A 105,139-nucleotide genomic window follows, 5' to 3' on the forward strand; every position below is an offset into this window, starting at 1 on the left:
ACCTATCCCCTCTTCCTCCTCCCTCCTCGTTGACGATGACGTAGATGCCTCACTTGCCTCCTCTTCCTCTTTTGGTGTCAACGTAGATGCAAAGCGATGTCGGAGAAGGAAGAGGAAGCAAAGTGATGCAACATTAACACAGATGTCTCAACTACCCCCTCTTCCTCCTTTGGTGTCGATACAGAGGCATCACCGCTTTGTCTCCTCTTTTTCCTCGTTATCAATATTAAGATCAATATCGACAAAGCCGACCATCATGTCGTTGTCATCGACCACCACTACCATAACTAGTCATGGTATCACTATCCGCCACTATCATTCAAATTATTTTTTTTGTCCATCGTTTTTATGTCATTCATGCATGTGCTATCACATATTGTATCTTTCGTTAGTAAAGCCAACGAGGTTAAGATAAATGAGATTAAATATTTCACTTTTATAACTATAAAAATTTTAATATAATTTTTTTAAATATAATGATTAATATATAATTAATTTAGTAGAGGAAGAAGAGTGTGGACATATGTTCACCGATCAATTTAATTTAGTCCCTCTTTTCCCTAATATAATTAACGACCTACTAAAAAAAGGCTTCTTTGCTTGGCACACATCAGCATATTTCGCCTGAATACTTCCATGCATGCATCTGCCTCTCCATCTAAGTCTATCACGTACATACATAGATGCATTAATGCACACATCATTTACTCATCAAGTAGTGATGTCATGATCCTAAGTGACCATATATACTATTTTCTTAATGTATATCATCTCCACCATTAACAATTGAAGAATAAAAATATGTTATATATTTTAAATATTTATATTTTATCAACTCAACTATGTAGTAGAGACCTTTAATATCTGGAGCGACATAGATTTTTCTAAGATTTGATATGTCAAAAACTCTTTTCGAATAACACATCTTTAATTATATTACATTTGCATATATATCAACAAACAACCCAAATAATCATCCACATACACATCAAATTCTTTTCTCCCCTCACATGACATAGTGGTTCAAGATCCATGTTTTTGACATATCCTTTTTTTTTTTCTTGTGTTTTTGACCTTGGTATAATCTTTACACATCACAAATTTATGTGCATAGATGCAGCCCTCTGCATGAGGGATCAATTCTTTCCTCTTATTATATAAGCATATTGATAATGATTTTTGAAAAGTTATCAAAAATCATTATCAAACACCTCTGATCTTGCCTTTTTAGGTAATATAGCAGATTTTTTTAAACAAAAAAAATTAAAGAGTTGATGCATGCAAGCACTCAAAAAATCAAAATAATATTCCAGTTATACAAAACCTACAACATGCAAATGTCAAAGCTAGATTGCATATTTATTTTGACGAGAACGATGAGATAGATTCCTTGTCAGACATCCCAACTTACTGGCATTTATATTTCCTGTGGCTGCAGCTTCCCTCGGCATAATGGCATTCTGCAGCTGCAATCACTAAGAGGATAATGCTAAGAGAACAAAGTCATCATATTATGAGGAGGCTTTGATGGACACGAGGAAGGCAGAACTAAGAAGCAGAGATGTGCATGTGGCTGTGATTCTTCTGCGTGTCAAAGATACAGCCTTGTGTGTATCACAGCCAAAGCAGTAGAGAACAAACCTCTCCATGTCTCTTCTTAAGAACCTTCGCCTGTGACCTGTAGACTCTTGTCACCACATACCGGCAGCATCTGCAGAGCCAATGGCCATCTCCTCATCACTCCATCATCACAAGATGGCAAACAAGGAGCAGATTTGTAAGCCTCTCTTGGCCTTCCTCCATCTTCTTCTCTTCTCTTCTCTTTTGAATCCGTGGCGGTCTGTTTTTGAGTACTTTGTGATGGATTCTGCATCTCGTTTTCAGTTTGTGTATAGTCTTCTGCTTCAAATGGATGCATTACAACCTCAGAGTCCACAAGGAATTGGATCGGGAAAGGCAGCCATCGGCTTGTCCGGTGAAAGAGTTCTTGGGGGAAAGCCGGACAAGATCAATGGCCAGATCTTCCCACAAGAGGTATCTGTCATGCCTTTGTGTACATCCTGTCAAGAACTCAGCAATGTTTCTTTGCTGTTAGCTTAACTGAGCTCACCAATTGCTCTGAAGGATTTGTCTGGGAAAACAAGGGAACTCCACCAAGCCAAAGCAGACATTAGCAGACTAAATGAGACCAAGAATTCTGCACAAAGGGAGAGGGAAAGGGCAGAATCTGAATTATCTCAAGCGAGACTTGTGGCGAAAGAATTGGCTTCCAGGATCGAGGAGTCCAATGCAAGGGCACGAGCTCAGAGACCCAAGCTCCAACCGATGAGGAAGATGGATAAAAGCCAAGAGGATATCGAACATGACTTGGTGTTGCAGGAGCTGGACAAAGCGAAGAAGGAGCTGAGCAGACTAAAGCTCGATGTGGCCTCTGCCATGGAGGCGAAGACGAAAGCAGAGAAGGAATCCGAAGCCTGTAGCTCGAAAGCAATGGCTTATTCACGCTCCGTGGAGGAGCTGAAGAAGAAGGTAGATGAGGCCGACGAAGAGCATGTGCTGGTGGAGCTCGCTCGCATGGAAGCAGAAAGAGAATTCCGAGATACAGAAGCCCGGAGGATGGCCGAGGCTGATCAGTTTGCTAAGAGCATCGAGATTGCCAAGAAGAGAATTAAGGAACTCCAAAGAGAACTCAATCACTCAAAGGATCTCGAAATGAAGCTTAGGATAACCAATTCAGACGTGAATGTGTTGCAGGGTGAGATGGAATTAGTTCGAGCGATGGAGAGAAGCTATCAGACAGATCTTTCAATCAAAGCTAACAAGAAAAGAGAAGAAGATTCTGATGCAAAAACTGCACTGGAATCAGCAGAAGCTGAATTAAAAGCAGCCAAACAGGAGTTGGCTACAATCAAGGAAGAAAGCTTTCAGTTCATGATCTCAATGGATCACATCAGAGAAGAACTGATGCGCACTGCCGCAGAGACCAGTGGGCTGAAGAAGTTAGAAAAGAGAGCTGAAACCAACATCCAACACCTCAATTCTAAGCTGTTAAAAGCCAAATCCAAGCTCGAAGCTGCAACAGTTGCCGAGGAAAGGGCTAAAGCAATTGTTTCCAACCTATCAGCTGCCCTCCAACAAATGAAAACAGAAATAGAGACTACAAAGAAGGAGAAACAGCTGATTGATGAAGAGACTAAAAGTATCAGGGATGAAATCGACATGACAGACTCGGGAATTAGATCAGCCGAGGAAAGATTATATACTTCCATGGAAGAGCTTGAAGCAGCCAAAGCATCAGAAGCTATGGCACTCAGGAAGTTGAGTAATGTAGCCCATAGGACCATGAGGAATAGAGCCTTATCAATACCACATAGCTCCACTGTGACCATCTCAAGAAGTGAGTTTGAGTATTTGGGTCAGCAAGCAGCTGCAGCTCAAGTGGTTGCAACAAAAAAGGTGGAGGCTGCTCAGGCATGGGTTGAAGCATTAGCAGCTGAAGAGAAGGAGATAATGATGAAGGCCGAGTTCATTGAAAAGGAGATCAAAAGGTCCAGAACAGGGGAAGTGATGGAGCTCCACAAGACACAGAAATCATCAGCTGTGGAAGAAGAGCCAAATGAACTGGGACACAGTGAAGAAGAAGAGGAGAGTGCTGTGCCTGCCAAACCAAGAAAATCCACTAGAGAAAATGGGATGGCAGCATCATCAAGAAGAATCACAGTCAGAAGGCTTTCAACCTCATCTGCAACCCGAAATGCTCGCTCCCCATCGTTTACCATCAAGAAGAGAAAGAAGGTAATGCCCAATCTACTCAAGTTTCTTGGTGACAGGAGAAACAGGAAGCAGAAGGTATAGTTGTGCAGTGTGTGAAGAAAGCATGTTGGTAAAATAAGAAGAACCATATGTAATTGTTTCTGTTGTTTTGTATTTTGACTTTTTGTTTTCTTCTTGTCAAACTCCATAAGTGCCAAATCTTGGAGAACATATTATTGACTACAGAAAGAGGAATGCCTAAACCATGTTGTTGTTAGACCAGTTTTCCCATTTGTTTTCATGTTCTTGCAGAGACGAGCATTTCAGTAATAGATGAGGAATAAACTATCAGCATAAATAAACAGTTCTTTCACATGAATAAATTTGGAAGACGATGAATATCAGAATTACAGCATACAAAGAAGTGAGTAAACATAATCATAAAATAAACAAATTACAAACTAATAAAAGAAATGAAATAGATATACTAGTGCTGATAGGTGCTTACAATTTACATATTGCTAATATGATCTTATGAACACAAATAGCCTCATACGTGCTGTGTTAGCACAAATAAGAAATCTAATAAATCAATGGTTGACATCAGTATTGCTCATGACTTTTATACTGCCATGTGTGAAATGGAAGTGTTATGTGGTTTAAATAAATTGACCATGTTAGAAGAATGATATATAGTTAAAACACAAGTGGATTCTATATAAATCTATTTTTGCACATATATGTGTACTAATTTGGCTCTTTATAGCATTGATGCAACCATACCTCATTCAAACTCCATGATAGAAACTTCAGTTAGTCAAGAAAAAACAATGAATTGTAATTCTATAACATCCAATGATAAGAAACAAGGTGAAGCTTGTCTAACCAGAATCAGAGACCTAGAAATGCCAAAATTCTATCAGAAGCTAAACATAAAATACAAAAGAATGAATACATTGTCTACCTTAGGGCAGAAAATTACGTACAGGAGATGAAGAAAGGATGGAACCTGCCTCAATAAACTGCATCACTAAGTTCTAGGAACAGAAGTCTTGCTAACAGGACAAACATTTTTCTGTAGAAGCCACTGTTTAATGCAAAATACATGATAGCTATGACCACAATCCAGCTCTCCAATTTCATCATTAGCTTCATATTCTTCCTGTACCAAAAAGAATAGGAAAATTAAACAACTGCATTGAAAAAAATAGAAAATAAAAGTAGTTTCCAATAGCTAAAAAAAGTACTTACTTGACAAATGCTGCATTTTCCATCTATTTCAGTCGAGAAGAATCTTTTTAAAGCATAAAAAAATGAGTGTTTAACTTTCCTTAGACTGCCTATAATCTCTTCCTCTTTCAGCCCAGTGCTCACGTGCCCAATTCTATCCCCCAGCTCAAGTAGCTCCTGTTTGAGTGGAAGAAACGGGAAGCAAATACTCTCAATGATACATAAAAAGAAAATGAAAAACAAAGCCATGTACAGAAGAAAATTAAGCACCTCATAAGACATATTATCAACATCGAGTTGCCAATCTCTGTATTGGTCGTACAGGTCCATTCTTCCTAGCGAGATTCTTCTCTGGAACATCAAGATCTGCAATGTACGGCAAATCTGAGTGGGTGATCTATTAACGTCAGTTGATCACTGGTTTCCCAGCTGGTACATAAAGAAATGCCCATATGTAAAACAACCTGAAGTCCATGTTCTATAACTTTGTAAAAAAATATACAAAAAGAACTCGTTTATCACACATACATAAAACACATTTCTCCATCTCTAAAGCCTGTTTTCCTTATCAGTTTTAAACATTATGCTTTTTACGCTAATGAAAGCAAGACACTGATACTAGATGTATGGATCAAGATTGGACAAATAAATGACCTGTAGTTCTTGGACTCAAAAATGACCTGCAGTCCACAACATATTATTAGAATCAGATGGCGATACTATTAGGCCTCTAGAAAAAATCGAGATTTATCTTTTTCCTATGAAAACAATTTAACATGCACAAGCCGCTAGCGATATAGGGTTTTCTATTAGATATTTGTTTGGTGAAAAGCACTGATTAATCTATGCTATGGATTAATTTTGGTGATCCACTCTAAAGTGTTGAAGGAAGTTTGAGAAGCCATCCTTTGCCTCTACCTTCATATAATCAAGCATTCAGCCACATAAGACACCCAAAGTAACATTTGAGGAAGCGAATAAAGAAAAAGATATTACAGAGAAGGGAAATGTATGGATAGACAAAAAAGGAATAAAACAGAAAAGAAAACAGCAATTTGTGTCCTATGTAATCCCAATTCTTGATCTTCCCTTGTATCATATATCTCATAACCCACATTGTCATATCCTTTCCTTATTACCCAAGTACCATTCCGGTGACCAAAGTTTTAGTATCCTTTTTGGCAAGAAGTGATCACTTTATGCAAGATAGATATAACAAACCTCCTATCCCACAACTTCACAGTTTATAAAAACTGAATTTCCTCTCATCCCCTTTCATCTAAAGATTCTCGACTCCATTGCTGCAGGGAGACCAATGATATGTAAATGGGGTCAGAGATGAATTATCTTATGTCCCAGCACCTCTGTTCCTAATGTATAAACTTTATTATTATCTATAGTGGCATTGTTGCATTGACAGGAATGTCATAGTATGATATGCGCACATATCATATAGGTCGGGCCAAACAAGATATATCAATAAGTAGGCAATTAAAAATTAAATCTACATTTTATAATGATGTACATCATTTTCAGAGACATGAACTGAAATTTGTGTAATTTTTTCACTAGTCAGTCCATACATGAATACATATCCAACCATCTGATACATGAAGGACAAAACAGAATATATTGATACTTTGATAGGTAAAAAATAGACTTAATCTGCAATTTAAAAATGAGGTGCATCATTGTCGTAGCCTTGAACTGAAATTCGAGTAACTATTTCACTTGTCAATCCATATATAGGAAATGAAATCCAGTCCACGTTATTTATTGGAGAATTTTAAAATTAGAAAAAGCTATACAGAAACAAATAAAACCTGGTCCATCCATATTTGATATTCAATGATCTCCTATGGAAGTAAGATCTCAACAAAGGGTTGAGATTTGCTGCTGTACTCATCTAAATTGACATGAATGACAACTTCGTAGCTTTCAAGTGTAGGAAAAAGCAGTGAGACTGACTTTAAAGACTAGCAACAAATGTTCATACTGTTTGCAAGTCTTTAAATATAACTTATAGGATACACCAGACACCTCTAGAATACTCAAGTAACTATATTTAAGTAGATTCAGTCTCAATGACCAATATAAATTCAAGAATACTGAACTTCTAGCATTGAATAACTCAATCAACTCAAAATATGTTCCACTGTGAACTGTACCAAACAATTAGACAAATGTGTATCATTTAGTTCTAGTTCAACACTAGAACAAAGGCATAAGATAACAACAAATTGAGCAACTAATAGCAAGTTATAAAGCTAGACACAAGGCAATGTACATTAGCTCATTACCTCCTCAAGACGACTAGGAGTTTGGCGATACATTGGCAAGTTGTGAAGATGCCCCGATGACGAAAGATCATGTCCAAACAAAGGTGCATCGAGTTCCAAGGAAGAATCCATAAAGGCTGAGGTATGTTCCTGGTGAACTCCACTTATAGGCAAGTGTGGCGTCAGCCAAAGGAAAGCATCCAAACTATTAGAAAGAGAACTTCTTTTAATACCCAATTAACCTCCTTTATGCAATGAATACGTATATTTCTGATAGAAGGAATCAATGACTTCAGTGTGAAAGGAGAATTACAATACAAATTCAAACTTTTAAGAAGAAGAATTAACACAAAGAAAGAAGAAACGACAAAAAACTAGAAATCAAAAGAACCGACGAAAGATTCACCACCTCTGAATGAGTCCCGTCGGCGGCATCCGGCCGCCCGCTCCCCGCCAACCGACGGTACGATACAACACAGTCCACCGACGCCTCGGAGGCAAATGGAACACGAGGCGCGCACCAGACGTCGCCGCCATCACGACTCCGCCTCTCCTCCTTCCGCTTCGCCTTCCCCCGCGGCCGGTTACGCTGCCAGTCCGAATAAGACCTCGCGGACGCCGCGGCTGGCACGTACGCCTGCGACGCCTCCTCCGAGGCGCCACCGACGCGAAACGCCCCTCCTTCTTCCTGGCCATGGGCAGCGGGGAAGAGATCAGAGGGTTCCGGTCGGCGAGGAATGGCTTCGAGGAGCTGCGGAGGAGGTGGAGGAGGCTGTGGCGGACCGGTGACAGCGAGGCGCCGTCGCCGGAGGCCATGAAATGGAAATGGATACGAGAAGAGGGAGTTCGAAATAAATAAATTACGGGCGAATTCTCTGAAAAAAAAACTTTTCGAAATCTTCTACCGAGCGCTCGTCCTTTAGAAAATTTCGAAACAAGCTCCTCCCACCTCTTCCCTTCGCCTTGAACAGTCACTCGCAGCCCTTGCACAAGGGCCCGTCGCCCGCAGCTCTCGCCGTCGTTGCTCGCAAACCTGTCCCCTCCCTTCCCCCACAGCCCTCGTCGTCGCTCGCAGACCTGCTCATAGCCCTCGCTGTCGGTTGTAGGAGAAGGAAGGGGGCACGGCGCGTCGTCGATCGCAAGTGACAAAGGAGAGTGGGTGGCTGCGTGCCCTCGTCGTCGCCAGCAAGCCCCCCTCGCGCCGTTAACCGCAGGCCATGAAGGAGAGGGGGCAGTCGCACGGCCTCGTCGCCGGTCGCAAGGGACGAGCGGGGGGCGGGGGGTTCGCTGTCGACCGCAAGGGAGGAAGGAGAAGGGGATGCACGCCTTCGCTGTCGCCGCCTCGTGCGAGGGTAGCAGGTGAGGCGTGCAGCGGCTGGGCCGACGGGGTCACGGCGGCGGCCCTCGCGGGAGGCGGCGGGTCCGACGAAAAAAGAGGCAAAATGATTTTTTTCACACGCCTCACAAAAGGATGCTCTGCAAAAAATTTCAAAAATAGATTTTTTTTTCTGATAATTCGCCCATAAAGTAAGATGAATTAAAATAAATAAATATGCCATTTTTATTATCTAACAAAGAGGCTGTCGGATCTAGTGCGGTGCCTTCCGAGCAAAAATATTTATAGTCCAATAAAAAAGTTCCACGTTTTCAGCATAAGCGACTCAATGCGATAGAACGCGCCATCTATTGATATTTCTGTTATTAGTAATGGATTAGATCCGGAGGACGGAGCGGAGGAAATGGGTGGGAGAACGGGCAGTCAAAATGTCGTTTGACTCCTGCTTTTGCTTTCTTTTTACTTTTTTACCAGGAAAGAGAGATTGTGACAGTAACGTTACTGCGAGTGTGAACCGTTATGATCATTATATCGTTATCATCAATCCCGCAATAGCATGGTTTTTTTGTTATATTATTTATTATTACTATTAAAACGGATCACCGTAACGGGTCATAGGAAAAGTAGTTTCGAAGACGATCACTACTGCTTATAATTATTTTTAGAGCAGCTACGCATTACTACCTTCAATAAATCAAGCAATCTTGGATGATTATTCAAATATAATTAACACAAAAGAATCGTATACATATTTATTTTAAGATAATTTCATCTCCACTTTCTTGCCTCTCACTCTACCATTTATTATTTTCTCCCCTTTCTCTCCTTGCCATCTTCCTCTGTCTGTTCTTTGAAGTATCTCCGTTTCTTTTCATGGTGAAAAGCAATTTTCTATCTTCTATCTGATATGATTGGTGAGAGAGATGCTTGAAGAATTGGATGAAGCATGAGTAGCTGACAGAGTACTCCAGGAATCTCTCTCTGAGAGAGAGAGACTATTCAAATGGCCCTTCTTGGCATGCGGAAATTGTGGGCGACTGCAGCAGCACCTCAAAGAGCAAGAAAGACATCATGATTTGCATGCCAATCAAATGCGGAGTGGCTTTACTGTGCATCGCTCAATGAAAAGCCACAAAGTTTGATGCCTTGGCCTGCAAAGATGCGTGTGTAAAGGCCATCAGAACTACAAGGTTTGCCATGGTGCATCACACCTCACGAAACTCATCGGTGCTGATGCCTAGCAATCCACGCACTGCGTTCGTCACACCTCAGGAGAAAGACACAAGCTTTGGATTGCCGTTGCCAACAAATGTTAGTGGCACATCATGCCAGAGAGCACAGAACCTGATGCCTTTGAACAAGGCACACAATTCCCTCGCCTAATTGGCACATGGATGAAGCTTTGAACAAAAGAAAGCTTGCCTGGGAAAAATGGAGTTGGAATGCTGTTCCTCATGCCACCAATAATAAGCAGTCGTCTTCCTTTAAGCATGGTTGGGTGCCCCACTATTTTGGAGGAGGAACAAACAGCGTGTGTGTGTATATATATATATATGTACACAGAGCCTGCAGCCAAGCCAAGCTATGAGGAGGGAGGAGAAAAAGGATGACAGCAGAGGCTTCTGGGAGAGGCTGCTCTGCTGCATCTGCGATGCGGTGGAGGCAGCAACAGAAGGAGAGTTTCCACAATCAAAACCCAGCTACCAGCCACCAAAGAAGCAACCTAGCGACGCAAAGAAACCGGAGGAAAGCCAAGGCACCAAAGCTTCCGACGACCACCCACCTCCTGCAATTGGCACCTTGAACATGACACTGTCGATCTGTGAGGCAACACATCACACATCTTCCATAAGATTACATAACAGATCATTAACTAGAAATGCTTCTCGATTTGATATTGCTTTTTAGCTTTACAGCACCAGCTTGAGCAAAATTACCACGCAAATCATAATGTTTTTGTTAACAATACCGATGAAGGAAAATAATCCAACATAACCATTCTTCTTCTCCTCCAAAATTCCTCTTCAAATGAAATTAATCCAGTGGTTGGAAGTGAATCAATCAATGCCCTGAGTTGGCACCTTCCTTGCTTAGGATGCATCACTCCATATCTTGTGAAGGACATGTTCCTTTCCCCCACGATAGTTTTTAGTCATCTACAAGCATGTCGTGCATGTGGATCCCCGGAGGAGACAACTCTGCTCATTCTTTTCTCTCGGTGCAAGTTTTGAATATGATTGTGCTTTAACCTGTGATATCTTATACATGCATGCACTACAAAAGACAGTCTACAGGAGATTTCAATCCACTCCAAGGACAACATCAAACATGTCACTGTGTGACCAAAGCCATTTCTGAACCTTCATCTTAGAGTACTCACTGATATGCTTGATCGGTGTCTTCGTGACACTTTCTGACGCACACATCTTGATCTCTAGCCATTCCCATTAAGCAATTAGAGTCGACGACATCACTAAAGGCATCTATTATAACTGACAAAGGCGAGGACGAGCAAGCAAAGCCGCCAGCAACAAAGGAATCCCCAGATGGACGGACCAAGCAGAATGGAACGCAGCCTCCAGCGGCGAAGGTGAGAATGTTACCATAAAATAGTTACGAAATAAATTAAATATTAGAATCTGAAATCAAATAGCAATAGATAAAAGTTAGAAGCTGTATCTTTTTTATATCATTCAAAATATCTTTATTTGATTTGCACTTCATAGTTCGATCTGTAAAACATAATATTCAAAGTGAATTAGACTCGTATTCTTATTTTTCTTATTATATGATCATTATGAGTAAAAAGAGATGAAAATAAACCAATAATATCAATAATGTTCTAGAAGACGAGAGCAAAATGTGGCAAGTGATCAAAACATTCCATCCCATCAAATGCCATATTTTATTTTTATTATCTATTCTCTTATAATTCAATGAAAATTATAATACATCTTATCTAATTAAACAGAATCATATTTAAAACAGGAAAACCAACGCCAAGAAAGTCAGCACAAACAAGACGGCGGACAGCCTCAGGGGAATAATTAGATGGAGTTCTCAAGCTGCCCGTCGGTGGTCATACAGGAAGCTTTGCTGCGTGGGTTGTTCGTCTCACGGTTACTGTTTCCACGAAAAGAATGTAATTACCAAGCTGATGGCAGGCAAGAAGATCGAACCTGTCATCCTTTCATGGCTTGATTTGGTTTCTGCCCATCGCTTGTCGAAATAAAAGCTGTAGCTGGAATAACTGTTGATCATGTAAGAGATAAAATAAGCTCTGGCTTGCTGATCTCCTTTTAACATCTGAAGTCTTTGCTTTCCATTCGTAATTCCTATTATTTGGTCCAAAAGAACTCAGCTATGACATAACATATCACTTCTTTTCCAAATTTTTGGCCAGTTTAATTCTGCACCTAATCATATAAATCCACAAACAAATCAACATGGAGTTTCACATGAAAACACACACAATATTTATGCTTCTTTTGCCTCATTGGACTGTGCAAAGGCTTCAGTAGCTTCTCTTTTATAACATCTGGGAAAACCTATACTTCTAATTTCCTCTCTACAACATGCAAATCTACACGGATATATATAGCCAACTCGCTGCATATGAACCTTTAGCCTTGTCCTTGGCAATGGCGAAGCACATAGGGCAAGTCTAAGGACAAACAACAATGGACAGATCCATCAAGAACTCCAAAAGAACAGTCAGATGATGTTGTATTGGTTCTGGTGTTCGAGCACTGAGTTGGAGGACGGGAATGGCAGAGAAGGATGAGTCCCATTTCGTGGTGCATTCACCACAGGATGTGTTGCAGCTGCAACTCCATAACCGGGTGGCGGAATCCATATGCCTCCGAGAACCACAAGGTGGGGAACTCCAGCGCTAGGGTTTTCCACTGTGGAGCTTCTTCTTCTTCTTGCATGAAGCCGGTATTTCTGAAACATGTGTAGATTAGCTTTGCTGCACCATAATACACAAGACTTTATGTAGCAGAGCAAGTTTGAGGAACAGGCAATGCCAGAACTATCTTAAACACGAAGATGCTGGAGCATGTAATCTTTGTCTTCCATTCTCAAATGTGTGTCTCAACATAATGTTTTGCATCAAGCTAATCAGAATCATGAACTAGACAAGAGTGATTAATCCTGCTGTTGGGCCTCAAAGACCTGCATCCATGGTTGCTTCATGAAACTTAACATCGACGATTATGAATCTAATTTACACTCATGTCAGGTTGGGAGATAACCTCGATACCAAGAGAAACAATCAAGCATAAATCAAAAAAACAAACACAAGATTTATGTTGTTCGACACTCGTTACACTCTCTTGTAAACCCTAAAGAATACGTAGTGAGTTTATAAAATAACTAATAATTTCTTTCGTTCAAAAAGAATTATTTTTATAAATATATTTCTTATTATACTGATGAGTTAGTCATTTGTTGTGTACCTATATATCATGTAATTTGGGAATTAGTTTTTGGCAAAGCCCTATCTATAGCTAAGAGAAGAAAAAGTTGAGCTACATATATTTGTATTGTCTAAACTTGAATTTTCAGAAGGTAGTATTTGTTGTATACTCATCATGATAATGATATGACCAACTTAGCATACTCTTTGTAGGATCGTTTGAATATTATATCTAGTGGTAAAAAAAATCCTCTTTTTTGTTTCTTTAAATATTAGCTTGAAGCAAGTACCTTTAATAAAAAAACATGTAATGAAAAGATTATTACTAATACAAGTTTTGTTTTGGTTGAGAGTAGGTCGATGTATGATATTGTCACATTTATATTTTCATTTTGTAATTTTCTTGGCATTATATTGTATCCTTTCATACTCAACTATTGCAAGTAGCATATCCAATTTAAGTTTTTTTTATCAATATTTATATTCATATTTGATAGAGAATATAAAATTAGTTAGTCATCATTCGTCATATCAATGTCACGTAAGGCTCATACGAAAAGAAAAGCTCAGGAAACTCAACACCCTCCTACCCAGGTAGATAGGAGTCCAAAAGATAGCTTGAGTTAGTTATTAAGCTACTGAGTTGTCTCACCTATAAAATATTCATAAGAATATTCTCGAAAGTTTAAGGATAGCTCGGATCAATTACAAACTACCTCTCCCATGAAATCTTTATGGGTTATTCCTACTCCTCAAAGTCAATATAAAAATGCATCCTTAATTCCATATTAAAAAACGAGGGACCTCAGTGTTAACTTAAGCATCGGTAGAATCGAGAATCAACCCTCGACCTTAATCTTTATATAGGTAACAAGTCTAGAAAGATCATTCTATATTTCAGATGACTCCTCACGTACATATCAAGGCTACGTTATGTTTAATTTATCATACAAAAAACATCAATGATATTTTTTCCTAACAATATCCTTGTTTAATTTATCATACAATAAATTCATATATATATTTATCCTTTTAAACAAATGACAAGACTATGGATATACCTCCCAATTTTTTTATTTAGCATTATATATTTAACAATAGCATAGCTATATACAATTCCTGCATCTTGGTTAATCTTCAATAGCAATTGTAAGTTAACAGTTAGTTGAAACCCTAATTTAGATTAATACCTTTAAAAGCTCATTATAGTACACACAAAATATCATGGATATTTAAGTATTTTATATAATAATATGAAATCAAATAAATTAATGATATTTAGAAGTTGTCACCCCAAGTTTTATGCGCCTTAAGTAGTGGTATATGTGGAGCATTTTGGCATTTGGTAGAATGTATATTGTATATATGCCATTTCCAATTTCAAGGACATAAATATAGATGTGTGTGTGTAAAAAACCCTCCACAAAATTTTCTGCCAAAGAAAAAAAAAAGCATCCACAGCTTGTGTGCATGTCAAAATTTATGTCAATAATAGGTTTTATTTCTAAAATCATTTATTGTTTATTTTGAAGGACTCATATGTTCTTATTTTCGCATTAAACTTAAATTTGTTCTTCTTATGGTAATCTCGGATTTGTGTCTGTCGGATTCAGAAAACGTTCAAATTGGCACACCTACACAACTTCTAGCATATAGCAAGACTTCGTAGTACAGAAAGATGACATGGGAAACTATCAATTCATAGAAGAGACCTTGATCCGCTCACCTGTAAATGACTCTTGACTTCATCGTTTGTGAGCCCATCCACCTTCATCAGCTCCCGTATGTGCTTTGGCTTCGCTGCTGCAACCAGCCGTCCAACATTTAGCAGCATTCAAGAAGAAAAAGGTGAGGGTACTGAGTTGGCTTGTCTCACCATGGCAGCCTCCGAGCTGCTGAAGCGCGTCCAAGAACCGCTTGTGCAGGTCCTCCGACCACCATCGCCTCGTCTTCCCCTGAGAAGCAGACTTCTTCTTGTCCTCTCCATCTCCACCTTTACCTTTACCTTCCCCTCCTTCACTGCCCAAGTCATCTTCTTTGTCACCGGGGTGGGCATCTTCCCTGACCTTCCTTGCCTCGACCGCTACCGGCTTTCGAACTCGATCCTGTGTGGTATATGTATTATATACACTATAGGTTTCATCTTGGATGCATGAGATCATGAAGTCAATGGCCTTATCGTATATCATTACTTTCTCTGGGACTCGATCTGGATCTTTGTTCTCTTCCGAAGCACCAGAGCATGGCTTTAAGGATATCAATTCTTTTAGGACAGTCTCATTACTTGTTCTCACGGTGTCCTCCATCATCATCAGTTGCATGTAGTTTTCGATCGCTGCACAATCGAACCAAGAAACATGAGATCGAATTGAGTCGGTCATGCCGAGGAATCAAAAGAAACACTTCAAGAAAAGAACTCGAGAAGAAGAGTGACGAAGTAACTTTGGTTAATGAGATGCAAACAGAGAGGCAGCTCCCGCCGGAAGACCTGTATCTTCCTGCGCTCCTCCATGAGCGCATCGATGAGTTCGTCATACCAAAACGCCTTCTCCGATCGATCAACCATCGATAGGGATGAGGAACGAGGAGAAGAACAAACAAGGAATTAAGAGCTCACAGATTCAACCAAGAGGCAACAGCTGCTGAAGAGGCAGTAGGTGAGAGAAGAGAGGCCGAGAGAGAGAGAGAGAGAGACGAGTTGAGGTGATGGAGAGCTCGGTGAGGTAAGAGATAGGCGTGGGAGCGAAGTCGGACCGTCGCATACCCAGCCAGATCAAACGCTCCATTTGAAGGGCTTTGAATATTGGAAACAGTTCGGGCGTCAGGTCGGTCGACAGGATAAGATCGAAGATTTCGAAGACAAATCATAGAATATACATACATCGCGACATATCTCTCTCGTCAAATCTAACACAGGGTTGACTGCTGCAGGAAATCCTTCGCTCGTGAGCGCGGTTCTCGCGCCGGGATGGCTGTAAGATTCTCACGAAGCTGTACGAACCTGTGAAGATAAAAAGTGTTTGTGTATGGCAGCTCGTCATTTCCATGCGCGACAAGCTTTTTATTCTCTCTGGTCCTCCTGCTGGTTTGGCCTTTGGAGATCGCAAGGGACACCGCCGTTACCCACAGAAAGCTCCAAATCAAGATCTCATTCGTGTCGGTAACACATCACAGTACTCATATCTCGTGCCCAGTTAAATAAGATTAATAATTAAGGAAAATATTAAAGTCAAAGCCAATCTTCAAACGTATATCCATACTCTGCTGGCGAAAGGACAGCACTTGCAGAATTCTTTGGAAGATTCATGAACATTTCTTGAGGTTTTACATATATAGGATCTTTTTGTGTGTGAAGTAAATCTCCAAATGAAATAAATTTTTTTCTACGTTATTATCAAGTAATATGGATTTTGATGCACATCATCGCAATCTTTGCAATTTGAATTTGACACTATAAAGCTTTTCATAATGTATTTTAGACATGCTTTAATTTTGTTCTTGTTTTTTACTTTTATAAAATTATGCAAGTAGGTTTGGTGATATCTATTTAATATCTTGATCTTCCTATTTCGAATTTGTTAAAATATGATAGTGAATAATTTTATGAGTTTAGGATTTTCTAAAAAAATATTTTGGATATATAAGTATACAAATTTAATATTTTTGGAAGTAGATAAGTCTTAATAAATAATATGTGCTTATTTATATTTTCTTTTTCGCGGTTGTTCACTTGCTATATAAATCCTTGAAACATTGCATGTCGAATGTTTCCAGGGAGAAACAGCTCAAGCTCACCAACCAGTACGGCACCGCCGGCGGCGGCCACCACCACCAGTACACTACCAGCACAGTATGCTCCTCTTCCTGATCGCCGTCGCCCATGTTGTCCTCCTCCTTCCCGCGGTCGCCGGATATCGCGGCGCACCAGGTGCCCATCCTGGTGCAGGTGTGCGAGGAGGTGGAGGCGGGTCGGAGGGCGCGGGCGCAGCGATGGAAGGAGGCGGCGCGGCGGCTGAACCGGCTGGAGCAGCAGATGGAGACGGGGACGTCGGAGGAGGTGGAGGCGAAGTTGCAGTGGCTGAGGGAGGAGGAGGAGGAGGGTGCGTGGCTTGATGGGATGGTTGCGGATTGGAGGCAGAAGGTGATGCAGGCGGCGGAATCCGAGGCAGTGAGGATGGAGGAGGCTTGGGCCACGTAAACAGGCCAAGCTCGCAGCATTGATCCAAAGAATTGGTGGCGTGGTGGTATTTCTCTTTTCATATGACGAAAGGTAGATCGGTATATGTTAATGAGGTTTATTGTGTACTAATATTATATTAAAAAATATATGAAGTTTATTATTCAACTCCTATCGGCCCCTTTAAAAATATAATAAAATATTATTTTATTATTTGTCATCCAAATATTTCTATTTTTTTCTTCTTCTTATTTCATCCTCGCTGTCACTGTAGACACTCCTCGCCATTGATCCCGCTCGATGTCGGCCGTCCTCGCTCGTCGTCCGCTTGATGTATCTTTCGAGGAGGGGAAAAAAAAAGAAGGATATTTATATTTATTTACAAATAATAATTTAAAAATATTAATTTTTTAAAATAAATTTATAATAGTAATAAGGGACCGAAAATAGTAATTAAAAAATTATTAGTGATTAACGTGATTAAATTAAGATATAGTTTTATCTTTGAATCATATTAGCTGCTGTTAATCGTATCATATGTGATTAAAAGTGAGTTTGTTGGATGTTAGTGGAAGGAGATATATATATATATATATATATATATATATATATATATATATATATATATATATATATATATATATATATATATATATATGTGTGTACAAATATGTATATATATGTATGTCTATATATATATATATATATATGTGTATATCAGGAGGCTAGCACGAATCTTAATGCAAAATCAAGCTTTAAGTGTTGCCCAAATCCACCCGATCCGAAATCGAAACGAAGCGTACAGAGTTCATAGACTTCCCTCCCACTCCCCCCCCTCGAAGCCCCGCTCAAATCCACTTCCTGGAATCCCTTTCTCCTCCTTCGTCCCCAACACGGTTTCCCCGTTTCTCTCTTCGGGGGCGGCAAAGGAGAGTGTCATGCCGGCGCTCAAGAACAAGGTACTTCTCTACAAGATCTCCAGATCTTGTCTCTTCCCTGCTCTTTCGCCTTCGATTCGCTAGGTTTTCTTGCTATTGTGGTCGATTTTCTTCTTCTTTACCCCTTTTAAGTCTTTAGCTTCCGAATTCTTGAGGCTGAAAGGGGTTTTCTTTATCAGGTTTGTTTAAGGTAGAAATCTTTGTGGCGAAGCTGTGATTTTGGTCATATGACGCCTTAGTTTCTACTGTTCGAGGTTTTAGTTTGATGCCCGGATTCGTATTTATAGTTATTGGAGAAAGATATTTGTGAGTTTATTGATGTGGCCAAAGATCTACCATTTTTTCTTCTTCCCTCAAAATAGCCTCTCGAACCTGTTGGTTTCTTGAAACTACTTCTTGTAGGGACACAAAAAGTCCTTGTCTTTTTTATCAGTTTTTTAAAATTTTGATTAGTTTCTTACACTTTCTCTTTGAATGTTCCTTTTAACACCTACAATCACAAAATCCTTTGGGCATAGAGGTTCTTTGACATTATCACAGAACCTAACGGAAGGACTACAAAGTCAACCAGATTCTGTCGTGCCTGCTAAGCCACTTATTTAATTTTCCTGACTCGATGCTTTAATTATTTTTTAGCAGTTTCTCCCTGTAGTATATTTCGTTGGTGTTGTGTATTTCTATAGACCGACACATTTTTGCTCTTGAAGCACATAGATGAATCTTTCTGTGTGAAAATTAAACTGATTCTGAGCTTTGTTTTTCTTAAACCGATTCTGAGCATTGTATGTGGAAATGGAGGATTCAAATTTTTTTGTTGTTTTGAATAGTTCTGAGCTAGAACTTATTTGAACTGTCCAGAAGTCATATTGAATTAATTGAATTGTGAATGAATTTGTGTTCTATCAGCCTCACATCTAATTGTTTGTGAAAGAATTAGATTATTTGAAATAAAAAGTTTCTTTTTTAAATGAATGAAATTTCTCGTCTTTAATGATTGTCAAAATTGTCATCTTAACATCCTAAGAGAAATACTCCATGTTCCCTCTTAAACGTATTCAGGTGGTTGGCATCATTGAACAAAAGTAACTTTGAATGCATATACCATTTTGAAATTGTTTCATATTGCATAGATTGAGTATTACTACTCTTACAAATGAAGTATGCTGGGCACTTGAAGTTCAGAAACATTAATTATAGGACACATTATCTTGGTGTGAAAAGTTTAGTTCAAAGTACTTCATGCCATCTTAATTTTTTTTCGAGAATATCCTATGGTACTTGGTTCTCAGTTTCTGGTGACTCTCAAGACCACAAATTATGTAATATGGGGCCCTCTGTAGTTATTTCCTTTCATATATATTAAGTTCCAAAAGTGGTATGTATAGTCTCAATGTCTACTATGATGTCTTGTACACAAAATATATTAGTTGTGTGACATATAGAAACGCTTCTCTTTCTAATTCTGAAAGTATGAAGTTCAGAATGCTTTTGAGTTCATTTGCCCTGGGATGTCAATATTTTGTTAGTTAATTCATTAACTAGAACATGTGTTAGGTGCTTGTTTTTTGATCAAAATTTAAATATGGTAATCATGGGTTTGTCTTAACTGTTCATAGCTTCTTATCAAATTAACTTTTCTTGATTTCCAAAGATATTTTCTGGCATTTATTATTGTACAATGAGAGATGGTTTGGGAGTTTATTTCTTCTCTGATTTTTTTTAATTCAATTGTAAACAGAAGCAAGAACAAGGGAGCATCGAACGCATATTTGAGGAAATGCTCATGGAGCTTGGTGGTCAAGTTGATTTTGATCTTCCATCCTGGCTGAAGAAATGGAAACCTGCACAGTATATAAGCATAAAGCGCAGTATCCATATTAATTTGATCTGAACTTTATCATTATTGTACATAATCTCTTGATTCCTCTTTCTTTCATGCTGTTACAAACTTATGTTTCCTTTCATACTTTATGTTTTTTGATATGTACTAGATTCCATATATGAGCCAGTTCATCATATTACTGACAGTTTTTTGTTACATACTATAACACAGAAAGATATCACTAATAGTTTGCAGTTAAATTTGCTGGGAGCATTTTGAATATTTTTGGGATTTCATTGATGTACCAAGTTTCTTTTGCTTTGGGATGAGTATATCTAACTTCTGTTAAACATGGAAATGGGTTCTAAGTGATATATATTTGTAGTTGTTTTTTAGAGGGATGATAAACATAGAAATCATGACTTGGTTAATTTGCTCAAGAACTTATCGTTGACCATGACCTTTGAGAAGACATCTATCTTACCAAAAGGCGAATTGAGGATGATGGAATCTTCTGTTCCTGTACTCAATTAACAGGATCGTCAACTGTCTGTGATGGAGATTGTCATTGTGGGTAAGCAACTTCAGTTTCAGTCTATGAAGTCGTCAAACATGTTTTCTCAATTATGTAACTTTAGCAACTTCATTAATCAACACATCTATGGTTGATAATTTTTGCTGCAATGAGGGAAAACTTGCTTAACATACATTGATAAGATTGTACTGCTCATGATCTCCCCAATTCTTTTCTTCAGGATGCTATTCTCTTGTTGCTCATCTAGTTGCAAATGTGGTGACAAATGTCTTAACAAACCTTTTCAGCACAGAGATGTGAAGAAAATGAAAGTTGTAAAGGTATATTTTACTTTTGTTCTACCATTTTTTAGTGCTTAATTTTGCAAATTTTAATCATATAGACAATCTGAAATGAGTTGAACTTGAATTGCATGAAGAACTATTTAGGAATTCAATTTTTGGCTAATATTGTATGTTTAAGACAACACATGTGTTGGTAGATGAGATTTACCTAATCTAAACCTACATATGACGTTTGTTGACCTTAGTTACAATATGCTGATTTTGTTTATATGATTTGTGATTCTTTATGGAACTTGAATTATGGAGGAGATACTAATTAAAATTACTCTAGACCATTAGAATTGAGACTTTTCATATTCTAAATCTTGATTTTAAGATACAGGAACTTTTGATGTTCATGAACATATCATTTTCTATTCCAAATTAACTTCTTATCAGTTAATGTTTCTTAATTTGAAAAATGAGTTAATCCATATGTCGATAATTTAGTTAGTCTCTTTGTTATAATTAGTCTTTCATTTTAAGTACAATGAATTGAATAATAATTACCAAGTAGATGATTCTGCAATCAAGTAGGTGCTAATCCAATTCTAATCATTGTTCAGTGTGAGCAGTGTTTTAATTTTGTCTATAATAACATCCATAAGTAGACACTACTGCTATTAAGCAGGTGCTAATCCAATTTTATTTTCCTCTATTCCCGTTTTGTTCATCAAACTCATGTCTTCTATGATGGTTCATGTTAGTTCATGCTTCTCAAGATTCATGGTGTTGAAGATGTGGGTTTCTCAAACAATTTTTTTAATGTTTACTTTTAATATGTTGTAATCCTTAATGCCAATAAATCTGATTTATATCATAGTTTTTCCTCATTAGTCATGCTCCTCAATTTGCTTCTGTTTATGCAACCTCCAACTTTGGCATTCATTGTTCGTTGTGCCCACATGCAATTATTGCCATGTAAGTGACATGGGCATGCAATGGTGCTTATGTTGTGTTTGTGCCATTACATCATGCGATGTTAGGTAAATTTTTGGTGAGAGCTCAACTTTGAGTTACTCTGACCTTCATGCAAACTTAAAGATGCCATGCAGTATTCTACATTGAATTTATGGCTTGATATAGAATCATAGATTGCATGATGCCTCTTTTCCTAGTTCTATTGACATGTTCTCTTGAATTTGAACAAGGAATTGACCATTCTATGTTAAGGCCATCCTCATTAATGAGAGCTCATGGTTGGGAAGTTGATGGATGACTAACAGAGAATTTATTCCCAGGTGGGAATTTAAGATGTGATTTGGCCTCAGCTGCTTGGTGTAGAAAAACATACATAATTCTTAACTCGATGTTGATTACTATGACTAGAAAAATTATGAAAAATACTCAGCCCATGCTACCTTTGGTCAATGCTGTTTATTAATGGCCTTCAAATTATCCATTGAACTATAGATTATGGATGAATTAGCCATAATTTCCAACTCTTTATATTGCCTTGAATGATTAAGTGCTTGATTCCTTTTCGAGGATTATTAGATGTTGGGACACTTATTATAGATTCTTATTATTTTACAAAATTCATTGGAGACCATGTGAATATTTAATTAAAATCAGAAGATTTTGGATGCTAGAGTGACATTTAGATATTGCTAAAAGATGCAAGAAGCCAAGAACTGTCTAAGTAGGGTGCAAAAATTTAATATTTCTCTTATTCTTGTGTAGACTAAGTTATCCTTTGTTTAATCTTAGTTTGACTGGTTATATTACCTTTGATAGAGATCAGTGTCTGAAAAAGATTCAAGTAGTTGATCGTAACTAATTGGAAGATTGGAACCTTACTGTTTGTTGTTTTTGATAGTTAGGGTATGTGACAATATAAGTAACCTGGAACTCTGGAACCAATTATAATTTGATTAGAGAATAAAGGATACCTTTCAAGTTGAGATTGTTTAAATCTTGTTAATTTGGAGAAACACAGATATTTTGGATGTCGAATGGCAAGAATAAAAGTGTCAACTTATGCTTTAAAACCAAGTTATCAATGTTGCTATGGCACTCTCTCAGGAGTTGTCAAAAGCATAAGGTTGTGTCTCTTGCCTATGCAGCCTTGTACCCTGTACATATGGATTCTCACTAAGCAGTTCTTACCTTTGATTTGGATTTGTACTCTTCAGACAAATTGCAGAGGATTGAGCTGAGATAAATTACATTTAAATGTTGATGTTGTTTTTCAAAAGGTGATGCCATATTGTTAGTTTTAACTTCATGAACTTTCTGCTAATCTCCAACCAGGAGCTTAGGAACCTTTTATATATTGTATACTCAATAGTATCTCACAGATTTTCATACTCCTGCTGCTGATATTGATGCTGCTTAATTATATATCTCAGATTTCTGCATGTGTATCTGAGTCTCTTTATAGACCAAAATGATTATTCATATTTAGAAGTGCAAGTTTAGTAAAAACTTGTGACTGAAGATGAATTATTTATCATCCTTCATTATTTGTCTTCCATATTTAGCTCTGTACACCATAAATTTTAGAAAGCTACTAATCCCACCATGTACATGCATATTTCTGAGAATATAGTACCCTTTGTACTATTTACAGTTTCTAAACTGGCTAAATTTTCTTGCTCCATGGTTTGTCATCATCTAGTCATATTCAATGAACTGTTTTCATAGTCAAATTGTTGTTCTTTTGATGGCAATTTGGAACGACATCTTGTTGTTTTTCTTTTTATGGAGGAGGTTTAGTGTCCACTTGTTCTCTATACGGTGATATAGTAGCATTTGCTTGTCTAGACCTTTAAAAGATTTTGTCTCCTCTAGACAGAAAAATGTGGTTTTGGTTTGGTAGCAGATGAAGACATAAAACAAGGGGATTTTGTGATCGAGTATGTTGGAGAAGGTGACTTCTCCCTATTCCATTTATCTCCACTGTCCTTCAAGATAATAAAGAAAGATTGAGTCATACAAATCTTTGACTCATCTTTTTGATATTCTACAGTTCTAGATGACAAAACTTGTGAGGAAAGACTCTGGAAAATGAAGCACCGTGGAGATACCAACTTCTACTTATGTGAGGTTAATCATGATATGGTGATTGATGCTACATACAAAGGAAATAAATCAAGGTTTATAAACCACAGTTGTGAGCCAAATACCGAGATGCAGAAATGGTCCTATACAATTCTCCATTCTCATTATTTTATTATATAATCTTTTCCATCATGATGTAAATTTTGTTATAATTTTATGTTTATTTGTAGGAGAGTTGACGGAGAGACTAGGGTTGGAATTTTTGCCCTATGTGACATAAGAAAAGGCAAAGATGTAACCTATGACTATCAGTATGTTCCATTTACCTTGGCAGTCTTTCTTTTAGCCTCTTGCACATCCTTCTTTGGTAATATTATCAATGTTGGTCATGTACTTATTTGTCTTGTTTTGCCTTTCCCTAGTGATTTATGTTACTTAGTAGTTCTATTCATTTAATGAAATCTTCAGGTTTGTTCAATTTGGAGCAGCTCAAGTTTGTCATTGTGGTACTCATAGCTGCAGGCAAAAACTAGGCAATAAACCTAGTAAGCAGTAGTCTTCTTTTAGTATTCTCTCTTATACAATAAATCCTTTTCTTATATTATATTTCCATGTGAAACTTAGGAAGTTTAAATACGGTGCATCATAAAAGGAAAACTGACTATGAGAACTGTATTGGGGAGCTTGTACGTGTGTGGCGTTCAAAGGACAAGAGGTGTGTCTAAACCTTGAAAATTTCTTGGCTACAGTAGATATGTTATGTAATATTTATAAACCTTGTATTGGATATTTGGCTGCACATTGCTTGTTATAGAGATATGTTCCTTAATTTACAGGTTATATCTGTATACTGCATTTGCTAGATATAATCTGTACAAATTTTTCCTTGGTGTGAATTTATTTTATTGAACTAGTTAATTTATGTTCTTTGTTTTAGGGCCTAAAGGTGCTTAATGAAGTATAGAGTACTAAAATAGTGTTTCCTGATATATTCTTGATAATAGAGGGTTCAATATAATTCAATTTGGTACAATTATTATCATTTATCTTGCTGCTTAGAAATATAACTGCAGACTATCTCTCTATCTACAAAAGTGTCTTGCAATCTAGTTACCTCAATTATCTTTTTTTTCTTAAAGACGTTGATGGTAATCTCCAATTTGAAGATATAATCACTAATGTCTTGCACAGAAGGGAAAATATTGTTCATTTAAATTTGGGTGTGCAATTATATGCTTAGCTCATGTGGCAATTGAATTTGAGCAGGATTCTTCTTACCAAGATGTTTCAATCAATCAGTAGATATTAAGATAATCTTGAAGCAATCTTGCTGCAAACAAGGTGCAATTTTCTCACCAAATCACAATAAAAAAATGCTTAGGCAAAGGAGAAAATGGATTACTTCCCAGCCTCTGTTCATTTCTAAGTATTTGCAGAAGGACAATTTCAGCAATCCTATTGATGGAAAATGACCAGCTGGTTGTGCAACTTACTTGAGTCGTCATGATAGTTTAATAAATTCATATTCTGCATAGGTTTCCTCTTTCATGTTATATATCTTTACAGCCGAGCTGCAATTGTCCAGTAACATCCTTTGTGATTCATTTAGTATGTTGCCATGACCTTTGGTAGCATCAGAATAGATACTTGTCTCCTTAAATATGCAATCCTTGTAGAAATGATGAAGGCCATTTTTTATTTACTTCTTAAATTATTATGTTGAAAATTATCATCATACTCGTCCATAGTTGCACTTATATACCTTTTTTTTTTCCCAATGATTTTCTAGAGAAGCAGCGACTTAAATGTAGAAATAAGAAAATCTGGTGATCTACTTGACGAGTAACTTGTAGATTGTTTTGAAAAATCATATTGGGTATCTGTGTAAAATAGTTTGTAGAAGGATGATGTTCAGGTGGATATCTTTCACTTAAGCTGAATTGGATTATTGGATATGTTTGTTCTGTTAATTTGATATTATTTCCTGAATTTCACATCTGCAGTCATTCTTTTGATTGACAAATTCCACAAGATTTCAAATTGATTGTCTCATCTACTAGAAAATATTGTTAATCAGTACATGGTAGCATATGCTTTTTTACTAAAATGATTTTACATTAGTGCTTCTGGTATATATTTTCGAGGAAATAATATTACTGAAATATATTATTTGACATTTTATTGCTATTTATTGTTTTCCAGGTACTATGGAGGTTTCATATCTGATTTTGATTGTTTCTCTGGAAAGCACACAGTAAGGATTTAGTTTCCTTGGTAGCATACTAGTTTCGTAATGTCCACAGATCTTATTGTGATTTTGTTTTGGCAGGTAATATATGAAGATGAACATGTAGAAGTTATTGACATGTCAAAAGAAGATTGGGATTTCCTATGACCATATACGCATTGTGTAGGTAATGCTAATTACATAAAGCATCAGCAAACCAGTCTCTTTTTGACTTTGGGAAATTTTTATGTTCATTGTCATAGATTTTAGATGCCCATGTCCATGCCTATTTTCAGTTCTTTTTTCGTATAAATCTTATTCCTATGGAGATCTTGTAGGATGTTGTTTAGAATGGTTACTGATGATCATATAGACAAGCATGTGTGCATTATCTGTTGCAAATATGGTTATTACAGATGTAGAATATAATACTTTATTTTTCCAGTTAAATTTGAAGGCCGGCAATCTAAATAATTATGCATGTTAAATTTCTTTTTATCACTCAATCTGTTCTTTGTTGCTCTGCTTTGCAGTAATGTCCATGGTGATCCACTGTATCATTAGCCAATCATTCATTGTGTTCCTAACAAAGTCAAACGGTGTCTCCGCTGTGCTTGTTACCGGTTTGTACTAACTATTCATTTCTTCTTATGTCCGACTGATACTCTGATCTGATGTTACCATACCTTTCATTGATCCTGTCCACAATATTTCGAGCTGGTATAACTACGGCTTGAAATATTACCTGGAATTATTGTACCCATTTAACATGAAACAGTTTGTTTCCCTTTTTATACAATGATAAATGAAGATTGCTTAATTCTTGTAATTATGTTTTCTCTTCGGTTTTACTCGATCAGTTTGCCATCATGTTTTTCACAGCTCAAGCACAAGAGGTTCTATATGATGATTGTTCGTGGACTCAATTCTTCTCTGGTAGCTTAATTGGTTGCCTAAAGTGATTTTGATTGATGTTGCCACTCATATAACCCTTTTTCCAACCCTTGTTTAGAAAAAATATTTGGAGTCTTCAAGTTTGAGGATGAAGATGCTGCTTTTAGGAATTTTCTATCAGCTACATCGATTGTCTTGAGGACAAGATACCTAAGCATACATTGTTGAGTGCTTGTGTGGCTACTTTCATGTTCTAGCAAACTTAATGTGGCTGATAAAGGTGGTTTTGTTCATCTATCATCAAACTATCAGTATTTGCAACTCCAATACATGTTATCTGTCATAATTAAACAAGACAGAAATTTATGCTCAGGAAAGTGACACCAGAAAGTTAAATTGATTCCGTGTTCTCCGTGTCTTTGTTTATGTGCACTGTCTATAGGTTGAGAAATGGATTAGTGAGTAGCTCAAGTCATCTAGTCATCAAAGCTCAAGTCATCAAATTTATGCTGGGTTCGATTCTTGGATCTCTCTTTTGCTTCCCAAAGTGTATTGAGGGATTGATTGTATTTGAAGGCTATCGAGGGTATGAGAACTATCTTTAGTATTTGAAGGCAATCGGGTATGAGATCAATAGCTAATTATTGTAATTAGCTATCTTAGTGTATCGATTACTATATTTAAAAAAATTATATTTGCATTCATCTATGTTCATTTATGTTAATATTTTTTATTTTACTAATAAAAATATAAAAATAAAGAGTAAATATAATTTTAATATTTCAATTGATGATGACGGATAATGTCGGTAGTAGTTGATGGTGATGCTGAGAGTGGGTGTTGTGGATGTGGAGAGCGATAGTGAGAGATGAAGATCGCTTTGTATCCGTCGATATCGATGTAGTTGTTGAACGATCCTTACGTTGCTCGACAACTGTCAGTGTCGATATAGATGTTAAGTGATGAAAGGGCTATCGATGCGGATGTTGAGTAGTGTCACTCGACAATTGAGTCGATGGACACAGATATAAAATGACTTTCACATCTCGTTGTCATTTTTCTCATCCACAATAGTTATCCGTGACCCCCTAATGGCGTCATCGTCTGCGCCATCGACATCATCCGTCGTCATTAATTAGAACATTAAAATTATCCTTTTATCTTTTTATAATCGAGATCCTGAATATAGCTAATTACATAATTAATCCACAAATAAATCAAGAGAGTTGTTACTTATTCATCACTTCAATGCACCATATGATGTGTTTATATCATATGTTTTCAAACCAATCATAGATAAGTTATTTATCCTTTTAAAAAAAAAATAGTAATAATGTTGTCCAATCATTCCTCCCTATTTTCCGGTCTTCTTGCGCCTAATCTCTGGTCTTCTCTTCTAGACGTTGTCAATCCTCTAGAAGAATTCAGACTAAACAGCGGAAGGAATGGAGCCGATCGGATACGATTGGACCACTGTTGAAGGATCTGAAATGTATAACCCGCAAGTTCCAGGCAAGATCAAAGCATAGAAACGATCCAAGGTTCAGCCGTCATGAGAGGAGCTTCGAGTCAACGCCGCCTTCACCTCATCTTCCACAAGCAATGCACACAGAATCGAGACTTGCAGCTTTGAACCAAACGTGAGGGACACGTCGCCGGCTGGTTGCAGAACCCCCGCGGCGCCCATAAATAGACGAACTCGGAGCACCGCAAGCGCCCCATCTGCATCGAGGCCGCTGCGATGAGGACTGCGAGATCCATCGTTGCTGCACTGCTTCTGTGCCTGGCCGCGGCGGCGACCGCCCAGGAAGCGTCGAACGTCCGCGCCACCTACCACTACTACTATCCGGAGCAGAACAACTGGGACCTGAACGCCGTCAGCGCGTACTGTGCGACGTGGGACGCCGATAAGCCATTGGCGTGGCGGCAGAAGTACGGGTGGACGGCCTTCTGCGGCCCTGCCGGGCCCACCGGCCAAGCTGCATGTGGCAAGTGCTTGTTGGTAAGCATCAGCGTTACAGCCTACGGCTGACCTTTTTTTATGGCTTTACGTCCGCGATATAGTTGACATAATCCCAAAAGAAGCGACGTGACGGGTGTGTGGGGGTGTTGCAGGTCACCAACACAGCGACAGGGACTCAGGCGACGGTCAGGATCGTAGACCAGTGTGCAAATGGAGGGCTGGATCTGGATCAGGGTGTCTTCTCTCAGCTGGACACCGATGGGACTGGCTACGCGCAGGGACATCTGATCGTGAACTACCAGTTTGTGGACTGTGGTGACTGATGTGTGTCTTCGTCTTCTCCTCATGCATATCATGGCCCCATCTTTGTGTCGTCGTCCCTCTCAACTCAATAAGAGGCCAAAAATGGATGAGGAAATAAACGCGATGAAATAATAAAGTTTCCATGGTTGTCAGTATGATCTCCACCTACAATCATCATGTCCTCGGTCACTCTTCTACTTCATCAGGCATCCAATCTCTTTTACTTTTTTCCCAGTATTATCCTACAATTTATAAGATATTGATACGGCAACATGAACTCATCCCAATAAAAATATTATAAGACAAAGTCATTATACATATAAATATAATACTTTTGAATATAAATTTGTAAGAACAAACACAGAAACATCTTTAGAACAATAGCAAACGAGCACTTTATTCCCATCTCATATCACAAAAGAAATAATTGTTATTGTATGGTACCACCACTCATGCAGTACAGAGAGGAAATATTTCTCGGCCACTGGGACAAATGTCATGTCGCACCATCGATGGTTTTGTCAGGTTGCAAGATCAATAAACATACATGATAATGGATTCAGCTTGGATCCATCTCGATGGAAAAAAGAAGATTGATGAAAATTTTGAGTGAGCTAGTAAACAACACTAAGTTTGGAGGACTTTCAGTGATCCACAACAAAGAATAAAAATGAAGGGTCGATGAAAATTTCAATGAGGTAGCAAAACAACATGTCTTTGCAGTTTTATTTCTGACTGCGGATCAAAACTAGATCTTCTAGTCACTATGCAAATCACGAGACTTGAGTGCTAAGTCTTACCTGCATTTGGACCACCAATGAAGAATTGGAAAGCTGCAGGTTGCCGGTCTGGAAACGTTGGCAAATAGGTAATTGAGACGAGACAGAAACACATTTGATCTTTCTTTGGGTGCAAGCTTGCACAGTTTGACTTGTTGCAGGAGCAGGTGATTTCAAAGAGTACTGTGATGAAACTTGAAACAAGATCTGAGCAGATCATGACCCAATAAGACCTTTGTGGCGAGCATAAGCAATTATGAAAATGAACAGGAAGCCACTGATAAGTCCCGACAAAATGACCACCTAGGAAGCGAACAAATGTTAGCCAGATATCAATGTGGATGTACATTGTTGATAGAAGCCTTTTGTTCACTGGTCAGCTTACCCATTTGAATACATGTCCATGGTCATCATTCCATGAATACGGTATGTTCATTCCAAATATCCCAGCAACCAGTGAATATATTGAGAGGGAAACTGTGCCAGAACTCAAGAACAGCTCTAGCTACAATACCACAATGGAAAAAGATCAGCAAACAACGATAAAAGCGAATATGTGGATTCAGAGGAAAAACAGTAGTGGTTTGCTCAAGAACGTGAAACAACAAACAAAACGCAGATCCTTAATTGTTTTGCAGCTTAAAATAATGGTGAAGAAGACTTCGACCGGTATTACCTGAATAAGTTGGTTTCGGTGGTTGTCAAGCTGCCAAGAAGAAATAAGTGATATTAGTTATTCTTTCTACCAAATTTCTTGGGTCAATTGACCAAATCTTACCTGAATATTGATATAGTCCTCTGTGTCATCAATATATTCGCGTAGCTGAAAGAAAATTTAGATTATGTAAATTAACCAGGCAAAGAGACACCTGATCCTATGATAATTATTGATTAGAAACATAATAAACGGGTAACATACAACAAAAAAACAATATAACTATCAGCAAATCAATACACCTAAAAAGCTCATGTTTTTTAATAAGATGGCATCCAAAAAAGATGCAACTACACTCGTGTTGCATACACATTGCGAGCATGAAGCAGATGACATCTAGATAAACAGTGAGATGAAAGTTAATGCACTGAACACATTTTAACTAGACCAATGCAGCATGAACATGGAAGTCTGATTGTTATCCTGATCACAAAAAAAATCTTTTATTAACAAAATAAAAGAAATTATGGGCATAAGCATAGAAATGTTATCAAAGGTACAAAGAAAACAAATGAAATTATCAAAGGAATTATAAAAAAAACCATTGTAGTTTGCTAAGTGGCTCTAGTATCTGATTAAGTTTCCTCTTTCAAGATATAAATCGCAGCAGTCAACTGCCATGATGACAATGTCAAAACCAGCTCATGTCACTCTTAATCCTAAACACCAATTGCTCTTGCTAAGGGGCAGCCTAATACTGATTCTTTTATAAATTAAAATACAATTTCTATGCATGTTTCCATAGTCTACCACTTTTTTTCTCCAAAACAGATTTGAGTAAACATCGCTACAGAAGTTGCCAGATTATTGACATGCATGAGTAGACAATACAGAATTATTTATTTATCATATATCAGTACAGCTCCTGCTAGTCCTCTACCATATCAACTCTTTTCTTCCTAGTTTCAATTTCATTATCCGAACTCCTTTTTCACATGGATTATGTATAAGCAACATTTTATTATTAGAACTTCTGGCATTCTGTGCATTAATCTTAGTTTATTCACAGTTGAAGTAACCTAACATAAATTTACACCACTCTGACATGCTCAATTCCTATCACAAAGCTGGCAGCAAATGAGCAAATGGAGAGGGGTTGATGCAACTGTCATTTGTTTTTGGCTTCAGATTTTCATTTGGAACTATTGCCTTAGATTTCTTTAAACAATAGTTCATGAGGTAATGAACATGTTTTTGTCATAGAGATGGGCCGTATGGCTATCTGATTCACCATACCACCATTCTGCATTTGAGTAATAGCAATTCAATTAGTTCCACAATTTGCTCAGATGAATGGTGAAGAAATGTTATAATGAGACAGCATGTCCTGACTATTTCTTTTGAAAAAAGGAATCCAAATATGTTGGAACATATGATCTTAGATACTGACTAATAATATAATTATAAAGACTTACAGTAGTCAACTTGTTCAATGTGCCATCAATTTGCATGAAGTATGCCTGCATAGATTAAGAAAATGCTTAGAATTAGATATTGATGCACAAGTTAGTTCTCATCTAGCTTCTTTTCTTCTGCCTAAAAGTTTATGAATCATAAATAAAGAGACGAGTTGCTCTATGACCTCGAGTAACATTTCCAGCTCCTCAACATCATTCTCATTTCCATGTATAGTTGCTGCACTTGCCCTGCTTGCTCTGGATATCCTAGATCCAATTGTTGGTGAAGCAGGGAGCCAGTTAGGCATACTAGAACCGCTGACAGGAGAGGATGCTCCAGCCAGTTTCCTTGACAAGTAAAGATCTGCCATATCATCATCGTCATCCAATAACTGTTCAAGCTCATCCCTTACCTGGTGAACACAATAATTTGCCAAAATAGATTTAAAAAGAAGGGGTACCAACCTGCAATACAGGTCATTACACAGGAAGCACTAGCCACCATACAATTACAATTCCAACATGATGTACGATTTGTGCTTGCTATGCCACTGTTCGTTTTTCCTTCTCAAAAGGTAAATGATAAGATGGTTAACATTATGAACTTAAACCTTTTACTTAATCAATGGCTATTCTCTCTCAAGCACAAGTAATAACCCTGGCAATGAAAAGGAGGTGATCAACGAGACAGCAATTACACAGCTGGAAAATCATCACTAGCCCTGAATGGATTTAAAGATGGAGATCATTGGAGAGGGGCTCTCTTGGATAGAAGTTATGCACTGTTGTAGCATTTGATTCTATTTCCATTTTCTTTTGAAGTTTGTGAATAAATAGATATAATATAGACATTCATTTACTACTCAAATAATAGCATGTATAGCAACTATGTAATTACTTTGTCTTTTGTGCTGTTAGCATCACCATTATGCCAAGACATAACTTAGCATGCTGACATAAACATAGCAGCCCGCTGACACCCTCCATGCCACTGATGTTGATCTAAAAAAGAAGTTGATTTGTGATCCACAAATCTGCATATATCTCAAGCACTAAAGCATCATGATAAATCCATGATGAGACAGAAAAACATTTTTCAAATATTCTTAATTGATGATATTAATAAAATTAAGGTAAAAATAGGTTCGCAAACTGTAATTAAAAAATAACTAAAGATTAAAAAAATAATTGGATATATTGAAAAGTAAGACAAACCTTTTGGACACGAGCAGTCAACCTAGTCATGGCACTCTTCAACTTACGCACTCGATCCAAGTTACGGCTGCTAATCTACACAATGTATTTGCAATTGTCAAACAATCAAATGGAAAAAGGAAGAACCTAATTTGCATAGAGAGAAACAAATACCAAAATAGTAGTTAAAATAAAGGAAAAAAATAAAAAACAGAAAATAGCACAATGCAACAAACTAACTGCATATATTCCAGACTCTAAACTACCATTTACCAGACCAAAGAATCAAAAGGGGTGCAAGCTACCATCTACCTGTAGCCAAGTGGTCCAAGTAACACAAATTTACTTAAAGCAACAACTTGATGTTCATCTTTAGTTAAGGTAATAGAAGACCACCTCCACAGATTAGATGACAGAATTTCCAGGTCATGACAGCCCATAAGATTCAGGCTTGAGAGACCACTGGTGGGTCTCATAATCTGGTCAATACCTTTTAACATGGTAGCCCTCATCAACACACTGTTAGCTATGTCCTTGATACAATATAGAAACCGGAGACCCCTTGACATGGCAATAGGTGCAATCTCAGTTTCAAGACGCGACGACGACATAAACTTTCCGACACTGAAACTTCATCTAGATTGAGTCAGCAGATCAGATTGTATAGGAATAAGCAGAGGAGGAAAAAAATCTGAAAATAAAGGTCTCGTAGGCTGGTGGCAGATCAGAATCGAAGTTATCAATAGGATCTCTTCTAATCCTCTCCACTCTGCTTCACTCGTGTTATGCCTTTATATTTTCTTCTGTCTTTTCTCCCTTTTCTCTCTCAATTCTATTTCTTAGAAGATATCTTCTCTCGAAGAATACAGATCCTTGATTGGAGTGGAAAATCTATCACAACTGATGAACAAGAAAGTAGGGCAATGACTCTTGTATCAATCAGATACTAATTTTCCACAAGCTATTTTCTACCGCTGATCAATAAAATAGAAATGGTCAATATCTTCTGATATGCTGGTTTATGCCACCAATATAACAAGTGCCTTTTCATACAACTTGCAATCTGCCAATTCATGTGTATCCATTAGAAAGGATTCATCTCAGCACCATTAACCAAGATAGTCTAGTAAAATGTGATTCACCATTTTTTGCGACATAGGAAAAGGATATGCATGAACATAAGTTGTAATCTGATAAAGAATTCAGACCAACACAGTGAAGGTATGAATAGAGAAAAATCGATCCTTACCTTGGAAGTCAGCTCATCTAAGGCCGGGTAAGCAGCAGTCTCTAGTTCGCTGGTGCGTGCATCAAGATAGCTACAAATAGCTTCTAAAGCAACTTCCAGGGCTCGAAACTCAAAGGGAGATTCTACAAAAAAAAACTTTATTACCTTAGGCAAATATATTATTAATAAAATTGGATATACCAAAAGCATTATTATTTTCTATAATAAACCAATTAAAGATGTTCTTAAGCATTCTATTTTCTTTTTCACCTTAAGCAATAACTGTAACCATAATATCATTTTTACCTAGGTTTTATGACATATTTTCCACAAAGTAATTAACCTAGACAGCATATGTTAAATCCTGTACCCAAAGACAAATATATTGGTCCAAAATTCTCAATGCAAAATATGGCCAGTATACACACACATACACATACACATATACATACATATACATATATAATATATATAAATACAAATATATATACATATATACATATATATATATATGTATGTACACACACACACACATGTTATGTGTGTGTGTGTTCCAAAAGAACATTGCTTCTATCTCTTGGGCCTGGAAAGGAACATGTTGTTTGACTTATAATTAAAGAGGGGAGGAAGGGTTTTCAGAAAGTTTCTTGGTATTGGAATGGAATTCTTAGCGACATTTGAAATGATCACTATATTGACGACATTCCCTTAACCAAATGATGTGATCTAATAAACGTGGATAAAATGAGGAATTTCCAAGTAGTGTCTGATTAATCCATGAGAACTAGTGGAAGCTGAGTATTCCTAATATTTTCTTTTGCTCCTCTCTAGCTGAAAAAAATAATTAACATTATCCATATTCCTCTAGTAAATTTGGATGCATCCTCTCAGCGCAACCACACTATACCACACTATGAAGTGCATATCAATACTTATAAAGAAGCATTTCTGATTTTTCACAGGACTGGGGTAGCTGGAAAGTGATTCTTAATGTTCAACTCTCTTTATGGAAATTACTTTGGCAAAGTTTACCAACTTCTACTTGGATTTCCAAATTCTTTAATAATCAAATAGAAACTTGTACTATCTACCACATGTTCCAAGACTGTAATCATAGATTTGTGAGTACACTTATGCATCTTCTTATGGGACCATTGTTAAATCCAAAATAAGCATTTGTTTTCAAGTTTCTTTATGATTGACCTTAGCATTGCATGATTAGATAATAATCAGGATTTGGACAAAACATCAGCTAATAAAATCAGGATTCCAATTGCTTATAGAATCTACGACATGATTGTCTATTTAACCGCCGCAGCATCCAACCTCTCTTTGGTGTCGTGCTACAGCCATGACAAATATGAGGGGGTGCAGACGACACCAGGAACAATTTCTCCATCTAATTTACCGATAGAGGATTCTTTAATCCTGGATTGTGATGGGTCTTTTAACCCTAACTATGACCTTACAGGTGCTAGGTACATCATCAAGATCCTCCAGGGGAATGTCCTCACAGCTGGCTGCAGCCTTTGCAAGGCGTCAAACCTACTCGGGCAGAATGTTAGATCATTAGGGAGGGACTAAACTAGGCATGTCAAGATCTACAACATATGGGTTTGCTCAGACTCACTACAGAGTATCATTATGCTGAGTAACTTGAAAGTGATTCCTTGGGCCATTCACGACATGCTGAATGACATCATCTTTCATCTTGCTAGTAATACTCATGAGTAGAGGGGAGATCTTTTTGCTGGGACAGCAATTTCCTTGAATCCGTTTTTTTTGGTAAACTCCTCTATGCACTTACATACTATTAACACATGAACACATAGGTCTTCAAATTAAAAAAATTAGCATCAGCTCTTCACTATGATGCATTGTCACATAGCAGATATGTCAGTTATTGAAAAACTTGGCAAAAGTCAGTATAGTATACCATCTTCTTCGACAGCTTCCACGTCATGTTGTCCAGTAACAGTCTCTCTCCCCTCTCCATGTGCATTATTGACAACGTTTGCCAGTGGTAATCGTCTTTGAAGCTCTTCCACAATTGGAACAACATTTTCTTCTGCGGGATCCCTAAGCAAAACCTAGTCCACAAAACACCACAAATTAGGATACCATGACAAAAGTCACTATACAATACTCGAAAAATCTAGTGCTTATAGATGGATGAAGGTTGTCTACTATAAACTTATGGTTTCTTTTTAATTTTACCACATGCACAATGATGCAGAGGAACCCACAAGTTCCAGTTAACCATAAGTGCCAGAAACAGTCTCCAAAACAATTAAAATCTGTTTCCTATTCATACAATTTCATATCATGACATTAGTGACTGATTAGTTTCTTCTTCTTCTTTTGATAGGAAAACCATTACTGCTCTTTGTCAAGCAGAAATCTTGAAAAAGAAAAAGACATGTAGCAAAGAACTTTTGCGGTGAAATTTGCATCATCAGAGAAGGCAAAACAGAAGGTCTCGTATATCGCATTAACGGAAATAATCTAATTAGGAGTTATTATTGGAGAAAACTTCAAAAGCTAAAGCAAAAGGAGCTTTTGGTGTACGGGGAAGTAGTAAATCCTAATCACCAAAGAAAGACAAACCGTAGCTTTGCGCCATTACCTCGTCCGCGGTGATGATCGCTTTAATGTGCTGAATCCCAAAGCCAAAAGAAAGCAAATTAGCAAAAAGATCGTACGCCCTCCATATCAAGGTGAAAGACAAAGCACGCTACCTCAAGATTGAGAACGATGGCTCGCTCGCGTCCCAAAATCGTGGAAGGGTACGAGAGGAGGGGGTCCAGGATCCTGAGGTCGCGCGCGTGGATCTGAACCCGGTGCATGATGGCGTACTTGTCGACGTCCAAGATTGTCCCTTCCCCGCTGGAATCGAACAGAATCCAGCTCCTCGCGGCCGCCGTCTTCTTCTTGAGCGCGGCCTGCGCCTCCGCGGGCACTGCCAGCGCGTCCCGCGCCATCTCCTCCTCCTCCGCCACCGTCCCCGGAGCTCTCACATCTCCTCCGGCTAAACGAGGCGCAATCGGGGGAGCCGAGTCCCTCCTTCCCAATTGTGGCGGACAGCAGTGCGAACGAGGCGGTGCAAGCAGCAATATAAACTTTCTTTCCATATACAATAAAGGAGAAAAAATTGGTAAGAAGGAGAGGTTGGAATCCCACCTCTCTCTCTCTCTCTCGCTCTCTCTCTCTCCCTCTTTAATTTACTTTAATATTAGTGCTTCATTATTTATTATTATTATTATTATTACTAATTATTTAATTATAGTGGCTCAATTTTTTCCCTTTGCATCTACTTTATGTCAAGGTTACATTTCTTAATTGGACTTCAAATTTGTAGAACAGAAATTAAATTCAAAAAAATATTCTGAAACAAAATAGTGTAATTATTATAATCAAAACATAGAGGTCACTGTTTGACAATGTTCTTCTTTTTCTCCAATGAAAAAAAGAATACTTAATTATTTATGCTTCTTAATATCAAAGCTGAAGCACATGGATAAAGTCATCACATTACATGACAAAAAGGATCATGAGGTTCTTCATATCCAACAAACATTAGAATAACATGTTGCTTTTATTTTATGTGGTGTTTGTTCTCCAAGGTAAGGAGACTCCAGTCCTCGTCTATTCCTTTCAATACTATTTCTGACCGTTGACCCGGGAGAATGGCAAAAGTCAAAGGGGGGAGGTCAAACGTTTTCTCATTTCACATGGTTGACCAAAACATTTAATTTGATTGGGTGAGAAAATAGGATGATGTGTCAAACAATCTTGTGTTTCTTTCGTTGCAGCATGTACACATCAGATGGTTTATTTTTCCAATGTGGCCAACTTAGGTGGAAATATATTTACACCTTAAATTTTATATGGTAAAGAGTACATTTTCTTCCGTTATTTGTTATAAGTAGACGATATTTCTAAAAAAAATTAATTTTTTTTCAAATATGTTTCTGTTTTTATTTTTTTTCAAATGGTATCTATATTTTATTTTAATCTTATAAATACCTCCGCATGCCATTGTCATTTGTCACTTTTGTCCCTTCATGATCGTTTTTGTCTTACTAGCTGTGAATTAGGCAAAGGGGATAGTAACAAACTTCTTCTACTTCTTCTTGAATTTCATTGTTATTCGTTCACAATCTCAGTGCGCTTAGCTATAGACGTCTTAAAGAAGAGTTACTTTTGATGAACTACAAACAAGGGCAAGTTTAAGGGTAGACACAATATAAGCATAGAAGCTACAAACAAGGACACAAGGATCAAATGAAAAGCCATAGATGAGGGATCAACGGGAGAGGTGTTATAGGACAACTGAGGAGCTTTGTTAAGTTTGATGAAGAGCGGACCTCGTGGGTTTTCAAGATAATAGTGGGATCTTTCATAGATAAGGATCGAGTTGGAGGTGGTGAGGAGGGGCTTTGTGATGATGGGGGAGAAGTCTTATATGACGAAGGTAATGGTTGGTGAAACATCAGGTGAGTTCGTGTGGATAATGCCTTATACGATGGGTCATATAAGGGAGGACGGAGGGGAAGTCCTACCATGATTGTCTCATTTTATTTCGTCAAGATTGATGATCACAAAGCATGGGGAGAACTCGACGATTGATGTGGTGAAAGATATTAGAAAGGAGGTGGTAGGATGGAAACGACGATGAGGATATTTACAAGATTATAGAAAATAAGTGTATCATTTAAAAATAAATAAAAACAAGGATGCTTTCTGGAAAAGTAAAAAAAGGTTTATGAAAAATAAAAGAGAGCGTGAAGCATCAGAGGAAATCAAAAAGGCCTCTAACATCATAATATCATATCTGACCACCATCAATTTTATTCCTTCTTGGTTCTTCCTCGCCTTTCTTTTGAGAGCCTTTTCTGTACATGAGAATTGGGCATCTAATCCCAATGTGCTAAATGAGTTACGTGTAGCCGAAGGAGTCAAACTTGGAAAACATTCGATCCACGGCAGCATTTGACTTTTGTTGTGTTTATTATGTATACTTTTTTGCATTAAATTCGTGTTGTGCTTTCAAGCAAAAATATACTCATGGATTAATAAACGGATTATAAAATAGTGTTTTACCCCTTATTAATTAATCGTTATTATACTGCAATCTTATCATTATCTCATTAGACCGGTCCGGCCCGTGGTCAAAGCCATCCGGTCCAGGACGGTCTGATCGGGCCGGTCGAACGGTGGCTCGGGCTTCGGTGTGCTCGATTTCCGGGGGCGCGCACTCGAACCGGGAGTCAGCAGCAGTGCGAAGAACTCGCGGGGCAGCAAATGGGACGAGACGGACGACGAAGACGCTGACGTTGACAGAAGACATCACTGTCTGGGTTGGTTCATTGTTGTTAATATTTAATGCGACAAGGGGGGATCAAAGATACACTCCCTTTCTTCAGTTCCTAGGAAGCCCTAGCTTAAAGGAAGCCTCCCCACATTTCTCTTCTCTCGCCCTCGCCTGTGATTCTCAAGCGAAGCCTTCATCCCGATTCTTGTCCTCTGCGTTTCCGAGATAAAGGATCTGCATTTCGGAACGGTTGCCTGTGGTTTTTGTCATTCTTGTGGTTCTTGTTCTCTGTTTTTTTCCGGGGAAAAGGAGCCGCCTTTCGGTATGTTCGCTTGTGGTTTTTGGTGGTTTATATTCGATGGGTTTACCCGCTACATTTAAGTTTTCTGGAGAGAAATATTTTCCAAAGGTTATACATCATTTTAAGTATTTTTTTCTAGAGAAAAAGAAGTGATTTTTCATTGAAATGAAGTCCTAAGGCATTATAATTTTTTTGGTAATTTAATCATTCTCTTGCTGATTATAGTTCTCTTGATGTTTAGATCAGCGCAGGGGTGAAAATATTTTGTGTTTCTATAATTAAGAACTTTGAGGTTAAAAAACCGTGCTTCTGAATGAGTCTTATGGCGTGAGGTGAAAAGCTTTAATGGAGAGATCTTCTATTTGTTTCTTTCTAAGTTGTCTATAGAGTTGTCTGTCTGTTTAAAAAATAAAGAAAAGAAGAATCTGATTTTGGTTATTACTAGTGAAAAACTATAGTAATCTTATTCACATTTGTTTCAGATTTTGGGACAAAGATGCATGCTCCATCCAAGAAGAGAAATGTAGTGGAGAATGGGGATGAAGGGATTGATGTTGTCCTTGTGAGGTCGATCATAAATGGGGAGCATCAGAATGTGGGCCCCATTGTTAGGTATGCATTTGAGAGAGGGAAGCCTGAGGCCCTCTTGCATCAACTCGTGAATCTGGTTGGTAATAAGGAAGTGGAGATAGAAGAGCTGTGCAGACTTCACTATGAGGAATTCATTCTTGCGGTTGATGAGTTACGGGATGTGTTGGTTGACGCTGATGAACTCAAGAGCTCGCTGTCGAACCAGAATTTCCAGCTACAAGAGGTGGCAAGTACACTTTTACCGAAGTTTGATGAGCTCCTTGAGCTTTACTCGATCAAGAAAAATGTCACAAAGGCCATAGAAACATTGGAGGTCTGTTTGCAACTCTCAAAACTATGCCTGACATGCAACATGCATGTCTCAAACAACCGGTTCTACCCTGCAGTGAGGATCTTGGACTTGATCGAGAAGGATTACATACAAAAAACTCCATTTCAGGCCCTCAGGAAGGCAATCGAGAAGCAGATACCTGTAATTAAGCTGCACATTGAAAAGAAAGTGTGTAGTGAGTTCGATGATTGGTTAGTTCACATAAGGAGCACGGCTGTGGAGATTGGGCAGTTGGCTATCGGACATGCTTCGTCAGCCCGACAAAGGGAAGACGAAAAGCGTGCTCGCCGGGAGGAAGCTGAAAAGCAGAGTCGGTTTGGTGTTGGTGATCCTGTGTACACATTGGATGTTGAGCATGTTGATGAAGATTCGGTGCTAGAGTTTGATCTGGCCCCAGTATATCGGGCACACCATATACACAGCTGCCTCAGTCTTGAGGATAAATTTCGCAAGAACTATTACAAGAATCGGTTAATGCAGCTGAATTTGGACTTGCAGATGCCGCCAGTTCAATCCTTTCTTGAATCTCACAGACCTTTCTTTGCACAAATTGCTGGGTTTTTCATTGTGGAAAACCGAGTTTTACAAACTGCTGGGGGATTGGTGTCAGAGAGCCAGGTGGAGACCTTATGGAATACAGCTATCTCAAAGATGACATCCGTTCTAGAGGATCAGTTCTCTCGTATGGACACCGCAAACCACCTTCTTCTTATAAAAGACTTTGTTACTCTTGTTGCTGACACTCTCATGCACCATGGGTATGGGTTAACACCTTTGCTTGAGGTTCTTGATAACAACAGAGACAAGTACCATGAACTTCTCCTCAGTGAATGCCGCAAGCAAATAGGAGACACCCTTGCAAGTGATACCTTTGAACAGATGGTGATCAAGAAAGAGTATGAGTACAATATGAATGTAGTGTCATTCCATCTTCAGTCCTCAGATACACTGCCAGATTTTCCATATATTGCGCCATTCTCTTCCTCTGTTCCAGACATAGGTCGCGTAGTGCGTTCCTTCATTGAGGACTCTGTCAACTATTTGTCATATGGAGGTCCTGTCAACTTTGATGATGTTCTAAAGAAGTATCTCAACAAGCTTATGATTGATGATCTGAACAAGGCTCTACTAAAGGTGATCCATACAGGTAATTTAGATGTATCACAGGCGATGCAAATTGCTGCCAACATAGCTGTTTTGGAATGCACTTGTGATCTTTTCCTATGTCAGACTGCCCAGCTTTGCTCGGTCCCTTTACACTTAGTTGAAAGGCCTCATGTTGGATTGACTGCCAAGGCTGTTTTCAAGGCATCACAGAATGCTGCTTATGATGCATTGCTGAATGTGGTTGATTCTAAGTTGGACGAGTACCTCGCTCTCATGAACAACATCGAATGGACAGCCGACAAAGCCCCAGAACATGCAAATGATTATATCCAAGAAACTGTTATATATCTTGACTCCCTTATCTCTACTGCTCAACAGATTTTGCCTTTAGATGGTATCTACAAAGTCGGGGTTGGTGCTCTGAATCATATTTCTGATTCTATTATGGCAGCTCTTCTTAGCGATAGGCTAAAAAGGTTCAACCTGAATTCTGTCATTGGCATTGACAATGATTTGAAAATGTTGGAATCATTTGCAGATGAAAGATTTCAAAGCACAGGTCTCAGCGATCTAAGGAAAGATTGCAGTTTCCGAGATTGTTTAATAGAATCCAGGCAGTTGGTGAACCTTGTACTAAGCAATCAGCCTGAGAATTTCAAGAATCCTGTAATGAGGGAGAAAAGTTATGGTGCTTTGGACTACAAAAAAGTTGCGATTATCTCTGAAAAATTCAAGGATTCATCAGAAAAGTTATTTGGGAGCCTTTCTAACTGGAGCACAGAGCCAAAATCCCGGAAGAAGTCAATGGACATGTTGAAAAGAAAGCTGAAAGAGTTCAGCTGAATTAACCATTCAGGTCAGTTATCATGGAATTCCCTCGATCTTGTCGTGGCATGGTAGAACTTTCAAGTGACAAAAAGAGAAGTTAGACTACATGATAGCAGATGCAGCCAGCAGCATCTCCCAATGTTGACCTCCCATTGTTATGGTGACCAGTAAATTACTGAAGAACAGAGAACAATGAGAACAAGGTCAGTCTGTCACTGTTGCAGAAAACAAGAACAGTCAGATCAATTCAACTTTCCAGGATCAAATTTCAGCTAACAAGCTAGAAATAGAACCCACATCTCTAACCATGGTGACGATGAGGAAATATCATCATTGAATATTGGAGTTTCCATGTTAACATACTATGGGAAGTAACATGATTGACAATCAGGGATTGATGATGCGGGTCACTAAGGCCAGCAAACTAATGGCAGTGGTAAAGGTAAGTTTAACGACAAGTGGCTAATAGCATGAGCAATATCCATTAGTAATTGATAATTAAATTTAGAAAGTTATAGATGCTTGCGATTGATGTAGATGAATGAGAAGGGTTCATGATCATGCCTCGCCACCTTTGATGTTATTCCATCGCAAGCTTTGCAGCCAAGGTGCTAGGTGCATGTTCATGATCCTTTTTGGCAATATCTTTTTTTTTTTATTTTACTTTTGGTGCTTAGCTTGTACTGGGTGTGCAATAGACTTGTAGTTCCATTTTGTCTGGTTGGCAGCGTTTTTTGTTTTGTGTTTCTGTTTTATAAAACACTCAAGTGTTCTAGGCTGAGTGACATTGTGTAGAGGGAAACCATCAAAATAACCTTGATTTCATGAGCCATAAGCTGTTTTTGATAATGTTCTTGCAAAAAATATAAGTTATTTAAGTACCGTGGAACACTAGATGATATTGAGCTGGATGGAACATCGATTTTAGATGGCACTTAATGTGTTCGTTATCTTTTTGTTAGATAGTAGTGCTATGTGAAAATTGAGTTAACACTTAGCTTTCGTGATATTTTAGTTCATTTGCAAGTTCCTTTTGTGCGAAATAAAATCTATTTTTTTTTGTATTGCTTGCTCGACTTTCTTGTCCTTTATATACGATATGGTGTCATACAATCAGATGTAGATAATGGTCTATTTGCATGATGGGGAAGCGTTGGACTGTGGTTTAGCCTTGAGGATCTTCACCTTTGAAAGCTTAACACGAGAGTGATTGTCCTCTCCAATCTTAGATAGAATGACCAATATGGGTTTTGGAAATACTAGCAATTGCCTTTTTGTGTTCGAGAGAAATGGAATCTTTTAACCATATTTTCTTTCATTTGTATATTTTCCAAAATTATTTGGAATATTTGTGGGCAAAGAATTGGTATTCAGTTCAATTATTTCTCTAATTGGTCAGATGGACAAATGCTCAATGAGAGGGTTTGAACCAACCCGAATTTAATACTGATGGATCTGGAAATAATAGGAGGATAGAAATGGCTCCTTCCTTTTACAAGATAATAATATAATTTTTTAATTTAGATTTTATTATATTAAACTATTGTCTATTGCTCATGAAATAGAGCAATAGACAATAGAAAATAACATCATTTGAATATAATGAATTAAGGTATGTAATACTGTATCGTATCGATATTTCGAGGTTGGTTTTCATGAGCAATAGACAATAGAAAATAACATCATTTGAATATAATGAATCAAGGTATGTAATATCGTATTGTATCGATATTTCGAGATTGGTTTGGTACGGTATCGACGTATCGAGCGGTACACCAGGGCGTATCGAACGATTTTCTCTCACCGTAGCACTGTTATACTAGTATTGTAGCACGGTCTGTTCGGTGGCGGATGGTTCGCGTATCGATATGTATCGTCCGTACTATTCGAAATTGCATACCATGTAATGAATAATATAAAATGTAAGTTACTAAATTTTGTTTTGTATTCCTACCTAATCCAGACCGGAAACAATACGAATCGTCTCTATATAAACACCAAAGGGGTCACCGCTCCTATTGAGCGAGTCTTCCATTTAGATTATCCACACCATAGGCTATCGAGAGATCAGTGTATGCCATGGCCATCAACGTTTGGAAGGATAACCTGGTCGAGCAGGTGGACGTCATCCTTCGCCTTCGTGGCTCCTTTCCTTACGTTGCAATCGATACCGAGTTCCCGGGGTTCATTCGCTCCACCCCTCGCCATGCCTCCGAAGAAGAGAGATACGATGACATGAAGTACAACGTCGACCATATGCGACTGATCCAGCTCGGCCTCACCTTATTCGACAAAGATGGCAACACCCCGTGGCCGGGGTGCTGCTGGCAGTTCAATTTTTCGGATTTCGATCCAGATACAGATGCTTGCTCCGAGGACTCCATCGAGTTGCTACTGCACAGCGGCCACAACCTCCAGAAAAACCAACGGGACGGCGTCGATGCATACCGATGCTCCTATCTGCTGTGCGTGAAGCTCTTCCGCCATCCCCACAAGTCCAAGTATATTACGTTTCATGGACTCTACGACGTGGCTTTTCTGATACAGATGATCACCCGAGCCCCATTACCCAACACCTTGAACGAGTTCCTGGTTTTAACAAGGAGCGTCTTCGGTGATGATCTTTACGATATCAAATACATCTCTAGGTTTTGCGAAGGACTGCACGAGGGAAAGGCTGGTTTGTTGACACTATCAAAGTTGCTGGAATTGGAACCAGTAGGGATCCGTCACCAAGCAGCATATGACAGTCTACTGATCAGGGCAATCTTCAACAAGATGAAACAGCTATGGTTTGATATCGAGGACGAGAGATTTGTATCGGTCCTCTATGGTTTAGAGAACAACTGCATGAAAAGTAAGAAGAGGAAGTCGAGTACAGTAGCAGTAGCAGCAAGCAGTCCTCCACAAGTGCAACCATTTCAACCTTATAGAGGTCTTCTGGCTTCACCCTTCCAAGCTCACTGAGCTCCAACCTGGTTGCAGTGTCAACCTTACCAGCATCACCAATTATCTAGCCGCTTTCTTTCCTTTTGAGTTGTATGTTAGGTTTCTTGGTTAGAGCTTATGTTTTAGGTTAGATTGTTGGGTTATAGTTTATTTGTCCAAAGGAATTCTACATATAAGTTTCTATTGGTTTCTTAATCTCTATTCATAAGTTTAGTCCCTTCTTTTTAGTGTGGAATTGTTGTCATTTACTAATTATCTGGTAGCTACCAAAGCTACAATTTGTTTGGTTGGTAAAATGAATATATCGTTGATCAAATCAAACTATATCCAAAAGATCACATAAATAATGATTATTAGAGAATTATTTATATATAAGTTTGTGATTCCTTACATCTATTCTTCATCTCTAGTTGATTTTGATGACTTAGTCATGCAACACAAACTATATAAGTGAATAGTAATGTTCATATTCTCCTAGTCATTCACAAAATAGTAATATGCTCCTCATCAGTTCTTAGATGATATTATTATGGAGGATGGTACAACTTTAAACATAAATCATCATACAATATCTACTCGACTCTCTTCTTCCTTTAGAACCCGTAAATTTTAAAATATTTTTTTGTGATCCTTCTATCGAACCGAATTTAATTTTCGTGTCTCATTTTTGCAAAATAAATAGAACATATGTCAAAATTTTTGTGGGGCACCTCTACTATGGGTACAAAACAAGAGTGAGGTGAATGACCAAGGTTGGCAAGCAACACTACATCCTCTTTTACACCTCTAATGGTAATCAAAACTTAATCATCCCCTTGCATATCCCTCTTCAAAGATTTTTGAGTTTGTTACCTTTTATCTTATGATTCTTGTTTTTGTAATAAAAGCATCCAATTAACTTTTCGATATATTATTTAAGAGTCACTTTCATTCACATCAACTTACATCGTCCTATGCCAATTATTTCGATAAATAAATTTTTATTATTATGTGATTTTCATTGATCATTTCACACAAGTTTACATCAAATTTCACTATAATTTCCAGTTATTCGATACTACAATCACACAGCAAGCTTGAGCTTCATTTTTGACTATGCATACATCCATGATTACCATAATGTAGTTTTTAATAATATAAATTAACATTAAGATGAGTAATATTCTAAAATCCTAATAACTATTATATATATAATCCGATATGTCATATTTACAATAGTAATTATTAAATATATTAATATTAAACCTTTTCATTAATTAATTCACAATCGTATGCACCATTCTAATTAGTGGAAATCCAATTATGTTATATTGATGGTACAATATTAGGGTCTTGAAACATTAGTATTAGTAAGATGCTTAAATTCAGATTAATATTAGTACATCTATCATGATTTTTAAATCAATCCAAGTCTTTAAACTTTTGATGCCGGATTAAATCATCTTTTCTTCTGAATCCTCACATTTGTATTGTTTGCTGATTAGTTTTGCATGACAGTTTTCTACTCATTTCATTGTTGCTTATGTCTCATTTATCTATTTCAGAAGCAAGTTGTAGCTCATGATCAAACCTTAGTATGTTCTATGTTGTGACGTGTCCTTTGATTTTTATGATATCCTAGCTTAATAAAATAATTGACTCTTTGGCTTCGAGCCTGAATCACTAGCCTAAAATACTTAAGCGTTTTATATTTAATAAAAATACAATCTGTCAATTAAGAAACCTACTGTAAACACTTGCCATTAGGGAGGAACCCATGCATGCATGGAAGAGTAATATGATCCTCCATGGCACATAAGGAATGAAATTAGTGATATATTTTGTTATTTGGGAAAATTTCTGACATTTAGAATCTCACAAGTCTTTTTAGAAGGAACTCAATATCTATCAATTGGCCAACAAAGTTTGGAAGAGCCAAACATACTGACAGCTTTTGAAAGAATCTTTTTGTCTTTCGGAATAAAGGAATTTACAGATCCCAGACAAATTCATATACTATTGCTATCTTCAAGATTATTTAGTGAAAAAGGACCAATAGGACATAGAAAATACATATATAGAAATAAATATAACATTGTACATGAATATAGTAAATAATATAAAATGTAAATACATCCTATAAGAATAAGAATAAGATGTAAATAACCCATCAACCTAACGTAAAATCCAACATAGTAGAGGCCAAGATAAGGTGATGATGGCATAGCTACAAACAAATAGTGATTGTGTTAAGGTGCACACTGTAACGAGGTTGGAGTTGGGTGAGTTTCGAAGGGCATAGTTTGGAGATATTTTAAAACTCAAATTTTCATAAAATATAATTTTGGTATTTGTATTAACTATCTTGATGTAAATATGTCCTTTGAGTCATAAAAATAACCCCAATTTATTAATTAAGATATTAATATGATTTTTTTTCTTTTTTCAATAATATTTAATTTTGTATTACTACTCAGTTTACTATATATATATATATATATATATATATATATATTTATTTATTTATTTATTTCTACTTTCAATTATAATTAATTTTGTATTGCTACTAGGTATACTAAGTCATTCTACGGTCATACTTTGTAAAGGGATAAAACCAGTTGAATCTTTGGTAAAAATATCAATCAACTCTTGCTCATAATGACATTTTGCATTAAGAAAATGATTATATCCCTCCCATTTATTTATAATATTTATTTTTATATGAAAATTTAATACTCTATATTTTACCCTAATAAGGCAAAGCTTGGATGTCAAGGAGACGGGGTGGGAGAGTGCTTACTCTGCCTTTTCCCCGTCTCCCATTCTCACTCATTCCCCATTTAGATAGGGCATAGACAAGGATTGAGGAATCCTTATTTGGGGTGAGGAACATGTGGATTTTTTATATTATCCTAATTATTTTTTTTTATCTTAAAAAATAAAATTATTATCAAAATTAATTAATAATACTAAAAATATAAATAATAATAATTATATATTAATAATATTTAAATATAAATATAATTTAATATAACTAATAATATTTATTGATATTATGTTATCTAGTTCAATTGAATCATATGACTCATAATTGACTCACAATCAATTCAACTAATGTTCAACTTAATTTGATTTGAATTAGATGGGCGTCTAGTCTACCTAATTAATATGTTGGCTCAATATCTTGATCCATACATTTGTATGGGTATACATGGAGAGTGCTCTATCCGTCTTTGCATCGTAACTGTATATGTACTTATATTTATGGGTACATGTTGGTGTTATAGAACTCTTTGGATGAAAATGTTCTTGAAACCGTAGAGGACCCATACAAAACTCTTGTTCTCGATCTTAGACTTCAGCTATTTCATCTTGTTGAATACTTTCATATGCCGCTTGGTTATGGATCCCTATGGGCTCCAACTATAGCAACTTTAACAACATTACCAAACCAACATCTTCCTCACTCGGCCCCTTCACAAAAGTCCAGTGAAATATTTAAGATCATAAGAATCACCGAAGATGCTCCTTATCAAGACTTGAGCTGACTTATAGGGTTGATAGTAGAGCTTCTCATGCAACTGGTAGAGGCATTGCCACACGTTGATGCTATCTCGTTGATTTTGTTGAGTCCAGCCGATATGGACTTGGATAATTGAGCTTTTAAAATTTAAATCATTAATTAAAAAGCAAAAGAGATATAGAGCAGCAAAGGTGAGAGAGAGATCAGAGTGTCCGCAGCAAACACATGCAGCGAACGACCGCAGCGTACAGAGAGAGAAAGATTAGGATCGTCAGTTTTAGTCCAAATTTTATGTGGAGAATCCTTATAGCAAACTCTACAATCCTAATTATGTGATTAATTTATTGCTCTATTGTTTATGCTGTGCTGGTTGATATTTTTATTTTGATATCAAGTTGGTATTTTGATACACAAAAAGAGAAAAGAATTATTTTTCTAACAAATTTCTCCATAGGCTATGGTGTTTCGTAGCAGCAACCACATCCATATCATAATCTACAAAATTAAACTACCAACCACGTCAAGTAATCATATCTATCTTCTTCGAAGCCATGGCGGAGGGTGGAGCATATATTATTCATTTGTTGGTTATTTACTCATATATTAATTATCTAATTTTTCGAAATTTTTTCTTAGGACACTCTTACCTTTTGAAATTGTATAGTAGTAATGTTAATTGAACTTGCTACATAATCCTCTCCTTGCTCGAGCCAATAGCCACTCTACCCAAATATTCTCTACTCACACATAACAATGAAAGAAAATAGGGTCGATATTTTAGCCAATGCTGCGAAAGAAACATATATGCGCTCCAATGCGACCAGGAATATGTGTGAAGCTCGATCGAACGTTGCGAAAGTTCAATTCGTATCCGAATATAATAGAGAAATTAGATTTATAATGGTGTTGGTGATTCGTCCTTGGAATTAGAATATGAATCACAATCAGATTCCCTGCAATCGAAATTAGTTTGACTAAATCTAGTAACATGCTTGCATAAATTTGGATCTGCAAGGTTCAGTTTGGCTATGAGATCCCAAGTACACTACACATTCAGGATGGTCGTGATGTCTCTTCCTGTTGGGTCACTAAGTCACTCACGACATCTTAGGTTGCTGCTACCTCTTCATGTTGGGTGTCAATTCTGGCACATCTAAGGCAATCGCAACACCACCTTCCACGTAGCATCGATGCCCTCTTATATCTCTGACACTACGTATAATTGTAATTCAAGCCAACATGTCACAATATATGAGAAGATGATACAAATGAGAAGATGACTCAACTGACTGTTACCCTTGCACGATCACACTAATGGTCGGATGGAGCGTGTAATTGTTTATGCCATTAATCATGTCCTTGAACCCAACGATCACATGTTAAACCATAAAAGGGGCTCTCAAGTATGCCATGAAATCTCAGGTTCACTCTTATACTACTGTATTTCTATATATTTGACACTTGACCTAATCGCCTAAACAAGAAACAAACTAAAGCATTGGTTGCTCATTATCAGACATGCCCCTAATATAGTTTAGTAGGGTCTCGACTCAAACTCTTCCATTGCTCGACACCATCCCATCCTAAGATAGATGAAGAAAAGAACCTTAGTTGGATCAGAAGTATATCATGAACTCTCTAACTCACTCTTATATTATTGTATTTCTATACATTCAACATTTAACCTTATTGTTCGAATAAAAAACTAACTTAAGCATTGGAGGGGTATTATCCATCATACCCTTAATGAAGTTTTATAGGGGAACTCTTCCTTTGCTAGACACCATACCCTCCTAAGACAAATTGAGAATAAAATCTTGGTTGGATTCAAATAATCACCCACATCGAACAACCAACATATGACTTAGCACTTATGATATAATTTGTTAAAGTTGACGTGGAAAATATATGTGCACTCTAATCTGACTAAGAATACGTGTGAAGTTTGATAGAAAATCACTAAACACAAATCCGTATCAGAATCAGATGGGACTTGAATCAATTATGTTTTATTAATATGGATGAAAATATGTAATAAAATGGTATAGGTGTTTCATGATAATGTATGTAAAAAGTTCACTTGAATGAAACATGCTGGAACAGCCAAATCCTTCACAAATGAATGTTTACATAAATCCGGATCAGCAAGCATGGCCGTCCTTTTACATATTGGTATTTATAATAATACTGAAATGGGTGAATTCTGGAAAAAGCCCAATATTTTTGGATTTGTTTTTCCCGAGAAGAGCCCCCCATTTTAAGAATTCCCAAACAACATCCCCCTTTTTGCTTAATACATGGAATATCATTTTTCCTCCCTTTTCTTATGAGCATGTCCATGGGGTGAATCAATTTAGTTACAAACTTTTTACGCTATGTTATGGTATTTTTAGTAATACTAGAAAAATGTAATATTTTTCTACACTATAACGTAGTATAAAAACGATGTAACTGAATTGTTCACCTATGGATGGGTCCAAAGGACAAAAAAAAAAAGATGAAAAGTGATAGGTGATTGGAGGTATCTAAGGTATTAGAAAAAAAGAGACGATGAGAACTCTGAAAACGAGAGGTGCTTCTCGGGAAAAGCCCAAAGAGGACTTTTTTTCCAAGAACTCGCCAAGTAAAATATAAATGCTTAAACCTCTCGATCCATAAGAATATGTGACAATTAAGGTTGTCACTGCAGCAGTACGTGGGTTGAAATGGCTGCATTAATTGGGAGGAAGCCTCCACGGATGTAGTAGGAATAGTGTGTGTGTGTAGGTAGCAGTAGCAGGATGAGGTGGAGGGTCGCATATGATGCGGTGGACGTGGCACCCCTTGGATTCCCCTTCTAACTGATCTCCATCGAGTTGGTCCCTATACCGTAGTAGAGACTCATACGTGCAAATAAATATGCCATATATCCTGGATCGTTGTCGTAGGTAACTTTGTTGCGTGCTTCACCTCGATGAAGATTTCCCTGAGCAGTGGACCTGTAGGGCTCGTTGGTGCGTCGTCGACTACTGTTTGTTTCCCATGCTTGCATACGTCGGATACGTACGAGCACCGGTACTAAATTAAACCGCCAACCCCATGGCAGCCAAGGGGTGTTGCTGCCGTCTTGGGTAAGGCCGACCTCTTCGGTCAATCCTTCGAGTCCTCCTGTTCTTGACGCATCTATTCTCTATACCATAGAGGACCGATGCAGATCTGTCGTCCTCTACGTTATGCCTTCGTTGCTTCATTTCGTTGAAGAGTGCCCCAATTAGTAGACTGTCATATGCTGCTTGGTGACGGATCCCTACGGGTTCACAGTTCAATAACCTTGATAGTCCCACCAAACCAATCTCTCCCCGACGCAGTCCTCCACAAAATCGAGATATATATTTGAGATCATAAATCTGGCCGAAGATGGTCCCCACCAAATCAGAGAACTCGTTCAAGGTGTTGGGCAGTGGGGCTCGGGTGATCATCTTTATCACAAATGCCACGTCGTAGAGTCCATGAAACGTAACATACTTGGAGCTGTAGGGTTGGCAGAAGAGCTTCACGCATACCAGATAGGCGCACCGCTGCGCGTCGATGCCGTGTCGTCGGTTTTGCTGGAAGTCGTGCCCGCTCTGTACCAACAACTCGATGGAGTCGGGAGAGGAAGCATCCACATCGGGATCGAAATCCGAAAAATTGAACTGCCAACAGCACCCCGGCCATGGGGTGTTGCCGCCTTCGTCGAACAAGGCGACGCCCAGCTGGATCAGGTGCATGTTATCCACGTTGTGCTTCACGTCATTGTATCTTTCTTCCTCGGTGGCATTGCGAGGGGTGTCGCGAATGAACCCCGGGAACTCCGTATCGATTGCCACTATCGAGTAGGAGCCACGGAGACTGAGGATGAGCTCCAATTGCTCCACAAGGTTTGCCTTCCCCACGTTGATGGCCATGGCTAGCTGCACCACTCTCTCTGTCGCTTTCTCTTACTCTCTCTCTCTTTCTCCTTCGCTTTCTCTTTCACTTTCGCGCTCTCTCTTCACTAGCAGTAGTGTATGTACTTTGCGGTCACCCCGTTTGTTGTTTATATAGACGATTTCCCGATCAAATTTGGTACGCATAATACAGATTTCTAATTTACATTTTTTACATTATTCATTGCATTCAGACGATGTTATAATTATTATTTTTCTATTAATTTTGTATTGCCTACATTGCTAGCTCCCTTTCATCACCAAAAATTGTTTGCCTAGCAATTGGTTCTACGTTCCATATTAACCTTGCTACTACAATAATTCCCTTCCCTTCTCTACCAAAAATATGTGTGATTCACCAACTTTCTCAACTTATCCCTATTCCTCACCTACCACAATGGATTAATTTTATTGCTCATCCAGCCCCCTCCCTCATCATCGTCATTAATTCGAGACCGGGTTTCCTTATTTAATGTATATTTGACATCTATTTCCCTTACATTCGTTCAGTGTCTTGGATACCTTGATTATCGACGACAAAAGCCGTGACATCACCATTCTCAAAATCCTATTATATCTTTTGTGTTCGACACTTTTTATACAACTAGTTCAACTAAGCCTAGCTTAATGCCTACGTACGTCTTCTACGTTCGACACTCCCTATATGACAAGGTCATATTACCTTGATCGATATGGTCGTCCCTCGCTTACATTGCAAACTCTCTATATGCACCATTCAAATTAGGACACCTTAATCTAGTTGCACATCTCTTATGTATAACACTCAATACACTTTGGCTAGTAGTTTATGTCCATATGTTCCAATGCTCTTGAGTGTCTCCAAGTCCCATGCACCCTACATGAACAGAGAGAGCATGTGGGTATTATTTAGAAGCATTTACTGCATGTAATATTTGTCGAGTTCCTGAATCCGACATATTCCAATACAACCAACCCTTTTCCCCAAACGCAATGTGTGGCAAATTATATGACTATGCTTGACAACCAAATAGAACTCGATATAAAGTATCTAGTCGATTATTGACAAGTGATCAGGGCTCAATGAATGTCACTTATTGGACCCTAAGGGCCCAGTCAACATGTGATGATGTGGCACCATCTAAGCATGTATAGTTAGTATGATAATGATGTGCCCCTGCCTACACATACCTAGTCATCATGACAATTGATAGGTATATTTTATTTATATACCCTAGCTTCAGGCCTATATAAAAGGATTGCTTCTCTAGTCATACGAAAACCCTCTAATAGTTATATCTTAGTTTGCCATGTCTTCAAGTACACAATGCATTTAAATGGTCGTGATGTCTCCGACTATTGCATCACCAAATCACTCATGAGATCTTCGATTGTTGCCTCTTCATGTTGGGTGTGACGTCCCAATTCTGGCACATCTTCGAGACAACTAAAACACCTTTTGAGTAGCACTAATGTCCCCTTGTATCTCCCATATTCGACGCATTGTATACAAGCAATTTAAGGTGGCATGCCCCGATGCCCTCGTGCTTCTTATTGGGTCTGGCACCCCCTCTATAGGCCATTCAAGGCAACATATGCCAATGTCCTCTTGTGTCTTTTAAGTACTATACCCGTAAGATGGACAATTTAAGTTAGTATGCCCTAATGCTCTTATCCGCTTCCTCCGTCCGACAATTCTACATAGGCAATTAAAGTAGACACGCAATAAAGCCCTTATGCATCTCCTTTGTTCGATACTCTCTACCCTAGCAATTCAAATCAGCATACCCAAACGACCTCAAGTGGCCCTTGCATCTGAAAGTATCTACATTGATAGTTCAAGTTAACATTCTTAGTGTCCTACCATGTCTCTTGCATTCAACTCTTCCAATACAACTAGTTCAACTAGGCACAGCTCAATGCTTTCACATGTATCCTGCATTTGACATTCCCTATATGGTAAGTACATGTTGGCATATGCGATGCTCTCACTCCTCTCTTGCATCAAATACTCTATGCATGATCGGTTCAAGATAGCATGCCCCATTTTCATCGTGCATCATATTCATTGATGATCTCGAGTGTCACCACATCCTATGCACATTACACTAACAGAGCTTGTGGGCAGTACTAGAATCAGACATGCTCTTGTACAACCAACCCTTTTCCCTAGACACAATGTAAGGCAAATGATATGACTATATTTAACAAACAAATAGAACTCCATGTGGCACGTAGTCAAACTATAGACAAGCAACCAAGGCTCGATGTATTTTGCTTATTGGTCCCTAAGGGCCTATCTAGCATGTGATGATGTGGCACCACCTAAGCATGCATAGTTAGTATGATAATGATGTGCTATTACCTACACATACTTAGTAATCATTATTGAATCTCAGATTTTGATAATAAAATCAATTAATAAAGTTTGTGATCTAATGTACATTTAAGTGACGTAGGACTAGCTTCGATCAAGAAGAGACAGATTGATTAAAGCAGGAAGAATAATAAGTTAGGCCAGAATTGAACATGTTACAAGATTGGACATCAGACCGGAGGAATGGTCGAAGTGTCGGCAGAAGGCTTCGTGCCATGAGTTTGGGCATCGGGACAAGAAGATCGAACATTGCACCAAGGAGATCAGATGTTGCGAGAAGGCAACATGCCGATTGGGTAATACGTTGAAGGAGAAGACAATGCGCCGAAGGATCATATGAAGTGTTGGATGAACCAATGACATGTCAGACAACTTAGTATTCTTGCTTGTAATAATTTGTCTAGATCGAAGTAGTTTTAGTTGTAATTAGGTTGGTTTAGAATGTAATTAGGCCAACTCAATTAAGGGACAACTGGGCCCGAATTGGGGCTGTTTTGGGCCAAGAGAAAGGCCCATCCAATGATCCAAAAGTTGGGTCACGCTAGTGGCTCAGTCTCCGAGACAGTCTCCAAGACTGTGTCAAGCGATAGTACCGCCAGACTAGGTGGTGGTACTGCCCAGTGTCAGATGGTGGTACCGCCCAGACAAAGTCTTCCAACTGGGCCCGAATTGGGGCTATTTCGGGCCAAGAGAAAGGCCCATCCAATGATCCAAAAGTTAGGTTAAGCGGTGGCACCGCTAGTGGCTCAATCTCTGAGACACAGTCTCCAAGACTATGTTAAGCGGTAGTACCGCTAGACTAGGTGGTGGTACTGCCCAGACAGAGTCTTCTAAACTGTGTCAAGCCGTAGTACCACCCAGCACAAGCAGTGGTACTGCCCAGTATAGGTGGTGGTACCGTTAGTACCTTGAAAATCGGGGATGAGACACTTTTAGGCTCCAAGTTTAAATTCATTTGAGGCCTATAAATACCCCTCTCATCCCTGCTCATAAACACAAGAACGAAAAATAAAAACAAGACAAAATTATGTTGTAATCTTGTGAGAGTTCTCCTCCTCAAGTCTAAGTGTTGATTTCTGTTTAAGAGAGGAGTAAATAGGGGTGTAAAGGTTCTTTCCTGAACTTGTCAAAAGGAGAATAGAGTTGTAAGAGTAGCTGGTCTTTGCCCATTGAAGGAAGACCATTAGTGGATGTCAATAGCCTCGACGGAAGAGGAATAGAGAGTGGATGTAGGTCACGACGATCGAACTACTATAAAACTCTGTTTGCATTTACTTTAAACTCTTTACTTTTATTGCAAACAGCTTTATTTACTTATTCACTACGTTTTCGTACGCTTTCAAGTTAACATCTTTCTGATATTGTTTTTCATCGAATGAAAGTTTTTCAAACCGGTGATTTTAATGAAAGCACTAATTTACCCCCCCTCTTAATGCCGACTCGATCCTAACAATTTGTATCAGAGCCACGTTTTTCTTATTTGGTTTAATACTTAAGAGAAATAACTCTTTTTGGCTTTCAAGAGGGTCACTCTATTATTCGTCCTCCTATGTTCAATAGGACAGACTACACTTATTGGAAAACTCGGATGAGAGTTTTCTTACTTTGTATGAACTTTGATTTATGGAATATTGTTGAACTTGATTTATGGAATGGAGTGATTTTGAGAAAAAAATCTTTTTCCTTGAATGTAAAAGCTATGAATGCTTTGTTTTGTGCTTTGGATAAAAACGAGTTTAATTGGATTTCTATTTGCGAAATTACGCATGACATTTCGCATACTTTTGAAATCACATACGAAGGTACTAGTAGAGTTAAAGATTCAAAAATTAATCTTTTGAGGCATGATTTTGAATTGTTTCGAATGAAGCCAAGCGAACCTATCGTTAACATGTACACCCTTTTTATGAATGTCATCAATAGTTTAAAAGCTCTTGGCAAATATTTTTCGAATCTAGAACTTGTGAATAAAGTTTTACGTTCTCTTCCTAAAAACTGACATTAAAAAATAACTGCTATACAAGAGACAAAGGACTTAGACAAATTTTCACTTGAAGAACTTATCGGGTTTTTGATGACCTATGAAATGACTTACGTGACACATGGTGAACTTGAGAATAACCTTCCAAAGAATAGGAAGAATTTTGTACTTAGAACAAAAGAAGATCACTCGAGCAAAAGCTTAAGTGATGATAATGATGACATAGAACTTCTCACTATAAAATTTAAAAAGTTCATGAAATAAAAATCAAAGAATAAAAATAAACTTAAAAAGAACATAACTACTTGCTATGAACACAAGAAACCAGGGCACTCCAAAGATAAGTATATAAAACTAAATAAGAAGTTGCCAAAGAAGAAGGAAGCACTCAAGGACGAATCGAGTGCATCCGAAGACGAGGAGCAAACCAACAAAGATGAGGTGGCCTTTTATGATGAGGTATGTAACTCATCAGAAGTGTATTTGCCTTATTTTGAAATAACTTGATGTATTTCATGAGTTGTTAGTTTATATAAATTGTTAAAAAAAATTATCATGACAATAACATGTTTTATGATAAAGGAATAAAAATGTTAAAATTAAATACAATATTTGTACACCAAATAAGATTAATTCTATGCATGTTTTAAGAAGCAATAATATGTATCTTAATGATTTTCATATTGCTTTTTGATTATAAATAATGATGCATGGCTTTTGTATGAAAGACTAAGCATGAAGAGTTAGATTCACTTAATGATGTATTGATGTAATGAAAATGTTAAAAGGTTTGGTATCATGCTTGATGATTTTACATTATATATGAGGATTTGAAGTAATGATGATTTGAAATCATATGTTTTGGAATTATGTGTTACATTTTTTGATCTTAATGATTTTTATGATAAATCTTGCTCTTTCGATTTTCAAACGATGATGCATGTTTTGATTTGACATAAAAGACAAAAGCATGTTTGTATGAAATAAATCACATAAATTGAAACAACTAAAAGGGAGAATGCATGATTCTTGAAAATATCTCTAAAGCTTTTCAATTTTTCAACAAGTAATTCTTAGAGATGAATCTATTTTAAGTTATCTCTTGAATTAAGAAAACTGATTTTGATGATAAGTTTAGAATTGACAAATTGAATTTGAATGAAAAATTTTCAATCGAATCATGAGCTATCTTTTGATTTCTCTACCTGAGATATCTTTTATGAGAATCAAAATATTATCTATCTTTGATTTGAGAGAACATTAATGCAACTTCAAATAGATTGGAGTGTTGGACATAAGTGATATAGAGTGTGGACGTAGAAGCTATGCAATGATATTGGAGTGTGTTAACTTGAACCATACACATAGAGAGTGTTGAACGCAAGAAAGGAGTGAGTGCATTGACATGTGTTAATATGAACTTGCCATATAGAGATTGTGCAATGCAAGAGACATGTGATGGCATTCCGTCGTGCCTAGTTGAACCGATTGACTAGTGAGTGTTGAATGCAAAAGACACTAGGACATTAAGAGTGTCAACTTAAACTACCAATGTTTATAGTTTTATATGTAGGGCCCACATGAAGGCGTTTGGGCACACCAACTTGAATTGTTAAGGTAGAGAGTATAGGACGTAGGAAATGCACAAGGGCATTATGGCATGTCAGCTTCAACTGCCTATGTAGAATTGTGGAGGAGGTGCTAGGGCATACCAACTTAAATTGTCCATATTAGGGGCATAGTACATAGAAGACACACGAGGGCATTGCCATGTGCTATCTTGAATGGCCTACAGAGGGAGTGTTGGACTCATGAGAAGAACAAGAGTATCAGTATCTCAACTTAAATTGCTTGTATACAAAGTGTCGAATGTAGGAGATATGAGAGGACATCAGTGCTACTCAAAAGGTGTTTTGGTTGCCCCAAAGATGTGCCAAAATTGGGATGAGTAGAAATCAAAGATATGCTAGAATTTGGATGAGTAGCAATCGAAGATGTTGCTAGTGATTTAGTGAAGCAATAGTCGGAGACATAACAACCATCTAAATGCATGGTGTACTTGGTATGTCATAGCCAACTTAAAGATGTGGTAGACTAACATATAACTATTAGAAGATTTGCATCTACCTAGAGAAGCAATCCTTTTATAGGCCCCAAAGCTAGGGTATCCGAATGGAATATAACTTTTAGATGTCATGATAACTAGGTATGTGTAGGTTGTGACACATCATCATCAAACTAACCATAATCTAAGGTGGTGTCATACCATCACATGTTGATTGAGCTCTTAGGTCTCAATAAGTGATACATTGAGTCTTGATATCTTGTATATAGTTTGGCTAGATGCTATATATCAAGTTCTAATTGGTTGTCAAATATAGTCATATAATTTACCTCACATCGTGTTTTGGGAAAAGGGTTGGTTGCACATTAGAATACGTCGGATTCAAAAACTATATAACTAAAAACCTACACCAAAAGTAGTTAAGCGATGCCTACATATTTTGTTTACATAGGGCACATGGAACATGGGGACACTTGAGAGTATCAGACAATGCCGACATGCATAACCAGTGTGTGGAGTATTGCACACAGAAGATGCACGTTAATGTTGGAGTGTGCTAACTTAACATGCCCATATAAAGAATGTTGGATGCAAGAGAGGAGTGGGGTAATCAGCATGTTCCCATATAAAGAGTGTGCTAACTTAACATCCTTGAGAGTATCGAATGTATGAGATATGCGAGGGCATCGAGTTGCACCTACTTGAATCAGTTTGGTAAAGAGTGTCACATGCACGTAGCATAAAAGGGTTTTAATAATGGTGAGGGTGTCTAAGCATACTGACTTGAATTGTAAGGATATGGAGCATAGGATGTAGGAGATGCATAAAGGCATCGGGTCGTGTTGACTTCAATTGACTATGTAGAAGTGCCGGGCATGGGAGGCAAATAAGAGTGCTAAAGTGTATCAAATAAAATTGCCATCAGTAGTGGTGTAGAACATAGAAGACACGTGAGGTTATTAACATATGCTAGTTTGAACTGCCTACGTAGGCTCAAACCTACGAGACACATGAGGGCATCGAGGTATACTAACTTGAATTACATATATATATAGTGTCTTGGATGTAGGAGATATGAGAGGGCACTAGTGATACTTAGAAAGAGATGTTTTAGTTTTCGGAAGATGTGCTAGAATTGGGACATCGCACGCAACTTGAAGAGGTAGTGACAGAAGATGTCGTGGGTGACTTGGTGATGCAACAAGTGAAGACATAGCGACCATCTTGAATTTTGCTATACTTGGGATGTCATAGCCAAATTGAAGACATGGCAAAATGAGACATCACATTGTTAAAGGGTTTATGTCTGTCTAGAGAAGCTTTTATATGCTCTAAGCTAGGGTATCCGAAAAGAATATTCCTTTTAGATCTCGTGATGACTAGGTATGTGTAAACGGTCGCACGTCATCTCATAATATTTGTACATGCTTAGGTGATGCTACATAATCACCATGCTGATTAGTCTCTTAGGTCCCAATAGATGATAAATATTGAGCCTTGATTATGTGCCTATAGTTTGCCTCATATCGTGTTTGGGGAAAGGGTTGGTTGTATCGGAGAAAATTAGACCCTTATCTACACTAAAAATAGTTAAGTAATGTCCACAACCTCTATTTGAATAGAGCGTACGGGACATGGAGACACTCAGGAGCATTGGAGAATGCTGAAATGAACAACTAGTATTTGGAGTGCTAAATGCAAAAGCTACATGATGACATTGGGTTGTGAAAACTTGAACTATCCACATAGAGGGTGTTGGATGTAAGAGTGGAGCGAGGGCATCAAGCGTGTGCCAACATGAACTTGTCACATAGAGAGTGCCAAATGTAGGAGCTATGCAAGAGCATTGAGCCGTGCCTAGTTGAACCAAATGTGTAGAGAGTGTCAGATGCAAGAGACTTAGTAGGACATTGAGAATGCCAAGTTGAAGTGCAAATATAGAAAATTTCGGAAGCAAGGGCCACATGGGGTCATTCAGGCATGCCAACTTCAATTGTTAGGATACGGAATATAGGACACAAGAGATGCACAAGAGCAACATGGCATATTGACTTCAACTGCTTGGGTAGAATTGTTGGATGGACGAGATGCATACGAGCACTAGGGCGTGCAAACTTAAATTAGGGGTATAGTACATAGAAGACACGAAGGCATTGGCATGGGCTACCTTCAATGGCAAACCTAGGGAGCATTGGACCCATGGGATGTGTGAGAGCATCAGGGCATGCGGACTTTATCTGCTTATATACAAAGGATCAAATGCAAGAGATATGTGTGGGCATAAGTGCTACTCAAAAGGTGTTCTGGTTGCCCTGCATATGTGTTGAAATTGGTACGTCACACCCAACATGAAGAGGTAGCAATTGAAGATGTTGAAAGTGATTTGGTGATGCAATAGGTGAGACATAACCACCGTCTAAATGCATGATAATGTCATAGCCAACTAGAAAATGTGGTAGACATAGATCTAACTATTAGAGGGTTTGTGTCTACTTAGAAAAGCAATCCTTTGATAGATCCCAAGCTCGGGTATCTGAATGGAATATAATTAGATGTCATGATGACTATGTATGTGTAGGTAGTAGCACATCATTGTTATACTATACATGCTTAGGTGGTGCCACATCATCACATGCTGGATAGGCCGTTACAACCGAAGAAGTGCCACACATCGAGCCTAGGTTGCTTTTCTATATTTTGACTAGATACCATATGTTGAGTTATATTTGGTTGTCAAATATAGTCATATCATTTGTCTCACATCGTGTTTGGGGAAAAGTGTCGACTGTATTGGAATATGTTGGATTCGAGAACTTGATGAATCAATGACCATCTCAGTATATGGTGTACTTGGAATGTCATAGCCAATTGGAAAACATGGTAGCTGAGATATTACTATTAGAGGGTTTGTATTTGTTTAGAAAAGCAATCCTTTTATTGGCCCCAAACTAGGGTATCCGAATGGAATATAATTTTAGATGTCATGATCACTATGTATGTGTAGGTAGTGGCAGATCATTGTCATACTAACTATGTATGCTTAGATGATGCCACATCATCACATGCTGGATAGGCCCTTAGGGCCCAATAAGCAAAATATATCGAGCCTTGGTTCCTTGTCTATAGTTTGACTACATGTCGCATGTTGAGTTCTATTTGGTCGTCAAATATAGCCATATCATTTGCCTTACATTATGTCTAGGGAAAAGGGTTGGTTGTACAAGAGCATGTCTGATTCTAGTACTGCCCACAAGCTCTGTTAGTGTAATGTGCATAGGATGTGGTGACACTCGAGATCATCAGAGTGTGTTGACATAAACAATGAGTGCTCGATGAATATGATGCACGATGAAATTGGGGCATGCTATCTTGAACCGTTCACACATAGAGTATTTGATGCAAGAGAGGAGTAAGAGCATCGCATATGCCAACATGTACTTACCACATAGGGAATGTCAAATGCAGGATACATGTGAAAGCATTGAGCTGGGCCTAGTTGAACTAGTTGTATTGGAAGAGTGAATGCAAGAGACATGGTAGGACACTAAGAATGTTAACTTGAACTATCAATGTAGATACTTTCAGATGCAAGGGCCACTTTAGGTCGTTTGAGTATGCTGATTTGAATTGCTAGGGTAGAGAGTATCGAACAAAGGAGATGCATATGGGCTTTATTGTTCGTCTACTTCAATTGCCTATGTAGAATTGTTGGACGGAGGAAGCGGATAAGAGCGTTAGGGCATACTAACTTAAATTGTCCATCTTACGGGTATAGTACTTCAAATACACAAGAGAGCATTGGCATGTGTTGCCTTGAATGGCCTACAGAGGGAGTGTTAGACCCAATAAGAAGCACAAAGGCATTGGGGCATGCCACCTTAAATTGCTTGTATATAATGTGTCGAATGTAGAAGATACAAGAGGACATTAGTGCTACTCAAAAGGTGTTTTGGTTGTCTCGAAGATGTGCCGGAATTGGGACGTCACACCCAACATGAAGAGATAACAATTGAAGACGGGATGATTGATTTGGTGATGCAATAGCCATTTAAATGCATTGTGTACTTGAAGACATGGCACACTAAGATATAACTATTATAGGGTTTTCGTATGACTAGAGAAGCAATCCTTTTATAGGCTTGAAGCTAGGGTATCTAAATAAAATATACCTTTCAGATGTCATGATGACTAGGTATGTGTAGGCAGGGGCACATCATTATCATACTAACTATACATGCTTAAGTGGTGCCACATCATCACATGTTAACTAGGCCCTTAGGGTCCAATAAGTGACACATCGAGCCGTGATCACTTGTCTATAGTCGACTAGATACTATGTATCGATTCTATTTGGTTGTCAAGCATAGTCATATCATTTGTCACATATCAGAAAAGGTTTGGTTGTATTGGAATATGTCAGATTTGGGAACTCGACAAATATTACATGCAATAAATGCTTCTAAATAACACCCACATTCTCTGTTCGTGTAGGGTGCCTGGGACTTGGAGACACTCAAGAGCATTGGAGCATATGGACATAAACTACTAGCGTAAGTGTATTGAGTGCAAGTAGACGTAATTTGAATGGCGCGGATAGAGAGTTTGCAATGTAAGAGAGGGGCGACTATATCGATCAAGGCAACATGAACTTGTCATATAGGGAGGGTCGAACATAGAAGACGTACGAGGGCATCAAGCTAGGCTTAGTTGATCTAGTTGTATAAAAAGTGTCAAACACAAAAGATATAATAGGATTTTGGGAATGGTGATGTTATGGCCTTTGTCCTCGATCATCAAGGTATCCAAGACACTGAAGGAATGTACGGGAAATAGATGTCAAATATACATTAAATAGGAAAGCCGGGTCTAGAATTAATGACGATGATGAGGGAGGGGCTGGATGAGCAGTAAAATTAATCCATTGTGGTAGGTGAGGAAAAAAATGAGGGTTAAGCTGAGAAAGTTGGTGAATCACATATATATTTGGTAGAGAAGGGAAGGGAATTAATGTAGTAGCAAGGTTAATATGGAACGTAGAACCAATTGCTAGGCAAACAATTTTTGGTGATGAAAGGGAGCTAGCAATGTTGGCAATACAAAATGAATAGAAAAAATAATAATTATAACATCGTCTGAATACAATGAATACAATGAATAATGTAAAAAATGTAAATTAGAAATCTGTGTTATATGCGTACCAAATTTGATCGGGAAATCGTCTATATAAACACCAAAGACGGTGACCGCAAAGTACATACACTACTGCTAGTGAAGAGAGCGCGAAAGCGAAAGAGAAAGCGAAGGAGAACGAGAAAGAGAGTGTCAGAGAAAGCGACAGAGAGAGTGGTGCAGCTAGCCATGGCCATCAACGTGGGGAAGGCAAACCTTGTGGAGCAATTGGAGCTCATCCTCAGTCTCCGTGGCTCCTACCCGATATTGGCAATCGATACAGAGTTCCCGGGGTTCATTCGCGACACCCCTCGCAATGCCACCGAAGAAGAAAGATACAATGACGTGAAGCACAACGTGGATAACATGCACCTGATCCAGCTGGGCGTCGCCTTGTTCGACGAAGGCGGCAACACTCCATGGCCGGGGTGCTGTTGGCAGTTCAATTTTTCGGATTTCGATCCCGATGTGGATGCTTCCTCTCCCGACTCCATCGAGTTGTTGGTACAGAGCGGGCACGACTTCCAGCAAAACAGACGACACGGCATCGACGCGCGGCGGTGCGCCTATCTGGTATGCGTGAAGCTCTTCTGCCAACCCTACAGCTCCAAGTATGTTACGTTTCATGGACTCTACGACGTGGCATTTGTGATAAAGATGATCACCCGAGCCCCACTGCCCAACACCTTGAACGAGTTCTCTGATTTGGTGAGGACCATCTTTGGCCAGATTTATGATCTCAAATATATATCTCGATTTTGTGGAGGACTGCGTCGGGGAGAGATTGGTTTGGTGGGACTATCAAGGTTATTGAACTTTGAACCCGTAGGGATCCGTCACCAAGCAGCATATGACAGTCTACTAATTGGGGCACTCTTCAACAAAATGAAGCAACGAAGGCATAACGTAGAGGACGACAGATCTGCATCGGTCCTCTATGGTATAGAGAATAGATGCGTCAAGAACAGGAGGACTCGAAGGATTGACCAAAGAGGTCGGCCTTACCCAAGACGGCAACAACACCCCTTGGCTGCGATGGGGTTGGCAGTTTAGTTTAGTACATGTACGATCTGCATGTACTAAAAGAATGTGCTCAGCAGCACGTACTCCTGCTGCGGCCACCAGAAGTCGATGAGACGACAACGATGCATGCGCACCGGTGCTCGTACGTATCCGATGTATGCAAGCATGGGAAACAAACAGTACTCGACGACGCACCAACGAGTCCTACAGGTCTACCGCTCAGCGCAATCTTCATCGAGGTGAAGCACGCAACAAAGTTACCTACGACAACGATCCAGGATATATGGCATATTTATTTGCACGTATGAGTCTCTACTACGGTATAGGGACCAACTCGATGGAGATCGGTAAGAGGGAGAATCCAACGTATGCCACGTCCACCGCATCATATGCGACCGTCCACCTCATCCTGCTACTGCGACACACACACGCTATTCCTACTACATCCGTGGAGGCTTCCTCCCAATTAATGCAGCCATTTCAACCCACGTGGCGGTCTTCTAAGATTATGCATCTCCAACTCGCTGCTTGCAGTGACAACCTATCCCTCGTTTTCAGAGTCCTCCACCATCCAAGACCTAAAATACCTCCAACCATCTATCACTTTTCATCTTTTTTTTTTTGTTCCCTTTTTGACCTGTCTATAGGGTGAACAATTCAGTTACAATATTTTATGTTTTTCTAGTATTACTGAAAATACTATAACATAGCATAAATATTTTGTAACTGAACCAATTCACCCTATGGACAAGCCCATAAGAAAAGAGAGGAAAAATTATATTCCAGGCATTAGGAAAAAAAAAAGGGATATTGTTTGAGAATTCTGAAAATGAGGGGTGCTTCGCTGGAAAAGTCCAAAAATATATATTTTTTTTCCAGAATTCACCCATTTGAATATTATTATAAGTACCAATTTGTAAAAGGACGGCCATGCTAGCCGATCCGGATTTATGTAGACATTGATTTGTGAAGGATTTGGCCATTCCAACATGTTCCATTCAAGTGAACTTTTTTGTATCCATTATAATTTGAGTTTGAAACAACTATAGCATTTGATACATATTTCCATCCATGTTAATGTCCCAACCATGATCTGATTCTGATACGGATCTGAATTCAGTGATATTCCATCAAACTTCCAACATATTCCTAGTCAGGTTAGAATGGACATATATTTTTCACGTCAACTTTCATAAATTATATCATATGTTAAATTCTAGTTCCCCAATATGGATGCTGATTTGGATCCAACCGAGGTTCTCTTTGGAGTTTGTCTTAAAATGGTTTGGTGTCAAGGGAGGAAAGAGTTTTAAGTCAAGACTCTTTGAAACTATGTAAAGGGAATTCTTAGCATTACTCCTATGATATTTAAGTGTGAATCTATAGAAATGCAATAGTATAAGAGTGAATCATCAAGTTTATTGTGTACTTTGGATCCAACCGTCAATGTGGTGTTGGGCCCGCAAAGAGTCTGAGTCGAGACCCTATAAAACTACAACAGGGCATACCTAAAAATTCCTTTCGATTCTTAAGTTAGTTTTTTGTTCGAATAATTTATTATAATGTTGAATTTATAGAAATACAATAATATATGAGTTAACCAATAAATTTATGGTGTACGAGGCAATGGTCTGTCAAGTCACCGTCTCATTTGTCTCATGTTATCAGCTTCATGCTGCTGAGTTGGCCTCCTTGTTAGTGTAATAATGGTTGTCATGTCGATCGAAAGGGGTTGACGTGTCAGTCAAGTAAAAATAATATGTCAAAGAAATGATGTGTCAGCATAGCATCGGATAAGGATAAGGTATTATTATAATGTGCCCCCAGTTGTCTTTTGACACACAGAGAAAGATCAAAACATGATGTTAGCTTTGATGGTTGTTGACCTTGTGACATTTCTAGTGAGTGGTTTAGTCGTATTGTTATTGATGGGACGTTTCATGATTGATTCAATTGTACTGTCATCATAGCTAAGCATATTATGGCTAATTCAGTGATATGTCATCATAACATAACACTTCAAGATCGATTAGATCATGATGTCATCATAGCATAGTGTTTCATGAATGGTTCGATCGTGGTGTCATTGTAGCATAGTTATTCATGATTGATTCAGTTGTACTATCATCGTAGTACATGGAGATGTTGATGTGGGGAATCATTACCCTCGAAAGCCCAAAATTTTCCGTACATGGAGTGTGGTTGCATGACAAATCTGTCAGAATATCTAGCATGTCTGGTTTGTTCGTGGAAGCCATCTTTATCGCCTCGATTTCCTACAGATGCGTTGCTTTTGTTGTGCCTAATAGATTCGATTTAATCTTTGGCATTCGATAATGATTGCCTAACGTACTTCGTACATGGTCCAACCGAAGGGCTTTGTATAGCAACCAGCCAAATAGTTGGGGAATCAGAAAGATTACAATCTTTGTGAATGATTATCTTTGATCAACAGGATGTTATCAGGTCATCCATCTAGATGGACCGTCGAGCAAACGAATGGTCTGAACTCAAACGAGTTATCGATCCTGTCACCAATCTGTTGGGAAGAAACCTGTTAAAGTAGAATATTCTTTTCCTCTTTGTGTATCAAAATGGGTTCCTCATCAAAATACCAACTTGGTATCCAAATGTAAATATCAACATTAGAGAGGGTAAACTGCAAATCAACACCGTTAGGATTGTAAAGTTTGCTGCAAGGAATCTCCACATAAAATATGGGTCGAAACGGATAACGTTTAAAACTTAGAAACATCTATTTTCCTCACCTTCTCTCTTCTCTTTTTAATTTCTTTCATTTGTTGATTTGGGCTCAATGAGCCCAATTATCCAAGCCCACATATGGGCTGGACCCAACAATTCTCCCCCTCCAGCTCATATGGTGGGCTGTACCAAGCCCGCTCTTCGCCTACATGCTTCAAGCTTCTCCTTAGGCAAAGACTTTGTCAACATATCTGAACCATTCTCATTGGTATGCACCTTTTCCAACTGTAATTCTTTCATCTCAAGCACATCACGAATCCAGTAATATCTCACATCAATATGCTTGGATCTAGAATGGTATGTTGAATTCTTGGAGAGGTGAATGACGCTCTGACTATCACAGTAAATAGTATATACTTCCTGTTTCAAGCCCAATTCCTGTAGAAACTTTTTCATCCATAAAGCTTCCTTGCAGGCTTCAGTAACTGCTATGTATTCTGCTTTTGTGGTTGATAGAGCAACACACTTCTGTAACTTAGACTGCCAAGAGATTGCTCCTCCTGCAAATGTCATCAAGAATCCCGAAGTGGACTTCCTGGAATCAGTATCACCTGCCATGTCTACATCTGTGTAGCCTTCTAACACAGGTTCATCACTGCCAAAACATAAACACAACCTGGAAGTACCTCTTAGATATCTTAATATCCATTTCACTGCTGCCCAATGTTCCTTTCCAGGATTAGAGAGAAATCGACTGACAACTCCAACTGCATGAGCTATATCTGGCATAGTACAAACCATAGCATACATCAAACTGCCTACTGCAGATGAGTAAAGCACTCTGGATATTTCTTCTTTTTCTTTCTCACTTGTAGGACATTGTTTTGAATTAAACTTGAAATGACCTGCAAGTGAGGAACAAACTGCTTTAGCTTTACTCATGTTGAATCTTTCAAGAACCTTTTCAATATAAGTCTCCTGAGATAGCCAAATCTTCTTTTTCTTCGTATCACGAAGAATCTTCATGCCAAGTATTTGTTTCACCGATCCCAAGTCTTTCATGGAAAAAGACTTACTTAACTCTCTTTTAAGCTTTCCAATTTTTTCAACATCATGGCCAACAATCAGCATATCATCAACATATAGCAGTAAAATAATAAAATCATCATTTAAAAATTTCTTTATAAACACACAATGATCAGATGTGGTTCTATCATACCCTTGGATCATCATAAAGGAATCAAACTTCTTGTACCACTGTCTAGGTGCCTGTTTGAGTCCATATAAGCTTTTCCTAAGCTTACATACCATATTTTCTTTTCCCTTGACTTTGAAACCTTCTGGTTGCTCCATGTAAATTTCTTCTTCTAAATCACCATGAAGAAATGCTGTTTTCACATCAAGTTGTTCAACTTCTAAATTCAAGCGGGTAGCCAAACCAAGAACAACTCGGATAGAGGACATTTTTACAACCGGAGAAAATATTTTTTCAAAGTCAATACCTTTCTTCTGACTGAATCCTTTCACAACTAGTCGTGTCTTGTATTTCTATTGTGAGCTATTACTTTCAGTCTTCAATTTGTAAACCCACTTATTCTTGAGAGCTTTCTTCTCTTTAGGCAACTTTACCAAGTCGTAGGTATGGTTCTCAAGCAAGGATCTCATCTTTTCTTGCATGGCTTTAACCCACTCATTCTTATTCTCATGTAGAATAGCTTCTTGGTAAGTTTCTGGCTCTCCCCCGTCAGTAAGCATAACATACTCATGTGGAGGATATCTGGTAGAGGGTTGTCGCTCTTTAGTGGATATTCTCAATGGAATCTCAACCGGTGGTGGAGGTAGCTGTTCAGTTGGTTCAGCATCATCAACTGTAGGTGTATCATCACTGGTATTCTCATCACAATCTTCTTGTTCATCTCCCCCATGATCATCATGAACTACAGGTAAAGGAACTGGACCCAAACTCCAAGGAATATAAACAGAGGTTTTTGGCTTCTCAATATTATCACCATCATCAAACAATTGGTCTTCAAGAAACACAACATCTCAGCTTCTAATAATCTTCATGTTCACTGGATCCCATAATCGGTACCCAAACTCTTCATGACCATATCCCAAGAAGATACATACTTTTGCTTTACTATCAAGCTTGGACCTCTCATCTTTGGGAATATGAACAAATGCTTTACACCCAAAGACTCTCAAAAGATTATAAGATATATCTTTTCCTCTCCATACTCTCTCTGGAACATCACCTTGCAGAGGAACTGATGGAGAAAGATTTATCAGGTCAACTGTAGTTCTCATAGCCTCCCCCCAAAATGACTTCGGTAACTTGGCGTGGGAAAGCATACACCTAATCCTTTCTTCAATGGTTCTGTTCATCCTTTCTGCCACACCGTTTTGCTAAGGAATTTTAGGAACTGTTTTCTCAAGCTTGATACCAAGGAACCTACAATAATTCTCAAAAGGACCCTTGTACTCGCCACCATTATCTAATCGAATACACTTTAGTTTTCTGCCAGTTTCTCTTTCAACACTGACATGAAACTCCTTGAAAGCATCGAGTACCTGGTCTTTAGATTTCAAAGCAAAAGCCCAAACTTTTCTAGAATGGTCATCAATAAAAGTAACAAAATAAAGAGCACCTCCAAGAGTTCTAGTTTGCATAGTACAGACATCAGTATGAACTAAATCAATAACATCTGATCATCTAGATGATGGATATTACTGAAATGTAACTCTATGTGTTTTTCCAGCTAAGCAATGATCACAAGATTTAAGAGATGTACCTTGCAACTCTGGTAAGAACTGCTTTCTAGCAAGAGTTTGAAGTCCCTTCTCGCTGATATGTCCAAGCCTCTTATGCCAAAGATCTATACTTTCACCTTTTCGAATTGCATTAATCTCTCCTTTGTGTAGCTTAGCTTCCATGACATAAAAAGAGTTAATCTTCTTTCCTTTTGCCACAATTAGAGAACCTTTAGTGAGTTTCCATTTACTTTCACTAAAATAATGTACAAATCCCTCATCATCAAGTCTGCCTGTAGATATCAAGTTAAGACGAATATCTGGAACATGCCTTACATCTTTAAGTATCAATTTGCTCCCAATACTGGTCTCCAAGCAAATATCTCCAATACCCACAATCTTAGATGTACCATTGTTTCCCATTCTAATATTACCAAAATCACCAGCAGTGTAAGATCTAAAGAAATCACCATGAGAAGTGACATGAAATGAAGCACCAGAGTCAATTACCCAGCTACTGTCCTGAGCTACAAGGCTAACACAACCTTCATCACAAACAATAGTGATATTACCTTCTGCAGCAACTATATTGGTCTCTTTCTCATTTTTCTTCATTTCATTCTGTTCTCGCTTCCAAAACCTACACTCTTTCTTCATGTGACCTGGCTTGTTATAGTGAAAACATTTGATATCTCTTCTAGACTTGGATCTTCCTCTATAACCATATGAATTTCTACTATGACTTCTTCCACGTCTTTCTTGTTTTTTAGTAACAAATGCACCAGAAGAAGATTCACCCTGTTCTTTCCTTCTGGCATCTTCATTTAGCAAACTGTCTTTAACCATATCTATGGTTAGAGTCCCCTCTGGCGTGGAGTTACAAATAGTCACCACATACATTTCCCAACTTTCTGGTAAAGAGCTGAGAAGTAATAATCCCTGCATCTCATCATTTATATTCATTTTCATAGCAACCAACTTGTTTGCAAGACTCTGAAATAGGCTTATGTGCTCAACAATGTTACCACCATCTTTATACTTCAAATTTACAAGCCTTCTGAGGAGAGAAATTCGATTTCCCACTGTCTTTTTCGCAAAGAGATTTTCTAACCTTTGCCAAACAACATCAGCTTTGGTTTCATCTGAAATATGCTCATGCAAGTTTATATCCATCTATCTTCTAATATAGGCAATAACTTTTCTATGTTGAACTTCTCATTCTTCATCGTCCATAGTAGAAGGTTTATCTTTAACCTTGATGGGCTTATACAAATCTTTACAATAAAGCAAATCTTCCATCAGACGCCTTCAAATGGAATAATTTGATGAGCTCAATTTAATCATACCATCTAACTGCTCCATTTTAATCACACAAGAAAACTAACACCAAACAACCTGTTGCTCTGATACCACTTGTTGGGAAGAAACCTATTAAAGCCGAATATTCTTTTCTCTCTTTGTGTATCAAAATGGGTTCCTCATCAAAATACCAACTTGGTATCCAAATGTAAATATCAACCTTAACGTTTGGCCACAGATCGTCAAGTAGAAAATTTAGAAACCTAATCTTTCTCCCTCCTCTTTCCTCTGCACGCCGCACGCTACACGTTGCACGCTGCAATCTGATATATTTTCCTCACCTTCTCTCTCCTCTTTTTAATTTCTTGTATGGGCTGGACCCAACACAACCTCAAAAGCATTAGAGCATTTAGCCATGAACAACCTATTTTTGGAATGTTGAACATTGGAGATGCTGCTTAGTTGAACTGCCCAAGCAGACAGTGTGAAAGTAAGAGAGAAGCAAGAGCATGAACTTCCACATAGGAAGATTGGTATGCAAGAGACATAAGAGGCAGCATTAGAGCATGCCTATTACTACTGGTTGTCTATGGAGTGTCAGATATATGGTACATATCAGGGCATTAAGAATGTCAACTTGCATTACCAATGTAGAGGGTGTCCGATGTAGAGAGCATACGAGGCTATTTCGACATGCCAACTTGAATTTTTATGAAAGAGAGGGTGCAAAAGATATATAAGACCGTTAGGGTGTGTTCAGTTCAACTATCTATGCAAAAAGGGTTAGATGGAGGCACCACACATGAGTGCTGGGGCATGTCAACTTAAATTGCAGCATTAGGATGTAGGGCATAGAAGACACATGAGGGCATCAACATGCATTGTTTTGAACTGCATGCATAGAGAGTGTTGGATCAAGCAGAATCACAAGGGTATTGTGTCAGATATAGAAGAGATAAGAGGGCATCGGTGCTACTCAGAAGGAAATGTTGTGGTTGCTTTCAATATGTGCCGGAATTGGGATGTCACACCCAACTTCAAGAGGTAGCGACCTATTGGCAACATAACAAGCAAAAACATCATGACCATGTTTACTAGGAATGACATAGCCAACTCGAAGAGGTGATAGATTGAGATATCGCTATTGGAGGGTTTGTGTTTGCTTAGAGAGGTAGTCCTTCTATAGGCCGCAAGTTAAGGTATCTGAATGAAATATTCCTTTTAGATGTTATGATGACTAGGCATGTGTAAGTGGCGGCACATTTTCATCATACTAACTGTATATGATGCCACATCATCACCATTCTGAATGTGATCTTGGGGCCCAATAAGCGGCGCACATCAAGCTTTGATCACCCGCCTATAGTTTGACTTAGATGCCACATGTCAAGTTCTAATTGGCTATCAAATTTAGACATATCATTTATCTCACATCGTGTTTGGGGAAAATGGATAGTGGTATTCGAGCACGTCAGACTCTTTAAAACTCGACAATCATTATCTACACTAAAAAATAGTTAACGTCCAACCTTTATTTACATAGGGTGTATGTGATGACTTCAAAGCTCAAGTCGAGAGCATTGGATGCAAGAGAGAAGTGATGAGGTATTCAAACATGAATTTACCATATAAGGAGTGCTAAATTCATGAGACATGCTAGAAGATGAGATTTTCCAACTATACGAAGAAATCTCTCTATTCTGTTAAGAAAAATTCTCCATTCTGTTGAGGGAAACCATTCATCCTAATCTGTATAAATTGGAGAGGGACATGTTAATGTTAATGTATTTAAGCTTTTTCACTTCTTCAATAAAGTTTCTTCAATAAAGCTTCTTCAATAATTATTCTTATCTTATATTATTTTCATCAAGAACCACACGTGGTTATCTATGATAGTAGATAAAGATTTCCTCAACTGCATGAGGAAATCTTGTTGGACAATTGAGGAAAATCCTTCCTTCCCACGTATAAATAAGACACTATACTCAATCATTTAAGTGTACATTCATCACCACAATTCAACTTATCATAGTATCAGAGCATGTGAGTACGCAAGCGATTTGCTAAGGTGGTTTGTAACTTGTGTCAAGCTTCTACAGCAGTCATACACGAAGATATCAGTGGGGTGACGGACCCGACAACGGATGCTTGAATAGCTTGGAGGATGATATGATCTTGATGTATCCATAGTTTGTGGGCTGGATTTGGTACCGGATTGAGATCTCCTGAGATGTTGATAATTGCTAGTGGATAAGTAAGTGAGCCATCGATACAGCCTAATAAATCATAGCTAAATAGGATATTAGAAAATTATACATGCTAAGATGCATAATTGTCGCCTTTGGATAATTTGAAAATGTATTCATGCAACAACCTCCTAGCTTCGTTCATCCATAGTATCCGAGGCATGTCTACAAACTGCAAAAAGCTATTTATGGACTTCGTCAAGCTCCAAGAGCTTGGTATACTGAATGAACTTAGCTCGTTTTTGACATTAACGAGCTTCATCAACTCCAAGTCTAATACATCGTTATTCCTACGACTACAAAATGAAAATACAATTTATCTTCTAGTGTATGTGGATGATATTATTATCATAGACAATGATCTTTTGGAGATTCAAGCATTTCTAAAGCAATTGAGAACCTTGGGTTATTTTTTGGGAGTAAAAGTAACATTCGCATTCTCAGGTCTCCTCCTATCATAAAGAAAATATATTCGAGATTTATTATTAAATACAAACATGCAGACGAGGTTATAACTCCCCTCTCTACTAGTGAATCACTTAAATTATGTGTTGGAAGTCATGCTACTAACTCTACTCAATATCGACAAGTGCTTGGCTTTTTACGGTACTAACTCTCACCTATCTAGATATATCATTTGTAGTCAATAAATTATCATACTTCATGCATCGGCCATCTACTACACATTGATCTATGGTCAAACAAATTTTACGGTATCTTAAGGAGACCCTCAATCATGGCCTCTTTCTCTGCAAACATGCCTTGCTTCATCTCCATGCCTTTGTTGATGTTGATATGGTAGGAAACTTTGATGATAGAATATCCACGTTGGGGTGTATTATTTTCTTTGGAGCTAGTCCAATCAGTTGGAGTTCTAAGAAACAAAAGACAATCACATGATATACAATTGAAGCTGACTACAATGCCATCACCACTGTTGCTGCTGAGCTCAATTGGGTCACAAATCTACTCAAAGAACTCAACGTCAACTTTTCCTCCTATAATATATTGTGACAATATTGGAGCTACCTACCTATGTGCCAATCCGATTTTCCATTCATGTATGAAACATATTGCCATTGACTTCCATTTCGTACGAGATCAAGTTATCAAACATCAGCTTCGTGTTTCTCACGTACATACAGCTGATCAACTAGCAGACTCACTCACGAAGCCTCTTACCCATAAACTAATTTCATTACATTGGTTCAATATTGATATCTTTGATAAGAGCTCAATCTTGCTGGGATATGATAATAGATAAAGATTTCCTCAACTATACGAGGAAATCTCGCTGGATAGTTGAAGAAAATCCTTCCTTTCCATATGTATAAATAAGATACTATACTCAACCATTTCAATTGTACTTTCGTCACAACAATTCAACTTATTAGTCTGGACATACCATCTTGAACTTCTAGGATTAGGAGTATAGGACATAGGAGATGCACAAGGGCATCGTGGCATATCAGCTTCAACTAACTATGTAGAAATGTTGGCGGAGGAGGCACATAAGAGTGCTAGGGTGTGTCAATTAAAATTGCCAACATTAATGGTATAGAATGTAGAAAACACGAGGTTATTGACTATGCTAGTTTGACCTAGCTGCAAATTATATATATATATATATATATATATATATATATATATATATATATATATATATATATATATATATAGTCTCAGGAGATACTAGAGAGCACCCATGCTATGCAGAAAGAGGTGTTATAGTTTTCTAAAGTTGTGTTAGAATTGGGACATTACACCCAACTTGAAGAGGGAGTGATCAAAGATGTCACAAGTGACTCAGTGACAGACATAGCGACCACCTTGAATGTTTGTTATACTTGGGATATTATAACCAACTTAAAGACATGCGAAATGAGTTATCACTATTAGAGGGCTTATGTCTGCCTAGTGAAGTAGTCTTTTTGTATACCCTAGGCTAGGATATCAAAAAAGAATATTCTTTTTAGATGTTATGATGACTAGGTATGTGTAGTTGTTGGCATGTCATCATGAATATATTTGTACATGCTTTGGCAGTGCTACATCATCACTATGTTGATTGGGTCGTTAGGCCCTGACACATATTGAGCCTTGATTGCATACCTAGTTATAATTAATTAAAAAAATCTAGTTATGTCATGTCTCTCACATCGTGTTTGGAGAAAAGGATTAATTGTAATAGAGAATATTGGACTCGAGAACTCGACAACCATTATCTGCATTAAAACAGTTATGTAACATCTATAATTTTTAATTGAGTAGAGCGTATAGGATGTGGAGACACTTGGGAGCATCGGAGTATGCTAACATGAATAGCTAGCGAATGGAGTATTGGACGCAGAAATTGTGCAGTGACATTGGAGTGTTTTAACTTTGAACTATCCACGTAGTGAGTGCTGAATGCAAGAGTGGAGTGAGGTCGTCGATGTGTGCTAACATGAACTTGTCACATAGGGATTGTTAAATGCTAAGAGATGTGTATTGGCATTGGCTATGCCTAGTTGAACTGGTTGTGTAGTCAGTGTCGAAATGCAAGAGACACAATAGGATATTAAGAATGTTAACTTAAACTACCAATGTTTATAGTTTTATATGAAGGGGTCATATGAGGTCGTTTGGGCACGCCGACTTGAATTATTAAGGTATGGAGTATAGGATGCTAGAGATGCACAAGAGCATTATAGCATGTTAGCTTCAACTTTCTATGTAGAATTGTTAGATGCTAGAGATGAAGAATTCTGATTGGTTGTCAAATATAGTCATATCATTTGCCTTGCATTGTGTTTGGGGAAAAGGATTGGCTGCATTGGAATATGTCAGATTCAAGAACTATACAACTAATACCTGCATCAAAAGTAGTGAAGCAGTGCTCATATGCTTTGTTTAGATAGGGTGCATGGGACATGGGGACGCTTGAGAGCATCGGAGTGTGTCGACATACACAACCAATGTGTGGAGTGTTGGATACAAAAGATGCACGATGATATTGGAGTGTGCTAACTTAATATGCCCACATAATGAGTGTTGGATGCAAGAGAGGAACGAGGGGATCAACGTGTTCTAATATAAACTTGTCACATTAAGAGTATCAAACATAAGAGACATGTGAGGGCATTGGGTCATGCCTAATTGAACCAGTTGTGTAAGGAGTGTCACATGCAAATAACATAAAAGGGATTTGATAATGGTAATGTCACAACCTTTGTCCTTGATCATCAAGGAAACCAAAACATCAAACGAATGGAAGGGAGACAGGATGTCTAGGCATACCAACGTGAATTGCTAGGATACAGAGTATAGGACGCAAGAGATGCAAAAGGGAATCAGGTCATATTGACTCAACTAACTATGTAGAAGTCTCATGGAGGCACATAAGAGTGCTAAGGTGTGTCAACTAAAATTACCATTATTATTAGTGTAGAACATAGAAGACATATGAGGCTATTGACATATGTTGGTTTGAATTGCTAGGCAATGTCGGATCTATGAGATGCACGAAGGTCTCGAGGCATACTAACTTGAATTACATGTATATAGTTTCATGGATGCAGGAGATATGAGAGGGCACTAGTGCAATTTGGAAAGAAGTATTCTGGTTTTTGAGAGATGTGCTAGAATTGGGACATCTCACCCAACTTGAAGAGGTACTGATGGAAGATGTCATGGGTGACTTGGTGATGCAACAAGCGAAAACATAGCAACCATCTTGAATGTTTATGATACTTGGGATGTCATAGCCAATTTGAAGACATGAAAAAATGAGATATCACACTGTTAACGGGTTTATGTTTGCCTAGAGAAGCGATTCTTTTATATACCACTTGCTAGAGTATCTGAAAAGAATATTCCTTTTAGATATCATGATGACTAGGTATGTGTAAGTGGTAGCACATCATCTCATAATACATGTACATGCTTAGGTGATGCTATTAATCACTATGCTGATTGGGCCCTTAGTCCCAATAGGTGACAAATATCAAGCCTTGATTGCGTGCCTATAGTTTGCCTCACATCGTGTTTGGGAAAATGGGTTGGTTGTACTAAAGAGCATTGGACCATTATCTGCACTAAAAATAGTTAAGTAATGTCCATAACCTCTATTTCAATAGAGTGCATTGGATGTGGAGAGACTCGGGAGAATCGAAGAATGCTGAAACGAACAACTAGTATATGGAATATGGAGTGCTAGATGCAGAAGCTACACTATGATATTGGGGTGTGCTAACTTGAACTATCCACATATAGAGTGTTGGATATAAAAGAGGAGAAAGGGTGTCAGGCATGTGCCAACATGAACTTGTCATATAGAGAGTGTTAAATGTAAGGGTCGTGCAAGGGCATTGGGTCATGCCTAGTTGAACCAAATGTGTACGGAGTGTTAGATGCAAGAGCCTTAGTAGGACATTAAGAATGCCAACTTGAAGTGCTAATATAGAAAATTACGGATGCAAAAGCCACATGGGTCATCTGGGCACACCAACTTGAATTGGTAGGATAGGGAATATAGGACACAAGAGATGCACAAGGGCATCATGGCATCTTCACTTCAACTACTTAGGTAGAATTGTTGGACAGAGGGGATGCACAAGAGTGCTAGGGCGTGCCAACTTAAATTGTTCATGTTAGGAGTATAGCACGCAGAAGACACGATGACATTGGCATGGGCTACCTTGAATGGCCTACCTAGGGAACATTGGACCTATGAGATGTATGAGAGCATCAGGGCATGCCGACTTTATCTACTTATATGCTTATATATAGAGCGTCAAATGCAAGAGATATGTATGGGCATTAGTGCTACACAAAAGGCGTTTTGGTTGCCCTACATATGTGCTGAAATTGGGATGTCGCACCCAACATGAAGAGGTAGCAATTGAAGATGTTGAAAGTGATTCAGTGATGCAATAGGCGAGACATAATAACCATCTAAATGCATGGTAATGTCATAGCCAACTAGAAAATGTGGTAGATATAGATATAACTATTAGAGGGTTTGCACTTAGAAAAGCAATCCTTGTAAATACCCTAAGTTAGAGCATCTAAATGGAATATAATTAGATGTCATGATGACTACCTATGTGTAGGTAGTGACACATCATTTTCATACTATACATGCTTAGGTGGTGCTACGTCATCACATACTGGATAGACCCTTACGGCTCAATAAGTGGCACACATGGAGCCTAGGTTACTTTTTTATAATTTGACTAAATACCATATGTTGAGTTATATTTGGTTGTCAAATATAGTCATATCATTTGTCTTACATTGTGTTTGTGGAAAGGGTCGGTTGTATTGGAATATGTTAGATTTGGGAACTCGATGAATATTAATGACCATCTAAATGTATGGTGTACTTGGAATGTCATAACCAATCGGAAAACATGGTAGACCGAGATATAACTATTAGAGGCTTTGTGTTTTTTTAGAAAGCAATCGTTTTATTGGCCCCATGCTAGGGTATCCGAATGGAATATAATTTTAGATGTCATGATCATTACGTATGTGTAAGTAGTGGCACATCATTGTCATACTAACTATACATGTTGGATAGGCCCTTAGGGCACAATAAGCGACATACATCGAACCTTGGTTGCTTGTCTATAGTCTGAATATGTGCCACATGTTGAATTCTATTTGGTTGTCATATATAGCCATATCAATTGCCTTACATTGTGTCTAGGGAAAAAGGTTGGTTGTACTAGAGCATGTCGGATTATAGTACTCGACAACTATTACCTGCACCAAAAGTAGTGAAGTAATGCCCACATGCTCTGTTAGTGTAATGTGGATGCGATGTGGCAACACTCGAGATCATCAGTGCATGCTGACATAAACAAGGAGTGCTGGATGAATATGATGCACGATGAAATTGGGGTGTACTAATGTGAACTATCCATGTATATAGTGTTGGATGAAAGAGAGGAGCAAGAGCATAACATGTTACAACATGGACTTACCACATAGGGAGTGTCAAATGCAAGAGATATGCTAGAGCTTCGAGTTGTGCCTAGTTGAACTAGTTTTATAGAGAGTGTCCAATGCAAGAGATATGATAGGATACTAAGAATGTCAACTTGAATTGAATATAGATACATTTAGATGCAGGGGTCACATGAGGTCTTTTGGGCATGCCGACTTGAATTGCTAGGGTAGAGAGTATCAAATGAAGGAGATGCATAAGGGCATTACTGTGTGTCTACTTCAATTGCTTATGTAGAATTGTTGGATGGAGGAGGCAAATAAGATGTTAGTGCATACCAACTTAAATTATCCATCTTAGGGGTTACTTAAAAAACACATGTGGGTATTAGAATGTGTAGCCTTGAATGACCTACAGAAGAGAGTGTTGGACCCAATAAGAAGCATGAGAGCATCGAGGTATACTAACTTAAATTGCTTGTATGCAAAGCGTCGAAAGCAGGAGATACAAGAGGACATCAGTGCTGCTCGAAAGAAGGTGTTTTGGTTGTCTCGAAGATGTGCCGGAATTGGGACGTCACACCCAAAATGAAGAGATAGTAATAAAAAATGTCATGAGTGATTTGGTGATGCAATAGTCATTGACATAACGACCATTTAAATGCATTGTGTACTTGAAGACATGACACACTAAGATATAACCATTAGAGGGCTTTCGTATGACTAGAGAAGTAATCTTTTTATAGGCCTGAAGCTACGGCATCTAAATAAAATATACCTTTTAGATGTCATGATGACTAGGTATGTATAGGCAGGGGCACATCATTATAATACTAACTATATATGCTTAGGTGGTGTCCAATAATCACATGTTGACTAGGCCCCTAGGGTCCAATAAGTGACACACATTGAGCCTTGATCATTTGTCTATAGTCGAATAGATACTATGTATCGAGTTTTATTTGGTTGTCAAGCATAGTCATATCATTTGCCAAGAGGAAAAGGGTTGGTTGTATTGGAATATGTCAGATTCGGGAACTCAACAAATATTACATGCAATAAATGCCTCTAAATAACACCCACATGGTCTGTTCGTGTAGGGTGCATGGGACTTGGAGACAGTCAAGAGCATTGGAACATATGGACATAAACTACTAGAGTAAGTGTATTGAGTGTTATACACATGTGCAACTACATTAAGGTGTCCTAATCTCAATGGTGCACATAGAGAGTTTGCAATGTAAGAGAGGGGCGACCATATCGATCAAGGCAATATGAACTTATCATATAGGGAGTGTGAATTTAGAAGACGTACGAAGGCATCAAGCTAGGCTTAATTGAACCGGTTATATAAAAAGTGTCAAACACACAAGATATAATAGGATTTTGAGAATGGGGATGTCACGGCCTTTGTCCTCGATAATCAAGGTATCCAAGACACTGAAGGAATGTAAGGGAAATAGATATCAAATATACGTTAAATACGGAAGCCCGGTATAGAATTAATGACGATGATGAGGGAGGGGCTGGATGAGCAGTAAAATTAATCCATTGTGGTAGGTGAGGAATAAAATGAGGGATAAGCTGAGAAAGTTGGTGAATCACACATATTTTTGGTAGAGAAGGGAAGGGAATTAATGAAGTAGCAAGGTTAATATGGAACGTAGAACCAATTGCTAGGCAAACAATCTTTGGTGATGAAAGGGAGCTAGCAATGTAGGCAATACAAAATGAATAGAAAAAGTAATAATTATAACATCGTCTGAATACAATGAATAATGTTAGAAATCTGTGTTATGCGTCGGGAAATCACCTATATAAACACCAAAGAGGGTGACCCCAAAGTACATACACTACTGTTAGTGTAAACAACTTTATGCTGTGGCCTCGGGGCCGACGCGGCTTGGTTGGGGGTCCGAATGATGGGGATCTCGCGCAGCGTCCCTCGAGATCTCTTGGTGGGCGATTACGGCGGTCCGGTCGGGATTTCGCGTCAGGAGAGAAGCTTTAGCCGCGGCACTGGGAAGGGACCACCCCGTTCTCACACCTGCACACAGGTCGGGTCGGAAGCTCGGCCCGACCCCTCCGACGATTAAGTCAGTGGATGCGGAGGGGGTTTTTTGTATGAAGAAGTGCCATTGTCCCCTATTCGTTAGAACTCGGGGGTATTTATAGGTAAGTTTAGTGTTACCTGATGTGCCTGCCTGTAGGAGCAGGATCGTACCTCTGATGGCGTCTGACATTGCTGTCGGCGTTGCGTGGAGAACCGAACTGCCGCAGGGTATGGGCGAGCCTCGGTCGTCGTCCTCTTCTGCCTCGGCCAAGCGCGCGGGGTCAGACAACGACGAAGTCGTGGTCTGAGAGCGGGTGACGTCAGCACACATCGCGTCGGCATTATTGCCCTCCTTCAGGCAGAGTGTCGTCCACGCGCGGCTGACGTCGCGGCCCGTCATGTCGCATTATTATCCTCATCATATTCCCCCCCCCCAGAAGAAGCTATGCGTCGGTTGTTGTAAAAGAGGGAGTCCGAGGCATGGCTTCAGCCTCTAGTACCGCCATAGCTTCGGGCGGCATGAGGTCAAGCGTGTCCTGGGCGACGTGGGGTTGAGGTGCATGTCTCGGGGAGCGTCGAGCCGAGGAGCACGACGCAGGGGGGCTGGCCGCGTAGGTGTGGTCTCGGGCGACATGCGGCCGATGAGCACGTCTCGGACGGGCAGGCCGTGCCGAGGAGGTGGTCTCGGGCAACATGCAGCCGAGGAGCACGACGCAAGCGGGCTGGCCGCGCTGGTGTGGTCTCGGGCAACATGCGGCCGAGGAGCACGACGCAGGTGGGCTAGCCGCGCAGGTGTGGTCTCGGGTGACATGCGACCGAGGAGCACGTCTCGGACGGGCAGGCCATGCCGAGGAGGTGGTCTCGGGCAACATGCAGCCGAGGAACATGATGCAGGCGGGCTGGCCGCGAGGTGTGGTCTTGGGCAACATGCGGCCGAGGAGCACGACGCAGGCGGGCTGGCCGCGCAAGTGTGGTCTCGGGCAACATGCGGCCGAGGAGCATGTCTCGGATGGGCGGGTCGTGCCGAGGAGATAGTCTCGGGCAACATGCAGCCGAGGAGCATGACGCAGGCGGGCTGGCTGCGCAGGTGTGGTCTCGGGCAACATGAGGCTGAGGAGCACGTCTCGGGCGGGCAGGCCGTGCCGAGGAGGTGGTCTCGGGCAACATGCAGCCGAGGAGCACGACACAGGCGGGCTGGCTGCGCAGGTGTGGTCTCGGGCAACATGAGGCCGAGGAGCACATCTCGGACGGGCGGGCCGTGCCGAGGAGGTGGTCTCAGGCAGCATGCAGCCGAGGAGCACGTCTCGGGCGGGCAGGCCGTGCCGAGGAGGTGGTCTCGGGCAACATGCAGCCGAGGAGCACGACGCAGGCGGGCTGGTCACACAGGTGTGGTCTCGGGCAACATGAGGCCGAGGAGCACGTCTCGGGCGGGCAGGCCGTGCCGAGGAGGTGGTCTCGGGCAACATGCAGCCGAGGAGCACGACGCAGGCGGGCTGGCCACGCAGGTGTGGTCTCGGGCAACATGAGGCCGAGGAACACGTCTCGGACGGGCAGGCCATGCCGAGGAGGTGGTCTCAGGCAACATGCAGCCGAGGAGTAGGACGTAGGCGGGCTAGCCGCGCAGGTGTGGTCTCGGGCAACATGAGGCCGAGGAGCACGTCTCGGGTGGGCATGCCGTGCCGAGGAGGTGGTCTCGGGCAACATGCAGCCGAGGAGCACGACGTAGGTGGGCTGGCCGTGCAGGTGTGGTCTCGGGCAACATGAGGCCGAGGATCACGTCTCGGGCGGGCAGGCCGTGCCGAGGAGGTGGTCTCGGGCAACATGCAGCCGAGGAGCACGACGCAGGCGGGCTGGACACGCAGGTATGGTCTCGAGCAACATGAGGCCGAGGAGCACGTCTCGGGCGGGCAGGCCGAGGAGTAGGACGTAGGCGGGCTAGCCGCGCAGGTGTGGTCTCGGGCAACAGGAGGCCGAGGAGCACGTCTCGGGCGGGCATGCCGTGCCGAGGAGGTGGTCTCGGGCAACATGCAGCCGAGGAGCACGACGCAGGTGGGCTGGTCGTGCAGGTGTGGTCTCGGGCAACATGAGGCCGAGGATCACGTCTCGGGCGGGCAGGCCGTGCCGAGGAGGTGGTCTCGGGAACATGCAGCCGAGGAGCATGACGCAGGTGGGCTGGCCACGCAGGTATTGTCTCGGGCAACATGAGGCCGAGGAGCACGTCTCGGGCGGGCAGGCCGTGCCGAGGAGGTGGTCTCTGGCAACATGCAGCCGAGGAGCACAACGCAGGCGAGCTGGCCGCGCAGGTGTGGTCTCGTGCAACATGAGGCCGAGGAGCACGTCTCGGACGGGCAGGCCGTGCCGAGGAGGTGGTCTCGGGCAACATGCAGCCGAGGAGCACGACGCAGGTGGGCTGGCCGCGCAGGTGTGGTCTCGGGCAACATGAGGCCGAGGAGCACGTCTCGGGCGGGCAGGCTGTGCCGAGGAGGTGGTCTCGGGCAACATGCAGCCGAGGAGCACGACGCAGGCGGGCTGGCTGCGCAGGTGTGGTCTCGGGCAACATGAGGCCGAGGAGCACGTCTCGGACGGGTAGGCCGTGCCGAGGAGGTGGTCTCAGGCAACATGCAGCCGAGGAGCACGATGCAGGTGGGCTGGCCGCGCAGGTATGGTCTCGGGCAACATGAGGCCGTGGAGCATGTCTCGGACGGGCAGGCCGTGCCGAGCAGGCAGTCTCAGGCAACATGCAACCGAGGAGCATGACGCAGGCGGGCTAGTCGCGCAGGTGTGGTCTCGGGCAACATGAGGCCGAGGAGCACGACGTAGGCGGGCTGGCCTGAGAAGCTACTTATGCTATTTTCCCTCCTTGCCTATAGTAGCGGGGGTCGAAAACTACCGCATTTAATTTCCTTTCTGAGGGGGTGCTGGTTTCTTTCGCTGCACGCTTTCGGTCGTTGAGATCGAGGCATCAGGACGCTGCCGCTTCAGTGGGGTTGCCACATCAGGCTTTCATTAAGGCGGAGCGTTTTTCGGCATTTCTGACGCGACGTGACGGTTACGCACGTGCGCGGGTGGGCTGCTGCCCATTCTCAGGAGGCGAAGGGGCGCTGGTTCTGGCGGGATATCTCCTTTAAATAGCGGATGCCCGGCTTCGATTTTATCCTTTGCCGCCGAGTCTCCTCCTTCAGGTCTTGCCGTCCCCTTTCCCGTTTTCTTCCCCGTTTCCTGGGTCGTCCTCCCTTTCCTCGTAGCTCCTCCCCATTACGGTCAGTTGAGATGTCGTCCTCTTCTCCCTCTCCTTCTTCCCCTTCCTATGTAGCTGAGGGGGGATGTCCTCTGACGTCTCCCGTGGAATCCTCCGACGGGGAGGCGGCGCGGGCCCTGGAGGCCTTGATGTGGCCGCACGACCTTGACTCCACCGTGAGTGGGTCATTGCTGGGGGGACTCCGGGAGCGCTATAGTATCCCGGAGGACCACATCCTTAGTGCCCCTGAACCGGGACAACGGGCATATGACCCGGTTCCGTAGGGTTTCGCGCTGACCCTAGACGCCCTCGAGGCGGGTCTGCGCTTTCCCCTTCACCCCCTCATCGTGTCTTGTATTTCCTTCTGGCGAATTTCGCCATCCCAGGTGGCGCCGAACTCCTGGCGTTACCTGGTGGTTTTCCTAGGGGAATGCCACTACGCCAAAATCACCCCCACCCTCAACCTGTTTCGTTCTTGTTACCGCCTCTCCAAGGGGCCCGGGGGATATTTTCTATCCGCCCGGGCGGGGTTCCGAGTTGGGGGGGCCCCTTCTAATAACAAAGAGTGGAAGGAGAGATTTTTTTATGTCAGTCGGGCAAGGGATTGGGGCTTCGGAGTTCGGTGGTCCGCAAAGGCGATCGATAATACCATTCCGACCCTGAGCGAGGTAGAGCGTCGAGATATGGGGAGGCTCAAATAGGTTCTCCCCAGCTCCCAGGTCCTCCGGAGCTTGACCGAGCAGTGGCTGGTCGAGGCGGGCCTTAGTCCGACGCCTCGGGGTACGTTAGTAGTGCTTAGTTCGGACATGCCAGGGCTTAATCTTGGTGCTGACACGCTTTCCCTATTTCTTGCAGGGATGGTGAATCTCCGATCACTCCTAGGCGGTCAGGCGCCACCGACTCCGCCTTCAGCGACGCCGGCCGACCCACTGCCCGGCTCGGAGGGCGCCCCGCTGGAGGTCGAGGCCGAGCGCCCTCGGAAGAAGGCGAAAGCAGCGGCTCCCATGGGGACTGAAGCGGGTCCCTATCGAGGCGAGGCCGGGTCCAGCCAGCAGGTGGCTGGGAAGGGCCCTCGCCCTCCCAGCGTGCGCGACCTGTGCCGACTAACCACCAGGGACGAGGAGCCGTTTCTGGCACGGGTGGTGGGCGAGATCCCGACCGGGGAGGCAGGCGATCCCATGGTTGCATGCTGGGGAGGTCTGTCCAACTTAATTGGTCGGGGTCGTACCTTTCGGTTGTAGACCCTTGCGACAGCTCTCTTGTAGGAGAGGGTCTTTAGGTGTGCGTCGGCGCGCCGCTCTTCGAGCATGTCAAGGCCGGCTCGAAGCCCTTCCCTTGCAGTTCCCTCGTCATAGTTTCCTGTCCGAAGGGTGAGAATAACTATCTCGGGGGGCAGGACAACTTCGGTCCCGAACGTGAGGCTATAGGGAGACTCTCTGGTCGCGGCTTTGGGGGTGGTGCGTAAGGACCACAAGACGCTCGGGAGTTCATCCGTCCACCCCGATCGGGCTGCGGACACCCTTCTTTTGAGCCCATCCAGAATGAAGCGGTTGGTTACCTCCGCTAGCCCGTTCGCTTGGGGGTAAGCTACCGAGCTGAACCTCAGCTGGATCCCATGGCCTGCGTAGAACTCCTAGAACCTCCTACTGTACTTCGTCGAGTCGTTGGCTAACAAGGCGCAGTTGGACTCGCAGGGCATCTGTTGAATCCACAGACAGCGCCTCGGGCACCGGGTGAGTCGTCGGTTCCGTCGTTCCTTGGTTGACTGGTTTCAGGGCGAAGTGGGGAGCTCAGGAAGTGGCGCGTGAATCCGGGCGGGGGGCTCCCGCTGTTGCAAAGGCTGGGTCACATGTGGGGGCGTCAAATGGGAGACGAGCGGGATGATAGTTTGGACCACGCCCGTCAAAGCTCGGACTTGATGAGTGAGGTCGTGAAAGGCTTCGGGCGATACGGGCGGCGGGCCGGCAGGGGCGCCGTCGGGTGGCGACAAACCCGGGTCGTTGAATAACCGCCAGTAGCACTCCGATATCGTGGCAGGACGCTCGTCTCAGGGTTCATCACGTGGGGGGTGCTCCTCTGGGGTGTTGATCGGGCGCAACCCGACAGCTGCGGGTTCGCTAGAGTGGGTATGCTGATCGCTCGACATTCAGACGACCCTCCTTCTAGCGCCAATCTATTAGTGTAAACAACTTTATGCCGTGGCCTCGGGGCCGACGCGGCTTGGTTGGGGGTCCGAATGATGGGGATCTCGCGCAGCATCCCTCGAGATCTCTTGGTGGGCGATTACGGCGGTCCGGTCGGGATGTCGCGTCGGGAGAGAAGCTTTTGTCGTGGCACCGGGAAGGGACCACCCCGTTCTCGCACCTGCACACAGGTCGGGTCGGAAGCTCGGCCCGACCCCTCCGACGATCAAGTCAGTGGATGCGGAGGGGGTTTTTTGTATGAAGAAGTGCCCTTGTCCCCTATTCGTTAGAACTCGGGGGTATTTATAGGTAAGTTTAGTGTTACCTGATGTGCCTGCTCGTAGGTGCAGGATCGTACCTCTGATGGCGTCTGACATTGCTGTCGGCATTGCGTGGAGAACCGAACTGCCGCAGGGTATGGGCGAGCCTCGGTCGTCGTTCTCTTCTGCCTCGGCCAAGCGCGCGGGGTCAGACAACGACGAAGTCGTGGTCTGAGAGCGGGTGACGTCAGCACACATCGCGTCGGCATTATTGCCCTCCTTCGGGCAGAGTGTCGTCCACGCGCGGCTGACGTCGCGGCCCGTCATGTCGCCATTATTATCCTCATCAACTACTGCTAGTGAAGAGAGAGCGCGAAAGCGAAGGAGAAAGAGAAAGAGAGAGTAAGAGAAAGCGATAGAGGGAGTGGTGCAGCTAGCCATGGCCATCAACGTGGGGAAGGCAAACCTTGTGGAGCAATTGGAGCTCATCCTCAGTCTCCGTGGCTCCTACCCGATAGTGGCAATCGATACGGAGTTCCCTGGGTTCATTCGCGACACCCCTCGCAGTGCCACCGAAGAAGAAAGATACAATGACGTGAAGCACAACGTGGATAACATGCACCTGATCCAGCTGGGCGTCGCCTTGTTCGACGAAGGCGGCAACACCCCATGGCCGGGGTGCTGTTGGCAGTTCAATTTTTCGGATTTCGATCCCGATGTGGATGCTTCCTCTCCCGACTCCATCGAGTTGTTGGCACAGAGCGGGCACGACTTCCAGCAATACCGACGACACGGCATCGACGCGCGGCGGTGCGCCTATCTGGTATGCGTGAAGCTCTTCTGCCAACCCTACAGCTCCAAGTATGTTACGTTTCATGGACTCTACGACGTGGCATTTGTGATAAAGATGATCACCCGAGCCCCACTGCCCAACACTTTGAACGAGTTCGCTGATTTGGTGAGGACCATCTTCGGCCAGATTTATGATCTCAAATATATATCTCGATTTTGTGGAGGACTGCGTCGGGGAGAGATTGGTTTGGTGGTACTATCAAGGTTATTGAACTTTGAACCCGTAGGGATCCGTCACCAAGCAGCATATGACAGTCTACTAATTGGGGCACTCTTCAACAAAATGAAGCAACGAAGGCATAACATAGAGGACGACAGATCTGCATCGGTCCTCTATGGTATAGAGAATAGATGCGTCGAGAACAGGAGGACTCGAAGGATTGACCGCAGAGGTTGGCCTTACGCAAGACGGCAGCAACACCGCTTGGCTGCGATGGGGTTGGCGGTTTAATTTAGTACATGTACGATCTGCATGTCCTAAAAGAATGTGCTCAGCAGCACGTACTACTGCTGCGGCCACCAGAAGTCGATGAGACGACAACGATGCATGCGCACCGGTGCTCGTACGTATCCGATGTATGCAAGCATGGGAAACAGTACTCGACGACGCACCAACGAGCCCTACAGGTCTACTGCTCAGGGCAATCTTCATCGAGGTGAAGCATGCAACAAAGTTACCTACGACAACGATCCAGGATATATGACATTTTTATTTGCACGTATGAGTCTCTACTACGATATAGGGACCAACACGATGGAGATCAGTAAGAGGGGGAATCCAACGTATGCCACGTCCACGGCATCATACGCGACCCTCCACCTCATCCTGCTATTGCTACCTACACACACTATTCCTACTACAACCATAGAGGCTTCCTCCCAATTAATGCAGCCATTTCAACCCACGTGGCGGGCTTCTAAGCTTATGGATCTCCAACTCGCTGCTTGCAGTGACAACCTTAATTATCACATATTCTTATGGATCGAGAGGTTTAACCATTCATATTTTACTTGGCGAGTTCTTGGAAAAAAAATCCTCTTTGGGTTTTTCCCGAGAAGCTGTTGGGTTCTGGACAATTGGGTCTATTGAGCCCGAATCACTAATTGAAGGGAGAGAGAGAGATAGGTGAGCGTGCAGCGTGCCTCGGCAGAAAAGAGGAGAGAGAAATAAAAAGAAAAAGTAAAGTTTTTGAGTTTTCTGTTTGACGATCGGTGGCTAAACGTCGTCAGTTTTGGCCCAAATTTTATGTGGAGAATCCTTGCAGTAAACTCTACAATCCTAACGGTGTTGATCTACAGTTTACCATCTCTAAAGTACTTTCCTACTATATCCACTCTGTGAGACTTAGAATTCTAGATCCATCCTATATGATGATGATATTCTTGAGCCAATATCTATGATCTTGATGTTATTGTGATCCTCTGATTACTCTAGAGAAGACATATTGTAAACTTGTTATCTTTATTATTGATAGTGGAAGTTTGAGGTGGACTACGGTCCCGTGGTTTTTCCCACATTGGGTTTTCCACGTTAAAAAGATTTGGTCTCAATGTGTGATTGATTATTTGCTCTATTGTTTATGCTGTGCTGGTTGATATTTTCATTTGGATATCAAGTTTATTTTGATGAGGAACCTATTTTGATACACAAAGAGGAAAAAGAATATTCTGCTTTAACAAGTTTTTCCCAATAAGTGGTATCAGAGCAACAGGTTGGTTGGTGCTAGTTTTTCTTGTGTGATTGAAATGGAACAGTCAGATGGTATGCTTAAATTGAACTCATTAAATTATTCCACTTGGAGACGTCTGATGGAAGATTTGCTATATTGCAAAGATTTGTATAAGCCTATCAAGGTTAAAGATAAACCTTCTACTATAGACGATGAAGAAGGGGAAGTTCAACATAGAAAAGCTATTGCCTATATTAGAAGTTTGATGGATATAAACTTGCATGAGCATATTTCAAATGAAAGCAGAGCTGATGTTGTTTGGCAAATGTTAGAAAATCTCTTTGCAAAGAAGACAGTAGGAAATAGAATTTCTCTCCTCAGAAGGCTTGTAAATTTGAAGTATAAAGATGGTGGTAACATTGTTGAGCACATAAGCCTATTTCAGAGTTTTGCAAACAAGTTGGTTGCTATGAAAATGAATATAGATGATGAGATGCATGGATTATTACTTCTCAGCTTTTTACCAGAAAATTAGAAAATGTATGTGGTGACTATTTGTAACTCCACGCTAGAGGGGTCTCTAACTATAGATATGGTTAAAGACAGTTTGCTAAATAAAGATGCCAGAAGGAAAGAACATGGTGAATTTTCTTCTAGGGCATTTATTACTAAAAAACAAGAAAGACATGGAAGAAGTCATAGCAGAAACCCACATGGATATAGAGGAAGATCCAAGTCTAGAAGAGATATCAAATGCTTTTACTGTAACAGGCCAGGTCATATGAAGAAAGAGTGTAGGTTTTGGAAACGAGAACATAATGAAATGAAGAAAAATGAGAAAGAGACTAATACAGTTGCTACTGAAGGTAATATCACTATTGTCTATGATGAAGGTTGTGTCAGTCTTGTAGCTCAGGACAGTAACTGGGTAATTGACTCTGGTGCTTCATTTTATATTACTTCTTATGGTGATTTCTTTAGATCTTACACTGCTGGTAATTTTGGTAATGTCAGAATAGGAAATTGTGGTACATATAAGATTGTGGGTATTGGAGATATTTGCTTGAAGATCAGTATTGGGAGCAAATTGATACTCAAAGATGTAAGGCATGTTCCAGATATTCGTCTTAACTTGATATCTACAAGTAGACTTGATGATAAGGGCTTTGCACACTATTTTGGTGAAAGCAAATAGAAACTCACTAAATGTTCTCTGATTGTGGCAAGAGGAAAGAAACTTAACTCTTTTTATGTCATGGAAGCTAAGCTACATAAAGGAGAGATTAATGCAATTCAAAAAGGTGAAAGTATAGATCTTTAGCACAAGAGGCTTGGTCATATCAGTGAGAAGGGACTTCAAACTCTTGCTAGAAAGCAGTTCTTACTAGAGTTGCAAGGTATATCTCTTAAATCTTGTGATCATTGCTTAGTTGGAAAAACACATAGAGTTGCATTTCAGACATATCAATCATCTAGAAGATCAGATGTTATTGATTTAGTTCATACTGATGTCTGTATTATGCAAACTAGAACTCTTCGAGGTGCTCTTTATTTTGTTACTTTTATTGATGACCATTCTAGAAAAGTGTGGGCTTTTGCTTTGAAATCTAAAGACCAGGTACTCGATGCTTTCAAGGAGTTTCATGTTAGTGTTGAAAGAGAAACTGACAGAAAACTAAAGTGTATTCGATCAGATAATGGTGGCGAGTATAAGGGTCCTTTTGAGAATTATTGCAGGTTCCATGGAATCAGGCTTGACAAAACAGTTCCTAAAACTCCTCAACAGAATGGTGTGGCAGAAAGGATGAACAGAACCATTGAAGAAATGATTAGGTGTATGCTTTCCCATGCCAAGTTACCAAAGTCATTTTGGGGGGAGACTATGAGAACTACAGTTGATCTGATAAATTTTTCTCCATCAGTTCCTCTGAAAGGTGATGTTTCAGAGAGAGTATGGAGAGGAAAAGATATATTTTATAATCACTTAAGAGTCTTTGGATGTAAAGCATTTGTTCATATTCCCAAAGATGAGAGGTCCAAGCTTGATAGTAAAGCAAAAGCATGTATCTTCTTGGGATATGGTCATGAAGAGTTTGGGTACAGATTATGGAATTCAGTGAACAAGAAGATTATTAGAAGCAAAGATATTGTGTTTCTTGAAGACCAATTGTTTGATGATTGTGATAATATTGAAAAGCCAAAAACCTCTATTTATATTCCTTGGAGTTTGGGTCTAGTTCCTTCACCTGTAGTTTATGATGGTCATGGGGGAGATGAACAAGAAGATTATGGTGAGAATACCAATGATGATACACCTACAATTGATGATGCTGAACCAATTGAACAAGCACCTCCACCACCAATTGAGATTCCATTGAGAAGATCCACTAGAGAGCGACAACCATCTACCAGATATCCTCCACATGAGTATATTATGCTTACTGACGGGGATGAGCCAGAAACTTACCAAGAAACTGTTCTACATGAAAATATGAATGAGTGGGTTAAAGCCATGCAAGAACAGATGAGATCCTTGCTTGAGAACCACACCTATGACTTGGTAAAATTGCCTAAAGAGAAGAAAGCTCTCAAGAATAAGTGGGTTTATAAATTGAAGACTGAAAATAATAGCTCACAATAAAGATAGAAGGCACGACTAGTTGTGAAAGGATTCAGTCAGAAGAAAGATATTGACTTTGAAGAAATATTTTCTCCAGTTGTGATAATGTCCTATATCCGAGTTGTTCTTAGTTTGGCTGCCCGCTTGAATTTAGAAGTTGAGCAACTTGATGTAAAAACAGCATTTCTTCATGGTGACTTAGAAGAAAAAATTTACATGGAGCAACCAAAAGGTTTCAAAGTCAAGGGAAACAAAAATATGGAGTGAAAGCTTAGGAAAATCTTATATGGACTCAAACAGGCACCTAGACAGTGGTATAAGAAGTTTAATTCCTTTATTATGAGCCAAGGGTATGATAGAACCACATCTGATCATTGTGTGTTTATGAAGAAATTTTCAGATGATGATTTTATTATTTTACTGCTATATGTTGATGATATGCTAATTGTTGGCCATGATGTTGGAAAAATTGGAAAGCTTAAAAGAGAGCTAAGTAAGTCTTTTGCCATGAAAGACTTTGGATCGGTGAATCAAATACTTGGCATGAAGATTCTTCATGATAGGAAGAAAAGGAAGATTTGACTATCTTAGGAGACTTACATTGAAAAGATTCTTGAAAGATTCAATATGAGTAAAGCCAAAGCAGTTTGTTCCCCACTTATAAGTCATTTCAAGCTTAGTTCGAAACAATATCCTACGAGTGAGAAAGAAAAAGAAGAAATATCCAGAGTGCCTTACTCATCTACAGTAGGCAGTTTGATATATATTATGGTTTGTACTAGGCCAGATATAGCTCATGCAGTTGGAGTTGTCAGTCGATTTCTCTCAAATCTTGAAAAGGAACATTAGGCAGTAGTGAAATGGATATTAAGATATCTAAGAGGTATTTCCAGGTTATGTTTATGTTTTGGTAATGATGAACCTGTGTTAGAAGGGTACACAAATACAAACATGGCAGGTGATACTGATTCCAAGAAGTCCACTTCGGGATTCTTAATGACATTTGTAGGAGGAGCAGTCTCTTGGCAATCTAAGTTTCAGAAGTGTATTGCTCTATCAACCACAGAAGCAGAATACATAGCAATTACTGAAGCCTGCAAGGAAGCTTTATGGATGAAAAAGTTTCTACAAGAATTGGACTTGAAATAGGAAGGATATAGTATTTACTATGATAGTCAGAGTGCCATTCACCTCTCTAAGAATTCAACATACCATTCTAGATCCAAGCATATTGATATAAGATATCGCTGGATTCGTGATGTGCTTGAGATGAAAGAATTACAATTAGAAAAAGTGCATATGAATGAGAATGGATCAGATATGTTGACAAAGTCTTTGCATAAGGAGAAGCTTGAAGTATGTAGGTGAAGAGCGGGCTTGGTACAGCCCACCATATGAGCTGGAGGGGGAGAATTGTTGGGTCCAACCCAGGCTTGGACAATTGGGTCTATTGAGCCCGAATCACTAATTGAAGGCAGGGAGAGAGATAGGTGAGCGTGCAGCATGCGGCGGCGTGAAGAGAAAAGAGGAGAGAGAAATAGAGAGAGAAAGTAAAGTTTTTGAGTTTTCTGCTTGACTATCGGTGGCCAAACGTCGTTAGTTTTGGCCCAAATTTTATGTGGAGAATCCCTGTAGTAAACTCTACAATCCTAGTGGTGTTGATCTATATTTTACTCTCTCTAAGGTACTTTTCTGCTATATCCACTCTGTGAGACCTAGAATTCTCTTACGAGGAGATCCATCCTATATGATGATATTCTTGAGCCAAGATATATGATCTTGATGTTATTGTGATCCTCTGATTACTCTATAGTAGACCTATTGTAAACTTGTTATCTTTATTATTGATAGTGGAAGTTTGAGGTGGACTACGGTCCGTGGTTTTTCCCACATTGGGTTTTCCACGTTAAAAAATTTGGTCTCACTGTGTGATTGATTATTTGCTCTATTGTTTATGCTGTGCTGGTTGATATTTTCATTTAGATATCAAGCTGGTATTTTGATGAGGAACCCATTTTGATACACAAAAAGGAAAAAGAATATTCCGCTTTAACAGATTTTTCCCAACAGAAGCACCCCTCATTTTCAGGGTTCTCAACGTTTCTTTTTTATCTAATACCTGAAATACCTCCAACTACCTATCACTTTTCAATTTATATTTCCGATTTTTTTTTTTTGTTGACTGGCCCAAAGAGGATTTTTTCCAAGAACTCGCCCATGTAAAATACAAATGGTTAAACCTGGTGCACCGAGCTCTGACATGATCCACAATATCTCGATCTGACTAGGACTATGTGATAATTAAGGTTATTACTGCAAGCAGCGGGTTGGAGATCCATGAGCTTAGAAGACCGTCACATACGTTGAAATGGCTGTATTAATTGGGAAGCCTCCATGCATGAAGTTGGAATAGCGTTTGTGTAGAAGGATGAGGTGGAAGGTTACATATGATGCGCACTGTTGGTGTACGTGACACTCCTTGGATTCCTCTTCTTGCTGCTCTCCATCGAGTTGTTCTCTATACCGGAGTAGAGACATATGTACAAATAAATCTGTCATATATCGTCAATCGTTCTTGAAGGTAACTTTGATGCATGCTTCACCTCGATTAAGATTAAACTGTGCAATAGACCTGTAGGGTGATAGAAGATCACATGATATCCTCAATCAATTTATGATTTGATGATCAATGATAGATTTGAAGAGTTTATCTAATTACGTGATTTGAGTGATTGATTAAGTGAAATCTCTTCCTTATAAACTTATATAAATACTTATCACCTCAATAAATAAAACTCATCATTTTCATAATTTATTTCTCAATTCCTTAAAAGTTAGATTGATTGAGGATATCATGATCTTCTATCATACCCTTACAAGATTGAGCTTCTATCAAGGATGTCAATCTTGGATCAATATAACTGAAACGTCTCATGGATGAGAGGCTTTGTGAGAGACTTTGCTACTTGATCAAAAGTATGTATGTGAGAAATACGTAGTTGATGTTGGAAAACTTGATCTCTGACAAAATGGAAGTTGATGGTAATATGTTTCATGCATGAGTAGAACACTGGATTGACATATAGGTAGATAGCACCAACATTATCATAATATATTGTAAGAGTGGTTTGTATTACTGAAAGCGTATGTTAAAAAAAGTGACATGATATAAAGACTTTTTGAATTTGAAAATCATAGTATTGAAAAATATTATGTTAAAAAAAGTATTCTATGATGACTTAAAGCTTGAATCTTAGTTTTAACTTATACGAAGTATAGGAGCGTAGCCAGAGACAACATAAACAACGAAATATTTTAAGTTTTTGAAGGTTTGGGATTTTTTAAAATAATTATTCAAATGATGATTGATATTGTAGGAGGTTATTAATCAAAAGGTTGATGACATAGAGACTTGGTATAAACAGGCACATAATATGGGGATTATGACATGTGAAAGGTTGTTGATACCTTATCCTCATATGATGAATGTTATGCCGACACATATTTCTTTGACATGTCATCTTCGCTTGGCCAACACCTCAACCCCTTTCAGTTGACATAACAATCATTGTTGCACTAATAAGGAGGTTGACTCAACACTATGAAGTTGATCACATGATAAAAATAAGAGGTGACTTAACATACAGATGCCATATGTCTTTTGGGTTTGATGTTGTTCGATCGCACTTATGGCTAGATGGAGCACGTAATTTTTCTTGTCACTAATTATAGTCTTGAACCCAATGGTCGTATATCGTAGCATAAAAGAATCCCCAAGTCCACCATAAACTCTTTGATCAACTCCTATATTATTGTATTTCTATAGATTCAACACTTTTATGAATCATCTAAATAAAAACCTAACTTAAGAATCAGAGGAGTTTTATAGGGTTTTGACTCAAACTCTTTGCTTGCCTACACCAAATTGAAGTTGGATCCAAAGTACATCGTGAACTCACTAATTTGCTCTTATACTATTGCATTTCTATAGATTGATCAAATCCTACGAATAAAAAACTACCTTAAGTATCAAAGTGGTAATATTGAGAATTCTCTCGAAGTAGTTTCATAGGGTCTCCACTCAAATTTTCTTCCTTGCTTACGACACCATTTTAAGATAGACATATATTCCCTACTGATAGGATATAAAAAGTGAAATAAACTTTTGTATACGAACAAATACAAGTAGGTTACAATACGCAACAGAATTAAATGGAATCACAATCAAATAGAACACCAAGATTTACATGAAAAACCCCTCCAATGTGAAAGGTAAAAACCACATGGTAAACCAGAGATACTCTACTATAAGAATAATGAATATACAAATCTCAGAGCCTTTTGCCCAAAACGCAAGCAACAATCTCAAGAGAATAACAGAGATATAAGGATTAAATCACTGTCCACAATATCCAAATTCTCCCCAAGTAATCATAGTAAGAATCTACTGTAAATTTGATCTAACCTGAGATGAGAACACTGTTTGAATAATTGAGAATAATCTCTTTACGTTGTCCTTATCTTCTTCCCTTTTCTTATCTTATTTTTCTGCCCTTTTCTTCTCTTTTTTGAATCATATTGTTGCAGTTTTCTCCCTCTTTTTCGTAACCACCACACCCTCCTTATTAAATCTAAGGTTAGATTAAAAGGAAGGTGGGCTATGGGCTGTTAAAGCTATGGGCTGAATTTGTGGGTTGTCAGTCCAACAACCTCCCCCTTTATCCCATAAGGGAGACTGTCCCATGACTCTTCAATGTGAAGCCATGCCGACCAACTATCGACATATCTCCTACCTTTCTTTTGGTATGGTATTTGTTAACATATCTGCTTCGTTGTCATATGTGTGAATTTTCTAAAACTGCAACTGCTTCTCTTCAAGTACATTTCGAATCCAATAATATCTAACATTTATATACTTTGATTTGGAATGAAAAGTTGAGTTTTTACGCAAATGGATGGCACTCTGGCTGTCACAATTCACCACATGATTTTCTTCTTTTAGCCTCAATTCTTGTAAGAATTCTTTCATCCACAACATTTCTTTGAAACCCTCTATAGCAGCAATATATTCTGCCTCTATAGTAAGAGAGCAATACACCTTTGCAATCTGGATTGCCATGACAGCTCTCCCTACAGAAGTAAGTACAAAACCTGATGTGGATTTTCTCATATCAATATCTCTTGCCATATCTGCATCTGTGTAACTTGTCAACATAGGTGGTCCACCTCCAAAGCTTAAACAAACTTTAGAACTCTCTCTGAGATATCTAAAGATCCACTTCATTGCTACCTAGTACTCTTTGCTTGGATTTGTAAGAAATCTACTAGGAACACCCACTACATATGCGATGTCTAGCCTCGTACATACCATCGTGTACATTAAACTTCCAACTACTAAAGCATAAGGAACCTTTTGCATTTTCTCCTTCTCCTCATCACTTGATAGACTATGTTCTAAGCACAACTTGAAGTGACCTGCAAAAGGAGAACCAACTAGCTTTGCATTACTCATACTAAATCTTTCCAACACCTTCTCGATGTATTTCTCCTGTGACAACCAAATCTTCTTATTTTTTTTGTCACGAAAAATCTACATGCCCAGTATTTGCTTTGTTGGCCACATGTCCTTTATTGTAAAAGACTCACTCTGTTCTTTCTTTAACTTGTCAATTGTAGACATATCTTTCCTAAGGATAAGTATGTTTTCAACATAAACTAAGAGAATAGTAAAATTGTCACAAAACCGTTTGATGTATATATAGTGATTTGAAGCCGTTCTTTTGTATTTATTTTCAGTCATAAATGAATCAAACTTTCTGTATCATTGTCTTGGAGCTTGCTTCAGCCCATACAAGCTCTTCCTCAACTTGCAGATAAAGATCTCTTAACCTTTGACTTTGAAGTATTTTGGTTGCTCCATATAAATTTTTTCCTCTAAATTATCATGAAGGAAAGTTATCTTCACATCTAACTGCTTAACCTCTAAGTCCTCGCTAGAAGCAATACCAAGAGCAACACGGATAGAAGATATTTTAACAATAGGAGAAAAAATCTCTTCAAACTCAATACCTTTCTTTTTGCTAAAGCCTTTCACAACCAATCTAGCTTTGTATTTTAGTTAAGAACAATATTCTTGAGTCTTTAATATGAAATCCTACTTGTTCTTTAAGGCTTTCATTCCCTTTGGTAGTTGCACCAAATAATAAATGTGGTTCTTTTGAAGAGCATCCATCTCTTCCTGCATAGCAACTAACCACTTCTTTTTCTGCTCACTTTTAACTGTTTCCTGGTAACTCTCTGGTTTACCAGCATCAGTAAGCATCACATACTCATCTGTAGAGTATCTTCTGGAAGGTCGACGTTGTCTAGAAGATGTTCTCAACTGAGGTTCTACGGAAAGTTGCTCCCCAATTTCTTCTTGTTCAACATGTCCTACAGGTAGATCAATATCGGGCTCTACACCATCTTCCTACACATCTCCCCCATCACCTTGATATATTGGAGGAATAATTAGGTCACAATCTGCTAATCATTCCACATAAGTCTTGGCTGGTGCCTTTTTCTTCAAATCCTCAAGGGTTTGATCATAAAAAAAGGCCACATCTCTACTTCTAAACTCCTTCTGCTTTTCTGGATCCCAACGCCTATAACCAAACTGATCAAGTGAGTAGCCAAGAAAAATATATTCGTTTGCCTTACCATCTAGCTTAGACCTCTCATTGTCTAAAACATGTGCAAATGCACGACAACTAAATACTCTCAAATGCATATAGGAAATATCTTTCTCTAACTATATATGCTATGCAATATCACCATCTAGGGCTGTATATGGTGATAAGTTGATTACATCAACTGTAGTCTTTGAAGCCTTATCCTAAAACTTTTTGGGTAGCTTGACCTGTGAAAGCATACATATGATCTTTTCCATGATGGTGCGATTCATCCTCTCTGCAACTGTATTATGTTGAGGTGTATTAGGAACTATCATCTCATGTTGGATGTCATGTGACCTGCAAAAATCATCAAACAATCATGCGTACTCATCATAATTATGTGATCTTATGTATTTCAACTCTAGCATGAAACTCTTTGAAGATATTAATAACCAGATCTTTGGTCTTCATAGTATAGGCCCAAACTTTCCTAGAAAAATCATCTATAAAAGTGATAAAATAAAGTGCACTACTGATGCTAGGAATATTAACAAATCCACCAAGAGTTTTTATCCTCAAAGAACCACATACATCTGTATAAACACGATCTAAGGCATGCATTTTTCTACACAAAGTATGACTAGCAAATGAAACCCTATGTTGTTTACCAGCCAAATAATCAATACAAGGGTTCAGACGTGTACCTCTGAGGTTTGGCAACAACTCTCTCTTGAAAAGAGCTTGCAACCCCTTCTCGCTTAGGTGTCCCAATCGCCTATGCCACAACTCCATGCTGAAGTCTTTCTCTGTAGCATTTAACTGCTCACCACAAGCTTTGGCATACAACCTATATAAGGTGTGACATTTCTTTCCACTAGCTATAATAATAGAACTCTTACTGAGCTTTCATTGCTCGCTATGAAATATGCTATCAAAGTCTTCATCATCTAGCCTTCCAACTGAAATTAAATTTAGTCTCAAGTCAACCACATGCCTCATATCCTTAAGCACAAACTTACAATCAAGGTTAGTCTTTATATGTATATCACTCATGCCAATGATGTCTGTCATGCCTAGTTTCCCATCTTGACAAAATCAAAATTTTCAGACCTATAGGTAGCAAAAAAAACTCTCTCTATGGTGTAACATGATAAGAAGCACCTGTGTCGATCACCCACTTAAGATCCTAACATATATAAGAAAAAATATTATCAGAAGGAGACAAAATCAAATAATCACCACCATGCACTATAGCTATGGTATTATCTTTTGACTCTATAGATTCCACTTCTTTTTCTTTTTTCTAGCTCTTCTTAGGTTGCTTGTATTAGTTCTTATAATGTCTTTTCTTACTATAGTTATAGAAAACAATATTTTTCTTAATCTTGGCATGCTTCTACTCATGCGTGAATTGCTTCTATCCTTGGATTTTGACTTTCCTCTGTTCTATGAGATAAGTGCTTGTGAATTATTGAGATGTTACAGAATTCTTTCTTCTCAACTCCTCATTCAACAAACTGCTTATTACTTGACTCATGGTGACAACACCATCTAGCGTAGAATTACTGAGGGAAACCACTAGTGTCTCCCAATTTTTTGGCAATGAACTGAGAAGTAACAATGCATGCAACTCATCATCAAGAAATATTTTCATAGAGAATAACTAGTTAGTGATACTCTGCATTTCATTCAAATGCTCAGTAATAGAAGCACCCTCTTTATATTTCAGGTTTATAAGTTTTCTGATCAGGAAAGCTTTGTTGCCAATTGTTTTTCTTTCATAGAGTCCTTCCAACTTTTTTCTAAAGAGAATATGCAGAACTTTCAGTAGAAACATGGTGAAAGACACTAACATCGAGCTATAATCGAATCAACCCAACTATTTTTCGGTCTAACCTCTTCCACTCATCATTTATCATAGTTGCGGGCTTTGTATTATCCCCCTGCAAAGGCCCATATAAATATTTACAATACAAGAAATCTTTCATTCTTGGTTTCTATATCATCTAATTATTTTTATTCAAGTTAATCATGGAAGAAACACTACCGACCTCCATGTTCGAACACAAAAATTAAATCATCATAACCTTGCTCTGATACTAGTTGATGTGATATAAAAAGAGAATTAAACTTTTGTATATGAACAAATACAAGTAGGTCGTAACACGCCGCAGAATTAAATGGAATCATAATAAAATAGAACACCAAGATTTACGTGGAAAACCCCTCCAACGTGAAAGATAAAAATCATGTGGCAAACCAAAGATAATCTACTATAAGAATAATAAATATAAAAATCTCAGAGTCTTTTGCCTGAAACCCAAATAACAATATCAAGAGAATAACTATGATACAAGGATTATGTCATTATGCACAATATCCAAATTCTCCCCAAGTAATCATAGCAAGAATATACTGTAGATCTGATCTAACCTAAGATAAGAACACTGCTTGGATGATTGAGAACAGTCTTTCTATATTGTCCTTGTCTTCTTCCTTTTCATTCTCTTATTTTTCTATCTTTTTCTTCTTCTTTTATTTTATCATATTGTTGCTATAGTTTTCTCCCTCTTTTTCACGGCTACCAGATCTCATTATTAGATCTAGGGTTAGATTAAAAAGGATGTGGGCTATGGGCTTTTAAAGCCCACTATGGACTGAACTCATCGGCTGTCAACCCAACACCTACATCTGACACTCTTTACATTGGTAGTGCAAGTCAACATTCTTAAAGCCCTAATATGTCCCATACATTTGGCACTCTATACACAACCAACACAAATAGTCATGCTCCAATGCCACCTCTTATGTCTCCTATATTCGAATCTTCCTATCTGGAAGTTAATGCTAGTACATGTTGATGCTCTTGCCTCTCTCTTGCATTCACACTCTCTGTTTTAGCAATTCAAGTAAGCACACCTGAATGCTATTGCACATTCCTATGTTTAACATTTCATAAGTAGATAGTTTAAGTCTACACGATCCATTATTTTTTAGGGTGGTGACAAGATTAGTAATTCATCTAAGTTTAAACTATTTATTTGCTTGACAATCCATCTAGATGGAGGACCTGATAACATCCTATTGATCAAAGTCATTCCCAAAGATTGGAATTTGATAGGATGATTTTGTCCCATGCCAGCTCATCTATTATAAAGGCCAATACTTAAGTAGGGCTCCAAGTCACTAGACCCAAAACAGCACCGCAGTGAATCCCGATGTGTCCCGCATAAATGATTAGCAATAATCATCATATCTTATCAAGATCATATACTAGAATGATTAGGTGATTACCCTGATCTTATCTCAGGCCAACCAGTAAGAAGGCCTAAGGATCATATATAAAAAGAAACTCATTAACTCACGTTGAAGGGGGGGTTCTCTGTATACTTACTCAGTCATACAACTTACAATGTTATCTTCTTCCTTTCGCTAACTTAAGCATAGAAGGGGTCGAGCTAAGCAACCCCCAACGCCGGCTTATTATGCAAGATCGTTGGTCACCCGAAGACACCCGGATGACCCAACTCCTAGGGAGGAATTTTACAACTAGGAAGATCTCAGTCTGTCTATCCGACCATTTTGAATCGGATCCTTGCTAATAGAAGATTTTCGATTGGGCAGCCTATACGATTTTACCTCACAAAGTCTCTCATATCAACTAGAAAGAAGCACATGAATAAACCTATTGTACCTTCAATAATGAACCAATCAGGCAGAATAGACGAACTCATGATATCATCACAATCTTTCTAATTTCTCGACTATTTGATTGGTTGCTAAGTCCTTCGATTCGACCACGTACACCGGACATCAGGCAATAATTGCCGAATGCCAAAGATCAGATCAAATCTATCAGGCACGACAACTAAAGCAGCACATCGGTAGGAAATCGAGGCAATAAAGATGGCCTACAAGAACAAACCGGATATGCTGACAGATTTGACATGCAACCACACAACATATACAGAAGAAAAACAAAACGTGTGTGGTGCACAAGAGCGACGCTAAGTTATCCAAGCTTTCGAGGGTAATGATTCCCGACGTCAACACGGATAAATCAGCCATGAAACGCTACGCTACGATGATAGCACGGTTGAATCGATCATGAATAATTATGCTACAGTGACACCACGACCGAATTAACCATGCAATGCTATGCTATGGTATGCTATGATGACATCATGATCGAATCGACAATGAAGTATGGTGCTAGGATGACAACATCACCGAATCGGCACTATGAAGTTGATCACGTGTTACAAATGAGATGGTGACTTTGACAGACCACAGCCTCATGCCTTTCGGGTTTGTACGATCGCACCTATGGTCAGATAGAACACACAACAGTCCTTGTCATTAATTACAGTCTTCGACTCAATGCTTGTATGTCATAATACTATAAAAGAATCCACACACATTAACTTTTATAATATTGTATTTCTATAGACTCAACACTATAAAAGAGAGGCATTTTCAGATATGCGCCCTCTTGTAGTTTTATAGGATCTCGATAGACTAGAAATACATGAAAATTCTGATGAAATATCACTGAATTCATATCTGTATCGGAGTCCTATCACGATTGCAACATTAACATATATGAAAATATGCATGATATAGTTGTTTCAAAGTCAAATTAGAATGGATATAAAAAGTTCACTTGAATGGAAAATATTGGAATGGCCAAATCCTTCACA

The 105,139-nt window shown here is 39.6% G+C and overlaps 12 protein-coding genes across 20 annotated transcripts; 8 read left to right on the forward strand and 4 right to left on the reverse strand.

Annotated features, from left to right (window-relative positions):
- The first annotated feature begins 1,623 nt into the window (after positions 1-1,623).
- Positions 1,624-4,030, forward strand: LOC135586823 (protein PLASTID MOVEMENT IMPAIRED 2-like). The gene is made up of 3 exons (XM_065184186.1): positions 1,624-1,777; positions 1,885-2,034; positions 2,125-4,030. Exons 2-3 carry the CDS (start codon positions 1,909-1,911, stop codon positions 3,853-3,855), a joined length of 1,857 nt encoding a protein of 618 aa, XP_065040258.1. The 5' UTR covers positions 1,624-1,777; positions 1,885-1,908; the 3' UTR covers positions 3,856-4,030.
- Positions 4,031-4,570: 540 nt separating this feature from the next.
- On the reverse strand, positions 4,571-8,736 carry LOC103990002 (E3 ubiquitin-protein ligase MBR2). 6 transcript variants are annotated; one of them, XM_065184215.1, is made up of 6 exons: positions 8,212-8,736; positions 7,672-7,950; positions 7,284-7,467; positions 5,254-5,349; positions 5,005-5,160; positions 4,571-4,915 (listed from the first exon to the last, which is right to left on the reverse strand). In XM_065184215.1, exons 2-6 carry the CDS (start codon positions 7,797-7,799, stop codon positions 4,784-4,786), a joined length of 696 nt encoding a protein of 231 aa, XP_065040287.1. In that variant the 5' UTR covers positions 7,800-7,950; positions 8,212-8,736; the 3' UTR covers positions 4,571-4,783. The 6 variants fall into 6 exon arrangements, with proteins under 6 accessions (XP_065040287.1, XP_065040293.1, XP_018673614.2 ...); XM_065184221.1 differs by having other exon boundaries at positions 8,168-8,736; XM_018818069.2 differs by having other exon boundaries at positions 8,127-8,736.
- Positions 8,737-10,151: 1,415 nt separating this feature from the next.
- LOC103989999 (uncharacterized) lies at positions 10,152-11,903 on the forward strand. The gene is made up of 3 exons (XM_065184255.1): positions 10,152-10,420; positions 11,037-11,188; positions 11,587-11,903. The coding sequence occupies exons 1-3, from the start codon at positions 10,183-10,185 to the stop codon at positions 11,647-11,649; spliced, it is 453 nt and encodes a 150-aa protein (XP_065040327.1). The 5' UTR covers positions 10,152-10,182; the 3' UTR covers positions 11,650-11,903.
- A 147-nt stretch (positions 11,904-12,050) lies between these two features.
- LOC135586884 (transcription factor NIGT1-like) lies at positions 12,051-15,939 on the reverse strand. 2 transcript variants are annotated; one of them, XM_065184242.1, is made up of 5 exons: positions 15,461-15,939; positions 15,211-15,353; positions 14,895-15,123; positions 14,745-14,818; positions 12,051-12,543 (listed from the first exon to the last, which is right to left on the reverse strand). In XM_065184242.1, the coding sequence occupies exons 1-5, from the start codon at positions 15,582-15,584 to the stop codon at positions 12,313-12,315; spliced, it is 801 nt and encodes a 266-aa protein (XP_065040314.1). In that variant the 5' UTR covers positions 15,585-15,939; the 3' UTR covers positions 12,051-12,312. The 2 variants fall into 2 exon arrangements, with proteins under 2 accessions (XP_065040314.1, XP_065040308.1); XM_065184236.1 differs by having other exon boundaries at positions 14,745-14,821; positions 15,461-15,843.
- Positions 15,940-17,947: 2,008 nt separating this feature from the next.
- On the forward strand, positions 17,948-26,864 carry LOC135674428 (histone-lysine N-methyltransferase ASHH3-like). Of its 2 annotated transcripts, XM_065184265.1 has the most exons (12): positions 17,951-18,154; positions 19,872-20,001; positions 20,427-20,529; positions 20,711-20,810; positions 23,607-23,685; positions 23,785-23,956; positions 24,047-24,127; positions 24,285-24,361; positions 24,441-24,531; positions 26,019-26,070; positions 26,146-26,230; positions 26,577-26,864. In XM_065184265.1, the coding sequence occupies exons 1-11, from the start codon at positions 18,134-18,136 to the stop codon at positions 26,209-26,211; spliced, it is 972 nt and encodes a 323-aa protein (XP_065040337.1). In that variant the 5' UTR covers positions 17,951-18,133; the 3' UTR covers positions 26,212-26,230; positions 26,577-26,864. The 2 variants fall into 2 exon arrangements, 1 of the variants encoding a protein (XP_065040337.1); XR_010513621.1 differs by lacking the exons at positions 26,146-26,230; positions 26,577-26,864 and having other exon boundaries at positions 17,948-18,154; positions 24,047-24,183; positions 26,019-26,067.
- Positions 26,865-28,625: 1,761 nt separating this feature from the next.
- On the forward strand, positions 28,626-29,358 carry LOC135587114 (pathogenesis-related protein PR-4-like). Its single transcript, XM_065078133.1, has 2 exons — positions 28,626-28,939; positions 29,053-29,358. Exons 1-2 carry the CDS (start codon positions 28,679-28,681, stop codon positions 29,221-29,223), a joined length of 432 nt encoding a protein of 143 aa, XP_064934205.1. The 5' UTR covers positions 28,626-28,678; the 3' UTR covers positions 29,224-29,358.
- Positions 29,359-29,868: 510 nt separating this feature from the next.
- LOC135674437 (magnesium transporter MRS2-I-like) lies at positions 29,869-37,692 on the reverse strand. Of its 2 annotated transcripts, XM_065184274.1 has the most exons (11): positions 37,255-37,689; positions 37,143-37,172; positions 36,453-36,606; positions 34,538-34,659; positions 33,310-33,384; positions 32,280-32,507; positions 32,113-32,157; positions 30,761-30,805; positions 30,659-30,688; positions 30,368-30,487; positions 29,869-30,285 (listed from the first exon to the last, which is right to left on the reverse strand). In XM_065184274.1, the coding sequence occupies exons 1-11, from the start codon at positions 37,645-37,647 to the stop codon at positions 30,199-30,201; spliced, it is 1,329 nt and encodes a 442-aa protein (XP_065040346.1). In that variant the 5' UTR covers positions 37,648-37,689; the 3' UTR covers positions 29,869-30,198. The 2 variants fall into 2 exon arrangements, with proteins under 2 accessions (XP_065040346.1, XP_065040353.1); XM_065184281.1 differs by lacking the exon at positions 37,143-37,172 and having other exon boundaries at positions 37,255-37,692.
- Positions 37,693-39,922: 2,230 nt separating this feature from the next.
- LOC135674443 (exocyst complex component SEC15A-like) lies at positions 39,923-43,816 on the forward strand. The gene is made up of 2 exons (XM_065184292.1): positions 39,923-40,152; positions 40,614-43,816. Exon 2 carries the CDS (start codon positions 40,628-40,630, stop codon positions 43,001-43,003), a length of 2,376 nt encoding a protein of 791 aa, XP_065040364.1. The 5' UTR covers positions 39,923-40,152; positions 40,614-40,627; the 3' UTR covers positions 43,004-43,816.
- Positions 43,817-45,067: 1,251 nt separating this feature from the next.
- Positions 45,068-45,955, forward strand: LOC135679220 (probable CCR4-associated factor 1 homolog 6). Its single transcript, XM_065192720.1, has one exon. The coding sequence runs from the start codon at positions 45,068-45,070 to the stop codon at positions 45,953-45,955; it is 888 nt and encodes a 295-aa protein (XP_065048792.1).
- A 6,546-nt stretch (positions 45,956-52,501) lies between these two features.
- LOC135679224 (probable CCR4-associated factor 1 homolog 11) lies at positions 52,502-53,365 on the reverse strand. The gene has a single exon (XM_065192728.1). It carries the CDS (start codon positions 53,363-53,365, stop codon positions 52,502-52,504), a length of 864 nt encoding a protein of 287 aa, XP_065048800.1.
- An 11,781-nt stretch (positions 53,366-65,146) lies between these two features.
- Positions 65,147-88,209, forward strand: LOC135679231 (probable CCR4-associated factor 1 homolog 11). The gene is made up of 3 exons (XM_065192737.1): positions 65,147-65,897; positions 87,057-87,398; positions 87,977-88,209. Exons 1-3 carry the CDS (start codon positions 65,147-65,149, stop codon positions 88,207-88,209), a joined length of 1,326 nt encoding a protein of 441 aa, XP_065048809.1.
- Positions 88,210-89,083: 874 nt separating this feature from the next.
- On the forward strand, positions 89,084-89,947 carry LOC135679235 (probable CCR4-associated factor 1 homolog 11). The gene has a single exon (XM_065192748.1). It carries the CDS (start codon positions 89,084-89,086, stop codon positions 89,945-89,947), a length of 864 nt encoding a protein of 287 aa, XP_065048820.1.
- Positions 89,948-105,139: the final 15,192 nt, after the last annotated feature.

This window comes from Musa acuminata, chromosome BXJ1-1, assembly GCF_036884655.1.
Source record: "Musa acuminata AAA Group cultivar baxijiao chromosome BXJ1-1, Cavendish_Baxijiao_AAA, whole genome shotgun sequence".
Taxonomy (NCBI): Eukaryota; Viridiplantae; Streptophyta; class Magnoliopsida; order Zingiberales; family Musaceae; genus Musa; species Musa acuminata.

What these genes read in the sequence shown, in the direction of transcription:
- LOC135586823 (XM_065184186.1), top strand. Translation starts at nt 1,909, where the DNA reads ATGGATGCATTACAACCTCAGAGTCCACAAGGAATTGGATCGGGAAAG. An exon ending in GCCAGATCTTCCCACAAGAG is followed by an intron (nt 2,035 to 2,124) that starts GTATCTGTCATG and finishes ATTGCTCTGAAG; the next exon opens with GATTTGTCTGGGAAAACAAG.
- LOC103990002 (XM_009409004.3), bottom strand. Translation starts at nt 8,078, where the DNA reads ATGGCCTCCGGCGACGGCGCCTCGCTGTCACCGGTCCGCCACAGCCTC. An exon ending in CCGACGGGACTCATTCAGAG is followed by an intron (nt 7,468 to 7,671) that starts GTGGTGAATCTT and finishes TCTTTCTAATAG; the next exon opens with TTTGGATGCTTTCCTTTGGC. An exon ending in TTGATAATATGTCTTATGAG is followed by an intron (nt 5,161 to 5,253) that starts GTGCTTAATTTT and finishes CCACTCAAACAG; the next exon opens with GAGCTACTTGAGCTGGGGGA.
- LOC103989999 (XM_065184255.1), top strand. Translation starts at nt 10,183, where the DNA reads ATGAGGAGGGAGGAGAAAAAGGATGACAGCAGAGGCTTCTGGGAGAGG. An exon ending in GAACATGACACTGTCGATCT is followed by an intron (nt 10,421 to 11,036) that starts GTGAGGCAACAC and finishes CTTGATCTCTAG; the next exon opens with CCATTCCCATTAAGCAATTA. An exon ending in CGCAGCCTCCAGCGGCGAAG is followed by an intron (nt 11,189 to 11,586) that starts GTGAGAATGTTA and finishes TATTTAAAACAG; the next exon opens with GAAAACCAACGCCAAGAAAG.
- LOC135586884 (XM_065184236.1), bottom strand. Translation starts at nt 15,584, where the DNA reads ATGGTTGATCGATCGGAGAAGGCGTTTTGGTATGACGAACTCATCGAT. An exon ending in TTTGCATCTCATTAACCAAA is followed by an intron (nt 15,354 to 15,460) that starts GTTACTTCGTCA and finishes TCGATTGTGCAG; the next exon opens with CGATCGAAAACTACATGCAA. An exon ending in AAGTCAAGAGTCATTTACAG is followed by an intron (nt 12,544 to 14,744) that starts GTGAGCGGATCA and finishes CACATGTTTCAG; the next exon opens with AAATACCGGCTTCATGCAAG.
- LOC135674428 (XM_065184265.1), top strand. Translation starts at nt 18,134, where the DNA reads ATGCCGGCGCTCAAGAACAAG. An exon ending in GTATATAAGCATAAAGCGCA is followed by an intron (nt 20,002 to 20,426) that starts GTATCCATATTA and finishes ACCTTTGAGAAG; the next exon opens with ACATCTATCTTACCAAAAGG. An exon ending in AAAACTAGGCAATAAACCTA is followed by an intron (nt 24,362 to 24,440) that starts GTAAGCAGTAGT and finishes TGTGAAACTTAG; the next exon opens with GAAGTTTAAATACGGTGCAT.
- LOC135587114 (XM_065078133.1), top strand. Translation starts at nt 28,679, where the DNA reads ATGAGGACTGCGAGATCCATCGTTGCTGCACTGCTTCTGTGCCTGGCC. An exon ending in CATGTGGCAAGTGCTTGTTG is followed by an intron (nt 28,940 to 29,052) that starts GTAAGCATCAGC and finishes GGGGTGTTGCAG; the next exon opens with GTCACCAACACAGCGACAGG.
- LOC135674437 (XM_065184274.1), bottom strand. Translation starts at nt 37,647, where the DNA reads ATGGAAAGAAAGTTTATATTGCTGCTTGCACCGCCTCGTTCGCACTGC. An exon ending in GGAAGCTGTCGAAGAAGATG is followed by an intron (nt 34,660 to 36,452) that starts GTATACTATACT and finishes TTTTTTTTGTAG; the next exon opens with AATCTCCCTTTGAGTTTCGA. An exon ending in TGACTGCTCGTGTCCAAAAG is followed by an intron (nt 32,508 to 33,309) that starts GTTTGTCTTACT and finishes TGTGTTCACCAG; the next exon opens with GTAAGGGATGAGCTTGAACA.
- LOC135674443 (XM_065184292.1), top strand. Translation starts at nt 40,628, where the DNA reads ATGCATGCTCCATCCAAGAAGAGAAATGTAGTGGAGAATGGGGATGAA.
- LOC135679220 (XM_065192720.1), top strand. Translation starts at nt 45,068, where the DNA reads ATGGCCATCAACGTTTGGAAGGATAACCTGGTCGAGCAGGTGGACGTC.
- LOC135679224 (XM_065192728.1), bottom strand. Translation starts at nt 53,365, where the DNA reads ATGGCCATCAACGTGGGGAAGGCAAACCTTGTGGAGCAATTGGAGCTC.
- LOC135679231 (XM_065192737.1), top strand. Translation starts at nt 65,147, where the DNA reads ATGGCCATCAACGTGGGGAAGGCAAACCTTGTGGAGCAATTGGAGCTC. An exon ending in ATCTGCATCGGTCCTCTATG is followed by an intron (nt 65,898 to 87,056) that starts GTATAGAGAATA and finishes TATTTCTTGCAG; the next exon opens with GGATGGTGAATCTCCGATCA. An exon ending in CATGGTTGCATGCTGGGGAG is followed by an intron (nt 87,399 to 87,976) that starts GTCTGTCCAACT and finishes GACTGGTTTCAG; the next exon opens with GGCGAAGTGGGGAGCTCAGG.
- LOC135679235 (XM_065192748.1), top strand. Translation starts at nt 89,084, where the DNA reads ATGGCCATCAACGTGGGGAAGGCAAACCTTGTGGAGCAATTGGAGCTC.